The sequence below is a fragment of the Rana temporaria genome, chromosome 9, assembly GCF_905171775.1.
Source record: "Rana temporaria chromosome 9, aRanTem1.1, whole genome shotgun sequence".
NCBI lineage: Eukaryota > Metazoa > Chordata > Amphibia > Anura > Ranidae > Rana > Rana temporaria.
In genome coordinates, this window is record NC_053497.1 from 3,851,218 (window position 1) to 3,995,396 (window position 144,179).

Genomic DNA, 144,179 nt, shown 5'->3' on the forward strand with positions numbered 1-144,179 from the left:
TGACAGAGAGGGAGGCTGACAGAGGGGTTGCTGATAGAGGGGGTTGCTGACAGAGAGGGGGGCTGACAGGGGGGTTGCTGACAGAGAGTGGGGCTGATGGGGGGGGTTGCTGACAAAGAGGGGGGCTGACAGGGGGGTTGCTGACAGAGAGTGGGGCTGACAGGGGGGGTTGCTGACAGGGAGTGGGGCTGCCAGGGGGGTTGCTGACAGAGAGGGGGGCTGACAGGGAGGGTTTCTGACAGAGAGGGGGGCTGACAGGGGGGTTGCTGACAGAGGGGGGCTGACAGGGGGGGTTGCTGATAGAGGGGGGTTGCTGACAGAGTGAGGCTGACGAGGGGGACTGACAGAGCGGGGTTGCTGACAGAGAGGGTGGCTGACGGGGGGGTTGCTGATAGAGGGGGGTTGCTGACAGGGGGGGTTGCTGACAGAAAGGGGGGCTGACAGGGGGGTTGCTGACAGAGAGGGGGGCTGACAGAGAGGGGGGCTGACAGGGGGGTTGCTGACAGAGAGGGGGCTGACAGGTGGGTTGCTGATAGAGGGGGGTTGCTGACAGAGAGGGGGGCTGACAGGGGGGGTTGCTGACAGAGAGGGGGCTGACAGGGGGGTTGCTGATAGAGGGGAGTTGCTGACAGAGAGGGGGGCTGACAGGGGGGTTGCTGACAGAGAGGGGGGGCTGACAGGGGGGTTGCTGACAGAGAGGGGGGCTGACAGGGGGGTTGCTGATAGAGGGGGGTTGCTGACAGGGGGGTTGCTGACAGAGAGGGGGGCTGACAGGGGGGGTTGCTGATAGAGGGGGTTGCTGACAGAGAGGGGGGCTGACAGGGGGGTTGCTGACAGAGAGGGGGGCTGACAGGGGGGTTGCTGACAGAGAGGGGGGCTGACAGGGGGGTTGCTGACAGAGAGGGGGCTGATAGGGGGGCTGCTGACAGAGAGGGGGGGCTGACAGGGGGGTTGCTGACAGATAGGGAGGCTGACAGAGGGGTTGCTGATAGAGGGGGGTTGCTGACAGAGAGGGGGGCTGACAGGGGGGTTGCTGACAGAGAGTGGAACTGATGGGGGGGGTTGCTGACAAAGAGGGGGGCTGACAGGGGGGTTGCTGACAGAGAGTGGGGCTGACAGGGGGGGTTGCTGACAGAGAGTGGGGCTGACAGGGGGGGTTGCTGACAGAGAGGGGGGCTGACAGGGGGGTTGCTGACAGAGGGGGGCTGACAGGGGGGTTGCTGATAGAGGGGGGTTGCTGACAGAGAGTGAGGCTGACGAGGGGGACTGACAGAGCGGGGTTGCTGACAGAGAGGGTGGCTGACGGGGGGTTGCTGATAGAGGGGGGTTGCTGACAGGGGGGGTTGCTGACAGAAAGGGGGGCTGACAGGGGGGTTGCTGACAGAGAGGGGGCTGGCAGAGAGGGGGGCTGACAGGGGGGTTGCTGACAGAGAGGGGGGCTGACAGGGGGGGTTGCTGATAGAGGGGGGTTGCTGACAGAGAGGGGGCTGACAGGGGGGGTTGCTGACAGAGAGGGGGGCTGACAGGGGGGTTGCTGACAGAGAGGGGGGGCTGACAGGGGGGTTGCTGACAGAGAGGGGGGCTGACAGGGGGGTTGCTGACAGAGAGTGGGGCTGACAGGGGGGGTTGCTGACAGAGAGTGGGGCTGACAGGGGGGGTTGCTGACAGAGAGTGGGGCTGACAGGGGGGGTTGCTGACAGAGAGGGGGGCTGACAGGGAGGGTTTCTGACAGAGAGGGGGGCTGACAGGTGGGTTGCTGACAGAGGGGGGCTGACAGGGGGGGTTGCTGATAGAGGGGGGTTGCTGACAGAGAGTGAGGCTGACGAGGGGGGACTCAGTTTTTTTCACTTGACTATTTATTGTGCCCCTATACCTAATATTACACCGGTTTCTGGGAGGATTCCCTATCCTGTCAGGTAGCACGGTTTTTTACTTTTAAACAATATCTGTATTATTAATCCCTGATCAAATCCCCGCAGGACAGGTCACAATCCTTGATGGGATGCATTCCTTCATGCGTACCTCGATTGCGTATCGCGTAAAGCCGAGTGTATATCTTAAACTGGGAGGGAGGTGTCCAGTGCCAGGGAAATCCCTCTCCCCTTCTGGGTTTTTATCCATTTTTTTTCAGCAAATATATGGTTTCGCTTGGATCGAACTTGTTTAAAATTCGATCGGTGATACATCGGGTAACTAATGAATTAGGTTTTTTTCATGATAAGCCTTTTACTGATTGCCTTTAATGTCCTGGAGGCGTTGCGCCGCGCTTCCTGGTTTGGGCAATTACCCATATTACAAATGGCGTTTTCTGCATCCACTGAGCTGCCTTTCATATTGAGTGGCAGCTATTTAATGGTGTCTCACTGCCGAAAGCCCTACCCCCATTGAGAACGTCCCCTTTGTGACGAAACGCGTTTGGGAGGCTACGTCAGTGACGTCACCACGCTCGGGAGGAGGGCTCCTGTATGCCGGCCGGCATTTACATTTTAAAACACTTGCTGTTTTTATTTCATCCTGCTGTAAGTACATTACTTTTTATTAAATTCTGTTACCCAACGGTATTACGCTATATGCGTCCTTTCTTTTATACAATTCTTGCATTGGAGCGATTGATTTCAAAACGGTCGTGACGCTGCTGGCTTTTTACCTGTGATCCCTGGGGAACCTAAAGGCTGTGGCTGGGCTATAGCCAACTGCTCTGGTTACTTGCCATCTGGTAAGAGGCTCATTTTCTCGGTGGAGGGACTTCACGATATGTATGCATGTCACCGGGTGATTGAAAGATCCACCTTTTCAGCACTAGCAACATCTTAAGGAACCAATGTCTTTGAATGTTTTGAAAATTACATCAGTAGCCTCTGCATATGAGCATGAGGACTTTTTTGGACTTCCTGCTAATCTCTGCTTTTTTTAAGTAGGGGGTTTATTATTAATTTTTATTTGGCGCAGTTTTTTGTTTTTTATGTTTATTGTGTACTTCGCACGTTAGCTGCTGCCTTAAGATCACTGTGTTGTAGCGCAGTTTTTTGTTTTTCCTTGACGAGGGGGACTGACAGAGAGGGTGGCTGACAGGGGGGTTGCTGATAGAGGTGGGTTGCTGACAGGGAGGGTTGCTGACAGAGAGGGGGGCTGACAGGGGGGTTGCTGACAGAGAGGGGGGCTGACAGAGAGGGGGCTGACAGGGGGTTGCTGACAGAGAGTGGGGCTGACAGGGGGGGTGGCTGACAGGGGGGTTGCTGATAGAGAGTGGGTCTGACAGGGGGGGTTGCTGACAGAGGGGGCTGACAGGGGGGGTTGCTGACAGAGAGGGGGGCTGACAGGGGGGGTTACCGACAGAGAGCGGGGCTGACAGAGAGGGGGGGCTGCTGATAGAGGGGGGTTGCTGACAGAGAGTGGGGCTGACAGGGGGGTTGCTAACAGAGAGGGGGGCTGACAGAGAGTGGGGCTGACAGGGGGGTTTGCTGACAGAGAGTGGGGCTGACAGAGGGGTTTGCTCACAGAGAGGGGGGCTGACGGGGGGGGGCTGCTGATAGAGGGGGGTTGCTGACAGAGAGTGGGGCTGACAGGGGGGTTGCTAACAGAGAGGGGGGCTGACAGAGAGTGGGGCTGACAGGGGGGGTTGCTGACAGAGAGTGGGGCTGACAGGAAGGGTTGCTAACAGAGAGGGGGGCTGACGGGGGGGGCTGCTGATAGAGGGGGGTTGCTGACAGAGAGTGGGGCTGACAGGGGGGGTTGTTGATAGGGGGGATTGCTGACAGAGGGGGGGTGGTTTATAGAGAGGGGCGGGCTGACAGCCGGGTGGGTGGAAGAGCGGATGGCAGAGAGACCTCACCTCAGTGAGGAAGAACAGCGTGGCGTGCCAGGCAGGGGGGGGGCGAAACTCCGGGCAGCCGCGATCACCAACAGTCCAGCCCTGCCTCCAGTCCACATGTGACCATTTACCAGGTCCATCAGGCCAATCACAGACCCGAGCGTCGGGCGCACATGACTTATTCAGCCAGTCACACAGGGCGCCCGCTGCCCACTGCCCAGCTCTCGCACAGTCAGTGTACGTTGATGGCAGCGGCTGCGGGCTGTGGAAATTATCCGCCGCTCTAGATGTTGCCACAGCAGGACAGTTGATTTGTTGCTTTATGTATCCGGGTTTCAGGCGGGTTGAAACCCGGGCACATGTGTCAAAAACCGGACTGTACGGGTCAAAACCGGACAGGTGGCAACCCTAGTACTGACTGCTCCCTTTAATATCCAGGCCTGATACTGCAAGGTTCTCCCTCTCTCTCTTCATCAACTGTATCCTTCCCAATTTATGTTGATGTTGGCCATGTGGGCCTGGAGAATAAGACATTGAAAAACCCCTTTGTTCACTGTCTGGACCTTCACTCACTATTTGTCTCTACAACTGCACCCCTGGGTCATATCAAGGTAACGCAATATGCCGATCCCAAAAACAAACCAGCGGCTCCTGCGGGGGGTAGCGCTACACACATATATAAAAAAAAGGGGGGGTAGCCATCCGGGCCCCTGGGGACCTCTGGACCCTTTAGTAAAAAGAAAAAAAATATATATTTTTTTTTCACGTTTTTATTTAAAAAAAAAGGGGAGGGTGCCATCCGGGCCCCTGGGGACCTCTGGACCCTTTAATAAAAAACAAAAAATAAATAAGAAATGTAAATTAAAAAAAGTTTTTTTATAAAAAAAAAGGGGGGGGGGGTTGCATCCAGTGCCCTGGGGACCTCTGGGTCCTTTAATAAAAAAATAAAATAAAAATATAAAAAAAATATATATAAAAAAAAAAGGGGGGTTGCCACCTGGGCCCCTTACAGGTGTACTGCCTGTACCCCTCTGATGGCGGCCCTGATATGAGGTCACACCTAAACTCTTTCCATATGTATGCTGGCCGGGCCTTCCACTACATAGATGACGGTATGGTAGGTATGCCTAATAGAAATTCAGCATGGGTGGCCTCTGTTCTCTCAGACCCGCCCCCGCAGAGCAGTGTAACTCATTGATGTCCAATAGATGAGTAGAGACGTCCGTCGGTGTCAGGATGGTGGGGTGTTGGTGTCATATTCCTGCTGGTGGGACTAAACATTTTCTATCAGTTGTTACGTTCGCCTTCTATAGATTCCGGGGGAACATTTTTAATTCTTCCTCAAACATTCCACACATTCACTTCAATGGTTTTATTCCACCGCTAATATATACTCAGCATTGAACTTGTATAGCGCTTATTTATCTAAGAACTCCAAGTATTGGAGATGGCGTTGGCCGGGAATCGAACCCGGAACAGCTGCTTGGAAGGCAGCTATGACTACCATTGCACCACCAACGCAAGGTCTTTGTGGGAGGAAACCGGAGTACCCGGAGGAAACCCACGCAAGCACAGGGAGAACATGTAAACTCCAAGCAGATAGTGTCCTGGTCAGGATTTGAACCAAGGACCCCAGTGCTGCAAGGCTCACCAGTAAGCCTCTGTGCTGCCCATATGCGGCCTGTGTTCTATAAGGCCCGCCCCCGCTGAGCGGGGTACATCAGTTATGTCTATTCAACACAACTCAAGAATAAATCCAAACGTATCCTAATCTACAATCTATATATAACACTCCTATATATGAATAATACACCCCCCCCACCCCACAATATACACACTTATCCCATTCCTTCCAACAGTCTCGGATTTGGTGGGACTTTCCCGCATTTCTACCTCTGTCCCGTGGTAGAAGAGTTTTGTCCCGCATTACTGCATCTGTTGATGATAATATAGTTACTTTCAGCGTATCCAGTACAGCTTGTGATTGACGAGCAAACCCACTGGGTGTGGCCTGTGTAGCTGTAGAGAGAGCGTGCAGCTGTCAAATTCAACCTGTGATGTCGGGGATGGGAGGGACTGCTACCTAGTTCCGCCCCCTTGTCAGGCAACCAGCGTATAGGGAAAGAGCGGGCATTTATACATTGATGGCGGGGAGAAGATGCCCAGGTGTGATATGAATTGTCCCTTCACATACTGTGCCCGGGGTTTTCCTGCACTCACAGCGCGGCTTCTGTACATAAAAGTGACATCTCTCCCACTGCAGCCTCCCTGCTCTGCACTCACACCCGGGACAAGTACTGGTCTGGCCCAGTGCAGCGTGTTCAAGGGGAGGAGAGGGGGGAGCTGCACCGTTCTCCTTATCTACTCCCTGCTCAGGGTGTTTGGGAGGTGGAGATGAGATGAGTGTGCACTGACTTAGTGCACAGAGAGAGAGAACCGAGCTGTGACAGAGACAGCTACAGAAAGGGGACCGTGTGGGGGATGGTAGAGCTTTGGGGGAGAGGAGGACAGAGGAGAAGAGGCGTGGGTAGGGTTGCCACCTTTTCGTCAAGCCAAACCCAAACACATTAGCAGCGCACGCCAATATATATATATATATAATTATGTTTGTAGTACATTAAATTCATTACCTCTGCACAAAGCAATGCACAGCTAATTTTTTTTTTTATGTAATATATACTGTATATACATTTTTGTGATTAAATAACATTTCTAATCATAAGGAGTTAATCATAAAAGTCCCCCTTTATATCAGAGTCAACCGTGTTCTCCTTTAGATCTGAATACACAGAGTTCCCAATTACATTTGAATGCACAGGGTTCTGCAGAAGAGGAGTGCAGAGGGTATGATGGGGGCAGTATGTACAGGAGAGGAGGGGTGCAGAGGGTATGATGGGGGCAGTATGTACAGGAGAGGAGGAGTGCAGAGGGTATGATGGGGGCAGTATGTACAGGAGAGGAGGAGTGCAGAGGGTATGATGGGGGCAGTATGTACAGGAGAGGAGGAGTGCAGAGGGTATGATGGGGGCAGTATGTACAGGAGAGGAGGAGTGCAGAGGGTATGATGGGGGCAGTATGTACAGGAAAAGAGGAGTGCAGAGGGTATGATGGGGGCAGTATGTACAGGAGAGGAGGAGTGCAGAGGGTATGATGGGGGCAGTATGTACAGGAGAGGAGGAGTGCAGAGGGTATGATGGGGGCAGCATGTACAGGAGAGGAGGAGTGCAGAGGGTATGATGGGGGCAGCATGTACAGGAGAGGAGGAGTGCAGAGGGTATGATGGGGGCAGCATGTACAGGAGAGGAGGAGTGCAGAGGGTATGATGGGGGCAGTATGTACAGGAGAGGGGGAGTGCAGAGGGTATGATGGGGGCAGTATGTACAGGAGAGGAGGAGTGCAGAGGGTATGATGGGGGCAGTATGTACAGGAGAGGATGAGTGCAGAGGGTATGATGGGGGCAGTATGTACAGGAGTGGAGGAGTGCAGAGGGTATGATGGGGGCAGTATGTACAGGAGAGGAGGAGTGCAGAGGGTATGATGGGGGCAGTATGTACAGGAGAGGAGGAGTGCAGAGGGTATGAGGGGGGCAGTATGTACAGGAGAGGAGGAGTGCAGAGGGTATGATGGGGGCAGTATGTACAGGAAAAGAGGAGTGCAGAGGGTATGATGGGGGCAGTATGTACAGGAGAGGAGGAGTGCAGAGGGTATGATGGGGGCAGTATGTACAGGAGAGGAGGAGTGCAGAGGGTATGATGGGGGCAGTATGTACAGGAGAGGAGGAGTGCAGAGGGTATGATGGGGGCAGTATGTACAGGAGAGGAGGAGTGCAGAGGGTATGATGGGGACAGTATGTACAGGAGAGGAGGAGTGCAGAGGGTATGATGGGGGCAGTATGTACAGGAGAGGAGGAGTGCAGAGGGTATGATGGGGCAGTATGTACAGGAGAGGAGGAGTGCAGAGGTTATGATGGGGGCAGTATGTACAGGAGAGGAGGAGTGCAGAGGGTATGTTGGGGGCAGTATGTACAGGAGAGGAGGAGTGCAGAGGGTATGATGGGGCAGTATGTACAGGAGAGGAGGAGTGCAGAGGGTATGATGGGGGAAGTATGTACAGGAGAGGAGGAGTGCAGAGGGTATGATGGGGGCAGTATGTACAGGAGAGGAGGAGTGTAGAGGGTATGATGGGGGCAGTATGTACAGGAGAGGAGGAGTAAAGAGGGTATGATGGGGCAGTATGTACAGGAGAGGATGAGTGCAGAGGGTATGATGGGGGCAGTATGTACAGGAGAGGAGCAGTGCAGAGGGTATGATGGGGCAGTATGTACACGAGAGGAGGAGTAAAGAGGGTATGATGGGGCAGTATGTACAGGAGAGGATGAGTGCAGAGGGTATGATGGGGGCAGTATGTACAGGAGAGGAGCAGTGCAGAGGGTATGATGGGCACAGTTAGTACAGGAGAGGAGTGCGGAAGGTATGATGGGCGCAGTTAGTACGGGAGAGGAGTGCGGAGGCCTACTACTATCCACCCGAGGAAACTTCTCCCAGAAAAATTCACCTCCTCCCTTCCTCTGGCCAGCCGACAGGAGCTACAGTGAGCTTCGCCTCCCAGGTCTCACAGCACACCGCGCTGCTGATTGGAGGGGGGAGTCAGAGATAACAAGGCTCCCGCACAGCACGAGACTGGAGGGAGGGGAGGGGGAGGGGACAGAAAGGAGCATTGAATCCCGAACACACACCGCAGGCACACAGTGTATTCTTTACAATGCCACCACTGCTGCTGTTTCATACTGAAAGGTGTGCTGATGGTCCCCCCTGTCTGGATGGTCTGCCCCTGTTCCGGGCACATGATTCAGCCCAGGTTACAGGCAGTACAAAACCCGGGCACATGATTCCAGACCCGTACTGTCCGGGGGAAACCCGTACAGGTGGCAACCCTAAGGGGGGAGATGTGGACATTACAGTATGGGGGAGATGTGGACATTACAGTGGGGGAGATGTGGACATTACAGTGGGGGAGATGTGGACATTACAGTGGGGGGAGATGTGGACATTACAGTGGGGGAGATGTGGACATTACAGTGGGGGAGATGTGGACATTACAGTGGGGGGAGATGTGGACATTACAGTGGGGGAGATGTGGACATTACAGTATGGGGGGAGATGTGGACATTACAGTGGGGGAGATGTGGACATTACAGTGGGGAGATGTGGACATTACAGTGGGGGAGATGTGGACATTACAGTATGGGGGGAGATGTGGACATTACAGTATGGGGGGAGATGTGGACATTACAGTGGGGGGGGAGATGTGGACATTACAGTATGGGGGGGGAGATGTGGACATTACAGTGGGGGAGAAGTGGACATTACAGTGGGGAAGATGTGGACATTACAGTGGGGAGATGTGGACATTACAGTATGGGGGGAGATGTGGACATTACAGTATGGGGGGGGGAGATGTGGACATTACAGTGGGGGAGAAGTGGACATTACAGTGGGGGAGATGTGGACATTACAGTGGGGGAGATGTGGACATTACAGTGGGGAACATGTGGACATTACAGTATTGGGGGGGGGGAGATGTGGACATTACAGTATGGGGGGGGAGATGTGGACATTACAGTGGGAGAGATAAGATGTGGGCATTACAGTGGGGTAGATGGACACGTGGACATTACAGTGGGGGAGAAGTGGACATTACAGTGGGGAAGATGTGGACATTACAGTGGGGGAGATGTGGACATTACAGTATGGGGGGAGATGTGGACATTACAGTGGGGGGAGATGTGGACATTACAGTATGGGGGGAGAAGTGGACATTACAGTATGGGGGGAGAAGTGGACATTACAGTGGGGGAGATGTGGACATTACAGTATGGGGGGAGATGTGGACATTACAGTGGGGGAGATGTGGACATTACAGTGGGGGGATATGTGGATATTACAGTGGGGGAGATGTGGACATTACAGTGGGGGAGGATGTGGACATTACAGTGGGGGGAGATGTGGACATTACAGTGGGGGGAGATGTGGACATTACAGTGGGGGGGTGTGGACATTACAGTGGGGGGGGAGATGTGGACATTACAGTGGGGGGAGATGTGGACATTACAGTGGGGGAGATGAGGACATTACAGTGGGGGAGATGTGGACATTACAGTGGGGGGGAGATGTGGATATTACAGTGGGGGGAGATGAGGACATTACAGTGGGGGAGATGTGGACATTACAGTGGGGGGAGATGTGGACATTACAGTATGGGGGGATATGTGGATATTACAGTGGGGGAGATGTGGACATTACAGTGGGGGAGATGAGGACATTACAGTGGGGGAGATGTGGACATTACAGTGGGGGAGATGTGGACATTACAGTATGGGGGGGGGGGGGAGATGTGGACATTACAGTGGGGGGAGATGTGGACATTACAGTATGGGGGGAGATGTGGACATTACAGTGGGGGAGATGTGGACATTACAGTATGGGGGAGATGTGGACATTACAGTGGGGGAGATGTGGACATTACAGTGGGGACTATATATGGTGGTGATCCAAAAAATGATCCGATCCATGACTCTGATCTGAGGAACGATCCGAACCGTGATTTTTTTGATCCGTTGCCCCCCTATCTATTACACATCCCTACACACACCAGAGGAGGAAGACGTGGCCATAGAGCCCCTTCCAGCCTTGCAAATGTGACCAGTGCCTCCAAGTGGTAATGAGCCCCGGTCATGAAAGGATTAAATAAAAGAGGAAGAAATTCAAATGTAAATATACCAAATTTTTATTGTGTGTTTTATGAAAGTAGAATTATGGACCTATACACATTTGTTTAATTTTCCATCTATATATATACTCTGAATAAACCAAGAGTCCTTTGGTAAAATCAATTGGCCAGAAGTGAAGATCTAGCGATCCTCTCGCCCCATTCGCTGACAGCACTTTTGACCAAGAGATTCCAAGCCTGCCCACCACGGCAAGGTAGACTCTTCTAGGGCAGGACCTACACTAAGCTACCCTACTGGATGCTAGTCATCCTTTTTCTAATGTTGGGTGTATGTATGTAGTACGGCCTCATCCTATAATCTGTGTGTGCGATCTACTCTCTCCTAATTTGGGATGTGTGTGTGTGTGTGCATCTCTCTAAAGCATGGAGCGGTCAGTTTATGTACATCTGGACGTCCTCTGTTAGTGTAGGTCAGTGCATGCCAGTCCAGTGTGTGTGTCAGTAAATAAACATTCATCAGTAATCAACAGAAATAACATTAATATGTACAACTGGCACAAGCAAAGGATTGCAGGAGAGTCCTACTACCTAACTGCCAGGTATAGGTGACTATTTCAATGTCCCTTGTGTCTGCACCATCATACCGGCAGCAGTGCGGCTGCTTTATGGGGGGCACCAGACTGATTTGTCTTGCGGCCCAGTCCACCTCATAAGACTGGCACTACACTAAAAGTGTAGCACAAGCCGACGGGGACTCTTTTCATGCTGCCCCCCTGCAAAGTGCTGCCCTGGGCCTTGTTGGCCTAGGCCAAGATACAGCGTTGGATAAGACGGGAATAGAACTGGGTCGCGTGAGCCTACTGCTTTTCCTGAGCTCAATTATCCGGGGTGAAGCACTGGATGGGGGGACGACGCTACCAATCTGTGTGGTGATGTCTTCAGTCTTCCGTGGGGTGATAAGACGGGGAATAGAACTGGGTCGCCTGCTGTTTTTCTTCAGCTCAATCAGCCAGGGCAAAGCACTTGGTGGGGTGCTGTTACCACATGGTGGGGTGATGCCATCCGTCCTTCGTGGGGTGATAGGACGGGGAGTAGCACTGGGTCGCCTAAGTCTGCTGCTTTCCTTGAGTTCATTCATTTGGGGTAAAGCAATTGATGGTGGGTTGATGTCCCCACATGATGGTGGGTTGATGTCCCCCCATGATGGTGGGTTGGTGTCCCCACATGATGGTGAGTTGATGTCACCACATGATGGTGGGTTGGTGTCCCCCCATGATGGTGGGTTGGTGTCCCCACATGGTGGTGGGTTGGTGTCCCCACATGATGGTGAGTTGATGTCACCACATGATGGTGGGTTGATGTCCCCCCATGATGGTGGGTTGGTGTCCCCACATGGTGGTGGGTTGGTGTCCCCACATGATGGTGAGTTGATGTCACCACATGATGGTGGGTTGGTGTCCCCCCATGATGGTGGGTTGGTGTCCCCACATGGTGGTGGGTTGGTGTCCCCACATGATGGTGAGTTGATGTCACCACATGATGGTGGGTTGGTGTCCCCACATGATGGTGGGTTGGTGTCACCACATGATGGTGGGTTGCTGTCACCACATGATGGTGGGTTGCTGTCACCACATGATGGTGAGTTGATGTCACCACATGATGGTGGGTTGGTGTCACCACATGATGGTGGGTTGATGACTTCTTTCTACGGTGTCTGTGTTTTTTTTTTTTTACGATTTGTTACACTTTCTTTGTGAAATGGTAGGGGTACGGGTACAATGTACCCCATTACCAATTCACATACAGGGCTTATTGGAATCCTGAAGACCCCTTTAACAAAGGGGACCCCCATATCCGCCCCTCCCCCTATGTGAATTGGTAATGGGGTACATTGTACCCCTACCATTTCACAAAGAAAGTGTAACAAATTGTAAAAAAAAAAACACAGACACCGTTGAAAGAAGTCCTTTATAAAAAAATAAAAAATAAAGATTCCAGCGGTGGTAATCCACTCTCGGTCTCCTGCGATGGGTGATCTCGTCTCCAGCGATGAGATAATCTCCTCTTCATCCAGGTCCAGGATCCAGCGATCAGATGTCCAGCGCAGCGCATCCTGTCTCCACCGGAGACACCCCGGGAATGATGCAGCGGGAGCCAGTGACAGCTCTTATGTAGCTGAGGGCGGGGCCACCCGTCATGTGACCCCTTCCCCCTCTGACGCAAGGGGAAACCGCCCCCCTCTGACGTAACACAGGTTTCCCGTTGCATCAGAGGGGTCACGTGACGGGTGGCCCCGCCCTCAGCTACATAAGAGCTGTCACTGGCTCCCGCCGCATCATTCCCGGGGGTGTCTCCGGTGGAGACAGGATGCGCTGGGCTGGACATCTCATCGCTGGATCCTGGACCTGGATGAAGAGAAGATCTTCTCATCGCTGGACCCCGGAGACGAGATCACCCAACGCAGGATACCGACAGCGTTGGAGCGGAGACCAAGAGTGGATTACCACCACTGGAATCTTTTTTTTTTTTATTCTTTTTTTTTTTTTTAATAAAGGACTTCTTTCAACGGTGTCTGTGTGTTTTTTTTTACAATTGTTACACTTTCTTTGTGAAATGGTAGAGTTACAATGTACCCCATTACCAATTCACATAGGGGGGGCTGGGATCTGGGGGTCCCCCTTGTTAAAGGGGTCTTATCCGGGGTGAAGCACTGGATGGGGGGACGACGCTACCAATCTGTGTGGTGATGTCTTCAGTCTTCCGTGGGGTGATAAGACGGGAATAGCACTGGGTCGCTTGCTGTTTTTCTTCAGCTCAATCAGCCAGGGCAAAGCACTTGGTGGGGTGCTGTTACCACATGGTGGGGTGATCCCATCCGTCCTTCTTGGGGTGATGTCATCCGTCCTTTGTGGGGTGATAGGATGGGGAATAGCACTGGGTCACGTGAGCGCGCTGCTTTTCCTGAGCTCAATTATCCGGGGTGAAGCACTGGATGGTGGGACGACGCTACCAATCTGTGTGGTGATGTCTTCAGTCTTCCGTGTGGTCGCAGGGGTGTATTTAGGTTTTGTGCCGCCCTAGGCCTGACTAACTCGTGCACCCCCTAATTTAAATACGACCCACCCCTTTCTGTCAAGGCCACACCCCTTGCGGTTTAAGACCCACCCTGAAATTTTCAAGTGGGGGCACTAGTTCTGGTGGTAGGGGCGCAATGGATTCCCTTAATTTGCATAGATTTCCTCTCACTTCCTGTTTGGCTATGGGACAGGAAGTTAAGGGAAATCTCTGCAATGGGACAGGGATGGTAAAAAAATTAAAGCGATGCCTCCCCCCCACAGTTGCAGAATGCCAACCGCCCACATACTGGATGCAGTGCGGCCGATTTATGGGGGCGCTAAACTAATTTGCCCTAGGCCTGGGCCTTGTTGGCCTAGGACAGGATACAGCATTGGTGTGGTGATGTCTTCAGTCTTTCGTGGGGTGTTGAGACGGGAATAGAACTGGGTCGCGTGAGCCTGCTGCTTTTCCTGAGCTCAATTATCTGGGGTGAAGCACTGGATGGTGGGACGACGCTACCAATCTGTGTGGTGATATCTTCAGTCTTTCGTGGGGTGATAAGACGGGAAATATAAATGGGTTGCCTGCTGTTTTTCTTCAGCTCAATCAGCCAGGGCAAAGCACTTGGTGGGGTGCTGTTACCACATGGTGGGGTGATGCCATCCGTCCTTCTTGGGGTGATGTCATCCGTCCTTCGTGGGGTGATAGGATGGGGAATAGCACTGGGTCGCGTGAGCCCGCTGCTTTTCCTGAGCTCAATTATCTGGGGTGAAGCACTGGATGGGGGGACCAGGCTACCAATCTGTGTGGTGATGTCTTCAGTCTTCCGTGGGGTGATAAGACGGGAAATATAACTGGGTCGCCTGCTGTTTTTCTTCAGCTCAATCAGCCAGGGCAAAGCACTTGGTGGGGTGCTGTTACCACATGGTGGGGTGATGCCATCCGTCCTTCGTGGGGTGATAGGACAGGGAATAGCACTGGGTCGCCTAAGTCTGCTGCTTTCCTTGAGTTCATTCATTTGGGGTAAAGCAATTGATGGTGGCTTGGTGTCACCACATGATGGTGAGTTGATGTCCCCACATGATGGTGGGTTGGTGTCACCACATGATGGTGGGTTGGTGTCACCACATGATGGTGGGTTGGTGTCACCACATGATGGTGGGTTGGTGTCACCACATGATGGTGGGTTGGTGTCCCCACATGATGGTGGGTTGGTGTCCCCACATGATGGTGGGTTGGTGTCACCACATGATGGTGGGTTGGTGTCCCCACATGATGGTGGGTTGGTGTCCCCACATGATGGTGGGTTGGTGTCACCACATGATGGTGGGTTGGTGTCACCACATGATGGTGGGTTGGTGTCCCCACATGATGGTGGGTTGGTGTCACCACATGATGGTGGGTTGGTGTCACCACATGATGGTGGGTTGGTGTCACCACATGATGGTGAGTTGGTGTCACCACATGATGGTGAGTTGCTGTCACCACATGATGGTGGGTTGGTGTCACCACATGATGGTGGGTTGGTGTCCCCACATGATGGTGGGTTGGTGTCACCACATGATGGTGGGTTGGTGTCACCACATGATGGTGGGTTGGTGTCCCCACATGATGGTGGGTTGGTGTCCCCACATGATGGTGGGTTGGTGTCCCCACATGATGGTGGGTTGCTGTCACCACATGATGGTGGCTTGGTGCCACCACATGATGGTGGCTTGGTGCCACCACATGATGGTGGCTTGGTGTCACCACATGATGGTGGCTTGGTGTCACCACATGATGGTGGCTTGGTGTCACCACATGATGGTGGCTTGGTGTCACCACATGATGGTGGGTTGGTGTCACCACATGATGGTGGGTTGGTGTCCCCACATGATGGTGGGTTGGTGTCCCCACATGATGGTGGGTTGGTGTCCCCACATGATGGTGGGTTGGTGTCCCCACATGATGGTGGGTTGGTGTCACCACATGATGGTGGGTTGGTGTCACCACATGATGGTGGGTTGGTGTCACCACATGATGGTGGGTTGGTGTCCCCACATGATGGTGGCTTGGTGTCACCACATGATGGTGGCTTGGTGTCACCACATGATGGTGGCTTGGTGTCACCACATGATGGTGGCTTGGTGTCACCACATGATGGTGGCTTGGTGTCCCCACATGATGGTGGGTTGGTGTCACCACATGATGGTGAGTTGCTGTCACCACATGATGGTGGGTTGACGTCACCACATGATGGTGGCTTGGTGTCCCCACATGATGGTGGGTTGGTGTCCCCACATGATGGTGGGTTGGTGTCACCACATGATGGTGGGTTGATGTCACCACATGATGGTGAGTTGGTGTCACCACATGATGGTGGCTTGGTGTCACCACATGATGGTGGCTTGGTGTCACCACATGATGGTGGCTTGGTGTCACCACATGATGGTGGCTTGGTGTCACCACATGATGGTGGCTTGGTGTCCCCACATGATGGTGGGTCGATGTCACCACATGATGGTGGGTCGGTGTCCCCACATGATGGTGGGTCGGTGTCCCCACATGATGGTGGGTCGATGTCACCACATGATGGTGGGTCGGTGTCACCACATGATGGTGGGTCGGTGTCACCACATGATGGTGAGTTGCTGTCACCACATGATGGTGGGTTGATGTCCCCACATGATGGTGGGTTGGTGTCACCACATGATGGTGGGTTGGTGTCACCACATGATGGTGGGTTGGTGTCACCACATGATGGTGAGTTGATGTCACCACATGATGGTGGCTTGGTGTCCCCACATGATGGTGGGTTGATGTCACCACATGATGGTGGCTTGGTGTCCCCACATGATGGTGGGTTGGTGTCACCACATGATGGTGGGTTGGTGTCACCACATGATGGTGGGTTGGTGTCACCACATGATGGTGGGTTGGTGTCCCCACATGATGGTGGGTTGGTGTCACCACATGATGGTGGGTTGATGTCACCACATGATGGTGGGTTGGTGTCCCCACATGATGGTGGGTTGTCACCACATGATGGTGGGTTGGTGTCACCACATGATGGTGGGTTGGTGTCCCCACATGATGGTGGGTTGGTGTCACCACATGATGGTGGGTTGGTGTCACCACATGATGGTGGGTTGGTGTCACCACATGATGGTGGGTTGGTGTCACCACATGATGGTGGGTTGGTGTCCCCACATGATGGTGGGTTGGTGTCACCACATGATGGTGGGTTGATGTCACCACATGATGGTGGGTTGATGTCACCACATGATGGTGGGTTGGTGTCCCCACATGATGGTGGGTTGGTGTCCCCACATGATGGTGGATTGATGTCACCACATGATGGTGAGTTGATGTCACCACATGATGGTGGGTTGGTGTCCCCATATGATGGTGGGTTGGTGTCACCACATGATGGTGGGTTGATGTCACCACATGATGGTGGGTTGGTGTCCCCACATGATGGTGGGTTGTCACCACATGATGGTGGGTTGTCACCACTTAATGGTGGGACAGTGACGTTATCACATGATGGTGGGTTGGTGTCACCACATGATGGTGGGTTGGTGTCACCACATGATGGTGGGTTGTCACCACTTAATGGTGGGACAGTGACGTTATCACATGATGCTGTGGAGAACCGTTTGGACTTAAGGTACATTACCAGCAGCGCCTGCAGTATTACGAGCTGCACCAGCAGCATCGCAGGCAGCACCGGCTGTATCATGACAAGCCCCAGAGAGTATTCTGACCAGATCTCCGCCACAATATTTGTAAGCGGGGGCAGGCCTGAAATGTCTAAGACCAGCCCCTCGCTGGACCACCAGAAACCAGATGGGACCAGCTCTTCATAAAATAATTCCATCAGCTCCAGGAGCGTCAGAAGTTTTCCTAATATCTTGGCCAGAACATCTCTGCGCAGGACGTATTTCAGAACGATAACACTTATCCAGAGCGTCATCTTTACCCAGAATGCAGTGCTGGTCAGCGATTGGCACCAGCTAGCGGGTTGCGGTGGCTCGTTTGCCATTTCTCTGACCGTTTTCTTCTCCATGGACCCCATGGTCGTGTTCATCACTGCCATGAGGATCTCTGGAGGCTTCGTCCTGATTGGTTCTTCCACAGGTTCCTCCTCTACGGTCCCGATGGACACATTCTTCTTCTCTGCGATGTGAATCTCGGGACATTCGTTTTCCATTATTATCCTGACCAGGTCTTTCACTGGCCGCTCCGTCGTTTTTCCGATAATCGCCCCCGTATCCGGCATGTTGTGGAGATCTGGGGGGTCGTTGGTGACGTTTCGTCTTCCTCCCCATGGGAGTACAGACATAAGAATCAAGGTGAGGATCGGACGCCTCATTCTTGTAACTGACACTTCAAAAGAAATCAGTTACTACAACAAATCTATCAATAAATCAGCTACTGCCGATAGCCAATCGATAAGAATCAACTGACACTAAATCACTGGAGTTCCAATACAATGAAACGCACAGAAATCTAAAGGGAGCTTCTCTGCCGAGCGACTTGTCTCTCCGGAGAGCAACTGCCAAGTGAGGCGAAACCCCCGGCGCGGCGCTATTTACGAGCGAGCGGATTGACGTCATAGCATGCATGTTGTGCTGAGAACAGTGGCAGAAGTTGCCATGGTGACCGGAGCCCCGCCCACGCTGGATCCTCATCGCTCTGACTGTGTGCTCTCTGTCTCCCTCTAGAGTGCAGTACCCGGGAGGGAGACAGAGAGAAGGGGAAGGAAGGCTGCGCGTGTGTATGGACGTCACTAAAGGGGGCGGGGTGTGACGCCCACTAACCCAGCTGTAGTCTGATAATCACTCCCCCCCCCCCGCCCCGCCCCCCCCCACAATCTACAGCTGACTCGGATTAACCCCTCACACGCCGATCGATTCTAGATTACAGCAACTGACAGGGATCAATCACCCCCCCCCTCCATCATACAGGGATCAGTGACCCCCCTCCTCCATCATACAGGGATCAGTGACCCCCCTCCTCCATCATACAGGGATCAGTGACCCCCCATTATCATACAGGGGTCAGTGACTCCCCCCCTCCATCACACAGGGATCAGTGACCCCCCCCCATCATACAGGGATCAGTCACCCCTCCTCCATCATACAGGGATCAGTGACCCCCCTCCATCATACAGGGATCAGTGACCCCCCCCCCTCCATCATACAGGGATCAGTGACCCCCCTCCTCCATCATACAGGGATCAGTCACCCCTCCTCCATCATACAGGGATCAGTGACCCCCCTCCTCCATCATACAGGGATCAGTGAGCCCCTCTCCATCATACAAGGATCAGTGACCCCCTCCTCCATCATACAGGGATCTGTGCTCCCCCCCTCCATCATACAGGGATCAGTCACCCCCTCCTCCATCATACAGGGATCAGTCACCCCCCCTCCATCATACAAGGATCAGTGATCCCCCTCCATCACACAGGGATCAGTGACCCCCCCCCCCTCCATCATACAGGGATCAGTGACCCCCCCTCCATCATACAGGGATCAGTGCTCCCCCTCCATCATACAGGGATCAGTGACCCCCCCCCTCCATCATACAGGGATCAGTGACCCCCCTCCTCCATCATACAGGGATCAGTGACCCCCCCTCCATCATACAGGGATCAGTGCTCCCCCCTCCATCATACAGGGATCAGTGACCCCCCCCCCCCTCCATCATACAGGGATCAGTGACCCCCCCTCCTCCATCATACAGGGATCAGTGACCCCCCCTCCATCTTACTGGGATCACTGCTCCCCCCTCCATCATACAGGGATCAGTGACCCCCCTCCTCCATCATACAGGGATCAGTGAGCCCCTCTCCATCATACAGGTATCAGTGACCCCCCCTCCATCATACAGGGATCAGTGACCCCCCTCCTCCATCATACAGGGATCAGTGACCCCCTCCTCCATCATACAGGGATCTGTGCTCCCCCCCCTCCATCATACAGGGATCAGTCACCCCCTCCTCCATCATACAGGGATCAGTCACCCCCCCTCCATCATACAAGGATCAGTGATCCCCCTCCATCACACAGGGATCAGTGACCCCCCCTCCATCATACAGGGATCAGTGACCCCCCCTCCATCATACAGGGATCAGTGACCCCCCCTCCATCATACAGGGATCAGTGCTCCCCCTCCATCATAGAGGGATCAGTGACCCCCCCCTCCATCATACAGGGATCAGTGACCCCCCTCCTCCATCATACAGGGATCAGTGACCCCCCCTCCATCATACAGGGATCAGTGCTCCCCCCTCCATCATACAGGGATCAGTGACCCCCCCCTCCATCATACAGGGATCAGTGACCCCCCCTCCTCCATCATACAGGGATCAGTGACCCCCCCTCCATCTTACTGGGATCACTGCTCCCCCCTCCATCATACAGGGATCAGTGACCCCCCCTCCTCTATCATACAGGGATCAGTGCTCCCCTCCTCCATCATACAGGGATCAGTGCCCCCCTCCATCATACAGGGGTCAGTGACCCCCCCTCCATCATACAGGGATCAGTGCTCCCCCTCCATCATACAGGGATCAGTCACCCCCCTCCATCATACAGGGATCAGTGACCCCCCCCATCATACAGGGATCAGTGACCCCCCCCTCCATCATACAGGGATCAGTGACCCCCCCTCCTCCATCATCCAGGGATCAGTGCTCCCTCCTCCATCATCCAGGGATCAGTGCTCCCCCCTCCATCATACAGGGGTCAGTGCCCCCCCTCCATCATACAGGGTCAGTGCCCCCCCTCAATCATACAGGGGTCAGTGCCCCCCTTCCACCATAGAGATCAGTGCCCCCCCTCCATCATACATGGGTCAGTGCTCCCCCCCCATCATACAGGGATCAGTGACCCCCCTCCATCCTACAGGGATCAGTAAGCCCCCTCCATCATACAGGGATCAGTGACCCCCTCCTCCATCATACAGGGATCAGTGACCCCCTCCCCTTCATCATACAGGGATCAGTGACCCCCTCCCCTCCATCATACAGGGATCAGTGACCCCCCCTCCATCATACAGGGATCAGTGACCCCCCCTCCATCATACAGGGATCAGTGACCCCCCCCCCTCCATCATACAGGGATCAGTGCCCCCCCTCCATCATATAGGGATCAGTGACCCCCCCTCCATCATACAGGGATCAGTGACCCCCCCCTCCATCATACAGGGATCAGTAACCCCCTCTATCATACAGGGATCAGTGACCCACCCCCCTCCATCATACAGGGATCAGTAACCCCCTCTATCATACAGGGATCAGTGCCCCCCCTCCATCATACAGGGATCAGTGACCCCCCCTCCTCCATCATACAGGGATCAGTGCCCCCCCTCCTCCATCATACAGGGATCAGTGACCCCCTCCTCCATCATACAGGGATCAGTCACCCCCCCCCCTCCATCATACAGGGATCAGTGACCCCCCTCCATCATACAGGGATCAGTGCCCCCCCTCCATCATACAGGGATCAGTGCCCCCCCTCCATCATACAGGGATCAGTGACCCCCTCCCCTCCACCATACAGGGATCAGTGACCCCCTCCCCTCCATCATACAAGGATCAGTGACCCCCCTCCATCATACAGGGATCAGTGACCCCCCTCCATCATACAGGGATCAGTGACCCCCCTCCATCATACAGGGATCAGTGACCCCCCCCTCCATCATACAGGGATCAGTGCCCCCCCTCCATCATATAGGGATCAGTGACCCCCCTCCATCATACAGGGATCAGTGACCCCCCCTCCATCATACAGGGATCAGTCACCCCCCCTCCATCATACAGGGATCAGTGACCCCCTCCTCCATCATACAGGGATCAGTAACCCCCTCTATCATACAGGGATCAGTGACCCCCCCCCCTCCATCATACAGGGATCAGTGCTCCTCCTCCATCATACAGGGATCAGTGCTCCCCCTCCATCATACAGGGATCAGTGCTCCCCCCTCCATCATACAGGGATCAGTGCTCCCCCTCCATCATACAGGGATCAGTCACCCCCCCTCCTCCATCATACAGGGATCAGTGACCCCCCCTCCATCATACAGGGATCAGTGACCCCCCCCCTCCATCATACAGGGATCAGTGACCCCCCCTCCATCATACAGGGATCAGTGACCCCCCCTCCATCATACAGGGATCAGTGACCCCCCCCTCCATCACACAGGGATCAGTGACCCCCCCCCTCCATCACACAGGGATCAGTCACCCCCCCTCCATCATACAGGGATCAGTGACCCCCCCCTCCATCATACAGGGATCAGTGACCCCCTCCATCATACAGGGATCAGTGACCCCCCCCCTCCATCACACAGGGATCAGTCACCCCCCTCCATCATACAGGGATCAGTGACCCCCCCCTCCATCATACAGGGATCAGTGACCCCCCCCCTCCATCACACAGGGATCAGTGACCCCCCTCCATCATACAGGGATCAGTGCCCCCCTCCTCCATCATACAGGGATCAGTGCCCCCCTCCTCCATCATACAGGGATCAGTGTCCCCCCCCTCCTCCTCCATCATACAGGGATCAGTAACCCCCCTCCATCATACAGGGATCAGTAACCCCCCTCCATCATACAGGGATCAGTCACCCCCCCTCCATCATACAGGGATCAGTGACCCCCCCCTCCATCATACAGGGATCAGTGACCCCCCCTCCATCATACAGGGATCAGTGACCCCCCCCTCCATCATACAGGGATCAGTCACCCCCCCTCCATCATACAGGGATCAGTGCCCCCCCCCTCCATCATACAGGGATCAGTGCCCCCCCTCCATCATACAGGGATCAGTGCCCCCCCTCCATCATACAGGGATCAGTGACCCCCCCCCCTCCATCACACAGGGATCAGTGACCCCCCTCCATCATACAGGGATCAGTGCCCCCCTCCTCCATCATACAGGGATCAGTGCCCCCCTCCTCCATCATACAGGGATCAGTGTCCCCCCCCTCCTCCTCCATCATACAGGGATCAGTAACCCCCCTCCATCATACAGGGATCAGTAACCCCCCTCCATCATACAGGGATCAGTCACCCCCCCTCCATCATACAGGGATCAGTGACCCCCCCCTCCATCATACAGGGATCAGTGACCCCCCCCTCCATCATACAGGGATCAGTGACCCCCCCCTCCATCATACAGGGATCAGTCACCCCCCCTCCATCATACAGGGATCAGTGCCCCCCCCCTCCATCATACAGGGATCAGTGCCCCCCCTCCATCATACAGGGATCAGTGCCCCCCCCTCCATCATACAGGGATCAGTCACCCCCCCTCCATCATACAGGGATCAGTGCCCCCCCCCCCCATCATACAGGGATCAGTGCCCCCCCTCCATCATACAGGGATCAGTCACCCCCCCCCCCACCATACAGGGATCAGTGACCCCCCCCCCTCCATCATACAGGGATCAGTGACCCCCCCTCCATCATACAGGGATCAGTGACCCCCCCCCCTCCATCACACAGGGATCAGTCACCCCCCTCCGTCATACAGGGATCAGTGACCCCCCTCCATCATACAGGGATCAGTGCCCCCCTCCTCCATCATACAGGGATCAGTGTCCCCCCCTCCTCCTCCATCATACAGGGATCAGTAACCCCCCTCCATCATACAGGGATCAGTAACCCCCCTCCATCATACAGGGATCAGTCACCCCCCCTCCATCATACAGGGATCAGTGACCCCCCCCTCCATCATACAGGGATCAGTGACCCCCCCTCCATCATACAGGGATCAGTGACCCCCCCCTCCATCATACAGGGATCAGTCACCCCCCCTCCATCATACAGGGATCAGTCACCCCCCTCCATCATACAGGGATCAGTGCCCCCCCCCTCCATCATACAGGGATCAGTCACCCCCCCCTCCATCATACAGGGATCAGTCACCCCCCCTCCATCATACAGGGATCAGTGCCCCCCCCCTCCATCATACAGGGATCAGTCACCCCCCCTCCATCATACAGGGATCAGTGCTCCCCCCTCCTCCATCATACAGGGATCAGTCACCCCCTCCATCATACAGGGATCAGTGCTCCCCCCTCCTCCATCATACAGGGATCAGTGCTCCCCCTCCATCATACAGGGATCAGTGACCCCCCCCTCCATCATACAGGGCCCCAAGCTGGGGGGGCCTATAATAAGACTTACCTATATGTACTGTGTGTAGTAACATCTGCCAACAGCACAGGACAAATATAAAATCCTGATTGGCTAAGAGTGTGAATGGATCCGGGAGGCGGGATGACGTCACCGATTACGGAACGGCACCGGCCGCCTCCCGGATCCATTCACACTCTTAGCCAATCAGGACCTTGTATTTGTCCTGTGCTGTTGGCAATCCGATTGTAACGTGTTCTTAGATTCCCTGCAGTCATTAAATCACAGAATAGACAAGAATCCATGTTTCTGATCAAATAATATCTTTTATTTCTCTCCGCAGACACTGAGAGGACTCCGCCCCTTCCTTCACAAGAGCGGGCGGTCCCATCGGAGGAGGAGGAGCTGGGGGAGGAGTCAGGGGAGGTCCTATTCAGCGGCTGGTGGTGTTGAACTGGCTGTGATAATGTGCGGTGGGGTTGTTGGTGTAAACCACTTTCTCCAGGTACTCCAGGCTGGAAAAGATACAAATAATGACGTTTAGAGGAGATCCCGATCTATTCTCTCTCTGTGACACCCCACCCCCCATACATGTCTCTCCGTGACACCCCACCTCCCATACGTGTCTCTCTGTGACACCCGACCCCCCATAAGTGTCTGTCCGTGACACCTCACCTCCCATACGTGTCTCTCCGTGACACCCCACCTCCCATACGTGTCTCTCCGTGACACCCCACCTCCCATACGTGTCTCTCTGTGACACCCGACCCCCCATACGTGTCTCTCTGTGACACCTCACCTCCCATACGTGTCTGTCCGTGACACCCCACCTCCCATACGTGTCTGTCTGTGACACCTCACCCCCCATACGTGTCTGTCTGTGACACCTCACCCCCCATACGTGTCTCTCTGTGACACCCCACCTCCCATACGTGTCTCTCCGTGACACCCCACCTCCCATACGTGTCTCTCTGCGACACCCCACCTCCCATACGTGTCTGTCCGTGACACCCCACCTCCCATACGTGTCTCTCCGTGACACCCCACCTCCCATACGTGTCTGTCCGTGACACCTCACCTCCCATACGTGTCTCTCTGTGACACCCCACCTCCCATACGTGTCTGTCTGTGACACCCCACCTCCTATACGTGTCTCTCTGTGACACCCCACCTCCCATACGTGTCTCTCCGTGACACCCCACCTCCCATACGTGTCTCTCCGTGACACCCCACCTCCCATACGTGTCTCTCCGTGACACCCCACCTCCCATACGTGTCTGTCCGTGACACCTCACATACGTGTCTGTCCGTGACACCCCACCTCCCATACGTGTCTCTATGACACCCCACCCCCCATACGTGTCTCTCCGTGACACCCCACCTCCCATACGTGTCTCTCTGTGACACCCCACCTCCCATACGTGTCTCTCTGTGACACCCCACCTCCCATACGTGTCTCTCCGTGACACCCCACCTCCCATACGTGTCTGTCCGTGACACCCCACCTCCCATACGTGTCTGTCCGTGACACCCCACCTCCCATACGTGTCTCTGTGTAACTGGTGGCTGCAATGTCCGCCGGCCAGAATGGGAAAAAAGAAGGAAAGGCGCCGCTCACCAACCCAGTGCATTAGTATGTAGATGAATGTGGCCTCAGCCACGCCCCCCTGACATGTTTCATTTGGATCGTTGATTCCTCATTGATGGAGCGCCTCTACCCTGCTGCAATCATGTGGACATTTGAGCCGAAAATCCTCATTTACGTTCGACCTGCTTAGTGCGGCGCCCCCTGTATGCTGACCACTTACTGTGCCCTCTGCTCTCTGCTCAGCTGCTGGTTGTACTGATCCGTCCTCTTCCTGATCTCCCGGTTCAGCTCTTCTTCCTGCTGCTCCAATGTCATTGCAGCGCGAGCCGCCAGCATCCTCTGCCTGTCCCACTCCACGTCTTCCCGCTTCTCCTCCTCCTTCAGCCTCTGAGAACCACAACAGAATGAGGAAATCTGTTATTCTATAAAGCTGAACTCCGGGATCATCCAATATAGCCCACATGCAAGAGCCGTGTGTATTATTACTGGAAACTTGGGGTGCTTTGTGAAAGGAGAAGCAGCACACTGATAACTTCATCTCTGTCACTCTGCTCTCTCCTCCTATCAACATGCTCTTTGCACTGTAGCACCCTTGATTGCCTCCTTTTGCTGCTTCTCCCTCCCCTTCTCTGAGCTCTGCTGTCCCCATTCTAAATTTAGCGATAGGGACAGCACAGGGCAAATCTAACCACTTTCATACTGGGCCGATTCCCCTCTTACAAATAAAAATCATCATTTGTTTTCTAGAAAATTACTCAGAACCCCCCAATCATCAAGGCAGACTTTCGGTGTTTTTTTTTTCTTTCCATCTATTAAATGTTTTTCTTCCAGTAAATCCCTTACACAGCCCGCTTCCTGTTTCCTTATACAGCCCGCTTCCTGTTTCCTTATACAGCCCGCTTCCTGTTTCCTTATACAGCCCGCTTCCTGTTTCCTTATACAGCCCGCTTCCTGTTTCCTTATACAGCCCGCTTCCTGTTTCCTTATACAGCCCGCTTCCTGTTTCCTTATACAGCCCACTTCCGGTTCCCTTATACAGCTCGCTTCCTGTTTCCTTATACAGCCCGCTTCCTGTTTCCTTATACAGCCCGCTTCCTTATACAGCTCGCTTCCTGTTTCCTTATACAGCCCGCTTCCTGTTTCCTTATACAGCCCGTTTCCTGTTTCCTTATACAGCTTGCTTCTTGTTTCCTTATACAGCCCACTTCCTGTTTCCTTATACAGCCAGCTTCCTGTTTCCTTATACAGCCCGCTTCCTGTTTCCTTATACAGCCCGCTTCCTGTTTCCTTATACAGCCCGCCTCCTGTTTCCTTATACAGCCCGCCTCCTGTTTCCTTATACAGCCCGCTTCCTGTTTCCTTATACAGCCCATTACCTGTTTCCTTATACAGCTCGCTTCCTGCTTCCTTATACAGCCCGCTTCCTGTTTCCTTATACAGCTCGCTTTCTGTTTCCTTATACAGCCCGCTTCCTGTTTCCTTATACAGCCCGCTTCCTGTTTCCTTATACAGCCCGCTTCCTGTTTCCTTATACAGCCCATTACCTGTTTCCTTATACAGCCCGCTTCCTGTTACCTTATACAGCCCATTACCTGTTTCCTTATACAGCCAGCTTCCAGTTTCCTTATACAGCCCGCTTCCTGTTTCCTTATACAGCTCGCTTCCTGCTTCCTTATACAGCCCGCTTCCTGTTTCCTTATACAGCCCGCTTCCTGTTTCCTTATACAGCTCACTTCCTGTTTCCTTATACAGCTCGCTTCCTGTTTCCTTATACAGCCCGCTACCCGTTTCCTTCTACAGCCCGCATCCTTCTACAGCCCGCTTCCTGTTTCCTTATACAGCCCGCTTCCTGTTTCCTTATACAGCCCATTACCTGTTTCCTTATACAGCCCGCTTCCTGTTTCCTTATACAGCCCGCTTCCTGTTTCCTTATACAGCCCGCTTCCTGTTTCCTTATACAGCTCACTTCCTGTTTCCTTATACAGCTCGCTTCCTGTTTCCTTATACAGCCCGCTACCCGTTTCCTTATACAGCCCGCATCCTTCTACAGCCCGCTTCCTGTTTCCTTATACAGCCCATTACCTGTTTCCTTATACAGCCCGCTTCCTGTTTCCTTATACAGCCCATTACCTGTTTCCTTATACAGCTCACTTCCTGTTTCCTTATACAGCTCGCTTCCTGTTTCCTTATACAGCCCGCTACCCGTTTCCTTATACAGCCCGCATCCTTCTACAGCTCGCTTCCTGTTTCCTTATACAGCCCGCTTCCCGTTTCCTTATACAGCCCGCTTCCTTATACAGCCCGCTTCCTGTTTCCTTATACAGCTCGCTTCCTGTTTCCTTATACAGCTCGCTTCTTGTTTCCTTATACAGCCCGGTACCCGTTTCCTTATACAGCCCGCTTCCCGTTTCCTTATACAGCCCGCTTCCTTATACAGCCCGCTTCCTGTTTCCTTATACAGCTCGCTTCCTGTTTCCTTATACAGCTCACTTCCTGTTTCCTTATACAGCCCGCTACCCGTTTCCTTATACAGCCCGCTTCCTGTTTTTTATACAACCCGCTTCCTGTTTTTTTAGATGTTTTGGAACAACATTTCCCATGATGCTCAACTGCACTGCAGAGTGGATGAGCATCATGGGAAATGTAGTTCCAACACATCTGGGGTGCTGAGGTTCCCCATCACTGGTCTATGCTGATGACATCATGCACAGCTCTCTCTCTCACTCTCCTGAGAGTTTGCCAGGAAGGGGGGGGAGGGGAGTTATAAATGGCCAATGAGAGCTGCAGAGCTAAAAGCAGACCTTCAGTCATTTTTCCATTTATTAAATCTTCTGCCCTTGTTGTTGTTTTATCTTTGAATAGTAAAACATTTTTTTCCTGCCAGTAAATTCCTTATACAGCCCACTTCCTGTTTCCTGTCTGGTCATTGGTCTAGGCTTATGACATCACGCACAGCTCTCTCTCTCTCTCTCTCTCACTCTCCTGAGAGTTTGCCGGGGGGGGGGGGGGGGGGGGGGGGGGGGGGGGGGGGGACGAGCTGGGGGGGGGGGGGGACGAGCTGCAGAGCTAAAGGTGTGCCTTTGTGTAAATCTAGGAAGTAAACAGACAGCTGCTTCAGCTGCCCACAGTTAAAATGGCTGCAGCCAGACTCGGTGGAGGGAGATTTCGGCAACATGTTTGGCAAGTAAAGAATCTCAGTATATGAAAATTATTATGCAAAGTGGTTGGAGGGAAGCTTCAGAATGTAAAAGATGTTTTTTATCACAAATTATGTGAGCAGACTGCAATTCCTCTTTAAATCTCTCTCTCTCTCAGGGAGAGGGAGATTTAAAGAGAAAGATGGATGGATATTTGTATACTAATGTACATGGGGAGGAGCCTGCGATACTAATGTACGTGGGAGGAGCCTGTGATACTTATGTACGTGGGAGGAGCCTGCGATACTAATGTACGTGGGAGGAGCCTGCGATACTAATGTACGTGGGAGGAGCCTGTGATACTAATGTACGTGGGAGGAGCCCCGTAAAACTTAGGCACATGGGAGGAGCCTATGATACCTATGTACATGGGAGGAGCCTGTGATACCTATGTACATGGGAGGAGCCTGTGATACTAATGTGCATAAGTTTTACTGGGCTCTTCCCACGTACATTAGTATCACAGGCTCCTCCCATGTACATAAGTTTTACTGGGCTCCTCCCACGTACATGGGAGGAGCCTGTGATACCTATGTACATGGGAGGAGCCTGTGATACCTATGCACATGGGAGGAGCCTGTGATACTTATGTACATGGGGGGGGGGGGGTCTGTGATACTTATTCACATAGGAGGAGCCTGTGATACATATGTACATGGGAGGAGCCCCGTAAAACTTATGCACATGGGAGGAGCCTGTGATACTTATGTACATTGGAGGAGCCTGTGATACTTATGTACGTGGGAGGAGCCTGCGATACTTATGTACGTGGGAGGAGTCTGTGATACTTCTGTACATGGGAGGAGCCTGTGATACTTATGTACATGGGAGGAGCCTGTGATACTTCTGTACATGGGAGGAGCCTGTGATACTTCTGTACATGGGAGGAGCCTGTGATACTTATGTACATGGGAGGAGCCTGTGATACTTCTGTACATGGGAGGAGCCTGTGATACTTATGTACATGGGGGGAGCCTGTGATACTTATGTACATGGGAGGAGCCTGTGATACTCATGTACATAGGAGGAGCCTGTGATACTTATGCACGTGGGAGGAGCCTGTGATACTTATGCAGGTGGGAGGAGCCTGAAAAGTGAAGCACTGTGAATACTTTCCGGATGCACTTTATGTAACTCTGTTAATGGGGTGCGACTTGTCATGTGACTTTGAACTTCCAAGTCGCATAACAAATGGCGGCAGTGTGAGCCGAGCCTAAATCAGCTAAACAGTTTCAGCAGAAGCCCCGATGTGATTGGTTTTTGTTCCCAGTAAACATGACAGTGATTGGTCACTCCACCTGTCTCTCCTGTTGTTGCTGCTCCTGAATTTCCAGGATGGATTGGAGCTGCTCGGGGCTCATGCCTTTCCAGCGATCCGGCACAACGCGGTGCGGCCCGTAGCAGCTAGCGGCCGCGGCGGGGTTCTCCGTCAGTATGTCGCCGGTCAGGTGGTTGTAGATCTCTGCAAAATTATTCTCTTCTTCCTGCTGTTTCTCCAGCTTCCTGCGCTCTGAAGACTCCATGGCCTAGGTAGGCGATATAGACAGAGGTCGTGATAAAGGAACCCGCCATGCTAAATCACCAAAACCGTATTATCCAATCCGTGCATTCGATGACTGTTGTATGGAATTCTGCATTATAATGTAGAGAGACCGGTCTGGTGCCCTAGGTACACCCTGGCCCGGATTCAGAAAGAATTGCGCTCTATTTGCGGAGGCGCAGGGCAACGATTTTGCCCTGCGCCCCCGCAAATATTTTGCGCTGCCCTCGATTCACGGAGCAGTAGCTCCGTAAATTGCTAGGGCGCGCCGGCAAAATTGCCCGGCGTAAGCGCGCGCAATGTAAATGATCCCGCCGGGGGCGGGAATCATTTAAATTAGGCGCGCTCCTGCGCTGAGCGTAGAGCGCATGCTCCGTCGGGAAACTTTCCCGACGTGCATTGCGGCAAATGACGTCGCAAGGACGTCATTTGCTTCAAAGTGAACGTGAATGGAGTCCAGCGCCATTCACGATTCTCTTACGCAAACGACGTAAAATTCGAACGTCGCAACGCGGGAAGGCCGGATATAGTTTAGCATTGGCTGCCCCTGCTAGTAGAAGGGGCAGCCTTACGCTAAACACGCCGTACAGAAACGACGTAACTTGCGCACGCAGGGGGTTACGCAGGCGCAATTGCTTACTGAATCTGGGCCCCTGTTTAGGAATCTGCCTCATATGACTTCATCCAGCCCTTTCCTCCCCAGCCTGACCATTCCTTAGCTAACCCCTTCCATTCATTGGATTTCAGTTTTGTTCATGGAGGCTCAGCATTATCTTAGGGCGCTCTTTATGCAAATTCAATCTGCCTAGGAACACCCACTTCTCCAGACTGATATCCACCCATCAAGGTGGTTTGATATTTACATAACTCCTCCCACTACTTGCTTCGAGGCTGAAAGTACTGGGGCAGGGTGCCCCCTGCTGGCCCCTCCCACCAGCCCTGATCTGCCCGCAGTGCATAGAGAAGTCTGGAAAAGGCAAAATACAAGCAGATTAAACCACTTTAATGTTCAGATCTAAGAGAGCGATTCTTTAGGTGCTTCTGTACTAAAGGCAGAGCAATTTTTACCTGTAGCCTCTTGCCGACCGCACTATAGAGAAATGACGACTACAGCGCGGTCATACATTTCCAGGAGGGCGTCTATTGACACATCCTCCCAGAACCCTGCCTCAGAGGCGGCTCTTTAATAGGCGGTCGCTTAAGGCCTCACACTCACAGGGGCCTCGCATCCGCCTAATTTGCCTCTGCTCAATCACTGTGTGCTAGATCCGTGCAACTTTCTGCAGCCATTTTTATTTGCTTGAATTAATTTTACCCATTATGGGCATGGTGGGGCCCCCCGTGTCTATGTTTTGCTTAAGGCCTCACAAAGCCTAGAGCCGCCTCCTCGGACGCATCGGGAGTGCCCTGTGGTCGCTGAGTGCTAGAGAACAGGATTTGCTGGTTATCAGCAGTCCTCTCCTCACGCTGACAGTGATTGAGGAGAGCTGGTAAGCGGCAATCCACATAGGAGACATCTACACTGATTATCAGTGCCACCTTTTAGTGCCTATCAGTGCCTCTTGTCATTGCCACCCCTCATTACCTATCAGTGCCACCTTATCAGTGCAGCCTTTTAGTGCCCAATACCAGTGCAGCCTTTTAGTGCCCAATACCAGAGCTGCCCGTTAGTGCCCAATACCAGAGCTGCCCGTTAGTGCCCAATACCAGAGCTGCCCGTTAGTGCCCAATACCAGAGCTGCCCGTTAGTGCCCAATACCAGAGCTGCCCGTCAGTACCCACCAGAGCTGCCCGTCAGTACCCACCAGAGCTGCCCGTCAGTACCCACCAGAGCTGCCTGTCATGTACCCACCAGTGCTGCCTGTCATGTACCCACGAGTGCTGCCTGTCATGTACCCACCAGAGCTGTCTGTCATGTACCCACCAGAGCTGCCTGTCAGTACCCACCAGAGCTGCCTGTCAAGTACCCACCAGAGCTACCCGTCAGTGCTCACCAGAGCTGCCCGTCAGTACCCACCAGTGCTGCCCGTCAGTACCCACCAGTGCTGCCCGTCAGTACCCACCAGTGCTGCCCGTCAGTACCCACCAGTGCTGCCTGTCATTGCCGCCTCATCCGTGGCTATCAGGGCACATAAATACAGCCTTATCAGCTCTCCGAGGATTCTCCCTCCTCATTGACTGAGACAGCAGCAGGAGTCATTGGCTCCCACTGCTGTCAATCACAGACACTGAGCCAATGAGGAGAGAGAGGGGATGGGGCCAAGCCACGGCTCTTTGTGTGAATGTTCACACAGACCCTGTGGCTCCTGAATGAGCCTGCTTGGGTGCCCTTATTGCAAGCTGCTTGCTCTGGGGGCACTCGGCAGGAGGGAGAGGCCAAGAGCGCCAGGGAGGCACCCCGAGAAGGGGAGGATTGGGGGCTGCTCTGTGCAAAACCATTACAGAGCAGGTAAGTGTTTATTATTTAAAAAAGACAAAAATAGAAAGGCCTTTAATATCACATTAATGCAATCCCTGCATTAATAAAGTAAAAACATGTTCTAGTGGAAGTATCACCCCCCCCCCCACCCCACCCCTTTATACTTACCCGAATCCTCACTCAATCCTGTGTTGTACCCGTCTCCAGCAATGTGCCCGTCATGTTGTGCCCGTCTCCAGCGATGTGCCCATCATGTTGTGCCCGTCTCCAGCAATGTGCCGTCATGTTGTGCCCGTCTCCAGCAATGTGCCAGTCATGCTGTGCCCGTCTCCAGCGATGTGCCTGTCTCCAGCGATGTGCCCGTCATGTTGTGCCCGTCTCCAGCGATGTGCCCGTCATGTTGTGCCCGTCTCCAGCGATGTGCCCATCATGTTGTGCCCGTCTCCAGCGATGTGCCCATCATGTTGTGCCCGTCTCCAGCGATGTGCCCATCATGTTGTGCCCGTCTCCAGCGATGTGCCAGTCATGTTGTGCCCGTCTCCAGCGATGTGCCAGTCATGTTGTGCCCGTCTCCAGCGATGTGCCAGTCATGTTGTGCCCGTCATGTTGTGCCCGTCTCCAGCGATGTGCCAGTCATGTTGTGCCCATCATGTTGTGCCCGTCTCCAGCGATGTGCCAGTCATGTTGTGCCCGTCTCCAGCGATGTGCCAGTCATGTTGTGCCCGTCATGTTGTGCCCGTCTCCAGCGATGTGCCAGTCATGTTGTGCCCGTCTTCAGCGATGTGCCAGTCATGTTGTGCCCGTCATGTTGTGCCCGTCTCCAGCGATGTGCCAGTCATGTTGTGCCCATCATGTTGTGCCCGTCTCCAGCGATGTGCCAGTCATGTTGTGCCCGTCTCCAGCGATGTGCCAGTCATGTTGTGCCCGTCTCCAGCGATGTGCCAGTCATGTTGTGCCCGTCATGTTGTGCCCGTCTCCAGCGATGTGCCAGTCATGTTGTGCCCATCATGTTGTGCCCGTCTCCAGCGATGTGCCAGTCATGTTGTGCCCGTCTCCAGCGATGTGCCAGTCATGTTGTGCCCGTCATGTTGTGCCCGTCTCCAGCGATGTGCCAGTCATGTTGTGCCCGTCTTCAGCGATGTGCCAGTCATGTTGTGCCCGTCATGTTGTGCCCGTCTCCAGCGATGTGCCAGTCATGTTGTGCCCATCATGTTGTGCCCGTCTCCAGCGATGTGCCAGTCATGTTGTGCCCGTCTCCAGCGATGTGCCAGTCATGTTGTGCCCGTCATGTTGTGCCCGTCTCCAGCGATGTGCCCATCATGTTGTGCCCGTCTCCAGCGATGTGCCAGTCATGTTGTGCCCGTCTCCAGCGATGTGCCCGTCATGTTGTGCCCGTTTCCAGCGGCGCTGGTCTCTTTTTCTCCCCTCAGGACAGAGGCAGCAGCGGAAGCCGTCTACTTTTGCTTCTGTCCAACAAATTCAGCGAGGGATGGGGCCGAGCCGCACTCTGTGTGTCTATAGACACGCACAGCCTGGCATGGGAGCAAGCCTGCAGGTGCACCCCATAGGAAGCAGCTTCATATGGCGGGGCACTGAGAAGAGGAGCCTAGAGTGCCAGCGAGGGACCACAGAAGAGGAGGTTCAGGGCCACCCTTCGCAAATTTATTCAGGTATAACATGCTGCGGTCTGTGCGACTTACCAGCGCTTGGTTGAGGTTAGTGACGGCCATATTCACAGCCTTTCGGCATTCTTCTTCCATCTTGGTCAGATGCTGCGCTCTCTCATCCAGCTCCACCCTCTTCTTATCATACAATTCATCTGGGAAGAGCACATAGTCCAAGATCATTCATAAGCAAACCATCCGTGTTAACGACTGTTAGACAGGAACCAATTGGGGTGTTTTGCAGGCTGGCTGGTAAGTGTGCTGGGAAATCTTTTGTTTGGGACATGCGTTGCCTTTCTGTGGGCACCTTGCTGCAAATGCCAGTTATAGGTGGGGGTGGTCGCCACTTGTTTGTCCTATAGAGAATTTCTCCTTTTGGTGGCACAGACATCAGGAAAGGTAAGTACTCCGTCTCTACTTCGGCAGGTAGAGGGGTCCTCATATTTTTTCCCCATCCCACTGTCCACGCTGCTGTTCTCCTCTGTATTCCCGAAATACCGCTGCCTGACGTGGGCGCTCAACCTGCGGCCCTCCATCTGTTACGGAACTACAAGTCCCATGAGGCATTGCAAATCTGACAGTTACAAGCATGACTCCCACAGGCAGAGGCATGGTGGGACTTGTACTTCCGCAACAGCTGGAGGGCCACAGGTTGACTTGCCTGGTCCCCCCAATTAGCGCTGTGGTTCCTTTCACCAGTCCCTACATCAGGAACCATAGGGAGCAGGGGTGGGGGGGGGGGGGGGGCATACAAAGGAGATGGACGCACAGACAGTGGGACAGGGAAATATCACGAATCAAGCTCTTTGATTTTTATATCAAGGTGACAGGGTCTCTTTAAAACTGAACTCCACATTGAATGTCGTCCTATTTAATAGTTTTTTAGGGCCAAGGAGTCCCAAGCTAAGGGCCAAGGAGTCCCAAGCTTAGGGCCAAAGAGTCCCAAGCTTAGGGCCAAAGAGTCCCAAGCTAAGGCCCAAAGAGACCCAAGCTAAGGCCCAAAGAGTCCCAAGCTAAGGCCCAAAGAGACCCAAGCTAAGGCCCAAAGAGTCCCAAGCTAAGGCCCAAAGAGTCTCAAGCTAAGGCCCAAAGAGTCCCAAGCTAAGGGCCAAGGAGTCCCAAGCTAAGGGCCAAGGAGTCCCAAGCTAAGGGCCAAGGAGACTCAAGCTAAGGGCCAAGGAGACTCAAGCTAAGGGCCAAGGAGACTCAAGCTAAGGGCCAAGGAGACTCAAGCTAAGGGCCAAGGAGACTCAAGCTAAGGGCCAAGGAGACTCAAGCTAAGGGCCAAGGAGACTCAAGCTAAGGGCCAAGGAGACTCAAGCTAAGGGCCAAGGAGACTCAAGCTAAGGGCCAAGGAGACTCAAGCTAAGGGCCAAGGAGACTCAAGCTAAGGGCCAAGGAGACTCAAGCTAAGGGCCAAGGAGACTCAAGCTAAGGGCCAAGGGGACTCAAGCTAAGGGCCAAGGAGACTCAAGCTAAGGGCCAAGGAGACTCAAGCTAAGGGCCAAGGAGACTCAAGCTAAGGGCCAAGGAGTCCCAAGCTAAGGGCCAAGGAGACTCAAGCTAAGGGCCAAGGAGACTCAAGCTGAGGGCCAAGGAGTCTCAAGCTAAGGGCCAAGGAGTCTCAAGCTAAGGGCCAAGGAGTCTCAAGCTAAGGGCCAAGGAGTCTCAAGCTAAGGGCCAAGGAGTCGGATTTAAAGGGATGAGGTGGCAACCTGACCAAGGAGGCCCAAGCTAAAGGCCCAAACTAAGGGTAAGATGTAGAGTTGCCACCACATCCCTTTAAACCTAAACACATATGAATTACACGGGTTCTGAGGCTAATTTATTGCAGATAAGGTGCCAAGCGAGTTCAGTTACCACCTTAATCAGCCACAGAACCTGTGTAATTAATATGTGTTCGGATTTAAAGGGATGAGGTGGCAACCCGACCAAGGAGGCCCAAGATAAAGGCCAAGGAGGCCCAAATAAGCTATTTGCTGCACTAATAGGTGAGCTTGTTGGGCGCTCTGTTTTACCTGTATGTAGTCTTAGCCGTACAGCGCTGTTTTGGCGTTGGGATGAGAACTTCCCCCTCCCTCCTGGAAAAACAAAATAGAGTCAGGCTAAATGCTGCTTAGCCATTCACAGTAAGTTTTGTAATCTATGAATGAATACAAAACTTCCTTTGATTGGTGGAGGTGGAAAGGTGAGCAAATGATATCACATTCTCCACCTCAGCCAATCAGAGGAGGCTTTGTATTCATTCATAAAATACAAAGCTGTCTGTGAATGGCTGAGCCGCACTCAGCCCAATTCTATTTTCCCCCGGGAGGGGGAAAGAAAGTTCTCCTCCTACTGTTGGGGAACACAGAGCTATATGCTGGATATAGCTGAGGTGGAAAGGTGAGCAAATGCTATCCCGTTCTTCACCTCAACCAATCGGGAGACTTTGTATTCATTCATAGAGTACAAAGCTTACGGTGAATGTCTGAGAGGGGAATACAGCGCCCCCAGCCCTGGGTTTGGGTATTACTATTAAAGGGACATTGTAGGTGTAGTTAGGTTTTAAGCCCGGGTTTACACTTGTGCAGTGCGGGACGCTGCATGTGATTCGCACAGGAATCGCACCACATCCCTATGCGCATCACATGCGATGCAAATTCAGCCATGCAATCCGATTCCCGTCCGATTTCACATCAATGTGAACCGGGGGGCTAAATGTTTCCATTCGATCGTTCCAACTGACCGGCGTATTTTTTCTGCGCCTCGCTCCTCTTCCTCTCTTCTTTCTGGTCTGACAGCCACTTCCTAGAAAGCTCCGCCTGCAGCTTCTTTCTCTCCTTCTCGCTCAGGTCTTCTCCGGCAAGCTTCTGTAAGCTGGCAGGCCCACAGCGGGGATCGTGGTCGCCGACGCGGGCGGGCCGCTCCTTCTTCAGTGCGTCCGGGTCGTACAGGTCATATTCCCTCCTGGTCCCGGGCTGCTGGTGCTGCTCTCTGAATTGCAGCACGGCTTTATCCAGATCCCGGGCGACCTGACCCTCCCTTTCTTCCAGCATCATGGCGATCTTATCGCACCGCTGTCTGTCCGCGTCTGCAATACAAGGTGTATATATATCCGTTTATACAAAGGTCAGAGCCAATGTCCCCCTCCTCCAAGTATAAATCTGCCCCCTGCATAAAATCCTCCTCCTCCAAGTATAAATCTGCCCCCTGCATAAAATCCCCCTCCTCCCAGTATAAATCTGCCCCCTGCATAAAATCCTCCTCCTCGCAGTATAAATCTGCCCCCTGCATAAAATCCTCCTCCTCCAAGTATAAATCTGCCCCCTGCATAAAATCCCCCTCCTCCCAGTATAAATCTGCCCCCTGCATAAAATCCTCCTCCTCGCAGTATAAATCTGCCCCCTGCATAAAATCCCCCCTCCTCCCAGTATAAATCTGCCCCCTGCATAAAATCCCCCCTCCTCCCACTATAAATCTGCCCCCTGCATAAAATTCCCTCTCCTCCCAGTATAAATCTGCCCACTGCATAAAATTCCCTCTCCTCCCAGTATAAATCTGCCCCCTGCATAAAATTCCCCCTCCTCCCAGTATAAATCTGCCCCCAGCATAAAATTCCCCCTCCTCCCAGTATAAATCTGCCCCCTGCATAAAATTCCCCCTCCTCCCAGTATAAATCTGCCCCCTGCATAAAATCCTCCTCCTCCCAGTATAAATCTGCCCCCTGCATAAAATTCCCCCTCCTCCCAGTATAAATCTGCCCCCTGCATACAATTCCCCCTCCTCCCAGTATAAATCAGTCCCCTGCATAAAATTCCCCCTCCTCCCAGTATAAATCTGCCCCCTGCATACAATTCCCCCTCCTCCCAGTATAAATCTGCCCCCCTGCATACAATTCCCCCTCCTCCCAGTATAAATCTGCCCCCCTGCATACAATTCCCCCTCCTCCCAGTATAAATCTGCCCCCTTCTGAAATCCCCCACCCCTCCTAGCACAAATCTTTGCCGCCCCCCCCCCCCCCGGAGTGGGAGAGGAGGCTTTAAAGCAGGATTTTCCATTTTGGGTGGAGCTCCACTTTAAGTGAGGGGGGTGGGACTCTGATGGGGACACTGATGTAACGGGGGGGGGGGGGACTCTGATGTAAGGGGGGAACTCTAATGGGGACCCTGATGTAAGGGGGGGGGAACTCTGATGGGGACACCGATGTAAGGGGGGGGAACTCTGATGGGGACACCGATGTAAGGGGGGGGGAACTCTGATGGGGACACCGATGTAAGGGGGGGGGGAACTCTGATGGGGACACCGATGTAAGGGGGGGGGAACTCTGATGGGGACACCGATGTAAGGGGGGGGGAACTCTGATGGGGACACCGATGTAAGGGGGGGGAACTCTGATGGGGACACCGATGTAAGGGGGGGGGGGGAACTCTGATGGGGACACCGATGTAAGGGGGGGGGAACTCTGATGGGGACACCGATGTAAGGGGGGGGGGAACTCTGATGGGGACACCGATGTAAGGGGGGGGGAACTCTGATGGGGACACCGATGTAAGGGGGGGGGGGAACTCTGATGGGGACACTGATGTAAGGGGGGGGGGGAACTCTGATGGGGACACCGATGTAAGGGGGGGGAACTCTGATGGGGACACTGATGTAAGGGGGGGGGGGACTCTGATGGGGACACCGATGTAAGGGGGGGGGGGGAACTCTGATGGGGACAGTGATGTAAGGGGGGGGGAACTCTGATGGGGACACCGATGTAAGGGGGGGGGAACTCTGATGGGGACACTGATGTAAGGGGGGGGAACTCTGATGGGGACACTGATGTAAGGGGGGAACTCTGAAGGGGACCATGATGTAAGGGGGGGGGGGAACTCTGAAGGGGACCATGATGTAAGGGGGGGGGGGGACTCTGAATGGGGACCCTGATGTAAGGGGGGAGAATGGAGGTGACGTCAACCTGACCAACATTCTCTGAAAAGTGATTCACAGCGGATTGCTTTTCAGATGAGGAACAGGTAAGAGCCATCCTGTGATAACTTGCACCTCCTCCAATATGGCCGCCGCCTTGAAAGCCGCACAATGCTACATTCATGGATGAGAAGGTGGGGTGGGGACAGAAGAGCAGCAGAGCGTCTCCTATCAGAGGCCGGTTTATAAAACATTTGTTGGTCGAGCGTCAGAAACATTTCCTGCAAGCCGGATGACGTTTCCCCGTAATTTTTCTAATGGGGTAATTCCTACATTGTCAGCGCCATCTAGTGGGCAAAGTCGGTATAGTGTTTCAGAAAAACTGAATATACGGCATTTGGCCACTAGATGGCGCTGACTATCTAGGAATTCATCTATTGGAGAGATTACGGGAACATTTAAAGCAACTTTCACGAATGTTTCTGACGTTCGTCCAACGAATGTTTATAAATAGACCCCCCTCAGTGTTAGAGGAATATACTTGTAGAGCTGCTGATTGGCCCGCTGAGCGTATGAACGCGGAAGGCTCACCGAATGCCCGGTCCCGGGCTCTCTCCAGTCCCTCCATCGCCTTCCGTTCTTCCGTCTGTCTCTCCAGCGTGGGAACATCCACCTACACAGGGCACAGCGGGTATAAAAAGGATCAGATAGAAGGGGGAGGGGCCATAATTCAGGAGGAGGAGCCAGCCTACCCCAATCGTCCGGACTTTTGCGTTGAAGATCCGGCTTTGCCTTTGCTGTTCCATATTTCTTCTCCTTTCTATGGCTGCTGTTTCTTTGGGATCTGCGGGCAGGTCCAGCTTATACATGGCTGCAGGAAGAGAGGCGGAGCCCTGAGCAGGATATTTCTAGAAACGTCCAATCAACAAATCAAATGACGTATATTATCTCTTCACTTCCTGTTTCCTAAGACACAACAGGAAGTGGGATAAAATCTACCAACATGAAGGAGGGGGTTCTCCTCTTAGACAGGTGACCCCCGCAAAACTGTCTTCAACCTCTTTCATGTTTTTATTGCTTCCTGTGCCCCCACCCATCCCCCCCCCCCCCACATGGCTTATCACAGAGTGAAAGAAATGATAGGTTGTCACTGGAACAGGAAGAGAGAGGAAATCTTCCAATGGGGACTGGTGACAACCAGGGATACCCTCCCACTTCCTCTTTTATGCTAGAGAGCAGGAAGTGAGGGGAAATCTTCAAATGGGGACACCGATTCTGGCTTTGGAGGGATTTCCTCTCACTTCCTGTTTTGGCTATGGAACAGGAAGAGAAGGTAAATCTTTAAATAAGGACACTGATTCTGGGATTCTCTCACTTTGGAGGGATTTCCTCTCACTTCCTGTTTTAGTCATGGGACAGGAAGAGAAGGGAAATCTTTAAATGGGCACCCTAATTCTTGCATATCCTCACTTTGGAGGGATTTCCTCTCACTTCCTGTTTTGGCTATAATAAAGGAAGTGAAGGAAAATCTTTAAATGGGGACACTGATTCTGGGATGGCCTCACTTTGGAGGGATTTCCTATTACTTCCTGTTTTAGTCAAGGGACAGGAAGTGAAGGGAAATCTCTCCAATGGGATACAGATAGATTGAAGGGAGGGGGCCAGAATGTGGTTCTAACACTCCCTTACACTATCCAAAATGAACTAGTTGACAGTTGTCCCTGAAACAGGTGTCCCCATTGGAAGATTTACCTTCATCTCTTGAGGGATTTGAACCCTTTTCAGGTTTTTGAAAGAAGGAAAATTCCATTTTTTTTGGGTTGTCACAGGAACATTAATACACTGAAGTCTTCCAATGGGGACATTAGCTCTGGTTTTCTCATTTTCCTCTCACTTCCTGTTTTGGCTATGGGACAGGAAGTAAAGGGAAATCCTCCAATGGGGACACTGGCTCAGAGGTTCCCTCGCTTTGGAGGGACATTCTCTAACTTCCTGTTGTGACAATGGGACAGGAAGTGAAGGGAAACCCTCCAATGGGGAGACAGATGTCAAAAAATAAACATTTCCCTATAGTTCTACTTTGTGGTGACAACAGCTTTGGAGGAATGTCCCCCTCACTTCCTGTCGTCACTGTGGGACTGGAAATTTTCCCAATGGGGACACAGATGGCAAAAAAAAATTTGCCTATAGTTCTACTTTCTGGTAACAATCGATTTTGGAGGGATCTCCTCTCACTTCCTGTTTTGGCTATGGGACAGGAAGTGATGGGAAATCTCACTCAATGGGGACACAGATGGCAAAAAAAAAAACTTTTGCCTATAGGTTTTACTTTCTGGTGACAACCGCTTTAGAGGAATTTCCTGTCACTTCCTGTTGTGACAGGAAGTGAAGGGAAATCTTCCAATGGGGACACTGGTTCTGGGATTTCTTCCCTTTGCAGAATTTTCCTCTCACTTCCTGTTGTGTCTATGGGACACGAAGTGATGGGAAATCTCCCCCAATGGGGACACAGATGGCAAAAAATAAACATTTCCCAATAGTTCTACTTTCTGATGACAACCGCTCTGGAGGAATTTCCCCCTCACTTCCTGTCGTGACTGTGGGACTGGAAATTAAGGGAAATCTCCCCAATGGGGACACAGATGGCAAAAAAAAAAAAAAAAATAGTATTTTTGTACTCACCGTAAAATCCATTTCTCCGAGTTCATGGACGGACACAGCAGCATTGACCTTAGGGGTATTATCCTTCCTCTCAGGAGAGACCAGGCAGAAAACAGCAACACTTCTCTCAGCACAGCTCCTCCCAGGGGGCGGGTCCCCCGGGTACATCCCCCATTCTCCGCTCTGCAGCCCCAGTTCGTAAACAAGCAGTACAAACAAAGGAGGGGTGGGTGCTGTGTCCGTCTATGAACTCAGAGAAATGGATTTTGCGGCGAGTACAAAAATCCTATTTTCTCTTCCGTTCATGGACGGACACAGCATCCTTTGACCTTAGGGACGTCCCCAAGCAGTGTCAAAAATTTCGAGGGGTGGGAAAGATAACACAGCAAACCAACTTCACCCCAAACAAACCAGAGCTCCTCAACGGAGGAACTTCAACCTTAAACTGCCGCCTGTAACACCCTGCGGCCGAAGGAGGCACCCGAAGACGCACTCACCTCCACCATATAAAACTTTGGGAAGGTGTGGCCTGACGACCAGGTCGCCGACTTACATATCTGTAACACAGACGCTTGATGGCGGAAAGCCCAAGAGGCACCGATCGCCCTGGTCGAATGCGCCGTAACCGGGAAGGGGGCGCCCGCCCCTTTAGGGCATAGGCCTGAAGCACGACCTGTCTGATCCACCTAGAAATGGTGGCCGACGAGACCGCCAGACCCTTCACCGACACGAACAGTGAGTCCGACCTCCGAAACGGAGCCGTAGCAGACAGGTACACCCGTAGGGTCCGAACCACGTCCAAGCAATGTAACGCGGCCTCTTTTGGATTCGCGGGACGAGGACACCAAGGATGGAAGAACACTGGCCCAGATTCAAGAAGCAATTGCGCCTGTGTAACCATAGGTTACGCAGCGCAATTGCTTACTCGCTCCGGCGTTACGAATGCTCCCGATTCAGGAACATCGTAACGCCGACTGCAGCCTAAAATCTGCGCGGCATAAGGCTCTTATGGCTGCATTCTTGCGATGACCGCTAGGGGGCGCTCCCATTGTGATCAGCGTATAGTATGCAAATTGCATACTAACACCGATTCACAATTGTTGCGCGGGCCCTGCGTACGCAAGTTACGTCGTTTCCCGTACGGCGTGCTTAGCGTAAGGCTGCTCCTGCTAATAGCAGGCGCAGCCAATGCTAAGGATACCCGTCGTTCCCGCGAAATTTGAAATCTACGTCGTTTGCGTAAGTGATTCGTGAATGGCGCTGGACGCCATTCACGTTCACTTTGAAGCAAAGGACGTCCTTGCGACGTCATTTGCCGCAATGCACGTCGGGAAAGTTTCCCGACGGAGCATGCGCTCTACGCTCGGCGCGGGAGCGCGCCTAATTTAAATGATTCCCGCCCCCGGCAGGATCATTTACATTGCGCGCGCTTACGCCGGGCAATTTTGCCGGCGCGCCCTCGCAATTTACGGAGCTACTGCTCCGTGAATCGAGGGCAGCGCTAAATATTTGCGGGGGCGCAGGGCAAAATCGTTGCCCTGCGCCTCCGCAAATAGAGCGCAAATGTACCTGAATCTGGGCCATTGTCATCATTAATGTGAAAGGCCGAAACAACCTTAGGAAGGAACGCCGGCTGCGCACCTTATCCCTGTGGATGACCAAGTAAGGAACCTCGCAAGGCAAGGCCGCCAGTTCAGACACCCGTCTGACCGAAGGAATTGCCACCAGAAAAACCACCTTCTGGGAGTCAATAAAGGGATTTCCGTCGAGGCGGTACCTGGTCACGCACGCGCCTATCAATACTTCCGGTCCCGCTGGTTCGCGGCGTTAGCGAGGTGGAACGCACGCCAGTTTAGCAGTATTCCGGGACACTCATCCTCCTTGGCACGCGAGCTAGCCTCAGCGCCCGGTTCGGGGCACTTTATAAAGTAAGGAGCCACTTGGCTGTTTTAGGATACCCATTTTTATATTAAAACAATATTACACTATTTTGGCAATATTTTCGTTCTTTCGCATATCCGCATGGGAGTTTGTGTACAGCAAGGTAGTGAGGGGGTTCTACTCATCCACTAAGCAGGTTTATCCGGATACAGCGCATTTCACCTCCAAAAAGGGTCAAAATTACCGTATTTATCGGCGTATACCGCACACTTTTTTCCCCTTAAAGTGGAGGTTCACCCTAAAAATGTTTTTTTTACATTAAAAGTACAATAGTTAGGACACTTCATTTTGGCAGTTTTTTTCTCTGTACATACCTTTATATCCGGATTTTGTCCAGGGCTTCCGCGTTCTGACGACTCCAGGGCTGGGCGTTCCTGTCCCAGCCTCAGGGTTCCGATGACTGCGGGACTGGGCGTTCCTATCCTCCCGTTCGATGATTGACGTCTTGTGAAACAGGTGACCTGTCGCACAACGCGCGTCACCAGATTTCCGGAAATACCCGCGCTAAGAGTCGGCACTATACGGCGCCTGCGCCCGCCGTGTAGAGCTGACTGCGCAGGTGCCGTATAGTGCCGACTCGCAGCTCTGCACTTTCCCGGCGTCTGGTGACGCGCGTTGTGCGACAGGTCACCTGTTTCACAAGACGTCAATCATCGAACGGAAGGATAGGAACGCCCAGTCACGCAGTCATCGGAACACAGAAGCCCTGGACAACATCAGGATATAAAAGGTAAAAAAATGGTAAAAGGTGTAAAGGTAAAAAAAAAAAAAAAAAACTGCCGCAATGTATTGTCCTTAGTATGCTGGATCTGCTAGATGCAATTTAAAAACATTTTTTTTTTGGGTGAACCCCCGCATTAAAATCGGGGGGAAATCGTGGGTGAGCGATATACGCCGATACTGTTGCAGCGGTGTCTTTTTTTTTAATTAGGCGCCGAGCGCCGCAGCCTAGAGCCAAGCGTACTGCGCACTCGGCTACACTCGCAGCCACGCGAGAGGAGTCGAGCAAACAGGAAATCCGGCTCCTCTCGGCTCAGCGCCTAATTCAAAAACGAACACTGCCGCAACCCTGGGCAACGTGCGGATGGAGGACTGGACGGACCCCGCGGACGGACGCCTAGACGAACCCCGCGAGGAAGCCGCAGACAGACACCTGGACGGATGCCGCGAGGAAGCCGCAGACGGACGCCGCAAGGAAGACGCAGACGGATCCCACGCACGGCCGCAAACAGACGCCAGATCGAAGACACCAACATTTTAAGTAATTAATTTTTTTTCCCCAGGAATTTCCCTTCTAGATTAGGGTGCGCCCTATACGCCGGTGCGCGCTATAGGCAGATAAATACGGTACTAGTGGATGGTAGTTTTAGGAAGAAAGGAAGGAGGATTCGTCATGCTAAGGGTTTCCGCGGCCTGTAGCCACCTATCCCAAATTTCGTATACAAATTTTTTATATGTCTCCTTTGCTTCCCTTGCATGTCCGCTGTGCTGCACGCCTACACCCAATGAATATCGCCAACATACACCTGGAAGAGAGCTGCTGGGACGGATCGTATTGATTGGATTTATTCAATGCTGGTAACAATCTGGTGAGTACAACACCTTAAGAGTGAAATTTGTATTTCCTGGCAGGATTCGGTGTTGCACCCTGTGAATTCCATTAGAATTGTGTGAATTGTCAGTCAAGGAGTTACATTGGACTCAGTCCAATTATTGGATATTGGATATCTTGTACCCCCCAAGGAAACAACTTCGCAAACCCAACGGTCGGAAAGAAGAGACCTCCACCGAGCCGCTAATTCGCGAAGCCGGCCCCCCCACCCGAGACCCGGGCGGGGGCAGACCTTCATGCTGAAGCAGGCTTGTCCGCAGGCTTGTTGGGCTTGCGGAACAGGGGGCGCTTCTGCCCCGCAGCGGGCGCCTTAGCGCTGTGGGAACGTTTACCTGCCGCACCGGGCGGACGAAAAAAGCGCTTGGGGGCGGTAAAGGAGGGTCCTTGCCTACGGCGAGGCTCCTTACCAGATTGTGGGAGCAGAGTGCTCTTGCCTCCCGTGGCCTCTTTTATGATGTCATCCAGAGACGCCCCAAAAAGCCGTTCACCCTTAAAGGGCAAGTCCACCAAGGCCGTTTCAGAAGACACTTCACAACACTTCAGCCAGACAAGGCGGCGCAACACTACCGCGTAGGCCGAGGCCCTGGAGAGCAAGGGAAGCGTATCCAGTGCCGATTCGCAGACAAATTTTAGGCCCTGCACCAACTGGTCGGCCAGCGCCACACAGTCCGCAGGGGCTTGATGCTCCTCCAGCTCCTTATGCAACAACTTTGCCTGTTCGGTAAGTGTCTGTGACACCAGAGCCCCGGCCAAAACCGGTCTCACCGCCGACCCCACCACTGTGAATAAGGAGCGGGTCACAGCCTCAGCCCTCCTATCGGCGGGGTCCTTGAAAGCGGGAGCCCCTTCCACAGGTAACGTGGTGGCCTTGTTCAGCCAGGACACAAAGGGGTCCACTGGCGGAGGAGAGGTCCACTTTTTCAGGAAGTCCTCCTCAAAGGGATAACGGGCCGCAAAGCATTTCGGGACAGAAAAAACTTTCTGCGGCGTATCCCATTCCTTGTACAACATATTTTCCAGATAAGGAACACAAGGAAACACTTTTGCGGCGCGGGGCGGCTTGCGGAACCCAAAAGGGACCGGCGTCTCTGATGACTCCGCCGAATCCTCAAGTTTTAGAGTATCCCGCACCGCAGTGATAAGAGCTCCCACTAGCGCCCGATCATGCGCTGACCCTGAAGCAGAGTCATCCTCACTGTCCGTGTGGGCTAGGCCTTCATCCTCTGACACCTCGGAACCAGGGCCCGATTCCGTGTCAGAGGCATCCCCAGAAGAAGGCGGGGGGAGGGGGCGCTTTTTACCCCCCCTCTGGCCAGCAGCCGCTTCAAACCTGGCGACAAACGCCTCAAGGACTGCCGTCATAGCATCCACAGAGGCCGCAGGAACAGGGGCACGAAGGGTTAACTCTGTCGTGTCTGGGGGAGAAGCCTCCGGTTCGGACGCCATGCTGACCCGCCCAATAGCCGCCCTTGGACTGCAAGGCAAGACCCACAGGCCACCCTCCCGGCCGCAGCAGAGAACAGGGGACCCCCTCAGAGGGCTCACCACTTGACCAGGCTGTACTACTGCTGTCTGCCTCAGAGTGCTGTGCCTCAGAGTGCTGTGCCGTGCCTCAGAGTGCTGTGCCGTGCCTCAGAGTGCCGTGCCGTCCCCTCAGAGTGCCGTGCCGTCCCCTCAGATTGCTGTGCCGTCCCCTCAGAGTGCTGTGCCGCCCCTCAGAGTGCTGTGCCGTCCCTCAGAGTGCTGTGCCGTCCCCTCAGAGTGCTGTGCCGCCCCTCAGAGTGCTGTGCCGTGCCTCAGAGTGCTGTGCCGTCCCTCAGAGTGCTGTGCCGTGCCTCAGGAAGTGTGCTGCAGGTCTGGAGCCGTTTATCTAGCCACTAGAGGCAAAAAAAACCCATCCAAAATGGCCGCCGACATGCAAAAAAAAAAAAAACAGCATGCGGGCTTCAAGAAAATGGCCGCCGATCACTAATTAAAAAGAAGGGATTAGTAGGTGTTGGCGCCTACTAGTGTGAATCAAAAATAATAAATAAATAAATGCAATGAAGTGATATGGATAATTGATTAAACCATAAATAATATTGAGTGATATGACCTCACTCCTGTATGTGCACAAGTGCATATGAAATGTAAAGTGCATTAGTAAGTACACATTAAAGTATACATATGAATAAAAAGAAAAAAAAAATATGAGGAATAATAAATAAATATAAATAAGTGGTTAATTTAGTCCATGTGACGTTAAGGTGCTGAGTTATTGCTTGTTGAATACTTTGTGCTGCAATATAAAAGTGCAGTCCTCTTCTTTCTGGATAGACTAAGGGAGGGTTAGAGACGGCTCTGTGTCCCCAATGGGGAGATTTCCCGTCACTTCCTGTCCCACAGACACAACAGGGAGTGGGAGGAGATCCCTCCAAAAGCGGTTGTCACCAGAAAGTAGAACTATAGGCAAAAGTTCATTTTCTCTTCCGTTCATGGACGGACACAGCAGCAATTGACCTTAGGGTATTATCCTCCCTTTTAGGAGATTGACTAGGCAGAAAAACAGCATGTTAAGTGTTAAACACTCCACACAGTACCTCCCAGGGGGTGGTTCCCCCAGGTTAGGGTGACCACGTGTCCCGGATTGCCCAGGACTGTCCCGCATTTTGCAGTTCCGTCCCGGGTCCCGGGCACCTTCATTCCAGGACAATACAGTGTCCCGGAATGAAACCGACACAGCCACCCGATGAGCCGACGGTGGAAACTGTCTGTTTCCCAGCCCAGGGTGTTCACCCCGCAAAATGCCCTGCAATGCACTGCCCACTGCGCCAACCAGGGCGCAGTAATAGCTGGTCATAAAGGACTGGGGCTGGGAAGCCGACATCCGACATCTGATGAGTCTTCCGCTGTCAATGGGCTTCCCCGCTGACAGCTGAATAAAAAAAAAAAGCTGCCAATAAAAAAAAATAGTGGTGTGAAGTCCCCCTCCTCTAGTCCATTTCATACCCTTTGGTGTTCCACTCTGTGCCCCCTTCCTCCGTGCTCTGATGTAGCCCGCACTCACCAGATCAAGACCCCCTCCTGGGGTAGCAAGCATCCACAGTGTGTGCCCTGTGCTGCGCTCTGGCAAATCTTTGCCCCCCCTGTATGGCTCTTTTCAGTATCCGCTACCCTCTGCTGCCCGCTCTGTGCCCGCTGTCACCTCGGAGCTCTGTACACACACAATGACTCCTACTGACACATCCACCGGGCAGGGCCCCCGCCCCTCTGCTTACTCAATAATAAAGGCACAGGCAAAATGGCAGCCGCAATAGTGCAGAAAAAAACAAAGTAAACACACCAGCAAACACCAGGGACCCCCGGGCAGCCCCCCCCCCCGCACACACACGGCAGTAATTAAAACAACACAGCACCCCCCGATAGCAGACACAGCCCCCAGCCACAGGATGGAGCCCCCCAGGCGGACCCCCCCACCTCACGGCCGACCACCCAGAACAGAGAATGGGGGATGTACCCGGGTAGGGTGACCACATTTTCAAACTGCCATTCAGGGACATCCCCCTCCTTCACATAAATTTGCCAATTTTTATTGGCCATAATAGGGGTATTGGGGGGGGGTCAGGGTACTGCCTTGGGGGACATGTATCAATGCTAAAAAATATTTTTTTTAAAATGATTGTTTTTTTCAGGACCAGTGATTATAGTTATGCTTAAAGTACAACAAAAAATATATACAATTCCTCTAAATATAATGCCTGGGGGGGTCCCCTTAGTCTGCCTGTAAAGTGGCGCATCTGTACCATGTATAGAACCTGCTGCAGCGAAAATGACATCTAAAGAGAAAAAGAAGGGGTCAAATCACATTTAAATTGACTCGCGGTTGCAATTGCTGGCACCCGGCTATTGAAAGAAAAAGCAAAAAAAAAACCTAGTGCCCCCTTCCCCTAGTCTATACCAGCACCCACGGGCTCTACCCCCCCCCATCCCAAAGCACCACGTCCCCATCTTACCCTGGCTGGTGGTTGCAAGGCAGGGGGGTTATCATAATCTGGAAGCTTCCAAAGGACCCAAAGGGTCTGAAATGGACTAGGGGAGGGGGGACTCCACACCACTATTGTTTTTATTATTAGCAGCTTTTTTTTTTTTGTATTCAGCTGTCAGCGGGGAAGCCCATTGACAGCGGAAGACTCAAAATTGACGTCCTTTTTTTTCCCCACAAATAGAGCTTTCTTTTGGTGGTATTTGATCACCTCTGCGGTTTTTATTTTTTGGGCTATAAACAAAAATAGAGCGACAATTTTGAAAAAAAACACAACATTTTTTACTTTTTGCTATAATAAATATCCCATTTTTAAAAAAATATATATATTTTTTTTGTCAGTTTAGGCCGATACGTATTCTTCTACATATTTTTGGTAAAAAAAAAAAAAAAAATCGCAATAACCTGGTTTGCGCAAAAGTTATATTGCCTAGAAAATAGGGGACATAATGATTTTTTTTTTTACTAGGAATGGCGGCGATCTGCGTTTTTTTTTTCAGGACTGCGACATTATAGTGGACACATCGGACACTTTTGACACATTTTTGGGACCACTCACATTTATACAGTGAACAGTATATGCATTGATTACTGTATAAATGTGACTGGCAGTGAAGGGGTTAACCACTAGGGGGTGAGGAAGGGGTTAAATGTGTATCCTGGGTGTGTTCTAACTGTAGGGGGAGGGGGGGTGACTGGGGGAGGTGACCGATCTGTGTCCCTATGTACAAGGGACACAGATCGGTCTCCTCTCTCCCTGACAGGACGTGGAGCTCTGTGTTTACACCCCATCATTACACACAGAGCTCCACATCCCTGCTCAGTTACTGGGCAATCGCGGGTGCCCGGCGGCCGCCGGGCACGCGCACTGTGTTCCCAGTGATGCGACGGGTGCGCGTCATATGACGTTCTGTTGGAACAATACAGCATTTCGTCCACCGTCATTTAAGTGGTTAAAGCGGGAGTTCCACCTAAAAATGGAACTTCCGCTTAACCCACTCCTTGCCCCCTTACATGCCACATTTGGCATGTAATTTTTTGGGGGGGGGAGTGGGGGCTTCAGGAGAAGGGGACATCCTGTCACACTTCCTCCTTCCGCTGAGGGGCTGGAAAGGCGATTAGCTTAATCGCCCTTTCACAGCCCCTCTGTGTGTAGGCGAGCGCCTGTCCAATCGGACGGCGCCGCTCGCGCATGCGCAGTGGGTGCCCGGCCGTGAAGCCGAAAGCTGTCACTGCCGGGTGCCCACACTAAGAATGAAGACGCCGGCCGGGGAGGGGGGGCGAGGAGCGGACCCCCGGCCGGCGCGTCGCTGGAGCCGTGGAGCAGGTGTCAGTTTATTAAAAGCCAGCAGCTACACTTTTTGTAGCGGCTGACTTTTAAAAAACTAAAAAAAAAGGTGGAACACCCCTTTAAGGATGTCGGCTTCCCAGCCCCGGTCCTTTATGACCAGCTTTTACTGCTCCCTGGTTGGCGCAGTGGGCAGTGCATTGCAGGGCATTTGGCGGGGGTGAACACCCTGGGCTGGGAAACAGACAAGTTTCTGCTCATCGGGTGGCTGTGCCGGTTTCATTCCGGGACACTGTATTGTCCTGGAATGAAGGTGCCCGGGACCCCGGGACGGAACTGCAAAATGCGGGACAGTCCCGGGGACACGTGGTCACTAGGGTTGCCACCTTTTCTTCAGGCCAAACCCGAACACTTCAGCGTTGCACAGCAATTTTGTTTTCCTAGTAGGCATAAACTATGCATAGATGTTGCTTTTAAATAATATTTCTAATCATATTAAGTTAATCGCAAGAGTCCCCCTTTACATCAGAGTCCACAGAGTTACCCATTTTACATCAGAGTCCACAAAGTTCCCCCTTTACATCAGAGTCCACAGAGTTACCGCTTTACGTCAGAGTCCACAGAGTTACCCATTTTACATCAGAGTCCACAGAGTTCCCCCTTTACATCAGAGTCCACAGAGTTACCGCTTTACGTCAGAGTCCACAGAGTTACCCATTTTACATCAGAGTCCACAGAGTTCCCCCTTTACATCAGAGTCCACAGAGTTACCGCTCTACATCAGAGTCCACAGAGTTCCCCCTTTACATCAGAGTCCACAGAGTTCCCCCTTTACATCAGAGTCCACAGAGTTCCCCCTTTACATCAGAGTCCACAGAGTTACCCCTTTTGCATCAGAGTCCACAGAGTTACTCCTTTACATCAGAGTCCCCAGAGTTACCCCTTTACATCTGAGTCCCCAGAGTTACCCCTTTACATGACAGTCCCCAGAGTTACCCCTTTACATGACAGTCCACAGAGTTACCGCATACCTCCCAACCGTCCCGGATTTCGCGTGAATGTAAATCCCGCGGACCCGCGAGCACTGCTATTGTCCCGCGATTTCGCGGCACCCCCCCCCCCCCCCCGCGATTACCGTGATTCCCACGGTTCATCGATTGCCGAAAACCCCCCCCCCCCCGCTCCACAACTCCGATCCTCGTTTGGGGGGTATGCTCATTTGTCCCTCATTCTGAAGTTGAAAAGTTGGGAGGTATGTTACCCCTTTACATAAGAGTCCACAGAGTTACCCCTTTACATCAGAGTCCACAGAGTTACTCCTTTACATCTGAATCCCCAGAGTTACCCTTTGACTGTAAGGGAGAACTCTGGGGACTCTGATGTAAGGGAGAACTCTGGGGACTCTGATGTAAGGGGGAACTCTGGGGACTCTGATGTAAGGGAGAACTCTGTGGACTGGAACATAAGGAATGCTCTGGTGTACGGCAAGGACTCTGATGTAAGGGGGAGCACTGTGGCCTCTGGTGCAAATGGGGAGCTCTGACGTAATGAGTGCTCTAAGAACCCTGATTTACCTTGGCCTACTTACTTAGAGGCATGAGAGAGAAGGGGGAGGGGGGAGACTTAGTCCAGTCTGAATAATGTGTCCGGGTCTCAGACAGTGTGAAACCCGGACGCATGATTCCAAACCCGAACTGTCCGGGTGAATCCCGAACAGGTGGCAACCCTAGTGGTCGCCCTATACCCGGGGGAACCGCCCCCCCCCCTGGGAGGTACTGTACTGTGTGGAGTGTTTAACACTTAAAGCGGATGTGCCATGGGAACATAATATTAAAAGCCAGCAGCTACAAATACTGCAGCTGCTGACTTTTAATATTAGGACACTTACCTGTCCAGGAGTCCAGCGCTGATCGCAGCAGAGGAGGAGCGATCGCTCGTCTCTCTGCTGCTCCCCCCGCCATCCACGCTGAGGGAACCAGGAAGTGAAGCGATGCGGCTTCACTGCCCGGTTCCCTACGGCGCATGCGCGAGTCGCGCCGAGCCAGCCGATTGGCTCCCGCTGTGTGCTGGGAGCCGAGTGTTCCCAGCACACAACGGGCGACAGACGGGATGTGACGGAATGCCCGTCTTTTGCCCGTAGCGTGTGGCCGGAAGTGGGTGCAAATACCTGTCTTTAGACAGGTATCTGCACCCCCCTCCCCCCTGAAAGGTGTCAAATGTGACACCGGAGGGGGGAGGGTTCCGATCAGCGGGACTCCACTTTAGGGTGGAGAACCGCTTTAACGTGCTGTTTTTCTGCCTAGTCAATCTCCTAAAAGGGAGGATAATAACCCCTAAGGTCAATTGCTGCTGTGTCCGTCCATGAACGGAAGAGAAAATTTACTTTTGCCTATAGTTCTACTTTCTGGTGACAACCGCTTTTGGAGGGATCTCCTTCCACTTCCTGTTGTGTCTGTGGGACAGGAAGTGACGGGAAATCTCCCCGTTGGGGACACACAGCCGGCTCTAACCCTCCAGAAAGAAGAGGAAAGTTTTGCCTGTAGCTCCTCCTGTATGTGCGATGATGATGGACGCCGTATTATACAATCTCTATCCTCCTCTATTATAAATCATAGAGATCTGATCACCAACCTGCGATTCTCTCCGCCGTCCTTGGACACAACAACTGGTCACCATGGAGACGGACTGAACCATTCCCGGACTCCCTATAAAAGAAAAGGGGGGTGGCCTGACTTTTATCTTTATTTGTCATAGTTTTATCAGAAAAGGTCATGTCCGGTCTGAGTTCTCTCCTCTAATTATAATAATAAAAAAATCTCTCCTCTACGGATAGAGGGCGCGGGGCGCTGTAAGAAGAGAACACGTTGCCAATGTGAAGCTGGACACCCCTGTGTGTCAGGAATGGAAGAGTCCAGTACAGGGGGGAGGAGCTACGGACAGACACGCGGCTCTGTATATACAGGATTCTGTGCTCGGTGTGTGTGTGTAGCGACAACGTCCTGATCCTACGATCACCGTACATAGAATACCGAGCTGTGTGATATAATGTACATGGCGGAATGAGAGGAGGAAGTGCGATGTGTGGGGAACAGGCACAGTGATGGGCAGCTCCTAGGGGTCCTTTCAGGGTTTCTGTGTAAACAGGCACAGTGATGGACAGCTCCTAGGGGTCCTTTCCAGGGTTTCTGTGTAAACAGGCACAGTGATGGGCAACTCTTAGGGGTCCTTCCAGGGTGTCTGTGTAAACAGGCACAGTGCAGGACAGCCACTAAGGGTCCTTACACGCAGGACTGGTTTCCATGACAACAATGTAACTTTCTCACCAACATGGAGATAGTGAGATGAAGTTGGACACATTAGAGGAGTCCCCGGATATAATGTGAGCCATGTAATGTGATGTAATGTAATGTCATGTGGGTGAGTGAGATGTGTGGAGACAGGCAGAGTGAAGGACACACTCTGGGGATGTGTATGGAGTGTTTATACTGATCCCCCCTCCCCCCCATGTCAGTATAATGAGGCAGTGTTTCCAGTCCCATATCTCCAGTTACATAGTAGGTGAGGTTGAAAAAAAAGATACGTCCATCCTATATGATTATAGGTTGGTTCTACAGACATCCCAACCTGCAAAAACAAATTTCGGGGAGGTAACGCTTCGCGCCAGCGCCGAACCCCCCCCCCCCCAATATGATACAGCCTTACCAGTGCCAATGAAATGCAGCCTGATCGCACAGCTGCTGGTCCTGGGGTCTGGCCGCTGGTCCTGGGGTCTGGCCGCTGGTCCTGGGGTCTGGCTTCTGGTCCTGGGGTCTGGTCCTGGGATCTGGCCTCTGGTCCTGGGGTCTGGCTTCTGGTCCTGGGGTCTGGCTGCTGGTCCTGGGGTCTGGCTGCTGGTCCTGGGGTCTGGCTGCTGGTCCTGGGGTCTGGCTGCTGGAGCTGGGCTGCTGGTCTTGGGGTCCGGCTGCTGGTCCTGGGGTCTGGCTGCCGAAGCTGGGCTTCTGGTCCTGGGGTCTGGCTGCTGGTCCTGGGGTCTGGTCGCTGGCCCTGAGGTCTGGCTGCTGGATCTGGGCTGCTGGTCCTGGGGTCTGGCTGCTGGAGTTGGGCTTCTGGTCCTGGGGTCTGGCTTCTGGTCCTGGGGTATGGCTGCTGGAGCTGGGCTTCTGGTCCTGGGGTATGGCTGCTGGAGCTGGGCTTCTGGTCCAGGGGTCTGGCTGCTGGTCCAGGGGTCTGGCTGCTGGTCCTGGGGTCTGGCTTCTGGTCCTGGGGTATGGCTGCTGGAGCTGGGCTTCTGGTCCTGGGGTATGGCTGCTGGAGCTGGGCTTCTGGTCCAGGGGTCTGGCTGCTGGTCCAGGGGTCTGGCTGCTGGTCCTGGGGTCTGGCTGCTGGTCCTGGGGTCTGGCTGTTGGTCCTGGGGTCTGGCTGTTGGTCCTGGGGTCTGGCTGCTGGTCCTGGGGTCTGGCTGCTGGTCCTGGGGTCTGGCTGCTGGTCCTGGGGTCTGGCTGTTGGTCCTGGGGTCTGGCTGCTGGTCCTGGGGTCTGGCTGCTGGTCCTGGGGTCTGGCTGCTGGAGCTGGGCTGCTGGTCCTGGGGTCTGGCTGCTGGAGCTGGGCTGCTGGGCCTGGGGTCTGGCTGCTGGTCCTGGGGTCTGGCTGCTGGAGCTGGGCTTCTGGTCCTGGGGTCTGGCTGCTGGAGTTGGGCTGCTGGTCCTGGAGCCTGGGGTGAGCCACCCCAGTCAGAGAACTCCCCAGAAGGAAGGTGGTGGACGGAGGCAGAGAGACGACTGGGCGCCCGTGATCTCCAGTCAAGCGGACTCTTTCTTTTACTTTCGGGTGCCGTTGCTCAGTAATCTGTGCGACAAGTACACGACAGTCCTGGTCTGCCCGCGAGATTGATATAGAAGTGACGGGACTGTCATGTACTTGTTGCACAGGAGATCACTGCGCAGCGGCACCTGAAAGTGGAGAATAGGGATGAGCTCTGGCAGGTTCGCACACTCCACGTCCAGAGCCCACCAGGAAGTCGGCACTGCGCTAATCACAGGCAGGGAGACATTGTCCCGATGCTCAGCTGCGGAGATCGGGAAAGGTCTCGCTGCCTGTGATTAGCGCAGCACAGTGCCGACTTCCTGGTGGGCTCTGCACATGGAGTGTGCAAACACGCCGCAGCTCATCCCTAGTGGAGAAAGAGTCCGCTTGATAGGGGAAAGTTTTTTTCCTATTTCTTTTCATTTCTATAGCCTGCAGATCACGGGTGGTGTTCCGTCAGATTAGGCAACCCGTCAAAATTGGTAACGGAAGTGATGTTTTGTCGCCGCCATCTTGCTACACCCCGCACTTCTCCACAGTAACGATACACAGAGAAGGGGGCAAGCGAACATCTTGTTACACCCACCAGAGTTTTGCATTTAACAGTAAACAGAGCTTATATGGTGAAATACAGGATTTAGAAATCGGACGAACTGTTTAGATGTTGAATTTTAAAAGCAACGTCAAGCCTGCTGATCTCACAGGGTTGCTAATGTGACAGAACATCACTACTTTTATAATTCAACATGTAAACAGTCCGAGGGATTTCTAAATTCCATATTTCACCATATATGCTCCGTTTAATGTTAAAAATAACTGTGAAATGCAAAACTCTGACAGCCAGATCTTAGGACCAGCAGGCCAGCTCCAGCAGCCGTACCCTTGGCCCCCAGCAGCCAGACCCTAGGACCAGCAGGCCAGCTCCAGAAGCCAGACCCGAGGACCAGCAGGCCAGCTCCAGCAGCGAGACCCCTGGCCCCAGCAGCCAGGCCCTAGGGCCAGCTCCAGCAGCCGGACCCTTGGCCCCAGCAGCCAGACCCTAGGACCAGCAGGCCAGCTTCAGCAGCGAGACCCCTGGCCCCAGCAGCCAGACCCTAGGACCAGCTCCAGAAGCCAGACCCGAGGACCAGCAGGCCAGCTCCAGCAGCGAGACCCCTGGCCCCAGCAGCCAGACCCTAGGACCAGCAGGCCAGCTCCAGCAGCCGGACCCTTGGCCCCAGCAGCCAGACCCTAGGACCAGCAGGCCAGCTTCAGCAGCGAGACCCCTGGCCCCAGCAGCCAGACCCTAGGACCAGCAGGCCAGCTCCAGCAGCCGGACCCCTGCCCCCAGCAGCCGGAACCCTGGCCCCAGCAGCCAGACCCTAGGATCAGCAGGCCAGCTCCAGCAGCCAGACCCTAGGACCAGCAGGCCAGCCCCAGCAGCCAAACCCTAGGACCAGCAGGCCAGCCCCAGCAGCCAGACCCTAGGACCAGCTCCAGCAGCTGGCCCCAGCAGCCAGACCCTAGGGCTAACAGGCCAGCCCCAGCAGCCGGACCCCTGGCCCCAGCAGCCAGACCCCAGGACCAGCAGGCCAGCCCCAGCAGCCGGACCCCTGGCCTCAGCAGCCAGACCCTAGGACCAGCAGGCCAGCCCCAGCAGCCAGACCCTAGGACCAGCTCCAGCAGCTGGCCCCAGCAGCCAGACCCTAGGGCTAACAGGCCAGCCCCAGCAGCCGGACCCCTGGCCCCAGCAGCCAGACCCTAAGACCAGCAGGCCAGCCCTAGCAGCCGGACCCCTGGCCCCAGCAGCCAGACCCTAGGACCAGCAGGCCAGCCCCAGCAGCCGGACCCCTGGCCTCAGCAGCCAGACCCTAGGACCAGCAGGCCAGCCCCAGCAGCCGGACCCTTGACCCCAGCAGCCGGACCCTTGGCCCCAGCAGCCAGACCCTAGGACCAGCAGACCAGCTCCAGCAGCCGGACCCCTGGCCCCAGCAGCCGGAATTCTGGCCCCAGCAGCCAGACCCTAGGACCAGCAGGCCAGCCCCAGCAGCCGGACCCTTGGCCCCAGCAGCCAGACCCTAGGACCAGCAGGCCAGCCCCAGCAGCCGAACCCCTGGCCCCAGCAGCCAGACCCTAGGACCAGCAGGCCAGCCCCAGCAGCCGGACACTTTGCCCCAGCAGCCGGACCCTAGGACCAGCAGGCCAGCCCCAGCAGCCGGACCCCTGGCCCCAGCAGCCGGACCCCTGGCCCCAGCAGCCAGACCCTAGGACCAGCAGGCCAGCCCCAGCAGCCGGACCCTTGGCCCCAGCAGCCAGACCCCTGACCTCCAGTGGCAGTGCAAACCCCCCTCCCCTCTCCTTTACAGCCAATGAGCCACCATCTTAGCCTCTCTCTGATCTGCCCTTGCCATGGTGCTGCAAATGTGATCATTTACAGCACCAGCCCTTTGCTGGCACAACAGTTCAGATGAGAGCACACGTAACTGTCATCATTCACAGCATGCAACTGTTTTGGGGAAAATGTTAAATCGATGGGTTGAGTTCCACGCTAACCAATAAAGCTGAACTTCGGGCACAAAAACGTTAATTTAAATACAAATAATATAAGTGAATAAGGATATCACTTTATACAGGTGACGGAGGAGGCGACAGCAGAGAGTTCTCCAGCAACAGAGGAGGCGACAGCAGAGCGTTCTCCAGCAACAGAGGAGGCGACAGCAGAGAGAATCCCCAGCAACAGAGGAGGCGACAGCAGAGAGAATCCCCAGCAACAGAGGAGGTGACAGCAGAGAGAATCCCCAGCAACAGAGGAGGTGACAGCAGAGAGAATCCCCAGCAACAGAGGAGGCGACAGCAGACAGAATCCCCAGCAACAGAGGAGGCGACAGCAGAGAGTTCTCCAGCAACAGATGAGGCGACAGCATAGAAGAGAATCCCCAGCAACAGAGGAGGTGACAGCAGAGAGAATCCCCAGCAACAGAGGAGGTGACAGCAGAGAGAATCCCCAGCAACAGAGGAGGCGACAGCAGACAGAATCCCCAGCAACAGAGGAGGCGACAGCAGAGAGTTCTCCAGCAACAGATGAGGCGACAGCATAGAAGAGAATCCCCAGCAACAGAGGAGGTGACAGCAGACAGAATCCCCAGCAACAGAGGAGGCGACAGCAGACAGAATCCCCAGCAACAGAGGAGGTGACAGCAGTGAAGTCTCCAGCGATGGAGGAGGTGACAGCAGAGAGCACTCCAGCAACAGAAGAGGTGAGTGTCACTTGTCACAGTCAGATGGAAGATTTATATGTTTTTTTATTTTTTATTCAGTCACCCCACGATTGCTCCCTGTTCAGTGTTGTCACCCTCTGATCCGAGTAATCAGGCTTCTTTTGCCATCTGTGTCCCTATTGGTGAAATTTCCCTTCATTTCCTGTCCCATAGCCAAAACAGGAAGTAGAAGAAATCCCTCCAAAATGAGGGAATCCCAGAACTAGTGTCCACATGGAAAGACTTCCCCTCTACCGCTTCAACAGTGGCCATCAGTGCAGCTTATCAGTCCTGCCTCATCAGTGGCCATTAATGCTGCTTAATCAGTGCCCATCAATGCAGCCTCCCCAGTGCCCACCAATGCTGCCTCCCCAGTGCCCACCAATGCTGCCTCCCCAGTGCCCACCAATGCTGCCTCCCCAGTGCCCACCAATGCTGCCTCCCCAGTGCCCACCAATGCTGCCTCCCCAGTGCCCACCAATGCTGCCTCCCCAGTGCCCACCAATGCTGCCTCCCCAGTGCCCACCAATGCTGCCTCCCCAGTGCCCACCAATGCTGTCTCCTCAGTGCCCACCAATGCTGTCTCCTCAGTGCCCACCAATGCTGTCTCCTCAGTGCCCACCAATGCTGTCTCCTCAGTGCCCACCAATGCTGTCTCCTCAGTGCCCACCAATGCTGTCTCCTCAGTGCCCACCAATGCTGTCTCCTCAGTGCCCACCAATGCTGTCTCCTCAGTGCCCACCAATGCTGTCTCCTCAGTGCCCACCAATGCTGTCTCCTCAGTGCCCACCAATGCTGTCTCCTCAGTGCCCACCAATGCTGTCTCCTCAGTGCCCACCAATGCTGTCTCCTCAGTGCCCACCAATGCTGTCTCCTCAGTGCCCACCAATGCTGTCTCCTCCGTGCCCACCAATGCTGCCTCCTCCATGCCCACCAATGCTGCCTCTTCCGTGCCCACCAATGCTGCCTCCTCCGTGCCCACCAATGCTGCCTCCTCCGTGCCCACCAATGCTGCCTCCTCCGTGCCCACCAATGCTGCCTCCTCCGTGCCCACCAATACAGCCTCATTAGTGGCCATCAGTACAGCCTATCGCTTCATGGGGATCATAGGGAGGAATCAGGAGGATCGACAGAGAGAGGATCTCCTGTTGTGAGACAGCTTGGATCTGAAACGCCGGCCGCTGTCAAACAAGGTCCCACCTCCTGGAACGGCTCCTATGATAGACAGCACACTGGTTCAATTCTCCACCATTAGACCAGTGTGCTGTCTATCATAGGAGCCGGTCCAGGAAGTGGGACCTTATGTTTGACAGCAGCCGGCGCTTCAGATTCAAGTCACAGCGGGAGATCCTCTGTCTTTGTGATCCGGCTCTCCTCCTCCTGTTTCCTGGCCTTTTTTTCAGGGCATCAGAGCGGCCCAGGGAGCAATTGCCTCCCCACCCCCTCGGCTCAGTCTGCCCCTGCTCCACACTCACCCTCGGCTTAGTTGCACTTGCTTATGATGTTTTGATTCTGTCCCTGACCCCACCCCCTTTATTCATTGGATATCGGCTCTTCCAATCATTGAGGCTCAGCATCAGATGTGGGCATTACGATGCAAATGCAGCCTGCCTAGGCACGCCCACCCATCAAGACCTTTTCGTATTTGCATAACTCCTCCCCAGAGCCCGCCCACTGGTCGTATGACAGCTGAGGGCGGCCACGCAATACAGTCTCATTGTGATGCGTATTCTCTAAGCTCCACCCATTCTTCCCGCAGATGTCCGGCCATCTCTTCTGCACAGCGGTCAGCGAGGAGAAGCTGCAAGAAGCGCGTCGGAAATCGCAGAGAAGGGTATTCGGCTCCAGCCGAGCGTTTCTGGCCTTGGATGTCAAACCCCATCAGTCCCATCCCTACCAGGAGATTGTACAGGGGAGGATGGAGGAGCAGTAAGTTTCTATAGATGACAATAAAGGTATTTCTGGGGAAAAAAACATTGGGCCAGATTCAGGTAGGGCCGCGCACTGATACGGCGGCGCAGCGTATCGTAAATTACATGAGCAACGCTGTATTCACGAAGCACTTGCTTCGTAATTTGCGGCGGCGTTGCGTAAAAGGGGCCGGCGTAAGCGCGCGTAATTCAAATGATCCCGTAGGGGGCGTGGATCATTTAAATTAGGCGTGTTCCCGCGCCGAATGTACCGCGCACGCGCCGTCCCTAAATTTTCCCGACGTGCATTGCGGTAAATGACGTCGCAAGGACGGCATTGGCTTTGACGTGAACGTAAATGGCGTCCAGCGCCATTCACGGACGACTTACGCAAACGACGTAAAATTTGAAAATCGCGACGCGGGAACGACGTCCATACTTACCATTGGCTGCGCCTCCTAATAGCAGGAGCAGCCTTACGACGAAACCGACTTACGCAAACGACGTAAAAAAACTACCGTCGGGCGCGCGTACGTTTGTGAATCGGCGTAAGTATGCAATTTGCATACTCTACGCTGACAACTACGGGAACGCCACCTAGCGGCCAGCGTCAGAATGCACCCTAAGATACGATGGCATAAGAGACTTATGACAGTCGTATCTTAGGCTACAGTCGGCGTATCGAGCTTTCTGAATACAGAAAGTTGATACGCCGGCGCTACTTAGCAATTACGCTGCGTATCTATGGATACGCAGGCGTAATTGTTTTCTGAATCTACCCCATTGCTTGTCAGGTGTGTTTTTTTTTTTTTTTTATTACAAACTAAAACTTTATTAGTCTGTGTTGTCTAAAGGATCCCCAGATAGCAGTAAAAGCAAACAGGGCTTCTAACTCGTCCCTGCCTTCCAATTCCAGCCAGCGCTGCCTGTTCTCACCTGCTGGACTACAGAAAACCCCCTCCTTATGTTATATGGGGGGGGGGGGGAGCGGCGGAGGGGTTCTGTAGTCCAGCGGATGAGAACTGGGCAGGCCTGAAAACACAGCTTGGGGTTTTCAGTACAAGCAGGGCGGCTGATTTACTAAAGGCAAATAGACTGCGCCGCTGCTCCAGAGCTTAGTAACTGAGGTAAAACTTTACTTTACAAAGAATACCCAATCACATGCAAGGGGGAAAAAAATAAAAAAAAAAACAGCATTTTCTTGCACATGATTGGATGATAGAAATCCCCCCCCCCCATTTACTAGGATCTAGAGCAGGGAACAAAGGGTCCTTCAGACTTTAGGGGGGGCCGAACTGTGGCCATCGGGAATAGGAAATGTCCCAGCATCAGTTGGAGAAAAACAATGCCCCATCGTTGGTAGGAATAGTGCCCCATCTTTGATGTCATTGAGAGGAATTGTGCCCCATCGTTGGTGTCCTTGGGAGGAATTGTGCCCCATCATTGGGAGGAATAATGCCTCATCCTTGTCATTGGAAGGAATTGTGCCCCATCGTTGGTGTCATTGGGAGGAATTGTGCCCCATCGTTAGTGTCCTTGGGAGGAATTGTGCCCCATCATTGGGAGGAATAATGCCTCATCCTTGTCATTGGAAGGAATTGTGCCCCATCGTTGGTGTCCTTGGAAGGAATTGTGCCCCATCGTTGGTGTCATTGGGAGGAATTGTGCCCCATTGTTGGTGTCATTGGGAGGAATTGTGCCCCATCATTGAGAGGAATAATGCCTCATCCTCTTCATTGGAAGAAATTGTGCCCCATCATTGGTGTCATTGGTAGGAATTGTGCACCATCATTGGTGTCAGTGGGAGGAATGGTGCTCCATCATTAGTGTCATTGGAAGAATTTGTGCCCCATCATTGGTGTCATTGGGAGTACTTGTGCCCTATTGGTGTAATTTGGGAGGAATTGTGCCCCATCATTGGTGTCATTGGGAGTACTTGTGCCCCCACAGTGGGTGTCATTGGGAGGAATTATGCCCTATTGGTGTCATTGGAAGAATTTGTGCCCCGTAGTTGGTGTCATTTGGGAGGAATTGTGCCCCATCATTGGTGTCATTGGGAGTACTTGTGCCCTATTGATGTCATTGGGAGGAATTATGCCCTATTGGTGTCATTGGAAGAATTTGTGCCCCATCATTGGTGTCATTGGGAGTACTCGTGCCCTATTGGTGTCATTGGGATTAGTTGTGCCCCGTAGTTGGTGTCATTTGGGAGTACTTGTGCCACATCTTTGGGAGTTCTTGTGCCCCATCGTTGGTGTCATTGGAAGGAATTGTGCCCCATCGTTGGTGTCATTGGGAGGAATTGTGCCCCATCGTTGGTGTCATTGGGAGGAATTGTGCCCCATCGTTGGTGTCATTGGGAGGAATTGTGCCCCATCATTGGTGTCATTGGGAGGAATTGTGCCCCATCGTTGGTGTCATTGGGAGGAATTGTACCCCATCGTTGGTGTCATTGGGAGGAATTGTACCCCATCGTTGGTGTCATTGGGAGGAATTGTGCCCCATCGTTGGTGTCATTGGCAGTACTTGTGCCCTATCGTTGGTGTCAGTGAATTAAATGGTGCCCCAAGGGCTATATATAAAAGCAAAGTGCTGAGGTTTGGGGGCCCCTTGCAGTGCACAGTTTTTTCTTTTTCCTTTAGTAAACCGACCTCACTATGTTGTCAGCATCAGACAAGAAGTAAGAATCTCATTGGATGTTTAGCTGATTGGCAGGTATTTTTCCCGTACTAAAGAGACAAAACCTGGGGGGAGGAGCTTGTAATGCAGAGATGTACATAATAAGTAGTAATGAGGGAACATTTATTTATTTATTTTTTATTTGGATAAAGTAAGTAATCCCCTATCAGTTTTTGTCCCCATTGGGGAGATTTCTCTTCACTTCCTGTCCCACCGTTGAAACAGGAAGTGAGAGGAAATCCCTCCTCACCAGAACTCGTGTCCCCCATTGAAGGATTTCTCCTCTCTTTCTGTTCTGGTGACAACCAAAAATTTGGTGTTTTCTTTCACTTTTTATTGATGATGGTGAACGGAGCAAAGGGAGAGGGTGAATCTTCCTACCGGGGACACAGACAGCAATAATAAAAACCTGACAGGGGTTCTAACCCCTCTCCACTATAAAAAAAAAAAAAAAAAAAGTTCTACCTATACTTCTATAATTTAGCTTCCTTGGAACTAACCAATAAGATGATGTGAAAGGTCACCTGTGAGAGAACATGGGGCGTCTGCCATTGCTGTTCTCCTACAATGCCGGACGCCTGGCTGTCCTCCTGACATTTCTTATCCCATTCTTGCAGCTCTGAGCGAGGCCGGCACTTCCTGTCACAGGGGGGATGGGAGAAAGCCGTCATCTCTTTCACCAAAGCTATAAATCTGTGTCCGGAAAAGGTACAAGTGGCTCTGCAGCTTTATTATGTGTGTGTGTTATGTATGGAATCCAAACCGATCAGCCATAACATTGTGACCACCCACCTAATACTGAGTAGGTCCCCCTTCCCTGACCCGTCCCGGTATGGACTCCACCAGACCTCTGAAGGTACGCTGTGGTATCTGAACATCAAGCCGTCACGAGAAGATCCTGTAAGTTGGGATGTGGGGCCTCCATGGATCAGATCCACACAGATCATCGATTGGATTGAGATCTGGAGAACTTGAAGGCCAAGTCAACATCTCCAACTCATCGTTGTCTTCTTCAAACCATACTTGTAGTGTGGCGGGGGGGTGGGGCATTATCCCACTGAAAGAGGCCACTTCCCTCCAGGGAATACCGCTTCCATGAAGGGGGTGTACCAAAAGTGTTTAGGTAGGTGGTACGTGTCAGGGTAACACCCACGTGAATGGCAGGAGCCAAGGTTTCCCAGCAGAACATGGCCCAAAGCGTCACACTGTGTCCACCGGCTTGTCTACTTCCCATACTGCACCCTGCTGTTATCTCTTCCCCAGGTAAGTGACGCACCCGGCCATCCACATGATGGAAAAGAACACGTCATTCTTCAGATGGGGCCACCTTCTTCCATTGCTCTGTGGTTCAGTTCTGAGGCTCACGGGCCCATTGTAGGCACTTTTGGCTGTGGACACGGGTCAGCCTGGACAACTGACTGGTCTGCGACTACACCGCCCCGTACATAACAAACCGTGATGCTCTGTGTGTCCTTTCTATCAGAACCAGCAAGCTTTCCAGCAATTTGAGTTCTAGTAGCTCTCTATTGGATCTGACTACATGGGCCAGCCTCTCCCCCCTCCCCACCTTCATAAATGAGCCACCTTCCCTCCCCACCCTCATCAATGAGCCTTCCCCTCCCCACCCTCACCATTGAGCCTTCCCTCCCCACCCTCATCAATGAGCCTTCCCACCACCACCTCCATCAATGAGTCTTCCCTCCTCACCTCCACCAATGAGCCTTCCCTCCCCACCTCCATCAATGAGCCTTCCCTTTACCACCTCCACCAATGAGCCTTCCCTCCACCACCTCCATCAATGAGTCTTCCCTCCTCACCTCCACCAATGAGCCTTCCCTCCCCACCTCCATCAATGAGCCTTCCCTTTACCACCTCCACCAATGAGCCTTCCCTCCCCACCTCCATCAATGAGCCTTCCCTCCCCACCTCCATCAATGAGCCTTCCCTCCCCACCTCCATCAATGAGCCTTCCCTCCCCACCTCCATCAATGAGCCTTCCCTCCCTACCTCCATCAATGAGCCTTCCCTTTACCACCTCCAACAATGAGCCTTCCCTCCCCACCTCCATCAACGAGCCTTCCCTCCACCACCTCCATCAATGAGCCTTCCCCTCCCCACCTCCATCAATGAGCCTTCCCTCCACCACCTCCATCAATGAGTCTTCCCTCCCCCACCTCCATCAATGAGCCTTCCTTCCACCACCTCCACCAATGAGCCTTCCCTCCCCACCTCCATCAATGAGCCTTCCCTCCCCACCTCCATCAATGAGCCTTTCCTCCACCACCTCCACCAATGAGCCTTCCCTCCCCACCTCCACCAATGAGCCTTCCCTACCCACCTCCATCAATGAGCCTTCCCTCCCCACCTCCATCAATGAGCCTTCCCTCCCCACCTCCATCAATGAGCCTTCCCTCCCCACCTCCATCAATGAGCCTTCCCTCCCTACCTCCATCAATGAGTCTTCCCTCCACCACCTCCCATCAATGAGTCTTCCCTCCACCACCTCCCATCAATGAGCCTTTCCTCCTCACCTCCACCAATGAGCCTTCCCTCCTCACCTCCACCAATGAGCCTTCCCTCCACCACCTCCCATCAATGAGCCTTCCTTCCCCACCTCCATCAATGAGCCTTCCCTCCCCACCTCCATCAATGAGCCTTCCCTCCCCACCTCCATCAATGAGCCTTCACTCCCCACCTCCATCAATGAGCCTTCCCTCCCCACCTCCATCAATGAGCCTTCCCTCCCCACCTCCATCAATGAGCCTTCCCTCCCCACCTCCATCAATGAGCCTTCCCTCCCCACCTCCATCAATGAGCCTTCCCTCCCCACCTCCATCAATGAGCCTTCCCTCCCCACCTCCATCAATGAGCCTTCCCTCCCCACCTCCATCAATGAGCATTCCCTCCCCATCTCCATCAATGAGCCTTCCCTCCCCACCTCCATGAACGAGCCTTCCCTCCCCACCTCTATCAATGAGCCTTCCTACCCCACCTCCATCAATGAGCCTTCCCTCCCCACCTCCATCAATGAGCCTTCCCTCCCCACCTCCATCAATGAGCCTTCACTCCCCACCTCCACCAATGAGCCTTCCCTCCACCACCTCCCATCAATGAGCCTTCCCTCCACCACCTCCCATCAATGAGCCTTCCCTCCAACACCTCCATCAATGAGCCTTCCCTCCACCACCTCCATCAATGAGCCTTCCCTCCACCACCTCCATCAATGAGCCTTCCCTTCCTCACCTCCATCAACGAGTCTTCCCTCCCACACCTCCATCAATGAGCCTTCCTTTCCCCACCTCCATCGAGTCTTCCCTCCCACACCTCCATCAATGAGCCTTCCCTTCCACCTCCATCAATGAGCCTTCCCTCCCCACCTCCATCAATGAGCCTTCCCTCCCCACCTCCATCAATGAGCCTTCACTCCCCACCTCCACCAATGAGCCTTTCCTCCACCACCTCCCATCAATGAGCCTTCCCTCCACCACCTCCCATCAATGAGCCTTCCCTCCAACACCTCCATCAATGAGCCTTCCCTCCACCACCTCCATCAATGAGCCTTCCCTCCTCACCTCCACCAATGAGCCTTCCCTCCACCACCTCCCATCAATGAGCCTTTCCTCCAACACCTCCATCAATGAGCCTTCCCTCCACCACCTCCATCAATGAGCCTTCCCTCCACCACCTCCATCAATGAGCCTTCCCTCCACCACCTCCATCAATGAGTCTTCCCTCCCCACCTCCATCAATGAGCCTTCCCTCCCCACCTCCATCAATGAGCCTTCCCTCCCCACCTCCATCAATGAGCCTTCCCTCCCCACCTCCATCAATGAGCATTCCCTCCCCATCTCCATCAATGAGCCTTCCCTCCCCACCTCCATGAACGAGCCTTCCCTCCCCACCTCTATCAATGAGCCTTCCTACCCCACCTCCATCAATGAGCCTTCCCTCCCCACCTCCATCAATGAGCCTTCCCTCCCCACCTCCATCAATGAGCCTTCACTCCCCACCTCCACCAATGAGCCTTCCCTCCACCACCTCCAATCAATGAGCCTTCCCTCCACCACCTCCCATCAATGAGCCTTCCCTCCAACACCTCCATCAATGAGCCTTCCCTCCACCACCTCCATCAATGAGCCTTCCCTCCCCACCTCCATCAATGAGCCTTCCCTTCCTCACCTCCATCAACGAGTCTTCCCTCCCACACCTCCATCAACGAGTCTTCCCTCCCACACCTCCATCAATGAGCCTTCCTTTCCTCACCTCCATCAACGAGTCTTCCCTCCCACACCTCCATCAATGAGCCTTCCTTTCCCCACCTCCATCGAGTCTTCCCTCCCACACCTCCATCAATGAGCCTTCCCTTCCCACCTCCATCAATGAGCCTTCCCTCCCCACCTCCATCAATGAGCCTTCCCTCCCCACCTCCATCAATGAGCCTTCACTCCCCACCTCCACCAATGAGCCTTCCCTCCACCACCTCCCATCAATGAGCCTTCCCTCCAACACCTCCATCAATGAGCCTTCCCTCCACCACCTCCCATCAATGAGCCTTCCCTCCCCACCTCCATCAATGAGCCTTCCCTCCCCACCTCCATCAATGAGCCTTCCCTCCCCACCTCCATCAATGAGCCTTCCCTCCAACACCTCCATCAATGAGCCTTCCCTCCAACACCTCCATCAATGAGCCTTCCCTCCACCACCTCCATCAATGAGCCTTCCCTCCTCACCTCCACCAATGAGCCTTCCCTCCACCACCTCCATCAATGAGTCTTTCCTCCCCACCTCCAAAAAATAGCCTTCCCTCCCCACCTCCATCAATAATCCTTGGCCTCCCATCACCCTATCATCGGTTGGTCAGTTTTCCTTCCTTGGACCACTTTTGGAGTTGCTCTGCCCCAGTCTTGCAATTTGCCTCTTGTCAAAGTCCCTCCAATCCTTACACTTGTTTTTTCTGCTTTAAAAACAACAACTTTAGGGACAACATGTTCACTTGCTGCCTAATATATCCCACCCACATTTTTAGGTGCCATTTAATGAGATAATCAGTGTTTTTCACTTCACCTTTCAGTGGTCAGAATGTTATGGCTGATCAGTATATAGTACGTTAAATTGGGTTTTTGTCATACAGTATATATAATCAGAATACAATCTATGTAAACACTAATAATAACACACACACACACTTGTGTTGCAGATGGAGCTCTACGTCAAGAGAGCCGAAGCGTTTCTGCAGCTCGGCGACTTCCAGTCTGCAGCTGTCAACCTTCAGAAAGCCTGTTCTGGACCCGACCCCCCGGGAGAGAACATCGAACTGCTGGCAACCACATACTACCTGCAGGTGAGCGCCAACGTATCGCCCCAGCCAGGGCAGCCCCCAGAAATTGTTCTGCCCCTTACACAGCTTTAGGCCTGCCCCCCCCCCCCCCCCAGCCTGACCGCCGAATCTACACACCAACCACCTCACCTGTATGCACTCTGGCCCCCCTACCCTCAATCCTGTATATATGCCATCCCCCTACACCTGTATATGTCAGCCCCCCCCCCCCCACACTCACCTGTATATATGTCAGCCCCCCTCACACCTGTATATATGCCAGCCCTCCTCGCACCTGTATACATGTCGGTCCCCCTCACACCTGTATATATGTCAGTCCCACCCCCCACACACGCATCTGTATATATGTCAGCCCCCCTCACACACACACACCTGTATATATGTCAGCCCCCCTCACACCTGTATATATGTCAGCCCCCCTCACACCTGTATATATGCCATCCCCCTACACCTGTATATATGCCAGCCCTCCTCACACCTGTATATATGCCAGCCCTCCTCGCACCTGTATACATGTCAGTCCCCCTCACACCTGTATATATGTCAGTCCCACCCCCCACACACGCATCTGTATATATGTCAGCCCCCCTCACACACACACCTGTATATATGCCAGCCCTCCTCGCACCTGTATATATGTCAGCCCCCCTCACACCTGTATATATGCCATCCCCCTACACCTGTATATATGCCAGCCCTCCTCACACCTGTATATATGCCAGCCCTCCTCACACCTGTATATATGCCAGCCCTCCTCGCACCTGTATACATGTCAGTCCCCCTCACACCTGTATATATGTCAGTCCCACCCCCCACACACGCATCTGTATATATGTCAGCCCCCCTCACACACACACCTGTATATATGCCAGCCCTCCTCGCACCTGTATACATGTCAGTCCCCTCACACCTGTATATATGTCAGTCCCACCCCCCACACACGCATCTGTATATATGTCAGCCCCCCTCACACACACACCTGTATATATGCCATCCCCCTACACCTGTATATGTCAGCCCCCCCCCCACACTCACCTGTATATATGCCAGCCCTCCTCACACCTGTATATATGTCAGTCCCACCCCCCACACACGCATCTGTATATATGTCAGCCCCCCTCACACACACACCTGTATATATGCCATCCCCCTACACCTGTATATATGCCAGCCCCCCTCACACCTGTATATATGCCAGCCCTCCTCGCACCTGTATATATGCCAGTCCCCCTCACACCTGTATACATGTCAGTCCCACCCCCCACACACGCATCTGTATATATGTCAGCCCCCCTCACACACACACCTGTATATATGCCATCCCCCTACACCTGTATATATGCCAGCCCCCCTCACACCTGTATATATGTCAGCCCCCCTCACACCTGTATATATGCCAGCCCTCCTCGAACCTGTATATATGTCAGCCGGCGTACTTTCAAATTTCCCGCGTCGTATCTTTGGTTTGAATCCTCAAACCAAGATATGACAACATCTGGGTTCGATCCAACAGCATATGGCTTCGTACGCCTTCGGATCTAAGATGCAATACTTCGGCGTCCGCTGGGTGGCGTTTGCGTCGTTTTCCGCGTCGGGTATGCAAATGAGCTATTTCCGACGATCCACGAACGTACGCGCGGCCGTTGCATTCTCTTACGTCGTCTGTAGTCGGCTTTTTCCGGCGTATAGTTAAAGCTGGTATTTCGTCGCGTATAGTTAGACTTGCCATGTTAAGTATGGCCGTCGTTCCCGCGTTTAATTAGAATTTTTTTATTTTTTTTGCGCAAGCTGTCCGTGAATCGGGATGGACGTAATTCACGTCTATGTTAAAAAAAAAAATGACGTCCTTGCGACGTCATTTAGCGCAATGCACGGCGGGAAATTTAGTGACGGCGCATGCGCAGTTCATTCGGCGCGGGGACGCGCTTCATTTAAATGAAACACGCCCCCTAATCGCCGATTTGAATTACGTGCCGTTACGCCGCCAGAGATAGACTACGCCATCGTGACTTACGGCGCAAATTCTTTCAGGATTCGAACCGAGGACAAGTAAGTCACGGCGGCGTAGCGTATCTCAGATACGCTGCGCCAGGGCAGATCTTTGTGGATCTGCCCCTTTGTCTGTATAAACGCGCCTTCAGTGGTATTCCTAGTACTTGTAGTGATATTGTTGTATTAATGGTATTATATGTTGTGTCCTCCTCCCTGACCTGGTGTGGCCGTCACTCTGCAGGGACAGAGCCTGTTGGAGCAGATGTGTCCTATGGATGCCATGGAGTGCTTCACCCGAGCTGCGGAGCTCCAGCCACAGAACAGACATTATCACATGCACAGGTGAGACCATGGGCCCTATGTGTACACGGAAGGTTATTTAAAGTGGGTCTTCACCCCCAAAATTCCCTCCTCTCCTCCTTATCAATATTGCCTTTTTTGTTTTTTTCTTACTGAAAAGTGTTCAGTCCCTCCCAGTGGCGGCCGGTGGAATTTTTTTTTGTGCTCCTGCGGCCTCCTGTTCTCCTGCGGCCTCCCGTTCTCCTGCTGTTCTACTGCGGCCTCCCGTTCTCCTGCTGTTCTACTGCGGCCTCCCGTTCTCCTGCTGTTCTACTGCGGCCTCCCATTCTCCTGCTATTCTCCTTTGGCCTCCCGTTCTCCTGCTGTTCTTCTGCGGCCTCCCGTTCTCCTGCTGTTCTCCTGCGGCCTCCCGTTCTCCTGCTGTTCTCCTGCGGCCTCCCGTTCTCCTGCTGTTCTCCTGCGGCCTCCCGTTCTCCTGCTGTTCTCCTGTGGCCTCCTGTTCTCCTGCAGCTTCCTGTTCTCCTGCTTTCCTCCTGTTCTCCTGCTTTCCTCCTGCAGCCTCCCGTTCTCTTACTGTTCTACTGCCGTCCCCCGTTCTCCTGCTGTTCTACTGCGGCCTCCCGTTCTCCTGCTGTTCTACTGCAGCATCCCGTTCTCCTGCTGTTCTCCTGCTGTTCTCCTTTGGCCTCCCGTTCTCCTGCTGTTCTCCTTTGGCCTCCCGTTCACCTGCTGTTCTCCTGCGGCCTTCCATTCTCCTGCTGTTCTCCTGCGGCCTCCTGTTCTCCTGCGGCCTCCTGTTCTCCTGCGGCCTCCCGTTCTCCTGCTGTTCTCCTGTGGCCTCCTGTTCTCCTGCAACCTTCTGTTCTCCTGCTTTCCTCCTGTTCTCCTGCAACCTTCTGTTCTCCTGCTTTCCTCCTGTTCTCCTGCGGCCTCCTGTTCTCCTGCGGCCTCCTGTTCTCCTGCTGTTCTCCTGCGGCCTTCCGTTCTCCTGCTGTTCTCCTGCGGCCTCCTGTTCTCCTGCGGCCTCCTGTTCTCCTGCGGCCTCCCGTTCTCCTGCTGTTCTCCTGTGGCCTCCTGTTCTCCTGCAACCTTCTGTTCTCCTGCTTTCCTCCTGTTCTCCTGCGGCCTCCTGTTCTCCTGCTGTTCTCCTGCGGCCTCCCGTTCTCCTGCGGCCTCCCGTTCTCCTGCTGTTCTCCTGCGGCCTCCCGTTCTCCTGCGGCCTCCTGTTCTCCTCCTGTTCTCCTGCGGCCTCCCGTTCTCCTGCTGTTCTCCTGCGGCCTCCCGTTCTCCTGCTGTTCTCCTGTGACCTCCCGTTCTGCTTTCATCCTGCAGACCCCGTTCTCCTGCTGTTCTCCTGCGGCCTCCCGTTCTGCTTTCCTCCTGCAGACTCCATTCCCCTGCTGTTCTCCTGCGGCCTCCCGTTCTCCTGCTTTCCTCTTTCGGCCTCCCGTTCTCCTGCTTTCCTCTTTCGGCCTCCCGTTCTGCTTTCCTTCTGCAGCCTCCCGTTCTCCTGCAGCTCTTTGCCCTCCTGGGAGATGCACGTCACATGATCCCAGGAGGCCTAGTCTTTCAGTCACAAAAACAAAAGCATGGAGCAGAATACATATTGGCCTAAATTGATGAAGAAATTCGATTTATTAAAAAAAATATATATATTTTTTGATGTTTTATAGCAGAAAGTAAATAATATATATATATTTTTTTTTCACTCGTTTTTGTGTATAGCGCAAAAAATAAAAACAATCAAAGTAATCAAACAGCCCCAAAAGAAAGCTCTATTTGTGGGGAAGAATAGGACATCAATTCAATTTAATTTGGGTACAGCGTCGTACGACCGCGCAATTGTCAGCTAAAGTAATGCAGTGCCGTATCGCAAAAAATTTACAAGGTATACAGATGAACCATAGATACATAAACACATATATCAAACCCATAGGCGTGCGCACAGGGTGTGCCTGGGCACACCCTAATCACCCTGTGTGGTGCAGATTGCATCAAAATATACTTAGTTAAACATGCAGTAACGCACAGAAAAATACAGCATTAAATGGCACATAACACACCGAAATATACAGCGTTAAACGTGCACTAATGCACAGAAATATGCTGCATTAAACGTGCAGTAACACACTGGAATATACTGCTTTAAACATGCAGTAACGCACAGAAATAGACCCCTGATATCTCACCAAAGCTCCCTAATGGGGCTCTTAACCACTTCCAGACCTGCGCACGACGATGTACGTCCTGTTTTTAAAGATTGATATCTCGGTAATGGCAGCAGCTGCTGCCACAACCGAGGTATCGATCTTTAGTGTGCGCGGTCTGGTACACGATAACGGCGGTCTCCGCGGCGGATTCACTGCGAGATCGCCGTTATCGGTGGCGGGAGGGGGGGCCCCCCTCCCGCCGCTCTCCCGCGCCCTCTGCTGCTTACCAGAGCCGTCGGTAGCGGCGGAGGAGATCGAGACTGTTCGGCAGCTGAGCGGGGACGAGACTGAAGGAAAAATCTCCTTCACCCGTCCCCATAGCTCTGCTGGGCGGAAGTGACGTCAAAACGTCAGTCCCGCCCAGCCTCTTAAAGAGACAATTTTTTTTTTGTCATTTGAAAAAATGATAGTTTCAAATTTTTTTTTTTTTTTGCATTTTAGTCTAAATATGAGATCCGAGGTCTTTGACCCCAGATCTCATATTTAAGAGGACCTGTCATGCTTTTTTCTATTACAAGGGATGTTTACATTCCTTATAATAGGAATAAAAGTGATACATTTTTTTTTTTCAGTGTAAAAAGTAATAAAATAAATAAAACAAAAAAAATAATTTTTTAAAGCGCCCCGTCCTGACGAGCTCGCGCGCAGAAGCGAACGCATACGCGAGTAGCGCCCGCATATGAAAACGGTGTTAAAACCACACAAGTGAGGTATCGCCGCGATCGTTAGAGCGAGAGCAATAATTCTAGCCCTAGACCTCCTCTGTAGTTCAATGCAATCTCTAGAATTTTTTAAACATCGCCTATCGAGATTTTTAAGGGTAAAAGTTTGACGCCATGCCACGAGCGGGCGCAATTTTTAAGCGTGACATGTTGGGTATCGTTTTACTCGGCGTAACATTATCTTTCACAATATATAAAAAAATTGGGCCAAATTTATTGTTGTCTTATTTTTTAATTCAAAAAAGTGAATTTTTTCCAAAAAAAAGTGCGCTTGTAAGACCGCTGCACAAATACGGTGTGACAAAAAGTATTGGAATGACCGCCATTTTATTCTCTAGGGTGTTAGAAAAAAATATATATATAATGTTTGGGGGGTTTTAAGTAATTTTCTAGCAGAAAAAACTGTTTTAGTCTTGCAAACACCAAATCTGAAAAACACCTAAGGTCTGGAAGTGGTTAAAGTAAAATAAATATATAATAAAAATAAAAAACTACTAACACTGTCCATTGCCCTACTGCCACCAATCTCTGCCCTACTGACACCGTCCACCGCTCTGCTGACACCATCAGTTTACTGTATATAAACATGCAAATATGTTTGAGCTTTGGGGTGCACACCCTAATGCCATAGGCTGCGCACACCTATGATCAAACCCGAGGCGTACCTTGGTGCCATGGTTAGATGTGTGTGTGTGTATGTGTATATATATATATATATATATATATATATATATATATACGCTACTATATATATATATATATATATATATATATATATATATATATATAGTAGCGCCCCCTTCTGGCCAGCATTAGAAATAACCATGTTTTTTTTTTTGCTCCCTGCCAGTATCTGCTGCCTGGCTGCTTTGGGAAGATACGCAGAATGCATCGGCCTTATCAATAAACAACTGGAAGAGGAACAAGGCAATCCCGATTTATACATTGTGCGGTCCAGGCTCTATGATCACCTCAATAAGGTATTTCTTCCAAAAACAATGGCTGGGATAGGATGGTACCAGGCAGGCCCGTCGCTACAGGACAGGCAAAACAAACAATTGCTTGGGGCCCCGAGCTGGCCTGGGGCCCCCAACTTCCCCTTCCCAGGCTGTAGCGTGGCCGAGCGCCTATTCCTTCCCCTTGGAGTCCTGTCAGTCCGGCCGGGTACCGCGCGTGGTACAGGAGATTCAGTTTCCTGTTCCTGGTCGGACTGACAGGAAGTGCACACTGAGGCCCGGATTCTCGTACGAGTTATGCCGGCGTATCTGCAGATACGCTGTCGCAACTCTGAGTCCGAGCCGTCGTGTCTATGCGCCTGATTCTTAGGATCAGTTACGCATAGATTTGTATTAGATCCGACTGGCATAAGTCTCTTACGCCGTCGTATCTTAACTGCATATTTACGCTGGCCGCTAGGGGCGTGTACGCTGATTTACGCCTAGAAATATGTAAATCAGCTAGATACACGAATAGGGTTGGGCGTCATTTACGTTGACGTCGAAAGCATTGGCTTCTTGCGGGTTAATTTGGAGCATGCGCACTGGGATACTTTCACGGACGGCGCATGCGCCGTTCGTAAAAAGCGTCATTTACGTGGGTTCACATGAAATTTACATACGCCCACATCTACCACATTTGAATTAGGCGGGCTTACGCCGGCCTATTTACGCTACGCTGCCGCAACTTTGGTTTGAGAATACAGCACTTGCCTGTCAAAGTAAATAGGATACGTTACGCCCGCACAAAGGTACGCGGATCTACGTGAATCCGGGCCTGAGTGCTCACTTCCTTTCAGTCTGGCCGGGAACACATGAAACTGAATCTCCTGTACCAGGTACCAGGCCCGGGTGAGCAGTGCCCGCATATGTAAACGGTGTTCAAACCACACATGTGAGGTATCGCCGCGATTGGTAGAGCGAGAGCAATAATTCTAGCCCTAGACCTCCTCTGTAACTCAAAACATGCAACCTGTAGATTTTTTTTTAAACGTAGCCTATGGAGATTTTAAAGGGTAAAAGTTTGTCGGCATTCCACGAGCGGACGTAATTTTGAAGCGTGACATGTTGGGTATCAATTTACTCGGCGTAACATTATCTTTCATAATATTTAAAAAAATAGGGATAACTTTACTGTTGTCTTATTTTTCAAATGCGGCATGACAGAAAGTATTGCAACGATCGCCATTTTATTCTCTAGGGTGTTAGGATAAAAAATGTATATAATGTTTGGGGGTTCTAATTAGATGGCAGTGAAAATAGTGAAAAATTACATTAGAATTGCTGTTTAACTTGTAATGCTTAACTTGTAATAGCAAGGGCCACCACCAGATGGCGCCAGCTCACACAAGGAAGAGCTGGGGACTTCACAAAACAAAACAAACAAAAAAAAATGTTTTTTTTTTTTCCCACCTTCCAAGCCAAGTCGACAGGACGCTATTTCTAGTCGCCATGGCGACCTGGCGATCGGGATTTCTCGAGCCCTGCCATAGATATACCTCAACTATGAGAGACAAAATGTGGAAACAAATCCAGACAATCACATTGTCTGATTTGGAAAGTAAGGGGGGCCCCTGAACTTTCCCCAAAGCAGCTGGTCCTTGAGCCCACGCTGCCCCCGAAATTTGGGGGCCCCCATGATGGCACTGAGAGTGATAGATGCACAGGGGAGGCAGTCTGCCTCCTACCTACTTGATGTCTGTTTACCTGCACTGTCATCATTGTAGGGGCCCCAGAGCATTACTTTGCCCAGGGGCCCATGATGCTATTAAGACGGCCCTGGGGACGGGTAACGCCTATGGTAGTCTGTTGGCTTTGACATCTTCCTGGTGAGATAGTCCAGGCAGGTCTGGACTCTTGTCTGAACCCACCTGAGCTCATCACTGATAGGGACCTTCGCAAGATACTGCGCAGATTGTCTATGCTTTATACGAAGGCTTTTTCAAATGTTGTCACACTTTTATTTATATATATATATATATATATATATATATATATATATATATATAAATATATACACAGTTGTGCTCATAAGTTTACATACCCTGGCAGAATTTATGATTTCTTGGCCATTTTTTTTTTTTTTAAACTCTCAGAAAGAGGCTCGGTTCTTAAAGTGGTTGTATAGTCTTTTTTTGTACTTTAACCTACATGTAAACCTATAAAAAAAATATCTCCTAAACCTTTTACGGTTTAGGAGATATTACCCTCGCAATGCGCTGCTAACTGCAGAGGTGCATTCGCACAGGGGATTCACGGCTGAAGGCCCGGCAGACGCCAGACCTTGCCGGAAAGAGTGACAACATCGTGGCCCCAGCCACTCACAGCACTGGAGCCGCGATTCCTGGAAGACCCGCCGAGGCAACATGTCGGCTACCTCGGCGTGGACCAGGTAAGTTACTGATGCCTTGTTCTAAGGTAAGTATTTCATAGTATTTTTATATATAAAAAAGTGTGAAACTTTTCTGAAGAGCCCCCATAAATAACTGTATATTAAATAAAAAATCCTGTGACTTGCAGACCACGCTGACCTATCAGGACACACAGAGGGCTCTGTTACTGGACCCGCAGCACCGGGAAGCCATAAAAATGAAAGACAAGATGGCAGCGAAAGCAGAAGAGGCCAGGGATAAAGCTGTGAATTTGGCTGTACAGGGGCAGCTGCCAGACGCCCTGAAGAAAATTTCTTATGCCATAGAGAACAACCCATCCGCAGCCAGATATCGCATCTTCCGGTACTTTCTTTACATTTATAGATCTGTAGTGCAAGATGCAATAAAAGGAAAGGATTGTGGACATAATCTGAATTATTACCCTAAAGTAGAGCGCTACTGTTCATACTATGCATGTGCACCAAGCCCCATTCCTTCTTATGGGCAAGCAATATTCGCGTCTATTGGCTCTCAGTGGTTAGCTAGATATCCGCAGTGTGAGATCATCTGAGGCACTGCAGCCTCTGAGTGTTACAGTGGTTCTAAAGCCTTAAGGTTTTTTACCTTAATGTATAAAGGTGAAAAACCTTCCCTGCTGCAGCTCCCCACCAGCCTAAACCCCCCCCCCCCCACTTTTTTTCTTACCTGAGCCTGATCTGATCCAGCGAAGTGCACAAGAGCAGCAACCATTGCCGCTTTCTCCCTCCTCATTGGGCAGATTGATAAATAGCTCCCGCTGCTGTCAATCAAATGCTGTGACCCCTTTGCTTTGTGTCAATAGACGCAGACGGGGCAGCTCAGGAGTGAGCAGGCATGGGTGCCCCCCTCATGGAAGGCAGCTTTCCGTGGGGGCACCTGCCGTAGACGAGGGGACTAAAGCGCCGGTGGGGGAACCACAGAAGAAGAGGGTCAGGGTTGCTCTGTGCACAAGCATTGTACAGAGCTCGGCCCAGATTCACGTAGGGCGGCGTAACTCTGTGCGGGCGTAGCGTATCTTATTTACGCTACGCCGCCGCAACTTAGAGAGGGAAGTGCAGTATTCACAAAGCACTTGCGTCCTAAATTACGGCGGCGTAGCGTAAATGGGCCGGCGTAAGCGCGCGTATTTCAAAGTAGGCAGGTCGTGGGCGTGTTGTATTTAAATTAAGCGTGACCCCATGTAGATGCATGGCCGAACGGCGCATGCGCGCATCACGTCGAATTTACTCCCTAAGATACGCCGGCTCAATGCCTGTGACGTGAACGTAACCTACGCACAGCCCCATTCACGTACGACTTACGTAAACAACGTAAAAAGATACGCTTGTTCCGACGTCCATACCTTGCATGGGCTGCGCCACCTAGAGAGCAGCTTTATCTTTACGCTGGCGTATGTCTTAAGTAAACGGCGTAACTAATTGCGACGGGCGAGCGTACGTTCGTGAATCGGCGTATCTACGGCATTTGCATATTATAGGCGTAAATCAACGTACACGCCCCTAGCGGCCAGCGTAAATATGCAGCTAAGATACGACGGTGTAGGAGACTTACGCCGGTCGTATCTTAGCAACAGATAAGCGTATCTCAGATTGAGAATACGCTTATAGATATGACGGCGCCGCATTCGGACTTACGACGGCGTATCTACTGATACGCTATCGTAAATGTTTGTCAATCCGGATGGGTTCCCCCATCAACACTGACTGTGTTGATGGGGGAAATCAAGCAATTTTCTTTCCTTCCACCCATGACGGAAGGAAAGGAAATTTTAAATATATGGGCTAATTTAGTCTCAGGAGATTTAGAGTGAGATTTGGTGATGTCACTACTGTGCTGCTCAAAGTTCTCCTTGCTGGAGAGGAAGCTGTACCTGAGGGCCTGCAATGCAAGGATCTCCCTGCTTTTTCTTTATCCATTCTATGGATCTGTGATAATCACTGTCCTCCTTGCTGGAGAGGAAGCTTTACCTTGAGGGCCTGTAGTGCAAGGATCTCCCTGCTTCTACTTTATCCATTCTATGGATCTGTGATAATCACTGTCCTCCTTGCTGGAGAGGAAGCTTTACCTTGAGGGCCTGTAGTGCAAGGATCTCCCTGCTTCTACTTTATCCCTTCAATGGATCTCTGATAATCACTGTTATCCTTGCTGGAGAGGAAGCTTTACCCCGAGGACCTACAGTGCAAGGATTTCCCTGCTTCTACTTTATCCCTTCAATGGATCTTGTATAATCACTGTCCTCCTTGCTGGAGAGGAAGCTGTACCTGAGGGTCTGCAATGCAAGAATCTCCCTGCTTCTACTTTTATCCATTCTGTGGATCTGTAAGGCCCCGTACACACGGTCGATCCATCCGATGAGAATGGTCCGACGGACCGTTTTCATCGGTTCACCGCTGAAGCCGACTGATGGTCTGATGTGCGTACACACCATCAGTTCAAAAACCGATCGGGTCAGAACGCGGTGACGTAAAACACACGACGTGCTGAAAAAAACTAAGTTCAATGCTTCCAAGCATGCGTTGACTTGATTCTGAGCATGCGCGGGTTTTGAACCAATGCTTTTGTGTACTAACCATCAGTTTTGACCAACGGTCAGGCATCTATCAGTCCGATTTTAAAGCAAGTTCTAAAACTTTGGTCTGAAGGACAAAAGTCCGATGGGCCGTACACACGGTCGGTTTGGACCGATGAAACTGAACCTCAGTCCGTTTTCATCGGTTTGGTCCGACCGTGTGTATGCGGCCTTATAATCAACGTTCTCCTTGCTGGAGGGGAAGCTGTACCCGGAGGGCCAGCAATGCAAGGATCTCCCTGCTTTTTCTTTATCCATTCTATGGATCTGTGATAATCACTGTCCTCCTTGCTGGAGAGGAAGCTTTACCTTGGGGGCCTGTGTAGTGCAAGGATTTCCCTGCTTCTACTTTATCCCTTCAATGGATCTCTGATAATCACTGTTTTCTTTGCTGGAGAGGAAGCTGTACCTGAGGGTCTGCAATGCAAGAATCTCCCTGCTTCTACTTTATCCATTCTGTGGATCTGTAATAATCAACGTTCTCCTTGCTGGAGGGGAAGCTGTACCCTGAGGACCTGCAATGCAAGGATCTCCCTGCTTTTTCTTTATCTATTCTAAGGATCTGTGATAATCACTGTCCTCCTTGCTGGAGAGGAAGCTTTACCATGAGGGCCTGCAATGCAAGGATCTCCCTGCTTCTACTTTATCCCTTCAATGGATCTGTGATAATCCACTGTTCTCCTTGCTGGAGAGGAAGCTTTACCCTGAGGACCTGCAGTGCAAGGATTTCCCTGCTTCTACTTTATCGCTTCAATGGATCTGTGATAATCACTGTTCTTGCTGGAGAGGAAACTGTACCTGAGGGTCTGTAATGCAAGAATCTCCCTGCTTCTTCTTTATCCATTCTGTGGATCTGTAATAATTAATGTTCTCCTTGCTGGAGGTCAAGCTGTACATGAGGGCCTGCAATGCAAGGATCTCCCTGTTTTTTCTTTATCCATTCTATGGATCTGTGATAATCACTGCCCTCCTTGTTGGAGAGGAAGCTTTACCATGAGGGCCTGCAATACAAGGATTTTCCTGCTTCTACTTTATCCCTTCAATGGATCTGTGATAATCACTGTTCTCCTTGCTGGAGAGTAAGCTGTACCTGAGGACCTGCAGTACAAGGATTTCCCTGCTTCTACTTTATCCCTTCAATGGATCTGTGATAATCACTGTTCTTGCTGGAGAGGAAGCTGTACCTGAGGGTCTGTAATGCAAGAATCTCCCTGCTTCTTCTTTATCCATTCTGTGGATCTGTAATAATCAACGTTCTCCTTGCTGGAGGGGAATCTGTACCCTGAGGACCTGCAATGCAAGCATCTCCCTGCTTTTTTTTTCTTTATTCATTCAATGGATCTGTGATAATCACTGTCCTCCTTGCTGGAGAGGAAGCTTTACCCTGAGGACCTGCAGTGCAAGGATTTTCCTGCTTCTACTTTATCCCTTCAATGGATCTGTGATAATCACTGTTCCTGCTGGAGAGGAAACTGTACCTGAGGGTCTGTAATGCAAGAATCTCCCTGCTTCTTCTTTATCCATTCTGTGGATCTGTAATAATTAATGTTCTCCTTGCTGGAGGTCAAGCTGTACATGAGGGCCTGCAGTGCAAGGATCTCCCTGCCTTTGATTCATTCTGTGGATCTGGGATTTCTGCATCGTTCCTGGTACTTCTTGATCATTACCTCTGCAGTCATCAAGGGGCAGCATCTTCCACAGTGCAGGTCCTTATTAGGAGGTATTGTAATAGAACTGAGAAATAATATTTAACTAATTTGTTTTTATTTTGTTACATTCCGTATCTCACCTATCAGGGGCATAGTGTACAGGAAGTTGAAGGATTTCAGCCCGGCGGTGGATGACTTTGTACGGGCCATGCAGCTTTGTAATACGGAGAGCGGACCGGACTTCCAAGACACCCAGCTTCATACGGAGGCCGAGACCCAACTAATTCTCACCTACAATGACTTTGCTGTACATTGTTACATGAAAGGGTTCTACCAAGATGGCGTCCTGCTACTGAACAAAGCTCTGAAACGGGAAAAAAATAAGAAAGAACTTTACATCAACCGAGGAGGTAAGTGAACGGATCGTCCCGGTACCGTTGTTTATAGCGGGCAATCAGCTAAAAGCCGCTCAGTTGTTATCCCGGAGGAGCGGGGACATCCCCCTCCCCCTCCCGCCACTCTGACCGGGCCTCCCGTCCCACCTAGGAGACCCGATCCACGATGCCGCCTCTTCCAGCGCCCAGCCACAGACTGGAAAAAAGCGTAAATGGCTTAGTTCCAATTTCCTGAATGTAAACACGGAAGCGACGTCACAACGTCACAACGTCACTTCCGGGTTTCTCGGCTGCCAATGGCGCCGGATTTTAAAAAATATGTAGTATTCAGACTCGCCGTATTCGGCGATCTGAATACTTTGGCCCAGCTTCTCGTATCTGGGCGTAAAACTGCGGCGGCGTAACGTATGTCATTTACGTTACGCCGTCGCAAGTTTTACAGGCAAGTGCTTTTTTTCACAAAGAACTTGCCTGTAAAGTTGCGGCGGCGTAGCGTAAATCCCCCGGCGCAAGCCCGCCTAATTCAAATGAGCCGGGTAGGGGGCGTGGATCATTTAAATTAGGCGCGTTCCCGCGCCGAACGTACTGCGCATGCGCCGTCCCTAAAATTTCCCGACGTGCATTGCGCTAAATGACGTCGCAAGGACGTCATTGGTTTAGACGTGAACGTAAATGGCGTCCAACCCCATTCACGGACGACTTACGCAAACGACGTAAATTTCGACGCGGGAACGACGGCCATACTTAACATTGGTTGCCCCTCATATAGCAAAATGAGCCGGGTAGGGGGCGTGGATCATTTAAATTAGGCGCGTTCCCGCGCCGAACGTACTGCGCATGCGCCGTCCCTAAAATTTCCCGACGTGCATTGCGCTAAATGACGTCGCAAGGACGTCATTGGTTTAGACGTGAACGTAAATGGCGTCCAACCCCATTCACGGACGACTTACGCAAACGACGTAAATTTCGACGCGGGAACGACGGCCATACTTAACATTGGTTGCCCCTCATATAGCAGGGGCAACTTTACGCGTCACAAATCTAACGTAAACGTCGTAACTTCACTGCGTCGATCGCGCGTACGTTCGGGAATTTGCGTATTTGGCTAATTTGCATAGACGACGGGGAAAACGACGAAGGCGACACCTAGCGACGAAAAAAAAAATTGCATTTTAAGATCCGACAGCGTAAGAGCCTTATGCCTGTCGGATCTAATGGATGTCTATGCGTAACTGAGAATAAGAATCAGTCGCATAGATACGACGGCCCAGATTAGGACTTACGACGGCGTACGTTGCGTTGCGCCGTCGTAAGCCCTTTGAGAATTTGGGCCTTTGAAGTGCAAAGGAGAGATTTGTGGTCTTTTAGACCCTCCGATCCCTCCATAAAGAGGACCTGTCACCGCCTATTACTGTCACAAGGGATGTTTACATTTCTTGTGACAGCAATTAAAAGTGATCAATTATATATATTTTTTAAACACAATTTAACCACTTAAGCCCTGGACCAAAATGCAGGTAAAGGACCCGGCCAGTTTTTGCGATTCGGCACTGCGTCGCTTTAACTGACAATTGCGCGGTCGTGCGACGTGGCTCCCAAACAAAATTGGTGTGCTTTTTTTCCCCACAAATAGAACTTTCTGTTGGTGGTATTTGATCACCTCTGCGGTTTTTATTTTTTGCGCTATAAACAAAAATAGAGCGCCAATTTTGAAAAAAATTCAATATTTTTTAGTTTTTGCTATAATAAATATCCCCCAAAATATATATAAAAATAAAATAAAACATTTCCTCAGTTTAGGCCGATACGTATTCTTCTACATATTTTTGGTAAAAAAAAATCGCAATAAGCGTTTATCGATTGGTTTGCGCAAAATTTATAGCGTTTACAAAATAGGGGATAGTTTTATTGGCGTTTTTATTAATAATTTTTTTTTTACTACTAATGGCGGCGATCATCGTTTTTTTCGCGACTGCGACATTATGGCGGACACATCGGACAATTTTGACACATTTTTGGGACCATTGTCATTTTCACAGCAAAAAAATGCTATAAAAATGCACGGATTACTGTGAAAATGACAATTGCAGTTTGGGAGTTAACCACTAGGGGGCGCTGAAGGGGTTAAGTGTGACCTCATATGTGTTTCTAACTGTAGGGGGGTGTGGCTGTAGGTGTGACGTCATTGATCGTGCTTCCCTATATCAGGGAACACACGATCAATGTCGGCGCCACAGAGAAGAACAGGGAAGCTGTGTTTACACTTAGCACTCCCTGTTCTTCAGCTCCGGGAACCGATCGCGTGACTCCAGCGGCGATCGGGTCTGCGGGCACTTAAAGAGGACGTACAGGTACGTGCTTGTGCCATTCTGCCGACGTATATGTGCAGGAGGCGGTCCTTAAGTGGTTAATAATGTAAAAAGAAATAATAAAAAAAAAAATTAAAGCGCCCCCGTTCCCCGCGAGTTTGCGCCGCAAAGAAAACGCATACGGAAGTCGTGCCCGCATATGTAAACGGTGTTCAAATCACACATGTGAGGTATCGCCGCGATCGTCGGAGCGAGAGCAATAATTCTAGCCGTAGAACTCCTCTGTAACTCAAACCTGGTAACCGTAAAAATCAAAATTAAGTGTCGCCTATGGAGATTTTTAGGTACCGTAGTTTGTCGCCATTCCACGAGTGTGCGTGCGATTTAGAAAGCGTGACATGTTGGGTATCTATTTACTCGGTGTAACATCATCTTTCACATCATACAAAGAAATTGGACTAATTTTAACCTTTTCATTTTTTTAAAATTCATAAAAATGTATTTTTCCCAAAAAGTTGCGTTTTTAAAACGCCGTGGCGCAAATACCGTGTGACATAAAATATTGAAACAATCGCCATTTTATTCTCTAGATTCTCTGCTAATAAAATGTGTGTGTGTGTGTGTATTTGTGTATATATATATATATATAATGTTTGGGGGTTCTAAGTAATTTTCTAGCAAAAAATACAGATTTTAACTTGTAAACACCAAGGCCCAGATTCTTGTATATCGGCGTATCTATGCGGCGGCGTAACGTATCCGATTTAGGTTACGCCGCCGCAACTTACACGGGCAAGTGCTGTATTCTCAAAGCACTTTCTCCGTAAGTTGCGGCGGCGTGGCGTAAATCACCCAGCGGAATTCAAATTCGGCGGCTAGGGGGCGTGTATCATTTAAATCAAGCGCGTCCCCGCGCCGAACGAACTGCGCATGCGCCGTCCGTAAAATATCCCAGGGTGCATTGCTCCAAATGACGTTGCAAGGACGTCATTGGTTTTGACGTGAACGTAAATGAAGTCCAGCCCCATTCACGGACGACTTACGCAAACGACGTAACTTTTTAAAATTTCGACGCGGGAACGACGGCCATACTTAACATTGTTGCGCCGCACTTATGCCCCTCATATAGCAGGGGCAACATTACACCGCGAAAAGCCTAACGTAAACGTCGTAACTTTACTGCGTCGGCCGCGCGTCCGTTCGGGAATTCGCGTATCTAGCTAATTTGCATACTCAGCGCGGAATTCGACAGAAGTACCACCTAGCGGGCAAAAAAAAAAATTGCAGTTTAGATCCGACGGCGTAAGAGACTTGCGCCTGTCGGATGTAATGGATATCTATGCGTAACTGATTCTAAGAATCAGTCGCATAGATACGACGGGTCGGATTAGGACTTACGACGGCGTACATGGCGCTGCGCCGTCGTAAGTCCTTTGAGAATTTGGCCCCAAATGTCAGAAATAGGCTTAGTCATGAAAGGGTTAATCATTATCATCAATTATTTATTATAATTTTTTTTTTTTTAATTTTTTTTGTTTACAACAGATTGCTTTCTCCAGCTGGGGGAGGCGACCTTTGCCCTGGCGGATTACCAGCAGGCGTTGGAGTTGGATGATGGGGATTGGGATGTGAGGACTCGTATAGCGAATCTCCTGGATGATCTGGGGTCGCAGGCTCATCGCATGAGGTGGGCGGTGATGCAGTAAAATCCGACCATATACTTTTTGTTTTTTTTATACTTATTTTCTGTGTTTTATTGTCGGGGGCTTTCAATGTTAACCCCTTCCTGCCCACCCCGGGGTCCCTTTAAAACAGGGGTGGCGACCTGCCGTCCTCCAGCTGTTCAGAACTACCCGTCCCTTCATGCCTCTACTTCTGGGAGTCATTCATTTTACCTGTCAGTCTTGCAATGCCTCGTGGGACATGTAGTCCCACAACAGCTGGAGGGCCGCGGGTTGCCCACCTCTGCTTTTAAAATGTTCTGAATGCCCGGGGGGAGAGGGATAAGTGATCATGTGGCTGCTGAGATTGGCTGCCCTCAGTTGGCGGCTGGTGCTCAAAATTTTTGGGGGTCGCCCAAACAAACTGAAAAAATTAGGGTTGTCCAGATACCGATACCAGTATCGGTATTGGGACCGATACCGAGTATTTGCGGGAGTACTCGTACTCGCGCAAATACCCCCGATACCTAAATAGAATACTTTCCCCCCCCTTTCCCCCCCCGCCGCTGCCGCCGAACCGCGCCGCCGCATCGAGGGACATGGCTAGAGGGACATTGCTGCATATGTGAGGGACATGGCTGCATATGTGAGGGACATGGCTAGAGGGACATGGCTGCATATGTGAGGGACATGGCTAGAGGGACATGGCTGCATATGTGAGGGACATGACTAGAGGGACATGGCTGCATATGTGAGGAACATGGCTAGAGGGACATGGCTGCATATGTGAGGGACATGGCTAGAGGGACATGGCTGCATATGTGAGGGACATGGCTAGAGGGACATGGCTGCATATGTGAGGGACATGACTAGAGGGACATGGCTGCATATGTGAGGGACATGGCTAGAGGGACATGGCTGCATATGTGAGGGACATGGCTGCATATGTGAGGGACATGGCTAGAGGGACATGGCTGCATATGTGAGGGACATGGCTAGAGGGACATGGCTGCATATGTGAGCGACATGACTAGAGGGACATGGCTGCATATGTGAGGAACATGGCTAGAGGGACATGGCTGCATATGTGAGGGACATGGCTAGAGGGACATGGCTGCATATGTGAGGGACATGGCTAGAGGGACATGGCTGCATATGTGAGGGACATGACTAGAGGGACATGGCTGCATATGTGAGGGACATGGCTAGAGGGACATGGCTGCATATGTGAGGGACATGGCTAGAGGGACATGGCTGCATATGGGGGGACTTGGCTGCATATGTGGGGGACATGGCTGCATATGGGGGGGGGGACATGGCTGCATTTGGGGACACATTTAAAAAAAGTATCGGTATTCGGTATCGGCGACTACTTGAAAAAAAGTATCGGTACTTGTACTCGGTCCTAAAAAAGTGGTATCGGGACAACCCTAGAAAAAATAATTGCAGCCACTGTACCCATAAATTGCCGCTACTGTGCCATCAAACGCAGTTACTGTGGCCATCAATTGCCGCTACTGTGCCCATCATTTGCTGCCAGTGTGCTCATCAATTGACGCTACTGTGCCCATCAATTGCTGCCAGGATGCCCATAAATGGCTGCCAGTGTGCCCATCAATTGCCGCTAGTGTGCTCATCAATTGACGTTACTGTGCCCATCAATTGCTGCCACTGTGCCCATCAATTGCTGCCAGGATGCCCATAAATGGCTGCCAGTGTGCCCATCAATTGCCGCTAGTGTGCTCATCAATTGACGTTACTGTGCCCATCAATTGCTGCCACTGTGCCCATAAGTTGCTGCCAGTGTGCCCATCATTTGCTGCCAGTGTGCTAATTAATTGACATTACTGTGCCCATCAATTGCTGCCAGTGTGCCCATGAATTGTCGCTACTGCGGCCATCAATTGCTGCCAGTGTGCCCATCAATTGCCGCTACTGTGCCCATCAATTGCTGCCAGTGTACCCATAAATTGCCGCTACTGTGCCATCAAACGCAGTTACTGTGGCCATCAATTGCCGCTACTGTGCCCATCATTTGCTGCCAGTGTGCTCATCAATTGACGCTACTGTGCCCATCAATTGCTGCCAGGATGCCCATAAATGGCTGCCAGTGTGCCCATCAATTGCCGCTAGTGTGCTCATCAATTGACGTTACTGTGCCCATCAATTGCTGCCACTGTGCCCATCAATTGCTGCCAGGATGCCCATAAATGGCTGCCAGTGTGCCCATCAATTGCCGCTAGTGTGCTCATCAATTGACGTTACTGTGCCCATCAATTGCTGCCACTGTGCCCATAAGTTGCTGCCAGTGTGCCCATCATTTGCTGCCAGTGTGCTAATTAATTGACATTACTGTGCCCATCAATTGCTGCCAGTGTGCCCATGAATTGTCGCTACTGCGGCCATCAATTGCTGCCAGTGTGCCCATCAATTGCCGCTACTGTGCCCATCAATTGCTGCCAGTGTGCCCATGAATTGCCGCTACTGTGCCCATCAATTGCTGCCAGGATGCCCATAAATGGCCGCTACTGTGGCCATCAATTGCTGCCAGTGTGCCCATCAATAGCTGCCAGTATGCCCATGAATTGCCGCTACTGTGCCCATCAATTGCTGCCAGGATGCCCATAAATGGCCGCCAGTGTGCCCATCAATTGCTGGTAGTGTGCTCATCAATTGACGTCACTGTGCCCATCAATTGCTGCCAGTGTGCTCCTCAATTGCTTTCCGATCATGTGACCGCCTTGACAAGCCAATCACGGCAGTCACATGGTCATCGAGCTCGCCCAGCCTCCTGGCATTGTAAACATCTTAACCACTTTAGCCCCGGACCATTTTGCCGGTTAAGGACCGGGCCACTTTTTGCGATTCGGCACTGCGTCGCTTTAACTGACAATTGCGCGGTCGTGCAACGTGGCTCCCAAACAAAATTGGCGTCCTTTTTTCCCCACAAATAGAGCTTTCTTTTGGTGGTATTTGATTACCTCTGCGATTTTTATTTTTTGCGCTGTAAACAAAAATAGAGCGACAATTTTGAAAAAAAAAATGCAATTTTTTTTTCTTTTTGCAATAATAAATATCCCCCAAAAATATATATATAAAAAAAGTTTTTTCCTCAGTTTAGGCCGATACGTATTCTTCTACATATTTTTGGTAAAAAAAAATCGCAATAAGCGTTTATTGATTGGTTTGCGCAAAAGTCGCTGATCGCCGCCATTGGTAGTAAAAAAAAAAAAAAAAGTTAATAAAAATGCAATAAAACTATCCCCTATTTTGTAAATGCTATAAATTTTGCGCAAACCAACCAATAAATAGATCAATATAGCGAAAAAAAAAAATATAGCATTTTTTTCAAAATTGTCGCTCTATTTTTGTTTATAGCGCAAAAATAAAAACCGCAGAGGTGATCAAATACCACCAAAAGAAAGCTCTATTTGTGGGGAAAAAAAGGACGCCAATTTTGTTTGGGAGCCACGTCGCACGACCGCGCAATTGTCTGTTAAAGCGACGCAGTGCCGAATCGCAAAAACTGGCCGGGTCCTTTAGCTGCCTAAAGGTCCGGGTCTTAAGTGGTTAAAATGCACTGTTACTGTAAAAATTACACTGGCAGTGAAGGAGTTAACCACTAGGTGGCGCTGTAGGGGTTAAGCGTTCCCTAGGAAGTGATTCTTACTGTTAGGGGGGCGTGGCTACACGTGACACATCACCGATGACCGTTCTCGATCACGGGGGAAATGGTCATCAGTGACGTCACTAGGCAGAATAGGGGAATGCCTTGTTTACAAAGGCATCCCCCCTGTTCTGCCTTTGCGGGCCGCCCGGGAACATCGAGTTCCCGGAACCCGCGAGCGCACTCACCAGGCACGCGGTGGTCAAATTTAAAGGGACGATGTACAGGTACGCCAATTTGCCTGCCGGTGCCATTCTGTCGACGTACATCTGCGTGCGGCGGTCGGCAAGTGGTTAGAGGTCCGGGAGGCGCCAAGAGGTTCGGGAAGTCTTGGGCTGCAGTCTCTCAGTCTTTGCTTCTTCTCCTCTCTAGGCAGTACCAGCAGGCCGAGCGCCACTTCTCAGAAGCCATAAAGAAGAACCCGCTCCTGCCTCAGCTGTATCTCCACCGGGCGCAACTGAGACGTCAGCTGCCCAACGACGCGGATTGCCAAGAAGACGCCGTCACCTCCATCCTTCTGAACCCGAAAAGCAATGAGGTATGTTACTGTTAGCAACTTAACCACTTAAGGACCGCCTCCTGCAGATATACGTCGGCAGAATGGCATGGCTGGGCACAAGCACGTACCTGTACGTCCTCTTTAAGTGCCCAGCCGTGGGTCGCGGGCGCAGAGCCGCGCCCCGAAACTCCGCGGTCGCGATCGCCGCTGGAGTCCCGCGATTGGTCCCCGGAGCTGAAGAACGAGGAGAGCTGTGTGTAAAACACACCTTCCCCGTTCTTCACTGTGGCGCCGTCATTGATCGTGTGTTCCCTCTTATAGGGAAACACGATCAATGACGTCACACGTCCAGCCCCGCCCCCCTACAGTTAGAAACACAGATGAGGTCACACTTAACCCCTTCAGCGCCCCCTAGTGGTTAACTCCCAAACTGCAATTGTCATTTTCACAGTAATCTGTGCATTTTTATAGCATTTTTTGCTGTGAAAATGACAATGGTCCCAAAAATGTGTCAAAATTGTCCGAAGTGTCCGCCATAATGTCGCAGTCACGAAAAAAATCGCTGATCGCCGCCATTAGTAGTAAAAAATTTTTTTTTATAAAAATGCAATAAAACTATCCCCTATTTTGTAAACGCTATCAATTTTGCGAAAACCAATCGATAAACGCTTATCGCGATTTTTTTTTTTACCAAAAATATGTAGAAGAATACGTATCGGCCTAAACTGAGGGAAAAAATGTTTTTTTATATATTTTGGGGGATATTTATTATAGCAACAAGTAAAAAATATTGCATTTTTTTTTTAAATCGTCGCTCTATTTTTGTTTATAGCGCAAAAAATAAAAACCGCAGAGGTGATCAAATACCACCAAAAGAAAGCTCTATTTGTGGGGAAAAAAAGGACGCCAATTTTGTTTGGGAGCCACGTCGCACGACCGTGCAATTGTCAGTTAAAGCGACGCAGTGCCGAATCGCAAAAACTGTCCGGGTCTTTTACCTGCCTAAAGGTTTGGGTCTTAAGTGGTTAACCAACACCTGGCCTGGTCCTCCACCCATCTCCTCCAACTTTGCTCCAACCTGCCCATCTCAGGGGCCCATGACTCACTAGGTAGTAAAGACAGGACTAGCTTGACACCCTGGAAGCTGAACCTTTAAAACAAGCCATGGCTCTTGCTTCCCAGCACCATGGAAGTAGTATGACAGTAAATCCAGGAAGTGGACAGGCAGCAGCTTCAGCTGCCCACAGTTAAAATGGCTGCCGCCAGACTCGGTGGAGGGAGATTTCTGTAGCATTATTTGGCAAGTACAGAATCGCAGTACAGTAGAACCTCGGTTTAAGAGTAACTTGGTTTGAGAGCGTTTCGATTTGCGAGCAACTTTTTTTTTTTTTATTCTGGCTCGGTTTGCGAGTGTTGACTCGCAAGATGAGCAGAATTCAAGCTAAATATGCCTGCAGTACCGCATTTGGCCTGAGGTACGGGGGCGCAGAAGCCTAGCAGAGCCGAAAATAGGCCTGCAGTACCGCATTTGGCCTGAGGTACGGGGGTGCAGAAGCCTAGCAGAGCCGAAAATAGGCCTGCAGTACCTCATTTGGCCTGAGGTACGGGGGCGCAGAAGCCTAGCAGAGCCAAAAATAGGCCTGCAGTACCACATTTGGCCTGAGGTACGGGTGGCACAGAAGCCTAGCAGAGCCAAAAATAGGCCTGCAGTACCACATTTGGCCTGAGGTACGGGGGGCGCAGAAGCCTAGCAGAGCCGAAAATAGGCCTGCAGTACCACATTTGGCCTGAGGTACGGGGGGCACAGAAGCCTAGCAGAGCCGAAAATAGGCTTGCAGTACCTCATTTGGCCTGAGGTACTTCCGCCACCTGGAGCGAGACTGGAAGGAACATGGGAACCACTTCCTTCCAGTCTTATATGTGTAAACACGGAAGCAACGTCGCAACGTCACTTCCGGTTAACTTAGCTGCTAACGGCGCAGATAAAAAAAAAACTACAGTATTCAGAATCGCCGTTTTTGGCGATCTGAATACTTTGAAGTGCAAAGGAGGGATTTGTGGTCTTTTAGACCCTCCGATCCCTCCATAAAGAGGACCTGTCACCCCCTATTACTGTCACAAGGGATGTTTACATTCATTATAGACCCCCGATCTCTCCATAAAGAGGACCTGTCACCCCCTATTACTGTCACATGGGATGTTTACATTCCTTGTGACAGCAATAAAAGTGATCAAAATTATAATTTTTTTAAAAGAGACAATGTAAAAAAAAAAAAAAAAAATGTTAAAGCGCCCTGGCCCCCATGAGCTTGCACAGCAAAGAAAACGGTGTTCAACCCACACATGTGAGGTATCGCCGCAATCGTCAGAGTGAGAGCAATAATTCTAGCCCTAGAACTTCTCAGTAACTCCAAACTGGTAACCGTTATTTTTTTTTAAAAACGTTGCCTATGGCGATTTTTAGGTACCGTCGCTTGTCGCCATTCCACGAGTGTGCGCAATTTCAAAGTGTGACATGTTAGGTATCTATTTAGTCGGCGTAATATTATCTTTCACATTATGCAAAAAAATTGGGCTAACTTTACTGTTGTTTTTTTTTTATTTATTTGTGAAAGTGTATTTTTTCTCTAAAAAATTGCATTTGAAAGACCGCTGCGCAAATAGAGTGTGACAAAATATTGCACCGCTATTTTATTCTCTAGGGTCTCTGCTAAAAAAAATCTATATAATGTTTGGGTTGTTTTTCTAGCAAAAAATACGGATTTTAAAGCGGAGGTCCGCCTAAAAAAAAAAATATTAACCACTTTAAGACTGAGCCTGTTTTTCAGACTCTGCGTTTACAAGTTAAAAAACACGTTTTTTTGCTAGAAAATGACTTAGAACCCCCAAACATTATATTTGTTTATTTTCTAACACCCTAGAGAATAAAATGGCGGTCATTGCAATACTTTTTGTCACACCGTATTTGCTCAGCGGTTTTAGAAGTGCACTTTTTTTTGGGGGGAAAAAAAATCACTTCTTTGAATAAAAAAAATAAGACAACAGTAAAGTTGGGCCAATTTTTTTTTTTATATTGTGAAATATAATGTTACTCCAAGTAAATTGATACCCAACATGTCACGCTTCAAAATTGCGTCCGCTCGTGGAACGGCGTCAAACTTTAACCTTAAAAATCTCCAAACGCGACGTTTAAAAAATTCTACAGGTTACATGTTTTGAGTTACAGAGGAGGTCTAGGGCTGGAATTATTGCTCTCGCAAGCGATACCTCACTTGTGTGGTTTGAACACCACTTTCATATGCGGGCGCGAGAAGCTTTGGGGGTTCTGCCGTAAAAAAAAAAAGAAGAAATAAAGAAAAATATATATAAAAAAAAGGGGGTAGCCTGGGGACCTCTGGGCCCTTAAAAAGAAAGATGTATATAACAAATATATATTTATTTATTTTTAAAAAATAGAGGGACCTCTGGGCCCTTTAATAATTTTTATATATATATATATATATATATATATATATATATATATATATATATATATATATATATATATATATATATATATATATATATATAAAAAGAAATTACAAAAAAGGGGGGTTGCCATCCGGGACCTCTGGGCCCTTTAATAAAAATTAAAAAAATAAACCTCTGGGCCCTTTAATAAAAAATAAAAAAATATATATACAAAAAAAAAAAAAAACATTTATAAAAAAAAGAAAAGGGGGGTTGCCATCCAGGGACCTGGGGACCTCTGGGCCCTTTAATAATATATATATATATATATATATATATATATATATATATATAAAATAAAATAATATAAAAATAAATATTATTTTTTTTAGAAAAAAAAGGGGGGTTGCCATCCAGGGCCCTGGGGACCTCTGGGCCCTTTAATAATAATAATAAAAAAAAAAAAAATAATATATATATATATAATATAAATAAAAGAAATAAAGAATAAAAGTGATATGGAAAACGGGTGAGGGGCCATCTCCCCCCTCACTTGTCTCCACACACAGCAAGCGACAGAACCGAATCACCTCCACCACTGCCGACGGCACAGGAGAGCGGCGGGAGGGGGGCCCTCTCCCGCCGCCGATAAAAGTGATCTTGAGGCAAATCCGCCGCAGAGACCACTTTTATCTTGTAGAGGACCGCCCGCTGAAGAAAAGAATACCGGGGTTATGGTAGCTAGCTGCCACCATAACAACGGTATTCCTCTTCAAAGTCATCACGTTTTTTTTGTGGACCTCCACTTTAACTTGTAAGCAACAAATGTCAGAAATAGGCTTAGGCATGAAAGGGTTAAGAAAAAACGCATCCGGCGATGGCAGCTGCCGCCTTTCCGCGTGTAACAAATAGGGGGCGCTGTCTTCACGCGGATATCCTGTTTTGTTTCCTTGGCAGGTGTCACCCACACTAATGACCTTCTTCCCCGGGAAGTCTCTGGAGGAGGTTCTACACGGCACACTGGCCACCAGAGCTCGCCATCTACTGGAGAGAAGCCTGAAGACTCTGCCCAATGAGAAGAGGACGTGTGAGCCGCCCCCCCTTCAGGAATCATTGGGAACATCGCTCCACCCAATCGGAGCTGAACTCTCACTGCATGCTTCCTTCTCCATTGCTCCCCAGGCCACGCCCCCAACTAAGTGGAGTCTTTAATAAATCTAAACCATAGTGGTCTGGAGGGGACGGTCAGAATACAGTCCGAGAAATACCATGGTTAAAGTTAAAATAGGAGGTGGGAACGGCCTATGGAGACCCTTGGATCCCTGAACTTCTTTTTTTTTTTAAATTCTGGTTATAGGATACAGTTCCCCAATTCCATCTTTTGAGCGGTAAATAGATAGATACATAGATGCTTGTTGTCAGGAAAGGTTTCACCCGTTGGTGGCGCTGTTGGTCCGGTGGATCGCAGTACCAATGCCCACCAGCGGGAGTCTCCTAACAGTTCGGAGCTGTCATGAAAGGTTTCATCTGCTGGTGGCACTGTTGGATCTTTGCTCCGCAGTACCAATGTCCACCAGCGGGAGTCTCCTGGCAGTATGGAGCAGACATCACCTCCTGCGATCAGGCGTCACCTGAGTCTGATTGCAGGTGTGTGTATAAATACCCGGCGAGCATTCACATACTCGCCTTGGTATCGTCCTTGTGCCCTGACCTGCGATCCTGTTATCTTTAGCCTGTTCCCAATCCTGATCCCGAGCCTGTACCCAAGCCTGTACCCGATCCCGAGCCTGTACCCGATCCTGATCCCGAGCCTGTACCCGATCCCGAGCCTGTACCTGATCCCGAGCCTGTACCTGATCCCGAGCCTGTACCTGATCCCGAGCCTGTACCTGATCCCGAGCCTATCCTGGGCCTGTACCCGATCCTGAGCCTCTACCTGATCCTGATCCTGAGCCTCTACCCGATCCTGATCTCGAGCCTATCCTGAGCCTGTACCCGATCCTGATCTTGAGTCTATCCCAAGCCTGTACCCGATCCTGATCCCGAGCCTATCCTGAGCCTGTACCCGATCCTGATCCCAAGCCTATCCCGAGCCTGTACCCGATCCTGAGCCTGTACCCGATCCTGATCCCGAGCCTATCCTGATCCTGAGCCCATACCCCATCCTGATCCCGAGCCTGTACTCAATCCCGAGCCTGTACCCGATCCTGAGCCTGTACCCGATCCTGATCCTGAGCCTGTACCCGATCCTGATCCCGAGCCTATCCTGATCCCGTCCCTCCTGTGTTTCTGTTATCCTGCATCCCTGCCCTGCTGCCTAACCGATCCTGATCCCGAGCCTGTACCCGATCCTGAGCCTGTACCTGATCCTGAGCCTGTACCCGATCCTGATCCCGATCCTGATCCTGGGCCTGTACCCGATCCTGATCCTGAGCCTCTACCCGATCCTGAGCCTCTACCTGATCCTGAGCCTCTACCCGATCCTGATCCCGAGCCTGTACCCGATCCTGATTCCGAGCCTATCCTGAGCCTGTACCCGATCCTGATCCCGACTCTATCCCGAGCCTATACCCGATCCTGAGCCTATCCCGAGCCTGTACCCGATCCTGATTCCGAGCCTATCCTGAGCCTGTACCCGATCCTGATCCCGAATCTATCCCGAGCCTATACCCGATCCTGAGCCTATCCCGAGCCTGTACCCGATCCTGAGCCTGTACCCGATCCTATCCCGATCCTGATCCCGAGCCCGTACCCCATCCTGATCCCGAGCCCGTACCCCATCCTGATCCCGAGCCCGTACCCCATCCTGATCCCGAGCCTGTACCCGATCCTGATCCCGAGCCTGTACCTGATCCCGAGCCTGTACCCGATCCTGATCCCGAGCCTATCCTGATCCCGTCCCTCCTGTGTTTCTTTTATCCTGCATCCCTGCCCTGCTGCCTGATCCCGTCCACCTTCTCTCTGTCCTGTCCCGCTCCTTGCCCCCATCTGCTGATCTCCTGTGTATGACCCCGGCCTGGCTTCGTTTTTTTAATTTTGGTTTACCCCCTTCTATGGTTCTCGCCGTCTGTTGCTGTTTTGGGTCACTGTCTTAATATTGGTGGTGTGTTTATTTATATTCACTTTCCTTAATAAATTATTACTCACTTACATGTGTTTGGTTCCCTCTTTGCAGTCCACACAGTTCTGGTCACACCTGTTCATGACACTTGTACATTATGATGTGTCAGAATTATGAGTTTTTTTTTTAAATATAAAAATCCCCCTGAGGAAGACCATGACTATATGGGTCGAAACGCGTTGGATATTATTCATCTAGATGGCAATTTTGTAATTTAATGTTTAATTTGCTCCACTGTGTGACTTTTGCTATGTATGATGGAACATGTTTTTTTTTTAAGTGTGTAACCAGAGCTCATATTTTAAAACATTCATGAATTTGAATTTTATTTTGTGAAATAAAAAGATTTAAAAAAGCCGCGACTTTTTTGATTTAATACTTTGCTGCTAAAAAAAAACAAAAAACCCTTTGGGGAAATCATTCTATATTGAGAAACACGATCGAACCTTCTATATCTGAAATGTGACCAGTGGCGGCCGGTCTTTAACCCCTTCCATACCGCGCCTATTCTGGCACTTCTCTCCTACATGTACAAATCATCATTCTTTTGCTAGAAAATTACTCAGAACCTCCAAACATTATATATGTTTTTTTTTTTTTAGCAGACACCCTAGGGAATAAAACGGCGGTCATTGCAACGTTTTATCTTGCACGGTATTTGCGCAATAATTTTTCAAACGCCTTTTTTTGGGGGGGGGGAAATTGTTTCATGAATTAAAAAAATAACAGAACAGTAAAGTTAGCCCAATTTTTTTGTAAAATATGAAAGATGATACGCCGAGTAAATAGATACCTAACATGTCAGGCTTTAAAATTGCGCACACTCATGGAATGGCGCCAAACTTCGGTACTTAAAAAAACCTCCATAGGCAACGCTTTGAAATTTTTTACAGGTTACCAGTTTAGATTTACAGAGGAGGTCTAGTGCTGAAATTCTTGCTGTCACTCTAACGCACGCGGCGATACCTCACATATGTGGTTTAAACGGCGTTTACATATGTCGGCGGGACTTGCGTGTGCGTTCGCTTCTGCGCGCGAGCTACCGGCGACAGGAGCATTCAAATTTTTTATTTTTTTTATTGTTTTAATTTTTTTTTACTTTTTTTTTTTTTTTTTTTTACACTTTTTTTTTTTACACTTTTATCCCTATTACAAGCAATGTAAACATCCCTTGTAATAGGAAATGTGTGTGACAGGTCCTCTTTATGGAGAGATGCGGGGTGGTCAATAAGACCCCACATCTCTCCTCCAGGCTGGAAAGCATGAGATCGGTGAAAAAATTTTCACCGATCTCATGATTAGTGTTGCTCACTAGCCGCAATCGCGGCTTTGTTTACTTACGGGTACCCGGGCGTGACGTCATCACATCGCGCCCGGGCCTCCGACGGTCATAGAGATGACTGGTGACCATCTGGTCACCAGTCATCTCTATGCTTCCTACCTGCGCCGGACGATTCCTTCTCCGGGCCCCCGATGGCACGGGAGAGCCCGGAGAAGCACCGGATGGCGGCGGGAGGGAGGGGACATCCCCTCCCACCACCTATAAGAACGATCTAGCGGCGGAACCGCCACTATGATCGTTCTTATGGTTGCGCAGGATCGCCGGCTGAAGACATGGATATCTGAATGATGCCTCTAGCTGCACCCATCATTCAGATTTCCCCCCTGCAAAGCTCAGGACGTCATACGACGTCCACCCAGGGTGGGAGATCCCATCTGTGGACGTCATATGACGATGGGCCGGTATTGAAGTGGTTAAAAAATAACAAAACAGTAAAGTTAGCCCAATTTGTTTGTATAATGTGAAAGATAATGTTAAGCCGAGTAAATAGATACCTAACAAGTCACGCTTTAAAATTGCGCACATTTATGGAATGGCGCCAAAACTTCCGTACTTAAAAATCTCCATAGGCGACGCTTTAATTATTATTATTTTTTTACAGGTTACCAGTTTAGAGTTACAGAGGAGGTCTAGTGCTAGAATTATTGCTCTCGCTCTAACACACGGGACAATACCTCACATGTGTGGTTCAAACGGCGTTTACATATGTGGGCGGGACTTACGTGCTCATTCGCTTCCGAGCGCAAGCCACTGCGTTTTTTAACTTTTTTTTTTTGGGGTCACTTTTATTCCTATTACAAGCAATGTAAACATCTCTTGTAATAGGAATGTGTGTGACAGGTCCTCTTTATGGAGAGAGGCGGGGGGTCAATAAGACCTCACATCTCTCCTCCAGGCTGGAAAGCATGAGATCGTGAAAAAAATTCACCGATCTCATGCTTTCAGGCGCGATTTGCGGCTTTGTTTACCTCCGGGTACCCGGGCGTGACGTCATAACGTCGCTCCCTGGCCTCCCTCTATCCTCCTCATCCGGCGGCGGCCGATTCGTTCTCTGGGCCTGCGATGGCACGGGAGAGCCCCGGAGAAGCATCGTATGGCGGCGGGAGGGGGGGGGACGTCCCCTCCCGCCGCCTATAAGAACGATCTAGCGGTGGATCCGCCGCTATGATCGTTCTTATGTTGCGCTGAATCGCCACCTGAAAAGAAGGATATCCGATGCCTGTAGCTGCCCCCATCATTCAGATATCCCCCCCCCCCCCAAAGTCCAGGACATCGGTAGGGAAGTGGTTAATGGACGCAGAGGCGCCGCCCCCTAGTTCGCATGCGGTGACCTGGACTCGTAGCTTTATCGTTTTATATACTGTATTCAGATAAATTTCGTATATTTTTTTTTTTTTTTTTTAAATCGATCGAATTTGGGAAGACGGCTATATTCGTTTTCTATGCTAATTTATTCTATTCTATTGTTTTCTATTTTATTCTGTTTCATTCTTTTCTTTTCTATTCTGTTTTATTCCATTCTTTTTTTATTTTCTGTTGTTGTTTCTAGTATACTATAAAGCACATGTGTCAAAACACAAGGCCCACGGGCCAAATATGGCCCTCCAGGCCATTTTATGTGGCCCTTACACCGCTCCTGCAGCTGCGAACCCCCCCATCTTTTCTCAGCAGTTGGCAGCAGAGATGAGGACAGAACTTCTCCCCCTGATCCTGCTCCTCACTGTGCAGCCGCAGGCAGGATCGTCTTTGTCCCCCCCTTCCGTCTCAGCAGTCGGCAGCAAAGAGGACAGAACTCCTCCTACAGATCTTGCGCCTCTCTGTGCCGCTGCAGCACCCCCTCGTCTCCACCTGCCCAGGTCTCAGCATGATTTAGCTTGTGACGGGAGTCACTTTGGGGGGGGGGGGGGGGCTTGTGGAACCCAGATTACCTCAGAGAGAACTGGAATCTCCTTGTCCAGCTCCCCTGGCCCCTCCTATGCCATTTGCAGCCTCACTGTGCCCATTGCATGCCTCACTGTGCCCATTGCATTCCTCACTGTGCCCATTGCATTCCTCACTGTGGCCATTGCATTCCTCACTGTGGCCATTGCATTCCTCACTGTGGCCATTGCATTCCTCACTGTGCCCATTGAATTCCTCACTGTGCCCATTGCATTCCTCACTGTGCCCATTGAATTCCTCACTGTGCCCATTGAATTCCTCACTGTGCCCATTGCATTCCTCACTGTGCCCATTGCATTCCTCACTGTGCCCATTGCATTCCTCACTGTGCCCATTGCATGCCTCACTCTGCTCATTGCATGCCTCACTCTGCCCATTGCATGCCTCACTCTGCCCATTGCATGCCTCACTGTGGCCATTGCATGCCTCACTGTGCCCATTGCATTCCTCACTGTGCCCATTGCATTCCTCACTGTGCCATTGCATGCCTCACCGTGCCCATTGCATGACTCACCGTGCCCATTGCATGACTCACCGTGCCCATTGCATTCCTCACCGTGCCCATTGCATTCCTCACCGTGCCCATTGCATTCCTCACCGTGCCCATTGCATTCCTCACTGTGCCCATTGCATTCCTCACTGTGCCCATTGCATTCCTCACTGTGCCCATTGCATGCCTCACCGTGCCCATTGCATGACTCACCGTGCCCATTGCATTCCTCACCGTGCCCATTGCATTCCTCACCGTGCCCATTGCATTCCTCACCGTGCCCATTGCATTCCTCACCGTGCCCATTGCATTCCTCACCGTGCCCATTGCATTCCCCACCGTGCCCATTGCATGCCTCACCGTGCCCATTTGCAGCCTCACTGTGCCCATTTGCAGCCTCAGTGTGCCCATTGCATGCCTCACTGTGCCTATCTGCATACCTGATCTCTGTGTCATGCAGTCACTCGGTGGCCGTCCAGTGTAACAAAGCCCCGCCTCCTCCTCGTCCGTGATAGGCAGAATACTCAGTTACCCAGCAGCGAGTCAGTGTTCCGCGTATCACAGACGAGGACGAGGAGGAGGCGGGGCTTTGTTACACTGGACGGCCGCCGTCTGATTGCATGACACAGGGGCTGATCAGGTATGCAGATTGGAGAGACTCAAGTATAAGCCGAGGGGGGCTTTTTCAGCACAAAAAAAGTCCCCCCCCCTCCGCTGCTCTTTCCGGGCCTCCCGTCACACCAGGAGACCCGATCCACGATGCGCCACCTCCAGCGCCTAGCCACAGACTGGACTGAAGCCGTAAACGCCCCCGTCCCCGCGAGCTCGCGCAGCAAAGAAAACGCATATGGAATTTGCGCCTGCCTATGTAAACGGTGTTCAAACCACACATGTGAGGTGTCGCCGCGATCGTCAGAGCGAGTGCAATAATTGTAGCCCTATACCTCCTCTGTAACTCAAATCTGGTAACCGTAAAAAAAAAAATAAAAAAAAATTAAAGCATCGCCTATGAAGATTTTTAGGTACCGTAGTTTGTCGCCATTCCATGAGTGCGTGCGATTATAAAGCCTTGACATGTTTGGTATCTATTTACTCGGCGTAACATCATCTTTCACATTATACAAAAAAATTGGTGCTAACTTTACTGTTTCATTTTTTTTTTTAATTCATGAAAGTATCTTTTTCTCAAAAAGTTGCGTTTAAAACACCGCCGCACAAATACCGCGTGACATAAAATATTGCAACAATCGCCATTTTATTCTCTAGATTCTCTGCTAAATATATTTTCTAGCAAGAAATACGAATTTTAACTTGTAAACACCAAATGTCAGAAATAGGCTTAGTCATGAAAGGGGTATTATTATAATATATATATATATATCTCAATTTTAACCACTTCCCGCCCGGTCAATGGACAATTGACGTCCGGGAAGTGGTTGTGAAATCCTGACTGGACGTCTATTGACGTCCTGCAGGATTTCATGCCGGCGCGCAGCGCGGCGATTGGTGATGCGGAGTGTCAGTCGGGCACCCAGCATCTCCGATCTCGGTAAAGAGCCTCCGGCAGAGGCTCTTTACCACGTGATCCGCCGTGTCCAATCACGGCTGATCACGATGTAAACAGGAAGAGCCGTTGATCGGCTCTTCCTCACTCGCGTCTGACAGACACGAGTAGAGGAGAGCCGATCAGCAGCTCTCCTGACAGGGGGGGTATACGCTAATTGTTTATCAGTGCAGCCCCCCCCCCCCCTCAGATGCCCACACTGGTCCACCAGGGAGTGCCCCCCGGTGCTCAATAGAGCAAAAAAAAAAACAATTGATGCCAATCAGTGCCCACAAATGGGCACTGACTGGCAACATGGGCACTGGCTGGAATGATGCCCAGCAATGCCATCAGTGCCACCCCTCAGTGTCCATCAGTGCCACCTATTAGTGCCCATCTATGCCCAGTGCCCATCTATCAGTGCCCATCTGTGCCACCCATAAGTACCCATCAGTGCCACCCATAAGTGCCACCCATGAGTGCCCATCAGTGCCGCCAAAGAGTGCCCATCAGTGCCGCCTATGAGTGCCCATCAGTGCAGCATACCAGCACCGCCTATCGGTGCCCATCAGTGCCGCCTCATCGGTGCCCATCAGTGCCGCCATATCAGTGCCCATAATTGAAGAAGAAAACGTACTTATTTACAAAAAAAATTAACAGAAAAAAATTAAAACTTAATTTTTTTTTAAAAATGTCTGTCTTTTTTTAGTTGTTGCGCAAAAAATAAAAATCGCAGAGGTGATCAAATACCACCAAAAGAAATCTCTATTTGTGGGAACAAAATAATAAAAATGTCATTTGGGTACAGTGTAACACGACCGCGCAATTTTCATTCAAAGTGCGACAGTGCTGATAGCTGAAAATTGGCCTGGGCAGGAAGGTGCGTAAGTGCCCCCCAGTATGGAAGTGGTTAATAAACATTTTTTTTTTTTATGATAATATTATTATATATATTTAAAATCTATAATTTTTTTTATTTTTTTAGACGTGTATGCTAAAAAAAAAAAAAAAAAGCAACAATTCGCTCTGGCAGTGTCAATAAGCTGCACAAGAAGCCAGCACGGTCACATTCAGCTGATGGTTATTCCTCATACTGACCACCAGGTGGCGCCTGAGCTCCAAACGGCTCTCTTTTCTCTCTCTCAGTCCTCCCGAGGGATAGACGAGCCGGGCCGGTCTGGAGCAGTACAGCGCCTCTATGGTGATGAGTGTTGGTGATGTCGGTAAAGATGGCGGCTGCTCCTCTGTATTTGTATCTTTTCTTTTTTTTTCTGGACGGGAATCCTGTGAGAGAGAAAAGGGAAGGTTCTGATATTATTTCATTCGTATTTCTGTCTCTATATTGGAGGGCTCAGTGTTTGTTTACAACCCGGGGCCCTACAACTGTTGCAGAACTACAAGTCCCATCATGCCTCTGGTAGTCATTGTAACTGTCAGCCTTGCAATGCCTCATGGGAAATGTAGTTCCACAACAACTGGAGAGCCCCAGGTTGCCTCCTCCTGTTGTATAGCCTGCTATTGGGGGCGGGGGGAACTCCACCCGTTGCCTATGGTTACGCCACATTTACGCCTTTGTTTTGGCGGGGGGCATTCGCGCACAGCGCGTTGTGTTTGGGCAGCCCGTTCGTTGAAACGTGCCAAAAGAAAACGTATGTCCTTTTTTCTTTCACGGTAGAGCGAGTTTGTAGCACTAATGCGCACGGGCGGTGGAGCCTTTAAATCTGGCAGATTCGTATCGCGTTGCGGGAGAGTGCCACCCATTTGCGATTGCGTCGACAATTGCATATTAGTGGGGCAGAACTGTGGCGGCTCCGCCCCCACCTGGGATTCCAAACGGCGAATGGAGCCTTAAAGTTGCGTTTTTGTTTGTGCCGCGCAAACAATTGCAGCAAGATCGCGCCTAGTTTCGGGGGGTGCTGTTTTTAGAATGAAGGCGGCCCTGCGTGCGTTCGTCAACCCAAAAAAGCTCCTGCCCTTTTTTGGGGGGAGGGGGAGGGCGACAAGCTTCACGCGATTGTTTTTTTTTTTTTTAAAGGCATGCCCCCCCCCCCCCATGTGATTTTTATCGCGTGAAATCGCACTACGCTTGGGGTGCTGTTTAGAATGAATAGCACCCAAAACGCACTTTGCACCGATTTGCCGTGCAATTTGGAATCGCAAGCAGACTTGCGGCGATTCCATCTGCGATTCCAAATTGCAGCGTGTGACTGGGGCCTAATGAACGATCATCGCCGCAACGTGCCTCGTGCGTGTTTTCTGCGCAATGCGGTGACAGAGACATTCCTGCGGAATGACGGCCTGTGTTTCTGCGTTGTCTTGGTGCACTTTAACCACTTTGCCGACCCCCCCCCCCTTTTTTTGGCACTTTTTGTTTACAAGTTTAAATCAGTATTTTTTTGCTACAAAATTACTTGGAACCCCCAAATAATAAAAATATTTATTTAAAAAAAATTGAGAGAGAGATATTATTATAAATACTAATATTATATCAATTTTTTATATAAATATTTTTTTATTTTTTATATTATTATAATTAGTAATATTAATATATATATATATAGATATAGAGATATATATATATATAGATATATAGATATTATATATATTATTTAAAAAATATAAATATTTTATTTAAAAAAAATATATATTTTATTAAAATTGACAGATATATACATTTAAAAAAAAATTATTATATATATAGTAGATAGATAGAGATATATATATATAGATATAAATTATATATATTGTTTAAAAAAAATGTATTATTACAATTGATATATATATATATATATATATATATATATATATATATATATATATATATATATATATATATATATATATATTAAAATAGTATATTTTTTTTTTTTCAAATATTTTTTTTTATTAAAATTTTATTAAAATTGATTTTATATATATATATGTGTGTGTGTGTGTATATATATATATATATATATATATATATATATATATATTATATAATTTAAAAATATATATATATTTTTTTAATAATACATTTTTTTTAATTAAAATTGATTATATATATATATATATATATATATATATATATATATATATATATGTGTGTGTGTGTGTATATATATATATATATTATTTAAAAATATATATTTTTTTTAATAATACATTTTTTTAAAATTAAAATTGATAGATTTTTTTTATATATATATATATATATATATATATATATATATATATAATATCTTCCTAGATAGAGAGAGAAAGAGAAATAATATTATTATATCTATTTTTTTATATAAATATTTGTATTATTTTTATATCATTATATATCTAAACAGTGTGTTCACACCACACATGTGAGGTATCACCGCGAACGTCAGAGTGAGAGCAATAATTCTAGCACTAGATCTTCTCTGTACCTCTAAACTGGTAACCTGTAAAACATTTTCAAAGCGTCCCCTATGGAGGTTTTTAAGGAATTAAGTTTGGCGTAACACCTTCTTTCACATTATAGAAAAAAAATGGGGGAAACTATTGTGCTTTGTTTTTTGTAATTCATTAAAGTGTATTTTTTTTTTTTTTTTTTTAATTGCATTTAAAAGACTGCTGCGCGACATAAAAAGTTGCAACGATCGTCATTTTATTTTCTAGGGTCTCTGCTAAAAAAACACACATATAAAAATACACTCGGGCACGTTCGGCTCCTTTCGCATAAAGGCTAGGAGGCGGCGCAGGGCGTGACCGCGAAGGGAGCCGAGTGTACCCGAGTGTACTGCGGTCGGTACATGTCGGCGGCGGCAGCGTTCAAACACAGCGTGGGGATCGGCGTATATCACGCACCCATGATTTCCCCCTTATTTTAAGGGGGAAAAAAGTGCGCGGTATACGCCGATAAATACGGTATATATTTTTTTTAGTAATATAATTTTATATATATATATATATATATATATATATATTCTCTATCAATTTTAATAAATATTTGTATTATTATAATATATAAAGTTGTGTGATCGTCTTTTCACCCCTGGCCTGGCCAAGGAATGGGTATTACAGGCTGGTAATCAATATGCAGCAAATCGGCCAACCCAACTTTATTCTCCATAACAAAAGGTAAAGTCAGCTGGATGTGCCCTTCCCCCGTGCCTCCGAAGCTAAGGTCGCCCACAATTCTCTGAACCCCGATGCCGAGCCGAGGAAAGGAGGTGTGAGCAAGACCCTGAGCGTCCAAGACAACGTCCTACGGGTGTAAGTACCGGGAGTGTCCCCACCACTGATATCTGTGGTCATAGGTAGTGATAGACATGTCGGGCGCACTGGTGGGGGAGGGGGGTTGTTGATGACACTGTTGTCATTTTTTTTTTATGGGGGATGGGAGTGAAGATATTTTCCTACATTTTCTTGAAATAGCAATTGAGCTGCTAGTTGGACCCTCTGATTGCTATTGCAAGAGAGCCGAACGTTGGCTCTGAACAACGGTGCCGGGGAGATGCCTGCAGCTGCCTATCATCCGGATACAACGACTTTAACCACTTAAGACCCGGACCTTTAGGCAGTTTTTGCGATCCGGCACTGAGTCGCTTTAACTGACAATTGCGCGGTCGTGCGACGTGGCTCCCAAACAAAATTGGCTTCCTTTTTTTCCCCACAAATAGAGCTTTCTTTTGGTGGTATTTGATCACCTCTGCGGTTTTTATTTTTTGCGCTATAAACAAAAATAGAGCGACAATTTTGAAAAAAATATTTTTTTACTTTTTGCTATAATAAATATCCCCCCAAAAAATATAAAAAAATGTTTTTTCCCTCAGTTTAGGCCGATACGTATTCTTCTACCTATTTTTGGTAAAAAAAAATCGCAATAAGCGTTTATCGATTGGTTTGCGCAAAATTTACAGCGTTTACAAAATAGGGGATAGTTTTATGGCATTTTTTTTTTTTACTACTAATGGCGGCGATCAGCGATTTTTTTCGTGACTGCGACATTACGGCGGACACATCGGACAATTTTGACAAATTTTTGGGACCATTGTCATTTTCACAGCAAAAAGTGCTATAAAAATGCACTGATTACTACGAAATTGACAATTGCAGTTTAGGAGTTAACCACAAGGGAGCACTGTAGGGGTTAAGTGTGACCTCACATGTGTTTCTAACTGTAGGGGGCGGCGCTGGACGTGTGACGTTTTTCCGTATAAAAGGGAACACACGATCGATGACGGCGCCACAGTGAAGCACGGGGAAGCTGTGTTTACACTCGCCTCTCCCCGTTCTTCAGCTCTGGGAACCGATTGCGGGACTACAGCGGCGATCGGTTCCAGCGGTCACGGAGCTTCGGACCGGGTCGCGGGCGCGCGCCGCGACCCACGGCTGGGCACTTAAAGAGGACGTACCTGTACGCGCCCGTGCCATTCTGCTGACGTATATGTGCAGGAGGCGGTGCTTAAGTGGTTAAGATACATGACTTCCTAGGTACGTGATTTGGTGTCGGTTATCGCGGTGATGCCCGCAGCTGCATATCATCCCGCTACAAGCGCCCAACGTACAGGAAGTGATCGAGGATTGGTAAGCTGAACTGCAATTCTCTTTGTCTCTCCTCTATACACAGGCACTGGCAGGCGGATGAAGCTCGGATCCTCCGAGTGTCTGTGAGCTCCTTCCTGGAACATCTGTCTCTGGTGGTGAAGACCATGGAGAGATTCGGGCCGCCGTTATCCGATTCATGAAGATTGGACATCGGAGAGGATCTCTACACACTGACAGACCTGGTGTCATCCACCCTCATAGACTCTGTTTATAGATCTCTGCAGACGTATCAGACTTTTTTTTTTTTTTTTTAGCTTTTATATAAAATAAAATTTTCTTACAACATATCGACACCGTTTCTTTATTTAAACTATTATGGGCTAGTGAGAGAGCAGCGGCAGATTGATGACGTCATCCCTCTGCTCATATTGCTCTCCTACTATCTGCATGGACTATGTCAGACTTTCTAAACCTTTTTTACCCCTTGGAATTAGGTTTTGGTTTTGTGGGAATCCCTGCCAAACCAATTCATTGGAGGTCAGTGGGAAAAATGTGGTTGCCGGAAGATTGGTTTGCTTGGTTGCCAGAAAAATTGGTTTGCTTGGTTGCCGGAAGATTGGTTTGCTTAGTTGCCAGAAGATTGGTTTGCTTGGTTGCCGGAAGATTGGTTTGCTTGGTTGCTGGAAGATTGGTTTGCTTGGTTGCCGGAAGATTGGTTTGCCTGGTTACTGGAAGATTGGTTTGCTTGGTTGCTGGGAAAATTGGTTTGCCTGGTTGCTGGAAGATTGGTTTGCTTGGTTGCCGGAAGATTGGTTTGCCTGGTTACTGGAAGATTGGTTTGCTTGGTTGCCGGAAGATTGGTTTGCTTGGTTGCCGGAAGATTGGTTTGCTTGGTTGCCGGAAGATTGGTTTGCCTGGTTACTGGAAGATTGGTTTGCTTGGTTGCCGGAAGATTGGTTTGCTTGGTTGCCGGAAGATTGGTTTGCCTGGTTGCTGGGAAAATTGGTTTGCCTGGTTGCTGGAAGATTGGTTTGCCTGGTTGCTGGGAAAATTGGTTTGCCTGGTTGCCGGAAGATTGGTTTGCTTGGTTGCCGGAAGATTGGTTTGCTTGGTTGCCGGAAGATTGGTTTGCCTGGTTGCTGGAAGATTGGTTTGCCTGGTTGCCCGGAAGATTGGTTTGCCTGGTTGCCGGAAGATTGGTTTGCCTGGTTGCCGGAAGATTGGTTTGCCTGGTTGCCGGAAGATTGGTTTGCCTGGTTGCCAGAAAAATTGGTTTGCTTGTTTCCTGGAAGATTGGTTTGCTTGGTTTCCGGAAGATTGGTTTGCCCGGTTGCAAGAAAAATTGGTTTGCTTGTTTCCTGGAAGATTGGTTTGCTTGGTTTCCGGAAGATTGGTTTGCCCGGTTGCATACTGTATATCCTAAATGCCAGCAGCTATCCTCGCTTCCTCTTGCTGCAGGCTTTTACCCCAACCATAGTTCTGGTGTGGTGAGCTCAATCCCAGGTGTGTGAAAATAATCAGAGCTTATATTTTTGTGGATTGGTTGTCGGAAGATTGGTTTGCCTGGTTGCGTACTGTATATCCTAGAAAATTGGTTTGCCTGGTTGCTGGGAGATTGGTTTGCCTGGTTGCCCGGAAAATTGGTTTGCCTGGTTGCCCGGAAGATTGGTTTGCCTGGTTGCCCAGAAGATTGGTTTGCCTGGTTGCCCAGAAGATTGGTTTGCCTGGTTGCCGGAAGATTGGTTTGCTTGGTTGCCCGGAAAATTGGTTTGCTTGGTTGCCGGAAGATTGGTTTGCTTGGTTGCCGGGAAAATTGGTTTGCTTGGTTGCCGGGAAAATTGGTTTGCTTGGTTGCCGAGAAAATTGGTTTGCCTGGTTGCAGGGAAAATTGGGTTGCCGGGAAAATTGGTTTGCCTGGTTGCCGGGAAAATTGGTTTGCCTGGTTGCCGGGAAAATTGGTTTGCCGGGAAAATTGGTTTGCCTGGTTGCGTACTGTATATCCTGGAAGATTGGTTTGCTTGGTTGCCGGAAGATTGGTTTGCCCCCTTACCAGCCATGTCCCCCCCCCAAAAAAAATCAGCCATGTCCCCCCCTTACGGTACATGCTGCCGCGCGGGGAACATCACAGCTTTGAATAGCTGTAGTCTCTCGCGCTGTGTATAGACACTCCCCCTTGCTCGGGATTGGACAGTTCACCCGAGCAAGGGGAGTGTCTTTACGCTGCGCCGCGGGAAAGACTACAGCTATTCAAATGAATGCTGTAATGTTCCCCGCCCGTGGTAACCAAGCGGGGATGCGGCGAGATGCGGCTTTAGCGGCGGGATTCGTTCGGCGCTTGCGGCGGCATGGGGGGGGGGGGGGAAGTATTCTATTTTGGTATCGGGGGTATTTGCGGGAGTACGAGTACTCCCGCAAATACTCAGTATCGGTCCCGATACCGATACTAGTATCGGTATCGGGACAACCCTAGTTTGCTTGGTTGCCGGGAAAATTGGTTTGCCTGGTTGCCGGGAAAATTGGTTTGCCTGGTTGCGTACTGTGTATCTCAAATGCCAGCAGCTATCCTCGCTTCCTCTTGCTTCAGGCTTTTACCACAGTTATGGTGTGGTGAGCTCAATCCTAGGTGTGTGAAAATAATCAGAGCTTATATTTTTGTGGATCGGTTGCTGAAGATTAGCAGCATGCTCTGGGGGGACACCTGAGCTGAGCCGCTGCTCTGTGTGTTCATTCCGCCCCTCTCTCTCTCCTCTTTGGCTCCCTGGCTTTGTTTGACAGCAGTGGGAGGCAATGGCGCTTCGCTGATTTTTCAGCCAATGAGGAGGGAGAGTCCCAGACAGTCAAGTCACGTGTTCTACATTGCTGGATGGAGCTTGGGCACAGGTAAGTATTGGGGGGAGGGGGGTTGCACACAGAAGGCTTTTTTATCTTAAAGTGATTGTTAACCCAAAAAAAATCCTATTCTTCCCTTAAAGCATGTTATAGAGCACAGTGCTTGTGCTGTTTAATTTGGCCCCCTGTATCACCTGAAATACCTGGCTGATCCTGCCTGGATATACCCTTCTCCCTGTAAGCTGACTCCAATATATCAGGGCTGCTGAGCCCTGACACCATTGTCAGCATATGTACCACCGTCATCCGCTGCCCTGCTCTCCTGTGGTGTCTCCTCTGTCCCTGTCAGTACTGATGGTCACTGATTAGCAGTACTGATGGTCACTGATTAGCAGTACTGATGGTCACTGATTAGCAGTACTGATGGTCACTGATTAGCAGTACTGATGGTCACTGATTAGCAGTACTGATGGTCACTGATTAGCAGTACTGATGGTCACTGATTAGTAGTACAGATGGGCACTGATTAGCAGTACTGATGGGCACTGATAGGTGGCACTGATTAGTAGTACTGATAGGCGGCACTGATTAGCAGTACTGATGGGCACTGATTAGCAGTACTGATGGGCACTGATTAGCTGTACTGATGGGCACTGATAGGCGGCACTGATTAGCAGTACTGATGGTCACTGATTAGCAGCACTGATAGGTGGGCACTGATTAGTAGTACTGATGGTCACTGATTAGCAGTACTGATGGGCACTGATAGGTGGCACTGGTGGGCACTGATTAGTATCTGTGATCTGCTGTCATTGGCCCTTTACCCCTATTTGCGATCAGCCAAGTCCAAAGGACACATTAATCGCAAAGCGTGCCGCCTGCGGGCAGCAAGAGTACGGGAGGACGTCCATGGACACCATCTCGGTATTGTAAGCCCATGTTGTAGCCGTCTTTCAGTAAGGATAAGGGTTTAATGCATAGAATGCATTGGGATTTAAAAAAAAAAAAAAACCTTATGCCTTTTACAAGCACTTTAAAGGGGTTGTAAAGGTACAATTTTTTTTTACCTAAATAGCTTCCTTTACCTTAGTACAGGCCTCCTTCACTTACCTCAAAGGAAGACATTTAGGTAAAAAAAAATTGTACCTTTACAACCCCTTTAAGTGCAAAAAGTCCAAAAGGAGATAATGAATGTAACAAAGACAAAGACACAGCCGTGAGTGTTATCCATTCCAAACCATTGTGAGTACACAGAGCCTCCTACCAGAGCATACAGAGCCTCCTACCGGAACATACAGAGCCTCCTACCGGAGCATACAGAGCCTCCTACCGGAGCATACAGGGCCTCCTACCGGAGCATACAGGGCCTCCTACCGGAGCATACAGAGCCTCCTACCGGAACATACAGAGCCTCCTACCGGAGCATACAGAGCCTCCTACCGGAACATACAGAGCCTCCTACCGGAGCATACAGAGCCTCCTACCAGAGCATACAGAGCCTCCTACCGGAACATACAGAGCCTCCTACCAGAACATACAGAGCCTCCTACCAAAACATACAGAGCCTCCTACCAGAGCATACAGAGCCTCCTACCGGAGCATACAGAGCCTCCTACCGGAAAACATACATAGCCTCCTACCAGAACATACAGAGCCTCCAACCGGAACATACAGAGCCTCCTACCAGAGCATACAGAGCCTCCTACCAGAGCATACAGAGCCTCTTACCGGAGAATACAGAGCCTCCTACCAGAGCATACAGAGCCTCCTACCAGAGCATACAGAGCCTCTTACCGGAGCATACAGAGCCTCCTACCAGAGCATACAGAGCCTCCTACCAGAGCATACAGAGCCTCTTACCGGAGCATACAGAGCCTCCTACCAGAGCATACAGAGCCTCCCACCGGAGCATATAGAGCCTCTTACCGGAGCATACAGAGCCTCCTGCTGGAGCATACAGAGCCTCCTACCGGAGCATATAGAGCCTCCTGCCGGAGCATACAGAGCTTCCTACCGGAGCATACAGAGCCTCCTACCGGAACATACAGAGCCTCCTACCAGAACATACAGAGCCTCCTACCGGAGCATACAGAGCCTCTTACCGGAGCATACAGAGCCTCTTACCGGAGCATACAGAGCCTCTTACCGGAGCATACAGAGCCTCCTACCGGAGCATACAGAGCCTCCTACCGGAACATACAGAGCCTCCTACCGGAGCATAACCAGAACATACAGAGCCTCCTACCAGAACATACAGAGCCTCCTACCAGAACATACAGAGCCTCCTACCAAAACATACAGAGCCTCCTACCAGAACATACAGAGCCTCCTACCAGAACATACAGAGCCTCCTACCGGAGCATACAGAGCCTTCTACCGGAACATACAGAGCCTCCTACCAGAACATACAGAGCCTCCTACCAGAGCATACAGAGCCTCTTACCGGAGCATACAGAGCCTCCTACCAGAGCATACAGAGCCTCCTACCAGAGCATACAGAGCCTCCTACCGGAGCATACAGAGCCTCTTACCGGAGCATACAGAGCCTCCTACCAGAGCATACAGCGCCTCCTACCGAGCCTCTTACCGGAGCATACAGAGCCTCCCACTGGAGCATATAGAGCCTCTTACCGGAGCATACAGAGCCTCCTGCTGGAGCATACAGAGCCTCCTACCGGAGCATATAGAGCCTCCTGCCGGAGCATACAGAGCTTCCTACCGGAGCATACATAGCCTCCTACCAGAACATACAGAGCCTCCTACCGGAGCATACAGAGCCTCTTACCGGAGCATACAGAGCCTCCTGCCGGAGCATACAGAGCCTCCTACCGGAGCATACAGAGCCTCCTACCGGAGCATACAGAGCCTCCTACCGGAGCATACAGAGCCTCCTACCGGAACATACAGAGCCTCCTACCGAGCCTCTTACCGGAGCATACAGAGCCTCCCACCAGAGCATATAGAGCCTCTTACCGGAACATACAGAGCCTCCTACCGGAGCATACAGAGCCTCATACCGGAGCATACAGAGCCTACTACCGGAATATACAGAGCCAGGCCCAAGCGGCTGGGAGATTCTCCTGATTTCTTAATTGCAGGTCAGAAATTAAATGTTCAAATGCCCAGCGCCCCCCCCCCCCCCCACCACCACTTCCTGGTCCTCTTCCCCAATGACCATCTCTGATGAAGTTTTTCCCCTTCCTTCTTGGAAGCCCCCCCTCCCCTCCCCAGCTGTACCTCTGTTCACTTTCCACACCCAAAAAAATGACACAGGAGACAATGGAGGAGCCGACTGAAATGTCACCGGAGACCTTCCCCTAATTGCTGGTTAGAAGAAGTGCATGATGGGTAATTATCATAAATGTCTTCATTATTTATGGTTTACCTGTCTCTGCGTCCCAACGGACAGAAAAACACATGAGGGATTTCTGGCGAATTTATTTTTATTTTTCTTCTTCCAACGCAGCAACTATAATAGGTTAGTGGGGGGGCCGAGTACACTACGATGGAGGGAGCGCAATGACCCGTGGGACTGGAGGGAGTGTTTTTTTTTTTTACTGTTTCATCTACAGAACAAAAAGCTACATTAAAGCTATTTTTAAAAAGAGAATTGAGAATCGCTTGTGCCGCTTCACCGCACTTTCTGCTTTTTTGTTTTAACATCCGAATAAGAAAAAGGTAGGTGTGTGGTTCTCTCCCATTACATAATATTACATAGTATTATATTATACAATATACCGTATTTAAATGGCGTATAACGCACACTTTTTCCCCCTTAAAATCAGGGGAAAATCGTGGGTGCGCGATATACGCCGATCCCCGCACCCTAGAGCCGAGCCGAGTGTACTGCGCACTCGGCTCCGCCCGCCGCAGCCTAGAGCCGAGTGTACTGCGCACTCGGATAGGCTTGGCCACGTTCGGCTCCGCCCGCAACCACGCGAGAGGAGCCAAACACACGGGAAAACAGTCTCCTCTCGGCTCGGCCGAGGCGCCAAATCCAAAAACAAACACCCCTGCAACCCTGGGCAAGGTGCGGATGGACTCGCAGACGGACATGCTGGACGGAGACGGACACCTGGATGGAGGCCGCAGACGGACACGTCCAAAGCCGCAGACGAACACCCGCAAGGCTGGACGGACCCCGCGCAAGGAAGCCGCAGACGAACACCTACAAGGCTGGACGGAACCCGCGCAAGGCCGCAATCGGACGCCGGACAAGGCCGCCGATGGACGCAGGGCAAAAATGTACGTTTTCTTTTTTTTCCTTAAACTACCTTTCTAAGCTTGGGGTGCGCGTTATACGCCGGCGTGCGGTATACCCCGATAAATACGGTACATATTTATATAATATAGTTTAAAAAATATATATATATATAGTTATAAAAATATTAAATATTTTTATAACTATGTGTGTATGTATATATGTGTATGTGTATGTGTATATATATATATATATATATATATATATATATATATATATATATATATATATATATATATATTTTTTTACTATATTATATAAATATGTATGTAAGGAGCACAATTCAACGATACTTGAACAAAAAAGAGCTGCATGGTTGAGCTGCCAGAAGGAAGTCTTTACTGCGCCAATGCCACAAAAGTGCCCAATGAGGCGGGTCAAGGTGTTGTTGGGTAGATTGCAACCGGGCTTTTTTGTGGAACAGTTAAGGCTCCCTTCTGGAAACGTGACCATGCAGCTCTTTTTTTGTTCAAGTATCATCGTATTGTGCTCCTTAACCACTTAAGACCCGGACCATTATGCAGGTTAAGGACCTTGCCCCTTTTTGCGATTCGGCACTGCGTCGATTTAACTGACAATTGCGCGGTCGTGCGACGTGGCTTCCAAACAAAATTGGCGTCCTTTTTTCCCCACAAATAGAGCTTTATTTTGGTGGTACTTGATCACCTTTGTGGTTTTTATTTTCTGCGCAATAAACAAAAATAGAGCGACAAATTTGAAAACAATGCAATATTTTTTACTTTTTGCTATAATAAATATCCCCCAAAAATATATATAAAAAAACGTTTTTTTTCCCTCAGTTTAGGCCGATACGTATTCTTCTACATATTTTTGGTAAAAAAAATCGCAATAAGCGTTTATCGATTGGTTTGCGCAAAATCTATAGCGTTTACAAAATAGAGGATAGTTTTATTGCATTTTTATAATTATTATTATTTTTTACTACTAATGGCGGCGATCAGCGATTTTTTTGTGTGACTGCGACATTATGGCGGACACATCGGACGATTTTGACACATTTTTGGGACCATTGTCATTTATACAGCGAAAAGTGCTACAAAAATGCACTGATTACTGTGAAAATGACAATTGCAGTTTAGGAGTTAACCACTAGGGGGCGCTGAAAGGGGTTAAGTGTGACCTCATCTGTGTTTCTAACTATAGGGGGGCGGGGCTGGACGTGTGACGTCACTGATCGTCTTTCCCTATATCAGGGAACACACGATCAATGACAGCGCCACAGAGAAGAACAGGGAAGCTGTGTTTACACTCACCTCTCCCCGTTCTTCAGCTCCGGTGACCGATCGCGAGACACCGGCGGCGAACGAGTCCGCGGGGCGCGGTCACGGAGCTTCGGACCGGGTCGCGAGGGCGCCGCAGGCCCAGCAGTGTCAGTCTGCCGATTGTATATCGGCGTGAAGGGGTCCTTAAGTGGTTAAAAACAACCTCAACGTCTTTATCCAGAGCCTCCTGTATTTATCCTGAGATTACATGTGGGGGTTTTTTTTTCTTTATATACCGTTTTTTTATGGCATTGGCTGAAATCTTTCTTGATCTACCTGACCTTGGTTTGGTATCAAGAGATCCCCAAATTTTCCACTTCTTATTAAATGATTGAACAGTACTGGCTGGCATAGTCGAGGCTTTAGATATCTTTTTTATTATATTCTTTTCCATCTTTGTAAAGTTTCATTATCTTGTTATGCAGGTCTTTTGACTGTTCTTTTTTTTTTTTTTTTTGCAACTCGACTCTTAGGCTCCATTCACACCTAGGCGTTTTAACGCCTGAAGCGCAACGCTACAATATGCCGGAGGGTCGAAATTACATTATTCTCTATGGAGACTGTTCACATCTCAACGCCGAACGCTGAAACGACGAACGCCTGAAGCTTAAACAAGTCCCGGACCCTTTTTTGTCGCGCGTATCGGGCGGTTTGGGCGTATTTGAGCGTTTCCATTACCCATAGAAAGTAATGGAAACGCTCGATTCAAGCGACTTGCGCGACAACGGGCGTTTTCTACGGGCGTTTCGTCGCTTTAATCAATAGAACTTGTCACCCATGCAGAAGATTAAAAAAATCTACCAACATAGCAACAAGTGATGAAAAGATAATAATTGTTCCTATTGGCTAAAATAAAAAACGTCGAAGTACAAAAATGTCGGACAACGCTGTATGCAAACGCGCAAATAAGCATGAATACGCGCGACAAAACGCCGAAAAAAAACGCCGAAAAAAACGACTGAACGACCGACGCTCAGGTGTGAATGCAGCATAAGTTGTGGCAAAGTCCCACGGTGTAAAATGCCATTTGGAAACGTAAAAAAAAAAACAGCCGCTGCCGTAGTGCCCTCCTCCGCGGATCGCATTTCAGAGCTTGGTAAACATTCCAGCATGTCTTGGCTCGCATTTGCGGTGCGGCCCAAAGCGATCTCTAATAGGCAAGTTTGACAGGTGGTGTGCAAACAAATAAAAAAAATTGCTTGTGTGTGCAAAAAAAAAATTGAAAATGAAAAAAAAAAAAAAAGGTCCTGGTGTGCAAAGATTGAAACAAAATGCCCCAGTGTGCAAAATAAATAAATAAAATAAAGGAAAAAATTGCCCTGGTGTGAAAAAAAAAAGAAAAAAAGTTGCCTCAGCGTCTCCAAAAAAAAATATATATATATTTTTTTTGCCACAGTGTGCAAAAAAAATAAAAATACCCCATTGTGCAAAATAAATAAATAAAACAAATGAAAAAATTGCCCTGTGTGAAAAAAAAAATGAAAAAAAATGCCTCAGCGTGCCGAATATATATATATATATATATATATATATATATATATATATATATATATATATATATATATACACACACACATATTTGCCCCAGTGTGCAAAAAATTATAACAAAATGCCCCAGTGTGCAAAAAAAATAATGAAAAAAAAAATCTGGTGTGCAAAAAATAAAAATTGCCCAGTGTGCAAAATACATATACATATTTGCCCCGGTTTGCAAAATAATTATAACAAAATGCCCCAATGTGCAAAAAAAAAAAAGAAAAATCTGGTGTGCAAAAAAAAATGCCCCAGTGTGCAAAATAAATAAATAAAACAAATGAAAAAATTGCCCTGGTGTGCAAAAAAAAAATGAAAAAAATTGCCTCAGCGCGCCAAATATATATATATATATATATATATATATATATATATATATATATATATATATATATATACACACACACACATATTTGCCCCGGTGTGCAAAAAATTATAACAAAATGCCCCAGTGTGCAAAAAAAAATCTGGTGTGCAAAAAAAAAATGCCCCAGTGTGCAAAATAAATAAATAAAACAAATGAAAAAATTGCCCTGGTGTGTAAAAAAATGAAAAAAATTGCCTCAGCGTGCCAAATATATATATACACACACACATATTTGCCCCGGTGTGCAAAAAATTATATCAAAATGCCCCAGTGTGCAAAAAAATTATAAAAAAAAAATCTGGTGTGCAACAAATAAAAATTTCCCAGTGTGCAAAATACATATACATATTTTTTATGCGGTGTGCAAAATAATTGTAACAAAATGCCCCAGTGTGCAAAAAAAAAAAGAAAAATCTGGTGTGCAAAAAAAAAATGCCCCAGTGTGCAAAATAAATAAATAAAACAAATGAAAAAATTGCCCTGATGTGCAAAAAAATGGCCTCAGCGTGTCAAAAAAATTAAAGATTAAATCAAAATGCCCCAGTGTGCAAAATAAATAAAATAATAAATGAAAAAATTGCCTCAGTGTGCAAAAATATAAATATATGTATATTTGCCCCGGTGTGCAAAAAATTAAAACAAAATGCCCCAGTGTGCAAAAAAAAAATATTTTAAAAAGCTGGTGTGCAAAAAAAAATGCCCCAGTGTGCAAAAAAAGAGTAAAAAAAATCTGGTGTGCAAAAAAAAGAAAACATTGGTGTGCAAAACTAAATGTAAATTTAAAATCCCTGTTTTTTTTAAATGCTACCATGTGCAAAAAAAAAATAAAAAATTGCCCCAGTATGCAGAAAAATAAAAAATATCACCCTGGAGTAAAGAAATGGTGGAATTGAAGGTTTATTCTGGTTGTACATTAAAGGGGAGGTTCACCCTAAAAACGACTTTCTCTTATTACACTGGCCCCCCCGTCGCGTAAGCTGCGTCACGATTGGCGAAAGGAGCCGAATGGCGAGTCGGCGCTATACTGCGCCTGCGCATCGCCGTTCGGCTCCTTTCGGCAATCGTGACGCGGCTTACGCGACGGGGGGGGAGCTCGTTTTTTGTCAAAACGTCAATCACCAGCATGTTAGGAACGCCCACTCCCGCGGGACTCGCAACCCGGAAGCCACGGGTGAATTAGCTGTACCAAGGTATAGGCTTAATCGTATTGTAATGTGGGGGGGCCAGTGTAATAAGAAAAATTCGTTTTTAGGGTGAACCTCCCCTTTAATGAATATAAACCTGAACTCATTCCCATCTCTCTGTCCCTTTAAACATTGTTTTCCAACGTGCGCGGACACTTCCGGGTGTCGCCGACGTCACGCAGGAGGTATTTCCCCCCCCTCCCCTCCACCCCCGCTTCCTGTGTGGCCGCGCATGCGTACACTGGCCCTTTAAACGTGCGAGTTGATGGGAATATCAAGTGCGGCTCCCTTCCCGGCCGGTCGCTGTGTGATGAGAGATCCATCCGCCAAGGGGACTCATTGACGTGAACGCCGCGGAGGGACGCGCCCCGCTGCTTCACCACCTCTCAGCCCCGCGGAAGGCCCTCCCTTCCGCCTCTCACTGCCCACTGTGTAGCCCGCGGGTGCAGAGGAGCCGCTGGGGGCCCGATAAAGGGCGGGGTCACTTGAGGGGGCGCGGAAGGAGGTCGGTGATGTGTCTTCAAGATGGCGGCTGCGGAGAGTGAGGGGGAGAAGCGACTGTGAAGGAGCAAAACAACAATAAGAAGGTGGAGTGTGTCCGAAGGAGGGTGAGGGGGACTGGGGGGCCGGGGTCCTGGGGGTCCCTTCAGGTCCTGACTGGGGCCCCTGAGGGGAGGAGCTCAGGACTAAGCTGACTTCTGGGGGTGAGGGGCCACATCAGGCCAGGGACCATGTACTTCCCCCAGGGGCCGAATCTGGGGGTGGAGGGGTGTTTATTATTGGTTTTACCCCAAATAGGGTCACAGATTTTGGGTAAGATTACGCCTCTACCAGCGACCAGTCCCATTGTTGCTGTCCTTCGTGTCCTCTACTGGCCACCATTACCGGTGTTTACTGGCAACCAGTACCATGATTACCAGCATCTACTGGCAACCAGTCCCATCATTGTTGTCCTTTGTGTCCTTTACTGGCCACCAGTCTCATCGTTGCCGGCGTCTGCTGGTAACCAGTCCCATCGTTACTGTCCTTCATGTCGTCCTACTAGCGACCAGTCCCATTGTTGCTGTCCTTCGTGTCCTCTACTGGCCACCATTACCGGCGTCTACTGGCAACCAGTCCCATCGTTGTTGTCCTTCATGTCCTTTACTGGCCACCAGTCTCATCGTTACCGGCGTCTGCTGGTAACCAGTCCCATCGTTACTGGCCTTCATGTCGGCCTACTAGCGACCAGCCCCATTATTGCTGGCTTTTGTGTCCTCCTACTGGCGACCAGTCCATCATTACCGCCGTCTACCGGCCACCAGTCCCTTCATTATCAGCGACCAGTCCGATCATAACTGGCCTTCGTTTCCTCTACCGGCCACCAGTCCCGACGTAACTGGCCTTCGTGTCCTCTACCGGCCACCAGCCCCATTGTTACCGGCGTCCAGTCCCATCGTTACTGGCCTTTGTATCCTCTACTGGCGACCAGTCCCAATATTACTTTGTGTCCTCTACCGACAGCCAGTCCCATCGTTACCGGCGTCTACTGGCGACCAGCCCCATCGTTACGGGCCTTTGTGTCCTCTACTGGCGACCAGCCCCATCGATGTGGGCCTTCGTGTCGCCCTACTAGCGACCAGTCCCATCATTGCTGGCTTTCGTGTCCTCCTACTGGCGATCAGTCCATCGTTACCGCCGTCTACCAGCAACCAGTCCCTTCATTACCGGCCACCAGTCCCGACGTAACTGGCCTTCGTGTCCTCTACCGGACACCAGCCCCATTGTTACCGGCGTCCAGTCCCATCGTTGCTGGCCTTTGTATCCTCTACTGGCGACCAGTCCCAATATTACTTTGTGTCCTCTACCGACAGCCAGTCCCATCTTTGCTAGCCACCAGTCCCATCGTTACCGGCGTCTACTGGTGACCAGCCCCATCGTTACGGGCCTTCGTGTCCTCTACTGGCGACCAGCCCCATCGTTGTGGGCCTTCGTGTCGCCCTACTAGCGACCAGTCCCATCATTGCTGGCTTTCGTGTCCTCCTACTGGCAACCAGTCCATCGTTACCGCCGTCTACCAGCAACCAGTCCCTTCATTACCGGCCACCGGTCCCGACGTAACTGGCCTTCGTGTCCTCTACCGGCCACCAGTCCCGACGTAACTGGCCTTCGTGTCCTCTACCGGCCACCAGTCCCGACGTAACTGGCCTTCGTGTCCTCTACCGCCCACCAACCCCATCGTTACCGGGGTCCAGTCCCATCGTTGCTGGCCTTCGTATCCTCTACTGGTGACCAGTCCCATCATTACTGGTGTCTATTGTGAGTCGATTTTGACCCAACGTCTCAATCGGTGACAAATCTCAACAACCTAACTGACCTTCGTGTACTGGTAACCAGTACCATCGTTATTGGCTTGCATCTCTATCGGCTGCCAATCCCATCATTACCAACCTTCATGTCCTCTGTTGAAAACCAGTCCCATTGTTGCTAGCATCTATTGGGAATCCTTTCCATTGTTTCCAACCGACCTTCGTGTCCTCTACTGGCGGCCAGTCCCGTCGTAACCGGCTTTCGTGTCCTCTACTGGCGGCCAGTCCCGTCGTAACCAGCCTTTGTGTCCCGTCGTTACTGCCGTCTGCCGACCGGTCCCGTTGTTACTGGCCTTCGTGTCCTCTACCGACGGCCAGCCCCGTCGTAACCGGCCTTTGTGTCCTGTCGTTACTGCCGTCTGCCGACCGGTCCCGTTGTTGTTGGCCTTCGTGTCCTCTACCGACGGCCAGCCCCGTCGTTGCGGGCCTTTGCGTCCTCTACTGGCGTCCAGTCCCATCGTTACTGGCGTCTATTGGGAGTCGATTTTGACCTAATGTCTCAATCGGCAACAAGTCTCACCATCACCGGCCTTGGTGTACTGGTAACCAGTACCATCGTTATTGGCTTACCATCTCTATCGGCTGCCAATCCCATCATTACCAAACTTAATGTCCCCTATTGAAAACCAGTCCCATTGTTGCTACCATCTATTGGGAATCCTTTCCATTGTTTCCAACCGGCCTTTATGTCCTCTACTGGCGGCCAGTCCCGTCGTAACCAGCCTTTGTGTCCCGTCGTTACTGGCGTCTGCCGACCGGTCCCGTCGTTACTGGCCTTTGCGTCCTCTACCGGCGACCAGCCCCATCATTGCGGCCCTTGGCGTCCTCTACTGGCATCCAGTCCCATCGTTATTAGTGTCTATTGGGAGTCGATTTTGACCTAATGTCTCAATCTCGGCAACAAGCCTCACCATCACCGACCATGGTGTACAGGTAACCAGTACCATCGTTATTGGCTTACCATCTCTATCAGCTGCCAATCCCATCATTACCAAACTTCATGTCCCCTATTGAAAACCAGTCCCATCGTTGCAACCATCTATTGGGAATCCTTTCCGTTGTTTGTTGACCTACCATCTCAATTTTTAACCAGTTCCATCATTACTGGTCCACAGTCTATTGGCATCCCAGTCCCATTGTTACCATCACCAGCAACAACCAGTCCCATTGTTACCATCACCAGCAACAACCAGTCCCATTGTTACCGTCTCTTAACAACCAGTCCTGCCTATACTTTCCTTATTGTCGTCCATTGGTAACCAGTCCCATCTTTCAGCAATCAGTCCCAGCATTACAAGCCTACCTTCTGTGTTGGCAGCCAGTCCCATCGTTATTGGTGTACAGTCCTCTTGGCGGTGACCATTCCTCTTGTTACCACCTTTATCGTTAACCAGTCTTATCGTTTACTGGTCTACCGTCTCCTATTAGTAACCTGTTCCATCATCATTGACTTACTCTTTGATCGGTGACTCTTCTCATCATTATCGGCACACTGTCTCAATTTGGCATCCAGTCTAATTGTTACCATGACTAACGACCATTTCCCAATGTCCCTCATTCACAAACTGTCTCCTCTATCTCGGCCTTGCCATTGCCTATTGGTAACCAGTCCCATCTGCGCTGACCTTATCGATTTGGTAACCAGTCCCTCCTTTACCAACTTTACAGTCCCCCCCCTCTTGGTAACCAGTTTCATCCATATCGGAAACTGGCCTTTCCGTCCCCTATTGATAACCAGTCCTATCTATACCAGCCTTGTTGCCTCTGGCATAGTCAGTAAAACTGGTCAAGATGGGTTACCGTTGACATCTAGTCCTGTGTATACCGACCCTACCGTTTTCCATCATTGACCAGTCCCATTTTTGTCAAACTTATCGTGGTCTCTATCATCGACCAGTCCTGTCTTTACTGTTGGCAACCAGTCTCATCTACACCGATCTTTTCCTCCTATCGACAACCAGCCAGATCTATAAAAATCTTACCCGCTATCTGCAACCAGTCCCATCTTTACCGGCGTTGCCATACTCGCTATTGACGACCGGTCACATGGATCAATAAGGGTACTCTTACAATGCATGCACCGATACGCATCAGGGGGTTGGCTGTCTCTTCCTGGTTCTTGAGGCCGGCCCCCTGATTTGACGCGTGAATGTCATTGGTTGGGGGGGATTGCAGCAGAGCAATGGGGGTGGGGTGGGATGGGGTTAGAAATCACACGGTGGGGGGTGGGGCCCTTTTTTACCCATTGGCTAAGCATGCTATATAGAAAACTGGTCCAAAAATATACCAATTCCGTGGGCATGTGACTTCACTGTACACCCCTCCAATCTCCTCCTGCTAGGGATGGGAGGGGTGTGTCTTCTGAATATTTGTGGGCGTGTACAGGATGGCTTGACAATGAGAAACCAGGAAGTCATCCGATCATTATGTCGATCAGAGGACCCTGCCATGTCTGCACTTCTGACTGCAAGGGATGTGGGCGGAGCTTCAGAGCGCCATTCGGACACCTCTCCTCCTGTAGGCACCACCATCCTCCTAGTGGTGGGACGGGAGGCGTGTCTTCTGAATATTTGTGGGCGTGTACAGGATGGCTTGACAATGAGAAACCAGGAAGTCACTTAATCATGTGACTGCTATGTCTGTGCTTCCCCCTGGATGTGGGCGGAGCCTCAGGGCGGCAGTTGGATTTCTCCCTGTATGTGCGTCCAATCTCCTGCTAGGGGAGGGATGGGAGGCCTGTCTTCTGAATATTTGTGGGCGTGTACGGGGCGGCTTGACAAATAAACCAGGAAGTCACCTGATTATTATGGTTAATCATGTAACTGCCATGTCTGCGTTTCTTTCAGCTGCAAGGGCTGTGGGTGGAGCTTTAGGGTGGCAGTTGGGCACCTCTCCTCTGTACGCATTGCCATCCTCCTAGGGGTGGGAATGGAGGCGGGTCTTCAAATATGAAAGCACGTACGGAAAGGTTTGACAACGAGAAACCAGGAAGTCACTTGGTCATTATGAGGGATCATGTGACTGCCATGTCTGCGCTTCTCCTAGCTGCAAGCGCTGTGGGTGGAGCCTCAGGGTGGCACTCGGACCCCCTCTCCTCTGTATGAATTGCCATCCTCCTGCTAGGGGTGGGATGGGAGGCGTGTCTTCTGAATATTTGTGGGCGTGTACGGGACAGCTTGACAAGGAGAAACCAGGAAGTCGCCTGATTATTAGTGATCATGTGACCGCAATGTATGTGCTTCTAGCTGCAAGCGCTGTGGGTGGAGCCTCAGAGCGACACTTAAATGCACCGTCGTCCTGCTAGGGGTGGGATGGGGAGGCGTGTCTTCTGAATATTTGTGGGCGTGGACGGGACAGCTTGACAAAGAGAAACCAGGAAGTCGCCTGATCTTCTGTTTCTCGTCATGGGGAAAGTGAAGCTGCTAGTAGATAAAGGTTCATCAGAATAGGTATTGATTAATAATTAATATCTGCAAGTGTTTTATTGGATAACTGGCCCTTTTAAGCCCCCTGGGGGTGGCTGTGTATATAAATAGCACCGAGGTAGTTGGCTGCTCAATGGCAGGAAACACAACCTCTTGTTAACCGTCTTCCTCTCTCTCCCTTTTTGTTGAACAGGAAGAACCTTCCCGGTGAGAAGTCGCAGCTCTGATCTCTGGAGAGGACATCGATTGGTGGCGTTCTGGCCAATCCACAGAGGAGATTGGTGGCTTTGTTCAGCTTGAGGATTATGTGATTCACTTCCACGCCCTTTTTCTTTTGGATTGAACCTTCTTCAGCTTGCAATCGGTGAAAACCCCCCCCCCCCACCTCATCAAAATGGAGTATGATGAGTTCATCCCGCCCCCGGAGTGCCCCGTTTTCGAGCCGACTTGGGAGGAGTTTGCCGACCCTCTGGGCTATATAGCCAGGATCAGACCCATCGCGGAAAAGTCGGGAATATGCAAAATCCGCCCGCCTGTAGTAAGTAAAGTTTCTGTTTGGGGGATCAATCAAGTATTTTAAACTACGCCAGAGTTGCCTAAAAGCTTCTGGATTGGCTTGTTTAGCCGGTGGTGTGCGATTTCGTTTTCTGCTGTATCGGAGTGTATCTACAACCAGAATATTTTGGCGTTCATTTTGGATGGAACAAGGAATGATCCCGGGTAGTTGTTTTGCCAGTTGGAGAGATTTCCCTTCAAGTCCTGACCCATAACACTCAACAGAGAAAGCGAGGGCTCCTTCATGTTCACCTTTTTAGGCGCCGTTCCCACTAGTGCGACTTGTAATGCGACTTTGGACTCAATAGTCTCATGACAAGTCGCAGACCAATGGCCCCCCGCCCTTGTTGCAATCTATATGAATTTGGAAAGGTTCTTGCTTTACATCAGTGCTTCTCAATTATTTTCTGTCATGCCCCCCCTAGGAAGAAGAAAACATTTTGGGCCCCCCCCCCCCGCGCGACTGTAAATAGTATCTTTTGTCTATAAAATTGTTATTGCTCTATACGGTTTTTAGGTGAACCTCCACTTTAAGCTGACAACTGCGCGTTGGTTTTTGATCACCTCTGCGTTTTTTTTTTTTCCTCAACAAAAGATAAATTTTTACTTTTTTTTTTTTTTTTTTTTTTTTTTTTAATAAACTGACCCTCCTCATTGGAGTACAGGTGAGGTGGGAGGAGGGATGACACCTGTCAGCCTGCTGGATAAGGTGGAGGGGACGGGCGGCCTTACCTTTACTTTTCTTCAGCGCACTGTGTAAGGCGGCAGTCTGTCAGTCCCGTCCTGGTCCCGCCGTTAGAATTTGAACTGCATGCCTTACGCATGCACGCAACGGCGCCGCGCTACCACCTGACCTGAGACAGGGAGGAAGGGAGGGCGTGCGTGCCAAGGGGACCAGACAGTGTCAGACACTTCGGGCGCGTCGGCGCCACCCCCCCCCCCCCCTCTGCAGCGCCGGGGTGCCGTGCAGATCAGCATCCCCCGCACACATCATTCACGATCAGGCCGGCCCTGGTCGCTATGGCGGTAGTTCCGCCACTGGCTGGAAACGGGGGATAATTGCCAGGTCACACAAGCCCCCCTTTACGGAGCCTCGCTGCCCCCCGGGGGGCGCGCCCCACTATTTGAGAAGCACTGCTTTACATTGATGCGGCTTGAGTGCCAGAGTGTTACGTTGCACCAAACCCGCACCTTAAAGGGATTGTAAAGTTAATTTTTTTTTTTTTTTTTTTTTAAATAACAAACATGTTATACTTGCCTCCACTGTGCAGCTCGTTTTTGCCCAGAGTGTCCCAAACCTGGTTTTCTGGGGTCCCTTGGTGGCTGTCTCGGCTACCGACCCCCCCCCCCCCCCCCACTCCCCCCACAAGGACTCAACACCTTCATGCGAGCTTGCATGCATGGTGTTGAGTTCCTGCAGACGCGATCCCGTGTATCACTCGGCCCCGTCCCCAGCCTCATTGCATGTGATTGACAGCAGCGCAAGCTTATGGCTGCGCTGCTTTCAAGCCATCCAGTGTAGCCAATCAACGACCAGGCTCAGAAACGAGAAGAATAACGGGGGCGAGCACAGGACTTTCGAAGGGTCAGGTAAGTAAAACGGGGGGGGGTACTGTCGGATGTTTTTTTCACCTTAATGCATAGTAGTGGTGCAACGGATCGTGACCGATCCGTGACCCGAACGGGCCGACCTGTTCGGATCGGCACACAACGCGATCCGCAGAGCGCTCCGCTGCCTCGGCCTTAGGAAAGGTCGTGGCTTTGGCCTAGCTCCGGAGTGGTGGCCATCTTGTTACACCCGGCGGCGGCTGCCTAGGTGCGCGCTGACGTCATCACCCCTGCTTAAACTGCTCATGGATCTGATCTGGCGGGCGCTTATTCTGAGGGAGATGACGTGGATATTACAGCAGCGGGGGAGATGACGTGGATATTACAGCAGCGGGGGAGGTGGATATTACAGCAGCGGGGGAGGTGGATATTACAGCAGCGGGGGAGATGACGTGGATATTACAGCAGCGGGGGAGGTGGATATTACAGCAGCTGGGGAGATGACGTGCATATTGCAGCAGTGGGGGAGATGTCTATTACAGTGGGGAGATGGGGGGATTCTGATGTGTACCTTTTTTTTTTTTTTTTTTTTCTCTTTAATCCGTTGCACTCCTAATGCATAGTAGGGGTGTCAAATGTAATCGGTGCATCGCGATTCAAGTGTCCCCGATGCATGCGACCGTCATAATTGATGTTTAGCCCCGCCCCCGTCCCCGCCCCTCCGTTCAGATGTTGGCTTGTGTGACTCATGTGACTGCCCGGCCGCCTCTCTCCTCTCTGCTTTTACGTCTCGCGTCTCTCCTGGCGTCAGCCCCGCCCACTGACTGTAACTATCAGATCAGAAAGGCGGGAGGTGCGGACGCCAGGAGAGACGTGAGCTCGCTGCAGATCAGTATCCATGGAAACACACATTATACCTTTTTATTATAGACTAGAGGTCGACCGATATATCGGCCGATATTTGGCCGTTTTGGCGAAATCGTCATCGGCCGATTTTTTTTTATCCAAATCGGGACGATATTTTACAATTCCCGCTAGCGATGCCAAGGCTCCGGAGCTAGGCCGGAGCCGCGGCCTTTCCTGATGCTGTGACTGCAATCCGCGGATTGCCGCCGCGGTCACAGCATCAGGAAAGACCGCGGCTTCGGCCTAGCTCCGGAGCCGCGGCCATCTTGGTACACCCAGCACGGCGTCCCTCCTCTGTTTACGCCGCAGAGGAGGGGGCCCGCGCTCGCGGGACACACACCGCCCTGGTGTCTGTACTACAGGGGGCAGGGGGGGTGTCTATACTTGAAGGAGAGGGGGTCTGTACTGAGGGGAGGTGACACCATTTTTTTGCACCAGTGCCACCTGCCAGTGCCATTTGCCATCCAGTGCCATCTGCCAGTAACAATACCAGTGCCAATTAGTGCCATCCGCCAATGCCACCTGCCAGTGCCAATACCAGTGCCAATTAGTGCCACCTTCCATCCAGTGCCATCCGCCAATGCCAATACCAGTGCCACCATCCAGTGCCAATTAGTGCCACCTTCCATCCAGTGCCATCCGCCAATGCCACCTGCCAGTGCCAATACCAGTGCCATCCGCCAATGCCACCTGCCAGTGGCACCATCCAGTGCCAGTAAGTGCCACCTTCCATCCAGTGCCACCTGCCAGTGCGATCCAGTGCCAACTAAAGCCATAAGTGCCACCTGCCAATGCCAACCAGTGCTAACTATTGCCACCCAGTGCCATCTGCCAATCGGTGCCACCTGCTAGTACCATCTTTCAGTGCCATCCAGTGCAACCTGCCAGTGCCAATAAGTGCCTTCTGCTAGTGCCATCTTCCTTCCAGTGCCAATTAGTGCCACGAGTCAGTGCCACCAATAAAAAATAAAAATCGGCCTAAAATATCGGCCGCAAAAATCTGCATCATGTATCGGCCGCCCAGATTTCTAAATATTGGCATCGGCCAGAGAAAAACCCATATCGGTCTACCTCTATTATAGACCCCCGAAACCTGAAGACGATGGGCGGCATGTATTGGAAACTATCCTCTGTGGTTCTCTCTAAAGACACTAGAACCCCCAGCAGTAACATGCCTAGGAACAATTCTGCGCTGCTCTTGTTTCCGCACGGTGTGATCATACGTGACACTGGTGCCCTTGCTTTGCTGTGCAGTAGAAATGTATCGCAGGGCTGTGCTGGTCCTGTACAGAGGTGGTCGAGGACGGACAGGGGGGCTCTCACCTCCAGCAGGTACATTGTATTGTTTGTCCATGTCCGGCCTCCTGCACTGTATATACGGCACTCTGATGGCTGTCCTCTTCTATCCATCCATCCCTGATGACATTTCTCTTCCACTGCTCTGTACATAGAATGCAGGCAGAGAGTGTCACTCCCTCTCCCATGACCACCTGTGTGCTGGGGGGGGGTAATGGTGCTGACACCAATGTTGGGGGGGGGGGGGGGGGGTAATGGTGCTGACACCAGTGTCTGCAGTCTCTGATCATCTCCTGTACCACGTCTGCAGTCTCTGATCATCTCCTTTAGTATTTTGGGGGGAGAGCCATGCGCACTTGCGCTGCAATCGTGATGCATCGTGGAATCTAATCGAATCGTGGACTTGATAATCGTAATCGAATCGTGAGACAGGTGGAGATGCGCAGCCCTAATGCATAGGATGCATTAAGGTGAAAAAACATTTACCTTTACAACTCCTTATACCAGGGTTTGACAAATTTGCTTGGAATCTAGGAGGCAGCTAAAAAAGTTAGGAGCCAGAAAACGCGCCCCGTCCCGACGAGCAGAAGCGAACACATACGTGAGTAGCGCCCGCATATGTAAACGGTATTCAAACCACACGTGAGGTATCGCCGCGATCGTTAGAGCGAGAGCAATAATTCTAGCTCTAGACCTCCTCTGTAACTCAAAACATGCAACCTGTAGAATTTTTTGAAAGGTCGCCTATGGAGATTTTAAAGGGTAAAAGTTTGTCGGCATTCCACGAGCGGACGCAATTTTGAAGCGTGACATGTTGGGTATGAATTTACTCGGCGTAACATTATCTTTCACAATATAAAAAAAAATTGGGATAACGTTACCGTTTGTCTTATTTTTTTAATTAAATAAAGTGTATTTTTTTCCAAAAAAAAGTGCGCTTGTAAGACCTCTGCACAAATACGGCGTGACAAAGTATTGCAACGATCGCCATTTTATTCTCTAGGGCAGGGATCCTCAAACTACGGCTCTCCAGCTATTGCGGAACTACCCATCCCATGAGGCATTGTAAAACTCTGACATTCACAGACATGACTAGGCATGATGGGAATTGTAGTTCCTGAACAACTGGAGGGCCGTAGTTTGAAGACCCAAACTCTAGGGTGTTAGGATAAAAAATATATATAATGTTTGGGGGTTCTAATTAGAGGGAAGGAGATGGCAGTGAAAATAGTGAAAAATTACAATAGAATTGCTGTTTAACTTGTAATGCCAACGGGCACCACCAGATGGCACCAGCTCACAGAAGGAAGAGCAAAGCCGCGGCCTCAATTACCGGCCGTCGCGGGCCCGCCGCGATCACCGCGGCGGAGGCGCACGGAGACACAAGATCCTGTGCCTCCGTGCGCCCCCCATCTCCCCCGCCGGTAATTGAACAGTTTGCGCAGCACTTTACAAAACGAAGGCAGACATTACAATTTGATACAGGAGGAATCGGAGGGCCCTGCTCATTAGAGCTTACAATCGAGGAGGGGGAGGGTCAATTGATACAAAAGGGGTAATGGGTGCGGGGGATGAGCTGATGGGATTGGCGTCTTTAAAGAGAAGGGATTTCAGGGATTGTCTAAACATGGATAGATTAGGGCAGTGTTTCCCAACTCCAGTCCTCAAGGCACACCAACAGGTCATGTTTTCAGGCTTTCCATTATTTTGCACAGGTGATTTGATCAGTTTCACTGCCTTAGTAATTACCACAGTCGTTTCATCTGAGGGAAATCCTGAAAACATGACCTGTTGGTGTGCCTTGAGGACTGGAGTTGGGGGACAGTCGGACAATTCAGGGGAGGCTAGATAGACATTTGATCAACCACAGGGTCCATCCATGGGTTGAGAGTTGGCCGATCTTTGCTGAACCGACCAAATTCTGAGCCATGTGTGGCCAGCTTAAAGTGGAGTTTCACCCAAAAATGGAACCTCCGCTTATTGGAACCCCCCCCCCCTCCAGTGTCACATTTGGGAGGGCGGTGCTGATACCTGTCTAAAACAGGTATTTGCACCCACTTCTGGGCATAGACTCCCATGGACGTCACGCCACTTCCCTCCCTGCTGACTCCTAGGAAACAGACTGTTCTCAGGGGGGAGCGGGGGGACCAGTGAGGACGGTTGGCGCCGCTCGCGCATGCGCAGTAGGGAACCGGGGCAATGAAGCCCCAACCCTTCACTTCCTGATTCCCTCACCGAGGGTGGCGGTGGGGGCAGCCAAGAGCCGAGTGACTGACTGATCGGCTTCGGCTGCCGACATCGAGGGCACCCTGGACAGGTAAGTGTCCATTTTTTTTTTTTTTTAAAAGTCGGCAGCTACACTATTAGTAGCTGCTGGCTTTAAAAAAAAAAAAAAATCGGGTGCACCTCCGCTTTAAGATGATCGCCACAACAGGAGTCCCCATTGGAAGATTTCTTGTTTTGGCGACGGCTCGGGTTTTTGCTGGTCTATGGTTTTTGTCCCATTGACAATGATCACCGGGGGAAAACAGAGGACAAATATCCCTGGGGTGGTTGGGGGAGGAGGGTGTTAACCCCCTTATGACACTATGTAAAGCTTATTTTTTTTCAATACAGTATAAGCGCTTTCAATTAGAAGGGCCTAGCTTTCTAGTAAATACAACTTCTTAATAAGATGGCTGTTGGGAAGTGGTGTAATGGCTTTTTTTTTTTATGTGTGTGTTCGTGTTGTTGGGACTAAATTTTGGGACTTTTTTTTTTTTTTTTTTAAAGGGTAATTACACTTTGAGACAAAGCGCACTTGTCCTCCTTGCACCTTTGTGTCCTTTTGTCCTACCCTCCCTCTCAACAGTTACATACTTTTATCTGTTTACATCCTGGCCGCGCCCATTCATTATGGACTTCTATAGGATCGTCTCCGTCCTCAGGGCACAGCCCAATAGACTTCTTCTATGGCAGCCCTCAAAATTTCCACTCGCCTGCTAGCATTTGGCGAGTGGATTTAAGCTGGGGGCGAGTGATAACAGTTCTGCATGACCAACAGTCCAATCTGTGCCTACACTTAGAGCCACGCTGCGATTGGCGGCCAAAGAGGAAAGGTGCGTGCCCAGGAAAAGTAGTCGGGTGAGCGGCACACAGGCAGAGCAGTACACAGGTGCTCTCCTTACAATTCTCGTTAAGCCATGGGACCTGATAGTATGACCTCTCTGAGCCTGGTTTCCCAACCTGACCAATGTAGCTGGAGAGCAGAGAGCAGGAAGGAACAAGTGAGCTGGCGGACTGCGATTATCACCACTCTGGGTGTCCCAGGTAGGCAGTGCAGCACAGCGCTCACCAAGAGTTGCCCTGACAAGAGAGCGGCAGTATGCTGTGCGGTGTCAGTGTGCGCTGTGTTGTGGTGTCAATGGCTATGCAGGTGTGTGAATTTCAGGGCTGCATTGTACTCCCTCCCGCTGTGCTGCAGCTCCTCTCCTCTCTGCCCGACAATGAAAGGGGGAAGTGGGGACATGCAAGTGTGGAGCCGCACACAGGGGCTCCTGATTATGAGAGTGGGTAGAATGAGAGAGAGAGGAGGATGGATGGGGGTTGCAGAGGAGACGGCAAAGAGAATGGGGGAAAAGACCTGGTTCTAGAGAGAAGGCAGAGGAGGAGGAGGGAGTTTTGTACATAAGAAGAGGGAGAGCAATATTTGCAGAAGTAAAAAAAGTCCATGTCCCTCTGGTTTGCCCCAGTGCCATGTCCCTCTGGTTTGCCCCAGTGCCCTGTCCCATTTTGTTAAAGTTGTTGTTGGTAATATTTAATTGTGTAACTTGATTCGGCATAAAACATTTAACAGTGTCATTCCAAGAGATAATCTACAAGGGCGTGTTTAGGGGCGAAATTAGGGGCGGGGCGGTGTATGGGTTAGGTGAGGCAACTGGTGGCGAGTAACACGTGAGGCCTGGCTGAAATTTTGAGCCCTGTTCTATGGGATCCTTTTCATCCTCAGGACACAGCCCAATAGACTTCTTCTATGGGAGGGTCTCTGTCCTCGGGACACAGCCCTATAGACTTCTTCTATGGGAGGGTCTCTGTCCTCAGGACACAGCCCTATAGACTTCTTCTTCTATGGGAGGGTCTCTGTCCTCGGGACACAGCCCTATAGACTTCTTCTATGGGAGGGTCTCTGTCCTCGGGACACAGCCCTATAGACTTCTTCTATGGGAGGGTCTCTGTCCTCGGGACACAGCCCTATAGACTTCTATGGGAGGGTCTCTGTCCTCAGGACACAGCCCTATAGATTTTTATGGGAGGGTCTCCGTCCTCAGGACACGGCCCTATAGACTTCTTCTATGGGAGGGTCTCTGTCCTCAGGACACAGCCCGATAGACTTCGTCTATGGGAGGTTCTCTATCCTCAGGGCACAGCCCTATAGACTTCTTCTATGGGAGGGTCTCTATCCTCAGGGCACAGCCCTATAGACTTCTTCTATGGGAGGGTCTCTGTCCTCAGGACACAGCCCTATAGACTTCTTCTATGGGAGGGTCTCTGTCCTCAGGACACAGCCCTATAGACTTCTTCTATGGGAGGGTCTCTGTCCTCAGGACGCAACCCTATAGACTTCTTCTATGGGAGGGTCTCCGTCCTCAGGACGCAACCCTATAGACTTCTTCTATGGGAGGGTCTCTGTCCTCAGGACACAGCCCGATAGACTTCGTCTATGGGAGGTTCTCTATCCTCAGGACACAGCCCTATAGATTTTTATGGGAGGGTCTCCGTCCTCATGACACAGCCCTATAGACTTCTTCGGGAGGGTCTTTATCCTCAGGACACAGCCCTATAGACTTCTTCTATGGGAGGTTCTCTGTCCTCAGGACACAGCCCTATAGACTTCTTCTATGGGGAGGTTCTCTGTCCTCAGGACACAGCCCTATAGACTTCTTCGGGAGGGTCTTTATCCTCAGGACACAGCCCTATAGACTTCTTCTATGGGGAGGGTCTCTATCCTCAGGACACAGCCCTATAGATTTCTATGGGAGGGTCTCCGTCCTCAGGACGCAACCATATAGACTTCTTCTATGGGAGGGTCTCCGTCCTCAGGACACAGCCCTATAGACTTCTTCTATGGGAGGGTCTCCGTCCTCAGGACACAGCCCTATAGACTTCTTCTATGGGAGGGTCACCGTCCTCAGGACACGGCCCTATAGACTTCTTCTATGGGAGGGTCTCCGTCCTCAGGACACGGCCCTATAGACTTCTATGGGAGGGTCTCTGTCCTCAGGACACAGCCCTATAGACTTCTTCTATGGGAGGGTCTCCGTCCTCAGGACACAGCCCTATAGACTTCTTCTATGGGAGGGTCTCCGTCCTCAGGACACAGCCCTATAGACTTCTATGGGAGGGTCACCGTCATTAGGACACTGCCCTATAGACACTGCGTACAGCAGTGTTTATGGGGGTGTCCAGGGTACCTGTATGCGTAAAACATGGGTGTACTCAATAGTGTGCCCCGTATGAATGGGGCTTTAGGGTTCATTCACAGCAAATGTGCTGGGGTGCGTTTATATTTTTGTGAGCTCATTCCCAACGCATGGCGACCAAAAAATAATGGTTCACTATGAATGCAGTTTACACCAGAGTGCTGTGTTCACCCAGCGCGGGAAAAAAAAGTACGGCATACACTACTACTTTATATCTATAATTTTTTTTATTTTTTACCAATGCATTCAAAATGCACATAATTGCAAAACAAAAACACAAACCTGATGCATGTATAATGCATGCCAACATGTTAAAGAAAAAAAAAATACGCCGCGAATGTGAATGAGCTCGCCATGTGTTTTTTTGTTTTTGTCTTAAAGTGTACTTATCAATTTTCCCAATTTTTGGTCAATTTTTATTTTATTTTTTTACCCTAAAAAAACAGCCTTTTAAACACCTTGACTTGATTTAATTATTAGAGTGGTAGTAATCAATAAGTGGCTTTGTTTTTTCCGCCTCCTTTTTTTGTTTTCCTGCCCTTTGACACTGGAAGAACCAGCAATTTGATGATCTGCTTGTAAAACAAGCCGACCCCACCCCCCCCCCCCCTTCTGCCACCACGGAGCACTACCTTACATTGTGTGTCATGGCTGCTAAGGGAGGAGGGCCTTTGTCTGGAGCAGGAAAGGGGACAGACGGGGGCAGCTCAGGGGACTCCATCCACACATCAGGAGCCGAGCCAGAGGGGGCGATTCCCATTTATTATCCTTTCATGTGGTTCCTTTTTAACTCCAAATAATAATAATAATAAAATACAAACTAAATAAATACATTAAGGCTGCATTCACACCTGAGCGTCGGTCGTTTTTTTTCCGGTGTTTTGTCGCGCGTATTCATGCTTATTTGCGCACTTTGTTGTCCGACGTTTTTGTTGTCCGACGTTTTTGTTGTCCGACGTTTTTGTTGTCCGACGTTTTTGTTGTCCGACGTTTTTGTTGTCCGACGTTTTTGTTGTCCGACGTTTTTGTTGTCCGACGTTTTTTATTTTAGCCAATAGGAAAAATTATCATCTTTTCATCACTTGTTGCTATGTTGGTAGATTTTTTTTAATCTTCTGCATGGGCGACAAGTTCTATTGATTAAAGCGACGAAACGCCCGTCGCAAATGCCCGTTGTCGCGCAAGTCGCTTGAATCAAGCGTTTCCATTACTTTCTATGGGAAATGGAAACGCCCAAACCGCACGATACGCGCGACAAAAAAGGTCCGGGACTTGTTTGAGCTTCGCGCGACAGGCGTTTGGGCGTTCAGGTGTGTGACAGTCACCATAGCAAATAATGTTATTTCATCCCTCTGGCGTTTGTGAGCGTAGTGCTTCAGGCGTAAAAACGCCTAGGTCTGAATGGAGCCTTAGACTGCATTCACACCTAGGCGTTTTTACGCCTGTAGCGCTACGCCGCTGCCGCCAGAGGGCTGGAAACAGATGTCCCTCTATGGAGATGGTTCACATCTCCACGCCGAACGCCTGTCGCTTGCCGCGTGAAAAAAGGTCCCGGACCTTTTTTTCAGGCGTCTTCGAGCGTTCGGCTAGGAGATGGGAATCATCTCCATAGAGGGGGTCATCTTGGGGCACATCTAGGCGGACAATACCGGCGTTTTGTCGCCGCAAATCGCGGTACAAAACGCTGCTATTTTTACCGCGATTTGCGGCGACAAAACGCCGCGATTCCGTCCGTCTAGATGTGAATGCAGCCTTAAGAATTAACCTTCTAAAACACTGCGACTATCCAACTCTAAAATAGATTTTCTGCTCTTGGGGGAATTTTTGTATTTTTTAATATTCTATATATATATTCACTTCAGTCACATTTTTGTAAAAGAAAATTCTTCTCCCTTTTCATGTGACAACACTGAAGAAATGACACTTTGCTACAATGTAAAGTAGCGAGTGTACAGCTTGTATAACAGTGTAAATTTCCCTAAATAACTTCAACACACAGCCGTAAGGCTGCTTTCACATTAGGCAGCGGAGGTGCGGTGACGGTATAGCCGCGCTATTTTTAGCGCCGCTTTACCGTCGTATTTACCGCGATATTCGGGCTCTAGCGGCGAGGTTTTAACCCCCGCTAGCGGCCGAAAAAGGGTTAATACTGCCCGCATTGCAGGCGGTATTACCGCGGTTCCCCATTGATTTCAATGGGAAGGCGCGGTATAGGAGCGGTTATCGCCCCGCTCCTATACCGCTCCAAAGATGCGGCTAGCAGGACTTTTGGAGCGGTCCTGCTACCGCACCGCTTCAGTGTGAAAGCCTTCGGCTTTCACATTGAAGCCTGCAGGGCAAGATTTTTTTCATGCGGTATAGCGGCGCTATTTTTAGCGCTGTACCGCATGAAAAACGCCTCAATGTGAAAGGGGTCTTAATGTCTAAACCGCTGGCAACAAAACGTATTGCCCCCCCCCCCCCCCAAGTGATAATGTCTAAAGTGTCAATTTTGTGTGGCCGCCATTATTTTCCAACCCTCTTGGGCATGGAGGTCACCAAAGCTTCACAGGTTGTCACTGGAGTCCTCTTCCCCTCCCCCATGATGACATCACAGAGCTGGTGGATGTTGGAGACCTTCCCCTCCTCCACCTTCCCCCCACAGATGATCAATAGGGTTTAGGTCTGGAGACATGCTTGGCCAGTCCATCACCTTTGCCCTCGGCTTCTTTAGCAAGGCAGTGGTGGTCTTGGAGGTGTGTTTGGGGTGGTTATCATGTTGGAATACTACCCTGCGGCCCAGTCTCTGAAGGGAGGGGATCATGCTCTGCTTCAGTATGTCACAGTACATGTTGGCATTCATGGTTCCCTCAATGATCTGTAGCCCCCCCAGTGCCGGCAGCACTCATGCAGCCCCAGACCATTACCCTCCCACCACCATGCCTGACTGTAGACAAGACACACTCGTCTTTGTCCTCACCTGGTCCCTCCCCCCACACACGCCTGACACCATCTGACACCAAATACCTTTATCTTGGTCTCATCAGACCACAGGACACGGTTCCAGTAATCCATGTCCACAGTCTGCTTGTCTTCAGCAAACTGTTTGCGGCTCTTTCTTGTGCATCATCTTTAGAAGAGGCTTCCTTCTGGGACGACAGCCATGCAGACCAATTTGATGCAGTGTGCGGTGTATGGTCTGAGCGCTGTCGCAAGCAATGTTTACGTTTTGACAGCAGCAATAAAGTGATCAAAGCCTTCCAGCAATGCAATATCACTGAAGACGGCGTCCATCTTCACCCGGTCTTCCTTCCATGTTCGGACTCCGGCTCTGTAACTGGCCCCGGAGCCGCGATGACGTCACTCCCTCGCATCGGGTAGCCGCTGGTCACGGCACTGGTAGCTGCTCCTTCAGAGCACATGCGTGTTGTATACAGTAAATATCTCTTAAACGGCGAACGTTTAGGAGATATTTACGCTACCTATAAGTAAGTCTATCTATGTTGGATGTAAAGATTGAAGTTTATTTCCTCTTTAACCACTTCAGCCCCGGAAGATTTGGCTGCTCAACGACAAGGCCATTTGTTTGCTATATGGCACTGCGTCGCTTTAACTGGCGTCGTGCGTCGATGTACCCAAATAAAATTGAAGTCGCCCCCCCCCCCCCCCCCACACACACACATATAGAGATTTCCTTTGGTGGTCTTTGGTCACCTCCTGCGGTTTTTATTTTTTGCGCTATAAACAAAAACAGAGCGACAATTTTGAAAAAACACACTTACTTTTTGCTGTAATATCCCATTTTTATATAAAAAAAATATTTTTGGTAAAACAAAATCGCAATAAGCATATATTGATTTGCACAAAAGTTATAGGCCCGGATTCACAAAGCACTTGCGCCGACGTATCTCAAGATACGCCGACGTAAGTACAAATGTGCGCCGTCGTATCCATGCGCCGACCCACATACTAAGATACGCCTAAAAATAGGCTTCCTACGACCAACGTAACTTTCTGTATTGTGGGCGCATATTTACGCTGGGCGCATTTGCGGCTCCCATTGATTTTCAATGGAAATGAGGGAGATGCGCCGATTCACGAACGTACTTGCGCCCGGCGCATAATATACTCGGTTTGCGTAAGTCGTACGTCCGGCGTAAAGCTATTCCCCCATATATGAGGCGCAACCCATGCTAAGGTATGGACCAGGGAACACAAGCCGTCGTATTTTAAGTCGTTTACGTTGGACGTGAATAGGGCTGGGCGTAGGTTACGTTCACGCCGTAGGCAGTGATCCGTCGTATCATAGGGAGTAGTTCTGACGTGATTCTGAGCATGCGCACTGGGATGCGTCCACGGGACGGCGCATTCGTCATTCGTATCTTTATGGCGCTCGGCCCATCATTTTCATGGGGTCACGCCTCATTTGCATGGCTCACACCCACTTCCACTTACGACGACTTGCGCCTAAGAAACCCAGCGCAGATTTGGTGGCAAGTGCTTTGTGAATTCGGTGCTTGCCGCTCTGCGTCGGCGTATCGTAAAGAAGATGCGCTACGGCGGCATAAATATGCGCCGATGTATGTGAATCCGGGCCAGTGTGTTTACAAAATAGGGGGTAGTTTTTATGGCCTTTTTATTTTTTTACTAGTAATGGCGACGATCTGCGCGTTTTTTTATTATTATTATTTTTATTATTATTATTATTATATTTTATTATTATATTTTTTTTATCTATTATTAGTGTGTGTGTGTGTGTGTGTGTGTGTGTGTTTGTTGTTTTTTTTTTCTGTTGAGGACAGGTCGGACACTTGACTTATTTTTGGGACCATTGTCATATACAGAGCGATCAGTGCTGTAAATATGCACTGATTACAATGTAAATGTCACTGGCAGGGAAGGGGTTTTACACTGGGGGGGGGCCATCAAGGTGTTAACTGTGTTCCCTATGTGTGTTCTAACTGTTGTGGGCATGGGACTAAGGCCCCTTTCAGACAGACGTCAGTTTTGCCGCAATTAAAAGCATATACATTTTCAGTGAAATTCAAGGCTCTGGACACTGCGATTTAGCTGCACTTGTACATTGCGATTACGTGCGGTTACATGCGGCCGCGTTTAGCTGTGGTAGTAATTTCCATAGTAACCCTTTTTTTTTTATTTTATTTTTTTGATTATGTTGTGCTTCCTGTTTTTTTTTTTTTCTCGCGCTGCTATTCGCAGTTGACACAAGACTGCAATTACCTGCGGTTAAGTGCATATATCTGCGCTAAATCGCACCTGGACACATTTTAATTCAATTTTTTCTATTCGCACCAACCCGCATGCAACGAAATCGCAGCTAAACGTTGTGTGTGAATGGGGCCATAGGAAAGTATTGTGTGCTTTTCGCTGCGATAGAAAACTAGAAAATCCGCAGCTAAAAGCCCCATTCTATCCATCCGTGTGAAAGGGGCCTAACTAGGAGAGATGACCGATCGTTGTTCCTACTTTGTAGAAATACACAATCCGTCTTCTCTCCTGACAGCACAAGGATTTGTGTGTTTACACACACAAGCCCCTGCGCTGCTCCTCGTGCACGCGATCACGTGTGGCCCTGCAGCGATCGCTGGCCACACACACACCGGTTTCCCCGCCTTGTAGCGGGCGCGCTGGTGCCTCCGGGGGCGCTCGCCCTCTGGTGGCTCTCCTGGGCAAAGCCGTATATGTATTGGAGAGCCGATGTGCGGGAGCCAGTTAAAGCATCGCCTATGGATAGAAAAGATGTACGATGTTTGTCACCGTTGCGTGGGTGTGCGCAGTTTTTAAAGTGAGACGTGCTTTGGTATCTATTTACTCGCCGTAACATCTATTTTTTTTGTTTGTTTTTTTATATATTTTCCAAAATATACATTTGGGTTATGCATTTCCCCCAACAGCCGTTTTATTCTCTAGGGCCTCTACTAAAAAAAGTGTGTGTGTGTGTGTGTGTGTGTGTGTGTGTGTGTGTGTGATGTTTGGGGTTTTTTTATGTAATTTTCTACCAAAAAATGCTGATTGTTACATGTAAGGCTGCATTCACACCTCGGCGTACAAAATTGCAGCGTTTTGTCCCGCGAATTGCGGCGACAAATAGCGGCGTTTTGTACTGCGATTTGCGGCGACAAAACGCCGCGATTGTTAATGCAGCCTTTACCCCCTCTATGGAGATGATTCACATCTCCTTTGCCGAACGCCGCCTGAAAAAAAGGTCCGGGACTTTTTTGCAGGCGTTCGGCGTGGAGATGTGAACCATCTCCATAGAGGGCAATGTTAAATCATCCCTCTGGCGTTTCGGGGCTGCAGCGGCGTCGCACTACAGGCGTATATACGCCTAGGTGTGAACGGGGGCTAAAAGGGCTGAAGTGGAAGATGAAGTCATCATTACTCACATGGAGGAACCATTCATGGGAAAAGCTGATCTATGACCCCCCCCCCCCTCTATATGTATCCTGGGGAGGGGGGGGGGGGCATATGTGATTCTCCTGGAAATAAAAATGGTTTAATATTTTATCCAAATCATATATAGATTTTTTTTTTTTTTAATTAACCAGGAAACTTGTAATTAACAAAGAATGCAAAAAATAAAGAAACTCCTGAGCGTAATGATTGAGTGCAGTCACGCCTAATTGCGATGCAGAAAGAAAGGATGACTGTCCATTATCTGTCTCCTTGTCTCTCACGTAAGCAATGAAACTTGAAGACCTGCCTTTTTTTTTTTTCTTTGCGGTGAAGGCTGAGTGGAGGCCTAACGAGCGCCCTCATGTCCCCGGCGTGATGTGGAAGAGACATTGCGCAATTTCTCAGTTGCTGAGAGGGCCCAATTTTTTTTTCTCACAACAAATTTTGTCGTTTTTTTTATGTGAAAAGCGAATTAAATAAATACAATTTTCAGTTTGGTGCTCGGATACAGATGAGTTCCGCTTTAATGAACTTCCCTTTTTTTTTTTTTTTTTGTTCTGTATTAAAAGATAAATTCACCTTTTCAGAAAAATGATACTAAGGGTGCATTCACACCACAATTTTATCATCGTACTTGTTGTTCTCACGATTCTTAGGTTTGAAATCGTACAAATCTGTATGGCAAAACGTATCCATTCACTTCCATTCATTAATGTAGGTCCCCAAGTGCATTCGATTTGATCCGCATCAGATTTGATACGATTTAAAATCGCATCAAAAATCGTGTTTGACCACGATTTTTGGTCCGGATTTGAAATCGTATTAAAATCGTGTTTTTTTTTTTTTTTTTTTTTTTTTTTTTTTAATATTGTGGTTTTTTTTTTTAATATTGTGGTCAATCTAAATCGTAATAAATCGGATGACTGTGCGTTTTTATCCGATAAATCGTACCCGATTTTTTTTTTTAATTACGCATGCGCACTAGACACTGGAACGAGCTAGAAACTTCAAGAATCTTCTTTTTCCCAGAAAGCCAGACATTCTTTAAAATCAGGATCCGATTTTTTTTAGTGAAAATTTTTGACATACGATTTTGTCATATACGATTCCGTCCGATTATCGGATGTAAAAATCGTGATGTGAACCTAGCCTAACAATGTACACCCTACTGTGTTTCTATCTCTACTGGGATGGACTGGGTAATGTGTTAGTCTATACTGGTATGGACTGGGTAATGTGTTAGGATCTATACTGGGATGGACTGGGTAATGTGTTAGGATCTATACTGGGATGGACTGGGTAATGTGTTAGGATCTATACTGGGATGGACTGGGTAATGTGTTAGGATCTATACTGGGATGGACTGGGTAATGTGTTAGGATCTATACTGGGATGGACTGGGTAATGTGTTACTGTCTATACTGGTATGGACTGGGTAATATTTTGGGATCTAGACTGGCATGGGCTGGGTTATATTTTAGGATCTAGACTGGTATGGGCTGGGTTATATTTTAGGATCTAGACTGGTATGGGCTGGGTTATATTTTAGGATCTAGACTGGTATGGGCTGGGTTATATTTTAGGATCTAGACTGGTATGGACTGGGTAATGTGGTAGGATCTATACTGGGATGGACTGGGTAATGTGGTAGGATCTATACTGGGATGGACTGGGTAATGTGGTAGGATCTATACTTGGGTGGACTGGGTAATGTGGTAGGATCTATACTGGGGTGGACTGGGTAATGTGGTAGGATCTATAACTGGGATGGACTGGGTAATGTGTTAGGATCTATACTGGGATGGACTGGGTAATGTGTTAGGATCTATACTGGTATGGACTGGGTAATGTGTTAGGATCTATACTGGGATGGACTGGGTAATGTGTTAGGATCTATACTGGTATGGACTGGGTAATGTGTTAGGATCTATACTGGGATGGACTGGGTAATATTTTGGCATCTAGACTGGTATGGACTGGGTAATGTGTTGGGGTCTATACTGGGATGAACTGGGTAATGTGTTGGGGTCTATACTGGGATGGACTGGGTAATATTTTGGCATCTAGACTGGTATGGGCTGGGTTATATTTTAGGATCTAGACTGGTGTGCACTGGGTAATGTGGTAGGATCTATACATTGGATGGACTGGGTAATGTGGTAGGATCTATAACTGGGATGGACTGGGTAATGTGGTAGGATCTATACTTGGGTGGACTGGGTAATGTGGTAGGATCTATAACTGGGATGGACTGGGTAATGTATTAGGATCTATACTGGGATGGACTGGGTAATGTGGTAGGATCTATACTGGTATGGACTGGGTAATGTGTTAGGATCTATACTGGGATGGACTGGGTAATCTGTTGGGATCTATAACTGGGATGGACTGGGTAATGTGGTAGGATCTATACTGGTATGGACTGGGTAATGTGTTACTGTCTATACTGGTATGGACTGGGTAATGTGGTAGGATCTATACTGGTATGGACTGGGTAATGTGTTAGGATCTATACTGGGATGGACTGGGTAATGTGTTAGGATCTATAACTGGGATGGACTGGGTAATGTGGTAGGATCTATACTGGTATGGACTGGGTAATGTGTTACTGTCTATACTGGTATGGACTGGGTAATGTGTTACTGTCTATACTGGGATGGACTGGGTAATGTGGTAGGATCTATACTGGGATGGACTGGGTAATGTGGTAGGATCTATACTGGTATGGACTGGGTAATGTGGTAGGATCTATACTGGTATGGACTGGGTAATGTGGTAGGATCTATAACTGGGATGGACTGGGTAATGTGGTAGGATCTATAACTGGGATGGACTGGGTAATGTGGTAGGATCTATGGACTGGGTAATGTGTTAGGAAGGAAAGGATAGCACATAATTTGATGGAAATTATTACCCTACAGTAGGGCCCAAACAACTAATCGATTATGAAATAATCGATTTACAATTTTCATCGATTAATCGGCCAGTGACCTATTGGGGTTAAAAAAACAAAAATTAGCCTTTTTATAGGACAAAAAAGCAAATCGCTACTATAAATATTACTTTCACTGTCGCACAGTAAAAAAAAATGAACCCCTTACAGTAGTGATTATTGGCTCTTTTTGTACCAATTTTAGTTTTTTTTTTTAACCCATTATGTTACTAAACATCTCAGGCCGGGGGTCATTCAATGGTATCAATTTCTTCATCCTCCAGGAACTGGCTGCATGCTCTCGCCACATGAGGCCGGGCATTGTCGTGCACCAGGAGGAACCCAGGACCCACCAGCGTAGGGTCTGACATTGGGTCCAAGGATTTTATCCCGATACCTAATAGCAGTCAGGATGCCATTGTGTAGCCTATAGAGGTCTGTGTGTCCCTCCATGGATATACCTCCCCAGGCCATCACTGACCCCCCACCAAACCGCTCATGCTGAACGATGTTACAGGCGGCATAAAGTTCTCCGCCGGCTTCTCCAGACCCTTTCACGTCTGTCACATA

The 144,179-nt window shown here is 50.2% G+C and overlaps 4 protein-coding genes and 1 non-coding gene across 14 annotated transcripts in view; 3 read left to right on the plus strand and 2 right to left on the minus strand.

Annotated features, from left to right (window-relative positions):
• Positions 1-5,260: 5,260 nt before the first annotated feature.
• Positions 5,261-5,332, minus strand: TRNAG-UCC. The gene has a single exon. It is a non-coding gene; the product is annotated as a tRNA-Gly (tRNA).
• An 18,703-nt stretch (positions 5,333-24,035) lies between these two features.
• On the minus strand, positions 24,036-53,341 carry LOC120913027 (RIB43A-like with coiled-coils protein 2). 3 transcript variants are annotated; one of them, XM_040322688.1, is made up of 8 exons: positions 53,185-53,341; positions 39,783-39,901; positions 39,622-39,703; positions 36,866-37,210; positions 34,174-34,292; positions 29,813-30,040; positions 25,538-25,704; positions 24,036-24,244 (listed from the first exon to the last, which is right to left on the minus strand). In XM_040322688.1, exons 1-8 carry the CDS (start codon positions 53,324-53,326, stop codon positions 24,163-24,165), a joined length of 1,284 nt encoding a protein of 427 aa, XP_040178622.1. In that variant the 5' UTR covers positions 53,327-53,341; the 3' UTR covers positions 24,036-24,162. The 3 variants fall into 3 exon arrangements, with proteins under 3 accessions (XP_040178622.1, XP_040178623.1, XP_040178624.1); XM_040322689.1 differs by having other exon boundaries at positions 39,783-39,938; positions 53,185-53,262; XM_040322690.1 differs by lacking the exon at positions 53,185-53,341 and adding an exon at positions 41,713-41,898.
• Positions 53,342-53,761: 420 nt separating this feature from the next.
• TTC16 (tetratricopeptide repeat domain 16) lies at positions 53,762-94,685 on the plus strand. Of its 2 annotated transcripts, XM_040322686.1 has the most exons (12): positions 53,762-53,932; positions 57,969-58,592; positions 60,352-60,521; positions 63,799-63,889; positions 68,379-68,522; positions 70,753-70,853; positions 74,594-74,723; positions 77,259-77,473; positions 81,515-81,777; positions 85,617-85,758; positions 89,772-89,937; positions 94,306-94,685. In XM_040322686.1, exons 2-12 carry the CDS (start codon positions 58,551-58,553, stop codon positions 94,558-94,560), a joined length of 1,719 nt encoding a protein of 572 aa, XP_040178620.1. In that variant the 5' UTR covers positions 53,762-53,932; positions 57,969-58,550; the 3' UTR covers positions 94,561-94,685. The 2 variants fall into 2 exon arrangements, with proteins under 2 accessions (XP_040178620.1, XP_040178621.1); XM_040322687.1 differs by lacking the exon at positions 57,969-58,592.
• Positions 94,686-102,928: 8,243 nt separating this feature from the next.
• LAGE3 (L antigen family member 3) lies at positions 102,929-107,601 on the plus strand. The gene is made up of 3 exons (XM_040325095.1): positions 102,929-103,037; positions 105,884-106,012; positions 107,370-107,601. The coding sequence occupies exons 1-3, from the start codon at positions 103,003-103,005 to the stop codon at positions 107,485-107,487; spliced, it is 282 nt and encodes a 93-aa protein (XP_040181029.1). The 5' UTR covers positions 102,929-103,002; the 3' UTR covers positions 107,488-107,601.
• An 11,413-nt stretch (positions 107,602-119,014) lies between these two features.
• KDM5C (lysine demethylase 5C) overlaps positions 119,015-144,179 on the plus strand; it is an 82,958-nt gene continuing 57,793 nt past the window's right edge. For 5 of the 7 annotated variants that reach the window (XM_040322691.1, XM_040322693.1, XM_040322694.1 and 2 more), the window contains exons 1-2: positions 119,016-119,331; positions 124,711-125,055. In XM_040322691.1, coding sequence (XP_040178625.1) covers positions 124,912-125,055 — 144 coding nt within the window. In that variant the 5' untranslated portion in view covers positions 119,016-119,331; positions 124,711-124,911. Of the gene's footprint in view, positions 119,332-124,710; positions 125,056-144,179 lie in introns of all 7 variants that reach the window. The other 2 variants (XM_040322692.1, XM_040322696.1) reach the window with 1 other exon arrangement.

Bases quoted from the DNA above. Each gene is read 5' to 3' on its own strand.
- LAGE3 (XM_040325095.1), top strand. From the start codon at position 103,003: ATGTCGGTAAAGATGGCGGCTGCTCCTCTGTATTT. The intron at 103,038-105,883 runs GTATCTTTTCTT...CAAAAGGTAAAG, and splicing joins GCGGCTGCTCCTCTGTATTT to TCAGCTGGATGTGCCCTTCC. The intron at 106,013-107,369 runs GTAAGTACCGGG...CTCTATACACAG, and splicing joins CAAGACAACGTCCTACGGGT to GCACTGGCAGGCGGATGAAG.
- LOC120913027 (XM_040322688.1), bottom strand. From the start codon at position 53,326: ATGACCTTTTCTGATAAAACTATGACAAATAAAGATAAAAGTCAGGCC. The intron at 39,902-53,184 runs GTTGGTGATCAG...CTCTTCCTGCAG, and splicing joins GACGGCGGAGAGAATCGCAG to CCATGTATAAGCTGGACCTG. The intron at 25,705-29,812 runs GTGGAGTGACCA...TGTGGTTCTCAG, and splicing joins AGCAACAACAGGAGAGACAG to AGGCTGAAGGAGGAGGAGAA.
- TTC16 (XM_040322686.1), top strand. From the start codon at position 58,551: ATGGAGGAGGTGACAGCAGAGAGCACTCCAGCAACAGAAGAG. The intron at 85,759-89,771 runs GTGGGCGGTGAT...TCTCCTCTCTAG, and splicing joins TCGCAGGCTCATCGCATGAG to GCAGTACCAGCAGGCCGAGC. The intron at 89,938-94,305 runs GTATGTTACTGT...TTTCCTTGGCAG, and splicing joins TGAACCCGAAAAGCAATGAG to GTGTCACCCACACTAATGAC.